Source organism: Macrotis lagotis, chromosome 4, assembly GCF_037893015.1.
Source record: "Macrotis lagotis isolate mMagLag1 chromosome 4, bilby.v1.9.chrom.fasta, whole genome shotgun sequence".
NCBI classification, from domain to species: Eukaryota; Metazoa; Chordata; class Mammalia; order Peramelemorphia; family Peramelidae; genus Macrotis; species Macrotis lagotis.
Window position 1 is genome coordinate 75,080,393 of NC_133661.1, and position 144,179 is coordinate 75,224,571.

The 144,179-nt window shown below is 39.4% G+C and overlaps 4 protein-coding genes, 1 non-coding gene and 1 pseudogene across 11 annotated transcripts; 2 read left to right on the plus strand and 4 right to left on the minus strand.

The window, feature by feature from the left end:
• Positions 1-415: 415 nt before the first annotated feature.
• On the minus strand, positions 416-17,304 carry CUTC (cutC copper transporter). Of its 2 annotated transcripts, none has more exons than XM_074233176.1 (9): positions 17,176-17,304; positions 16,586-16,657; positions 12,476-12,535; positions 11,558-11,623; positions 9,200-9,235; positions 7,289-7,422; positions 5,117-5,144; positions 1,250-1,355; positions 416-907 (listed from the first exon to the last, which is right to left on the minus strand). In XM_074233176.1, the coding sequence occupies exons 1-9, from the start codon at positions 17,234-17,236 to the stop codon at positions 796-798; spliced, it is 675 nt and encodes a 224-aa protein (XP_074089277.1). In that variant the 5' UTR covers positions 17,237-17,304; the 3' UTR covers positions 416-795. The 2 variants fall into 2 exon arrangements, with proteins under 2 accessions (XP_074089277.1, XP_074089276.1); XM_074233175.1 differs by having other exon boundaries at positions 421-907; positions 11,414-11,623; positions 17,176-17,298.
• Positions 17,305-17,495: 191 nt separating this feature from the next.
• COX15 (cytochrome c oxidase assembly homolog COX15) lies at positions 17,496-40,654 on the plus strand. 5 transcript variants are annotated; one of them, XR_012477834.1, is made up of 11 exons: positions 17,496-17,653; positions 18,475-18,665; positions 19,676-19,798; positions 20,444-20,630; positions 22,829-22,996; positions 26,394-26,475; positions 27,233-27,387; positions 28,965-29,078; positions 31,211-31,519; positions 36,454-36,607; positions 38,501-38,952. XR_012477834.1 is itself a non-coding variant. In XM_074233174.1 (9 exons), exons 1-9 carry the CDS (start codon positions 17,570-17,572, stop codon positions 31,340-31,342), a joined length of 1,236 nt encoding a protein of 411 aa, XP_074089275.1. In that variant the 5' UTR covers positions 17,496-17,569; the 3' UTR covers positions 31,343-40,654. The 5 variants fall into 5 exon arrangements, 1 of the variants encoding a protein (XP_074089275.1); XR_012477833.1 differs by having other exon boundaries at positions 31,211-36,607; positions 38,501-40,654; XR_012477835.1 differs by lacking the exon at positions 17,496-17,653 and adding an exon at positions 17,732-18,360 and having other exon boundaries at positions 31,211-36,607; positions 38,501-40,654.
• On the minus strand, positions 39,424-67,303 carry ENTPD7 (ectonucleoside triphosphate diphosphohydrolase 7). Its single transcript, XM_074233173.1, has 12 exons — positions 67,087-67,303; positions 66,147-66,329; positions 57,407-57,612; positions 55,406-55,556; positions 47,668-47,771; positions 46,487-46,543; positions 46,106-46,239; positions 45,263-45,429; positions 44,319-44,643; positions 41,415-41,500; positions 41,043-41,204; positions 39,424-40,494 (listed from the first exon to the last, which is right to left on the minus strand). Exons 1-12 carry the CDS (start codon positions 67,092-67,094, stop codon positions 40,263-40,265), a joined length of 1,815 nt encoding a protein of 604 aa, XP_074089274.1. The 5' UTR covers positions 67,095-67,303; the 3' UTR covers positions 39,424-40,262.
• An 11,476-nt stretch (positions 67,304-78,779) lies between these two features.
• SLC25A28 (solute carrier family 25 member 28) lies at positions 78,780-89,448 on the plus strand. Of its 2 annotated transcripts, none has more exons than XM_074233177.1 (4): positions 78,780-78,926; positions 85,487-85,715; positions 87,256-87,312; positions 88,591-89,448. In XM_074233177.1, the coding sequence occupies exons 1-4, from the start codon at positions 78,861-78,863 to the stop codon at positions 89,106-89,108; spliced, it is 870 nt and encodes a 289-aa protein (XP_074089278.1). In that variant the 5' UTR covers positions 78,780-78,860; the 3' UTR covers positions 89,109-89,448. The 2 variants fall into 2 exon arrangements, with proteins under 2 accessions (XP_074089278.1, XP_074089279.1); XM_074233178.1 differs by lacking the exon at positions 78,780-78,926 and adding an exon at positions 79,239-84,707.
• A 14,981-nt stretch (positions 89,449-104,429) lies between these two features.
• LOC141519916 (actin-related protein 2/3 complex subunit 1A pseudogene) lies at positions 104,430-105,918 on the minus strand (annotated as a pseudogene).
• Positions 105,919-123,358: 17,440 nt separating this feature from the next.
• On the minus strand, positions 123,359-123,464 carry LOC141523142 (U6 spliceosomal RNA). Its single transcript, XR_012478352.1, has one exon. It is a non-coding gene; the product is annotated as a U6 spliceosomal RNA (small nuclear RNA).
• Between the last annotated feature and the right edge of the window lie 20,715 nt (positions 123,465-144,179).

Genomic DNA, 144,179 nt, shown 5'->3' on the forward strand with positions numbered 1-144,179 from the left:
GGGAAGAACCAGACAGAGCGCCTGAGGTGGGTAATGAGTCTTTATTCTTCTGTGATCACATTCCCGCTCCCCCCCACCTCTCAGCAGACACTTTTATCCCCTCTGTCCTCCCTCCCATGAACTCTTACTCAATGAGGGGCCGAGTTCTGTAACATTCCCTTATAAGGTGATTATGTTTCCCCCTCTAAGCGACCGCCAAGCCTCTTCCCCCCGCCCCCAACAGAAACGGTTAATGGCAAGAACCATTTTTCATACTTATCTCCCTCTTCATACAGTGTAGGACACATAAAAGCCAATCGACAAACTCATTAGTTAGCTGACCAATAGTTTAAAAGTCTAATCCAAGAAACCAAAAGCCAAATTATTCTTTTTTACCAGGCTAAAGACTTCGTGCAGAATAAAATTAAACAAACAAAAATTTAACAGAAATGAGAAATTTTATTTCACAAAGGTAAATCAAAGGTAAATCTTGAATTTAATTTTTTCCAGCTTATTAATTAATTTCATTTACTGGGCACACTAAGCCTCTGGTAAAATCTCAATTCAGCTCTAATCATGATGATGGAAAAGGAGAAGGCTAGCAAGGATAATCAGAAGAAGAAGACTGCAGCTTCTCCAACTATGGCTCTTCTAGAAGGGTTCTCCATGGTCCATGAATGACAAGCAAGGCCAATCACCAGTCCTGCCCAGAGAAGGGTAAAGCTGTAATATCTGGATCATGGCAGCTTCAGACATCAGGCTCCTTGAACCTTTATCCTGTGTGAGTTCACTCCTCTCTCAGGACTTCTCATAATCCTATAGGACACTCTTTGCAATGGCACTCAAGGACCTTACTTTTGCTACATCCGTTACCTTAGAGGAATATTCTGAGCTGGAAAGAGAAGCTCCCATGGCAACAGAGGTATTTCTGTCAAAAAAAAAAATCATAAAGGAACAAATGATTACATTAACTTTGACAGCACTGAGCAGTCAATGCTCAGTCAATGGTCTTCCATAGACAACACATGAGTTGGACTCTAGACTCTACAGACCTCAGTAGCACCCTTCCAGACTTTGCATATCCCACTTTATAAGGCCTGGACTACATTAAAATGTGTTCTGTTGGTCAAAGTTAAGGGAGATGGGGAGAATTGAGGCCATAGTTTGCAGGGCCTTCCATTCTAAGGGATTCTGATTGTGAAGAGCCTACACCTCCCCCCCCCAAGTCCCAGCCAGACCCCATCCAGGTGCCTGGATACCCTGGCCCTACCGGAACTTCATTCTTGAGTCCTTGGCAGAGCGCGCAGAGCAGTGAAACTCTTTGGCACCCGAGCCCTCAAGGATCCTCTGCAGGTTTCTCTCCGTTATGCCACCTCCTGGGGAAGAGAGTCAACTGCATCACTGAGGCCCCCAATTCACCCTTCAAGTTAAGACCTCCCCCAGCTCTGTGGGCACAGATGCCCACCAATTGGAGGCCCCGTTCCACTCCCCAGTGCTCTGTAGACTCAACGGCACCCCCTCTCCTTGGCCTTTCCCTGTTCTAATCACTGAGGTTTCAGACAATTTCTCTTTTCCTCTCATGGCTCTACAACTGGGGGCAGCCAAGGACTCCAGAGACACTTCTGGCTCCACAAGCTGGCAAAGCCATCCTCCAGGCCTCAGCTTCCTTCTCTGTACAATGGGGCACCCCACCAGTCATCCCTGTCCCTTATTTCTATTCATCTTGAGTTTTGACAAGTCTATTATTGTTCATTTTATAAGATGACTGTGAAAAATATACCCTCCCCCTGCTCACAGAAGTTTTAACTGTGTGAGACTATATGAATCAAGAATCTAAAAGAACAGGTTTTAACAAGCTGGCCTAATATTCCTTTTTTTTTTTAGGTTTTTTGGTAAGGCAAATGGGGTTCAACAGCTTGCCCAAGGCCACACAGCTAGGTAATTATTAAGTGTCTGAGACCAGATTTGAACCCAGGTACTCCTGACTCCAGGGCTGCTGTTTTATCCACTGTGCCACCTAGCCGCCCCTTGGCCTAATATTCTTAAAAGCACACAAAATGCTGCATAAGACATCAAGTCTGACGTAATTTCTAATATCAATACAAGTCCACATCCCTGTAAATGACATTATAGTTTATTAACAAGTGGGTCTCCAGCTGCCTTTGTCTCTCTCTCACCCCAGGCCCTGCTGGCCTCCAATACTGCCACCCCCTCCATTCCTCTTTTCTGCCCCAGCTCTACCACTCTACAAGGCATCCAAGCTCTGATCAGGATATTTATCCTCTTTGACACTACCTAGAACTCTACCATCCAAATCAATTCCCAGGCTCTTCCCTCCCTTGACAATCCTAACTCCCAGACCAGCCATGGTTAAAGGGTCTTCAGAGATCATTAGGCAACTCCATATTTTACAGCTAAATAAACTAAGGCCTAGAGAGGTAGAACTGATTTGGTCAGGTCCCCAAATTAAGAAGGAGAAAGAAACAATGACAGTAAGAACAGTGCACATTCACAAAAATTCTGGTTAATAATGTTACCATGTAAACCACATTCTGTCGATTAAAAAACCTAGAATACACTGATCCTACATAAATATGAACATCAAAACAAATTTAAATCAAGACCCTCTGAGACTTTACAAATGCCCCTGGGTAATCATTATGGATATCAGTAACCACTTTTGAATGAATACAAGTCTAGTCACTATAATCACAGTACTTTGAGTAATCAAAGTATTCTACTTTCTCTTATAACCAACTCACTTTTAAATGCATGATAAAGGTTACACAGTATCAGGATCCTTAACTGCAATTGTCATTATGTCCTGTTAATTTCTTCCTATGGGATTTCATCAATGAAATTATGATGAAAATCAAAGAAGAAATTATTTATATATGCTTCCTTTGAAAACAAGTCTGAATTATGTATCTTAAGAATAAAAGAAACTGGAGCGGCTAGGTGGCGCAGTGGATACAGCACTGACCTTGGAGTCAGGAGTACCTGGGTTCAAATCTGACCTCAGACACTTAATAATTACCTAGCCGTGTGGCCTTGGGCAAGCCACTTAACCCCCATGTGCCTTGCAAAAACTAAAAAAAACCAAAAAACAAACTTAAGCTTTACTTTAGAACTTTTGCTGCCTGAACAGAAACAAATTTTCATGTCTCACTGAATTCCAAGCCATCCTGCAGCCATAAACGACCAGTTTTAAATATCTGGTTTTGGCTAAGACTGATGAATGGTAAGACCTCACTTTCAAGAAATTTCTCTATTACTTATAGATTTTCTTCTGGGTTAGATATATTTTCTCAGTATTACAGTCTGGATGCATAACAACCATTGGACCTGTTTATTCTTTTCCCACCTTTCTAACTCAATCCTTATTAGTAATAGTTTCTAAGCAATGTATAAAATGCCCTATGTTCAATTAAGTGTGAACTCTTCTAAATCTGTACTGAATAATTTCACAAAGAATGAACATAATAAAGTAGGAATTTCAAGTGACTTTAGTGACAACTGAGACCATTTAATTATTTTCTACAAAAATTAACTGGGTCAACTGTTATATTGTTAATCCTCATTTTTTTAATTTTTGTTTTTTTTGTAAGGTAGTGGGGGGTTAAGTGACTTGCCTAAGGTCACATAGTGAGGTAACTATTAAGAATCTGAAGCCACAATTGAACTCGTGTCCTCCTGACTCAAGGCCCAGGGCTCTAGCCACTGTACCACCTAACTACCCCTGTTTTGAGGAGCTGCTCTAATCCTTCACATTATTAAAAGTTTAATGTTGAACTATGTTCCAATTTCACTTTGCTGACCATGAATCTCCTCACAGGCATACATTTTTTACCTGTTTCTATGCATTTATTTACACTAAATTCTGTTACAATGTTATCACTGAAGTTCTTAGCAAGTTTTGGTAAGTTAGGAAACTTTTAATGACTGCATAAAATTTTAAATTTAAGCAAAGGTAGATATGGAATATCTTTCTCTAAATTCAATGAGATAACTGCCTTTCTTGAAACCTTAACTATAAGGGTAGCTAGGTGGTACAGTAGACCCTAGAGTCAGGAGGACCTGGGTTCAAATCCAGCCTCAGACACTTAATAATTACCTAGCTATGTGACCTCGGGCAAGTCATTTAACCCTAATGCCTTGCAAAAAAAAAAAAAAAAAAGAGAAGAAATCTTAACCAATTTTTAATGTACAGTCCTCACTTTAACAACCATTACATATTCCATCTAATTAGGATCCAGTCCCTTTCCTTGTTCTATTCCAAAATTTCTTTTTAAACTCCAACTTATATTTAACTTATAACTATTCTCTTCTTCTCCCAATACTCCTTCCCCTGACTTCCCTCTTCCCTTAATATCCTGACTCAAAGTTCCCTCTTCTGAGTAAAGTACTTCACTTTAACCCTGGATCCCCTTAACTGACTTCTTCCAAGGTGAACCATCTATTTTGCTTCTAAACCACAATTTTTTACATGTTACTAGAAACACTTAGAATAAATTATTCTCATCATGAATTTATTGGCTAACAGTCAGAATTTGGTGGGGTAACTCTATTCATCAGGAATGTGGAAAGCTCCCCATTTATTTGATGCTCCATTTGTATCGCTTTGCACTTTTCCCAAATTCCTTTCAAATACATTTTACTAGATTATCCTTCTACTTACAGGCTCACTGACTTGCAGGCAACAAAATATGATTGCTGACCTTAATGATATTACCCCCAAAGGCATAATTCCACATAGCTGTTCATCCTTCTGATACAGATTTCTCCTAAGTGCATTATGCTGCCTCTCCTGAGTAAAAAAACCATACCAAAATGTAGTAACCATATGAAAACTCCCTTGATTCCAGGAAATCCTTCCACCAAAAAGACAAGCCTAGACTCCAGACTCTCTCATGCTAGAATTCTCCATTTCTAAGTCCCCTCTAGCTCACCCTCTACCAGAATATTCTCTTCACAACAAAAGACCCCTTTTGTGAAATTTTTAGTCAGTATAGGTGTGCCAATTTTTTCCCTAAATATCATTTTTAGACAGCACCTTTCTCCATATCTATCTGCCTCCTTTCTCATCTTACACTAAATTTCAGTGTTACTGCTAGCAAATGGATAAATAAATAAATACCTGGCATTACCACAATCTTGCCTTTTGCCTGAAAAAAGAAAAAAGGCAAATTTAAATATTCTTCCTTTGCATGTGATAATGAAACAGAGGATAGAAATGAGTCAAAAGCACATTTAGTTTTTTACTATATAGTTTGATGTCTGATTTCAAAAAGATCTGCCATATTTCTTTTGAGCCTTGGAGTGGGGTAACTGCATTCTGTTCTCTAATGTAAGCTACTTTCTACTCTAAGAAAGAACTAAGATAGAAGAGCTTTACCAGACCTAAGAGGTTAATTTCAACACACTGAAGGAATAGAACCCAAGTGTCTTAAAAGATTATGGAAGTTAATTGGAGATCAATATGTGTAATTTACTAAAATTTAAAGCCAGAAGACCTAAACTCATGCCCCAGTTGGATGATCTCAGATCTCAGGCCTTATCCCTAAGTTTCCTTATCCTTATCTGCCAACAAGGCTTTTTTTTTCCATCAGGAACAGGGAAAAAGTGAGATAAGGTATAAGAAAATACCATAAAACACTATAGAGACTATTCATAATCACCACTAAAAAAATTTCTGTCTCAAATGATCACCAATTTATTGAAGGGAATAATTCATTTTCTACAAAGACTTCAGGAGAAGAGAGACAGCATGAGGAGAATTCTAAAAGAAAAATTCCTGAAAAAGCAATGTCCAAGGGAAAAAAGAGAGCAAGTTTAAGCTCTCATATACATGATAATCCTTCAAACACCTAAAGACAGATCTGCCCACTCTAAGTGTTCTCTTTTCCAGGATAAATAACACAAGCTCCTTCAGTTGATCCTGGCATGGCATGATCTCAAGGTCTTTCCCAATCCAGCTGTCCTCTTAATACTCTCTAGACAAATCATACCAAAATGTGGCCCTTGAACTCAAACACAATTATCCTCATGTGGTCTCATCAGGATAAATTCAAGAGATCTATGATCTTTCATGTCCTAGACACTGTACCTCTCTCAATATATTCTGTCCCACTCACTTACCTCTCTCTCCTCAGATACTCCACAGGCAGGCAGACAATAAAGACTTTTTAACATTTCCTCTGTGCCAGGTTCTTTTGCCAAGTTCATAAAGTATCTCCTGAACTACTCACTGATTTCTTCTGTCTAGATGCTCTATAGTAAACTACAATGAAAGTATCTCTATTTCCACTTTCATTGTTCTCCACCATCCATTTCCCTTCTAGCTCCTAAATTTCTTCATGAGGATATATATGCAATACAATGCCACTCTACCTCCCTTTCTACCTATACTGGTTTTTTTTTAAACTGTTTTAAAACTTTTTTAAAAACATCATCATGTTCCAGTCATAGATTTAAATCCATCAAATTTAAACAATAGATCAGTTCAGATTTGCCTTCATGCATTACAATCAATAGTTCATCTTGCTTGTTATCCATACTTAGAACATTTGTGTATCTGGGGCCTTTCTTGAATATTATTCCATAATATAAAAAAGAACAGGAATATACAATGTAAGGCAGTTGGAATAATTACTCTGATGATACTGACAATTCTGATAAACAACCAGGTGGCAAGCAAAGTGCGTTATTTCAGATTGACACAATCAAATTACAGTCTCATATAGGAATTCTGAAAATTATTTTTGCAGCTATCAAAAAATACAGATCACAGTAACTTAAAATTACTTGTCATTTCTTCCAATGATGGTAGATTGAGAAGGATATGTTATAAGGGAGGAAATGCTGTATTTCTCCTCAAAACTAGGGTTGGAGATACATGGTCAGGGATTTGACTAAGAAAAGATAATGAAACATTAAGAAAATAATACTGGTCTTAGAATACAGTCTGATGGAGGAGTGAGATGAAGGTCATGTAGAATTTACACTTCTACATTTCATTTTTCTTAGACTAACACTTGAAATCATTTTGGATTTCCTAGGCACGCAAAGAACAGAAAAGAGGTAGCCTAGAATTATACTGAATGGCAGAGGGAAGTTAAATTTTCTGTGGATAATCATGTGAATAAATTAGTTAACTGTAATTAAATCTGACTCCTTAAATGTGAAGGAAATAATATCTACCACACTACTTGCCTTTTTCCACATAGTAGCAATAATGACAAATAACAATAGCAGTGTCCAAAAATAACCAAAAGTATGCTATGTGTATATTTTTTAAAGGGTTGCATACCTGTTCAACAAGTTGTCTTATCAAAGGCAGTCCTTCTAATGCTGAACTGTCACATCCACTAGTCAATACACGTTCAAATCCCAAGGTCAAAAGGGTTTCTAGAGCCATTGCTGGGTCCTGAACCATGTCAAAAGCTGAAAATGCATAAAACAATTTGAATTTTGAGCAAAGATCCTTCAGCATCTGAGAAATCCTGGGAAATGGTATCCCAGTTAAGAGTCTAAAAACTCATCATTTCTGAAACACCATACCATTTTTGGGGGCGGGGCAGGGAGGTCAGGCAGTGGGGTTGGGTTATTTGACCTAGGTCACACAGGTAATTATTGTTTGAGGCTGAATTTGAACTCAGGTCCTCCTGACTCCAGGGCCAGTGCTTTATCTACTGCACCATCTAGCTGCCCCTACACCATACCATTTTAACTAACATCCTATGCAAAAAAATTCACAGCACAATAGAAGAACAGAGCATTTTAATATAATTTTTAGCTTTAAATTTCACTCCAACTCTCTAAAATTCCCTTCCTTTACCTATAACATAAGTATGAAAGAAGTCAAAGACATTAGAAGGTTATTAGAAAAAAAGTTCTGTGCCCTGGTCCTCAGTTTTAGTGTAGTCAATGCTTTCTAAGCCATGGAAGTACAGAAGCATGCTTGACAAGACAGGGATCCTCAGGATACAGTTGAGAGAATTCCACCAATCTAATTTAACTGAAAGTAGACTAAGCTAACTACTCAGTTTCTTTCCTTTGTGGTGTCTCCCTATTTACCTTTGGTGATACCACCCTAATATTGGAAGGAAAACCAAGTTTGTGGAGTCCTAGAAAGAGGAGCTCTCCAGAGATATAAAATTCAAAGTCCTGGGGTACTCCACTTCATAATTTCCTTGGAGGGGCCAGAACTTTGGGAGTAAATGGAAATCTATGAAATACCTTAAATATTTATTTTTAACAGCCTTGGCAACTCTAAAACCCTTTTATTTTAGGAACAAAAATACTGTATTCTGTATATTTGCTATAAATTTTCATACAATAAATAACAGAAGTGCTGACCCATTTGAGAGTAGACTAGGAGTTAGTGGTCTGCAGTATATACATATGGAAATGAAGGTCATAAGAACACATAAATAAATCAAGAATTTCTTAAAAGAAAAAAAGAAATGAACAGAAATATTGATATTTACTACACTGTTTTTTTTGAGATCTCATCTCCTTAATAGAAATATACTTGTACAAAGAGTAAAAAAATCAACATGAAGAAATACTTAAGGAAAGAATGTTCAAGATCCTTCTTTCTAGTGAAAACTAACAGTATTCTCTGGAAGTATCTTACATTTGAAAGTTGTATTGCATTATTTATTTGTTTTTATTTAAGGTAATGAATGGGGTTAAGAGTGACTTGCCCAAAGTCACACAGCTATGGGAATATAAAAAAAGAAAGTTCCAATTTTTCCTTTTATTCTGAGATTTTTTCACATTTTTAATATGCCTAAGATGATAATTTCTTAAGTAATTAGACATTGCAATATTGACTAGGTAACAAATTATTTTTGATCTAAGGATTCTAAAAATTAATTGTGCATGTAGATATACACATACATATGTATTGTACGTGTATATATTGTGTATGCATGCATGCATGTATGTATGTGCATATTCCATTTTCTCTTCAAGTTCCACACAACCAAACACTTTTTTCCTTTAAAAAATTCTCAATGTTTTACATATCTAAAGCTGTGATTTTTATCAGTTTAAAGAAACCAACTGTTAACAGTACAACATTTAGTAGTTTTATTCATGGACCTATTTATAATTTTTATTTTATATATGCTACATAAAGGACTATGTCCTATAAGACTGCATTGGGTGAAGAAACTAGTCTGTTTCAAAAGAACTTCAAACATATGTGACTCACCTCGGTGGAAAGTGACTGGCAGGGGACGACAAGCAGCTGTAAGCAAAAAGTCATACAATAAATATGGGAAGCAAAATCACTGATTATTAGTAAAAAAAAAAAAAAAAAAAACCTCCCTGTATTTCACTGGGTTCAACTTCCCATTTTCAAAATCTTTCTTAGTTTCTTTATGAGACAGCTGAAAAATCAAAGGAGAATCTATATATGCAGGGACCTTGTCCTGTTTTTTCCTTCTATTTCCCAAAGCACAAGGCCTTACATATTTAGGTGTTCGATAATTATGAATGAGGGAAAAACAGAATGAAATACCCAAAACATCCTTCTACTGGTTTTAAATAAATGATTGTTTGTAAAGGCCGGGCAATGATGCAAGCTCATGTCAAGACTGTTATTTTCAATATGCAAAAGTAGTCTATAGATGAGAAAATCAAAGCGACCCATAGTCATATGAAAAATGGCTCTAAATCACTACTTATTAGAGAAATGCAAATTAAAGCATCTCTTAGGTACCACCTCACATCTCTCAGACTGGCCAATATGACCAGAAAGGACAATGATCAATGTTAGAAGGGATGTGGGAAATCTGGGACACTAAATACATTGTTGGTGGAGCTGTGGACTCATCCAACCTTTCTGGAGAGCAATTTGGAATTATGCCCAAAGGGCAACAAAAATGTGCATACCCTTTGATCCAGCAATACCATTATTGGGGTTATACCCTGAAGAGATTATAGAAAAGGGTAAAAATATCACCTGTACAAAAATGTTCATAGCAGCTGTTTGTGGTGGCAAAGAAATGGAAACTGAGGGAATGCCCATCAATTGGGGAATGGCTTAGCAAACTGTTGTATATGTATGTCATGGAACACTACTGTTCTATTAGAAACCAGGAGAGAAAGGAATTCAGGGAAGCCTGGGAGGATCTGCATGAACTGATGCTGAGCGAGATGAACAGAACCAGAAGAACATTGTACACCCTAACAGCAACATGGGGGTGATGATCAACCTTAATGGACTTGCTCATTCCATCAATGCAACAATCAGGCACAAGTTTGGGGTATCTGCAATGGAGAATACCATCTGTATCCAGAAAAAGAATTGTGGCATTTGAACAAAGACCAAAGACTATTACCTTTAACTAAAAAAACAAAACATTATCTTATTATGTAATTTTGCTATCTCTTACACTTTATTTTTCTTCCTTAAAGATATGATTTCTCCCTCATCACATTCAACTGAGATCAATGTATTATCATGGAAACAATATAAAGAACTAACAGACTGCCTTGTGTGGGGGGGGTGGGGGGAGGGAAGCAAGATTGGGGGAAAACTGTAAAATTGAAAACAAAATCTTTCCCTCTTTTATCTATTCTATTTTCAACAAGCCATACAATACTTTGGTCTGGAAGTGTGGAGGTTCCTTCTACTCTACCTCATATTCCTACACACTACTATTACTCCCACAGCACACTGTCACATAGTTTAAAATGTTTCAGTGGGGGGTGGCTAGGTGGCGCAGTGGGTAGAGCACTGGCCTTGGATTCAGGAGTACTTGAGTTCAAATCTGGCCTCAGACACTTAATAATTACCTAGCTGTGTGGCCTTGGGCAAGCCACTTAACCCCATTGCCTTGCAAAAAACAAACAAAAAAATGTTTCAGTGGAATAGGAGAAAAAAATCATGGAAGAATTCCTTGGACTCTACATGTTCTCTAGTTCTGGGGACAGTATTAAAGAAAGAGTAAATTCAAATTTAAAATAGTTTAAAATGTTTTCTCTACTTCCTCCTTTTCTCATCCCCTAAACCATTCTATGTTTTCCTGCCATGATTCTTCTGACAATTCAATTTTAATTCAAGCAGACATATTTTAATGTATGTCTTAATGGTGATATATAGAAATCTGTCCAAATTTAAAAACCACTTCAGACCATTTAAAATCATTAGGGCTATTAGCACTGACTGGAGAAAAATCAAATGAACAAACCAATGTTCAAGTGTAAACTGCTATACCTCTTTCAGACTTCAAAGTCATTAAAGCATTGCTGTCTATTCTGCTTCCATCAAGATATGAATAGTAGCCTCTTTCAAAGTTTTTTGATATTTAAGTTGCATTTAAACAATAAAAATAAGTAGTCTTTCCACAATGAGTAAATATGGGAACTCATCACATTGTGGTATTTGTAATAAAAAGGTATTCCAGTGTTATGTCCTTACATAAAAGTGCCATGCAGAGCTCGGTATCAACATGTCCATCTTCAGTCAATGCCCCTAATACCAACCCATCAGCTCCATAAAGCTTGGCAAGACGGATATCTGCTTTCATGACCTCTACTTCACGATCTGAATACAAGAAATCACCTCCACGTGGTCGGATCATCACAAAGACAGGGATCTGGACACATTGCTTAACCACTTGTAGAACACCTACAAGAATACATAGTGAAAAGATTAAAAAAGAAAATCAAGCAGGGGCAATAAACTCTTAACTATTAGAAATAAACATATGCAAAAATAATTCTGGCCTCTTCAATCTGTTCCTTAATGACAACAGCAGCAGAAAAGGAAGAACAAACTGCCAAGGCCAAAAGAAATTCAAATAGAGAGTGGGAACAAAGTAAAAATGGGAACATGCACAAGAGCCATGGTTGAGTGATAGACAACTGGAATGTTACAAACTGGTAAAAAATGATATTGAAATCTTTAAAGGACTTTTCATTCAGGATTCCATAAAATTTCTTGTATAACATTCTTTTACTGGTAGGGGACGTCTAAAGATCTAACAGTTACAAGTCTCCATGCTCTGCCAGCAGAATCACTGAGATTCAAATTTTTCCTCCCAAGTCTTCTGAAGCATTATTTAAAACCAACTCCCAAAATATCCAAATGCAAATTGCTTAATCCCTTCTCAGAATGAAAGAAATCTTCATAAAAGCAAATTTTCTGTTTTGAATGGTCATAAAAAGATACATGACTGCAGACACATAAATCTAGCCCAACCTGCTCACTTTAGACATGAGGAAACCGAGTTTATTTGAGCAAAGGCAGAAAGATACCAAGGTCACACACTCAAGCATTCCTTCTACAATAACACACTGCTTCCCGTACATAGACAGGAGTTCTCAAAATCTACATCATATGTCAATTATATCATAGCAATAGTTGGCCAAAAGAATGCAACAAACCCCAAAACATTTGTTAAACACCCCTAGCTGAGTGATACAATGGGCTAGGCTCAGGGGTTTAATAGAAAATCATTTACAAGAACCAGGCACTCACCCATGCTGGGTGTAGTTCCTCCCTCCAGCAAATCAGAACACAATTCAATGCGACCAGCACCTGTGAGAAAAGAATTTTAAGGTCATTAGAAATCTCAGACAAAATCTAACTGTTTTTCTTTGTTTCAAAAAGTCATCAAAACAAGAAACTGTATCATCTACATTTAGCAGCCTGAGTGAATTCAATCAATGAAGGATCTAAAAGTTAATCTCCTACTCAAAGTTTCTACAGGACTCCAAAGGAGACTATTACAAAGGACTGTTAAATTTCTGCATTATCCCCAATGGTATAATAAATCTTTTTTACAGATGAGTAAGTATAGAATTTGGTTTTGAGTAATTCTAAGTTATACTAGGACTAGGACCTGGGTGAGTTACTGGTTAAAACTTAAAGGACCAAGTTGATTAAAAGTGGCAAAGAATTAAAAGCCTGTTACTGAAAGGGTGGAAATCTTTGAAGATCCTTTAACTATGGGTGTTGGATCTAAGATGGTGGAGTAAAGGTAGGGACTTCCAAGAGTTCTACCAAAAAACACTCCAAACACCTTTAAATAATGTCTCTAACTAAATTCTAGAATAACAGAACCCACAAAATGATCTCGGTCTCAGTCTAGGACCCCAGTCTCAAGAAAAGGAGCAGAAGCACAACAGAGCTCACAGTCTGCAACAGAGCAGCGACCCTCTTCACAGCTCCAGGGTAGAGGGGAGTACTTGTGGTCATTCAAGGACCAAAGCACAAGGCCAGGAGAGCAGTCAGAGCCTCCTATAAGACCTTGAAGGAATTGAGGGGTGTGTGTGGGGGGTGGTACCCCAGAAAACAGTTGCAACCCCCCCCAAAAAAGATTGGCACAGTGCACCCTCTACTTTGGAAGCAGAGCCCCACCTTAACAAAGAGTAAAATCGATTCATAGGCTGGGGAAATGAGCAAACAACAGGGAAAAAACCTCCAACCACAAACAATTACTTTGGTCCTACGGAGGATCAAAAAACACCCAGAAGATGACAAAATCAAAGTTTCTTTTTTTTGTTTTTATTTTTTTTAAATCAAAGTTTCTGCATTCAAAACCTCAAAGAAAAATATGAATTGGTCTCATGCTATGGAAGGACTTAAAAAACGGTTTTGAAAATCAAATTAAGAGAGGAAGGGGAAAAATTAGGAGGAGAAATGAAAGTGATGTGGGAAAATCATGAAAAACAAGGCAGTAGCTTAGTGAAGGAGATACAAAAAAAGAGACTGAAGATAGTATCTTAAAACCAGTTTGGATCAAATGGAAAAAGCAGTCCAAAAGGTCAATGAGAAGAAAAAATTTCTTAAAAAGTAGAAGTGACCAGATGGAAAAAGAGACACAAAAACTCTCTGCAGAAATTAATTCCTTCAAATGTAGAATGGAGCTCAGGGAAGTTGATGACTTTGTGAGAAATCAAGAAACAATAAAACAAAACTAAAAGAATGAAAAACTAGAAAAAATATGGAATATCTTATTGGAAAAATAGATCCAGAAGAGATAATTTAAAAATTATTGAACTACCTGAAAGTCATGACCAAAAAAAATCAACTTAGATGACATATTTCAAGAAATTCTCTACAAAAATTGCCGAGATCCTAGAAGCAGAGGGTAAAATAGAAATTGAGGGAATCCACCGATCACCTCCTGAAAGAGATCATAAAATAAAAGCTCCCAGGAATATTAATGCTAAATATCAGAACTCCCAAGTCAAGGAGAAAATATTATAAGCAGCCAAAAAAGGAAACAATTCAAATATTGTGGAGCTATATAGAATTTAGCAGAATCTACATTAAGGGATCATAGGACTTGGAATATATTCCAGAAGGCAAAAGAACTTGGATTACAACTAAAAATCAACATACTCTTTCAGAGGAAAAGATGGACTTTCAAAGAAATAGAGGACTTCCAAACTTTCTTGTTGAAATGACCAGAGCTGAACAGAAAAGTTTGATCTTCAAGTACAGGCCTCAGGTGAAACAGAGAGGATGGGTGGGAAGGGTTAATTATGAGGGATTTAATGATACTGAACTGTTTATATTCCTGAAAGGGAAGATGAGTTAATGATAACTCATATGAATCTTCTCATTTATAAGAGCAGTTAGAAGGTGCATATATAGAAAAGGAATGGGAGAGAGCTGAATTTGAAGGTATAATATATTAAAAAGATGGAGTTAATGGGGGAGAAAGGAATGTACTAAGAGAAAGGGAAAGCAGAGGTAGAATGGGGTTATTTTATTTCACATAAATGAGGCTAGAAAAAGTTTTTGCAGTGGAATGGAAGGGGGGAAGGTGAGGGGGAGTGAGTGAGCCTTTACTCTCACCCTCTCACCGGAAGACGCTCAGAGAGGGAATACACTCTCAATTGGGTCTAGAAATCTATCTTAACCTAAAGGAAAATAGGAGAGGAAAAGGGATGTGAGAAAGGGGACAGGGAGAATGTAGGTGACAAAAGAGTGAGAAAGGGTAGTTAGATGAGACACACTTATGATGACAGGGTAAAAGGCAAGAGAGGGAGAGAGAGAGAGAGAAAGAGAATATATGGGGGTGAAGGGGGGAATAGGATGGAGGAAAATACAGCTAGCAATAGCAGCCATGGAAAAAACTGAAATAATTTCTCTGATGGACTTAAGATAAAGAATGCTATCCCCTCCCAAGGACAGAGCTGATGGCATTTGAATAGAGACTGAAGAATACTTTTTCCCCTCTCTCATTTCATTTTTCTGGAAGTTTCTCTTTCTGTGTGTGTAGGAGAGTTATATGTACTTTTACAACATGACTATTATGTTAATGTTTTTCATGGTTATATATTTTTAACCTATACCAAGTAACATGTTTTCTCAATGGGAGGAAGGGAGAGAATTTGGAATTCAAGGTCTTGAAAATAAATTTAGAAACTTGCTTTTGCATGCAGCTAAGGGGAAAAAATTAAAAAAAAATAAAATAATGAAAGACTTGTGATAGAAAATTCAATCCATATCCAGAGAGGGAACTGAGGGATTTAAATGCAGACCAAAGCTTACTATCCTCAACTTTTAAAAGCTGAATTAGAAATTATGCTTTTTAATCTTTCTCCCATTTCAATTTGATTCTTTTTTCATAGCATAATTAATATGGATCTATGTTTAGCACAGTTATACATGTATAGCCTTTGTATAGCCTTTATTGGATTGCTTTCTCTCAAGGGAGGGAAAAAATTGAAAAACTCCAAATCTTGCAAAAAAAGAAATTGTTGAAAACCACCATTGTGTGTAGCTGGAAAAACAAAATGATTTTTTTTTTAAATTTAACTAGGCAATTAAAAAAATTTTTTTTTGTGTGCAATGGGATTGACTTGCCAAAGGTCACACAGTTAGGTAATTATTAAGTATCTGAGTTCAGATTTGAACTGAGGTCTTCCTGACTCCTGGGTCAGTGGCTTATCAACTGTGCAACCTACCTGCCCTAACTGGGAAATTCTAAAGTACAATGGATGGTGACCTTGGGTAAGGTGAAACAATGTGCCAGTTATTATGATAGCAATAAATTTCTGAAATTATCTTTCAGGTTTAATTAGTCTAACGTTCCCACCAGTAAATTTAATTCTTTTTGGCTCTCAATTTCATGCTGTGGGCTGAACCAGAAGATCGCCCCACATTTCCCTTAGTATAAAGCTTTTGTTTTTTTGTGTTTAACTCTTCGTGATCCCAATAGGGCTTTTCTTGGCAAAGATACCAGAGAGGTTTGCCATTTCTTTCTCCATCTCCTTTTACAGATGAGGAAACTGAGGCAGAGTTAAGTGACACAGCTAGTAAATGTTAGAAGTCACATCTGAACTCAGGAAGAAGATTCTTTGAGATCCCAGGTGGGATGCTTTTTGCACTCTCACACCACCTAGCTACTATATTTTCAATCATTTTTCACAAAATCGTAGAGTTTTTAGGAGCTGGATCTTAGATTATCTCACTACTCATTAACCAGAAGACAAAACTGAGGTTCAGAAAGGCAGTTTTAGATCCAGACCCCCAAGTACTTGTGATTACAAGGGATTCCCCAGGGACAGTGTGCAAGCATGGGAGAAAGGTTCAGAACCCCTCAACCCCCCCCCTCCCCTGTACCTCTTTTACCTCCTCTCTCTGCATTTATAGCCGACTCCACAGAATCCACACATACTTCCATAAGAAATCCACCTGTCATTTCTAAAAATTGCAAGATACAAAAATAAACCTTAGTATGCTGAAAAATTAAACTCCCAAAGATCTCACAATATTTTTAATTTATCTGAGAAAGTGCTTTCCCAGGTGGACCTGGATTTAGCTCAAGTTAAATATTATTTATTTATTTGATGTTTTTGCAAGGCAATGGGGTGAAGTGGCTTGCCCAAGGCCACACGGCTCGGATTTGAACTCAAGTACTAATGACTCCACTGCGCCATCTAGCCGGCCTGTTATTAACCTATTTTTGCGGAAGAGGAAACTGAGGCAAGAGGCGGGAGCGGCCGCGGGGTCAGGGGGCGGGCCCCGCGGGGTGAGGGGGCGGGTCCCTCTCCCTTCCCCGCCCCCGCCCTCAGCCCCGGTTTCCCGGCGGAGAAAGGCCCGACAAGGCTGGGCCGCGCCCACGGGGCCGGGCCGGCTCCGAGCCCCGGCGCGCTCCGCGGCCCCTCGCTGCCCCTCCCGGCAGACGAGCCGCGGCCCTCGGCACCCCCACTGGCTCTCACCCGGCGGGTTCAGGGCCAAACGCACCCGCTTGCGCTCCTGGGGGACGCCCTGCCTCTTCATCTTCTCGGCCTCGGCCCCGGGTGGGCGCGGTTAGGAACGCCGGAGGCGCGCGCCTGCGCGATGACAGCTCCGCCCCCGCGGCGCGCGCCCCTCAACGACTCCCCCGCCTTCCGGCCTCGCCTCTGGCAGAGCCGGCGCCTCGGCGCTGGCGTCAGATTTCCGGCCATCTACGCCCTTGCGTCCATCGTCACGTGACGAGAGGCAGCCTTTCCGGCTCCCCCTCCCGTCCCCCTGCGACCCGGAAGTACTTTACTTCGCCGGCCGGAAGAAGGCGCGCGGCGCTTGTGGGAGGGTGTGGGTTGGCCGGGCGGCGGGGCTGCAAGTACGGTCGCAATGCTGCGATTTCTCCTTCCTCCTCTAAAAGCGGCGCTGGGGAGTCCAGGCGTCCGGCTCCCGGCCACTCGGGGGGCTCCCCGGGTACGGGCGCCCCAGCGGGGCTCTGAGGTCCCGAGGAGGCCTCGGGCGGGCGGGGGGCAGGCAGGGCGGGGAGGCCCGGGGGGCGCCCCGCAGGCCTTTCTCTCTTTGGTTCCCTCGTCTGTTTTCGCCCCGGGGGTGCCCCATTCTTTACTGTTGTCCTGGCCGTGTCCGCGGAGGTTCCTGGAGGATAATTATGGCAAAGGAGCGAAGCCGGACGGCGCTGTTGCTTCTAGAACAGAGTGGCGGGAGGGCGGGCCCCGCCGGCCTCAGTTTCCCCAAAGGGAAAGCGGAAATGACGCGAGCAGCTAGAGGATGGATGACCGAGTGCGCATCTGCAACTTCCCGTGCCTCAGTTTCCTCATCTGGAAAATGAGTGGAATGGGCTAAGCAATCTTGAGATTTCTTTGTGATTTAATGAGATGTGATTAAGTCCTGACTCTGATTTCGTGCGACTATCCATAGAGCTTTGTAAGGGGGCTTAGTTTCAGCCCGCTTTTATTTTGCAGAGGAGGAACTGAGTTTGAGGCAAGTGACTTTCCCAGTTTTACATGGCTAAGAAATATGATAAAGGATGTGAATCCCAGATCTTCCTGATTCCAAATCCACTTGCTCCAAGTCGCTGGTAGTGAACAAAGCCCTTTGAAAAACCTACTGAAATTTGTGATTTTGGTAAAATATGACCTCGATCTTCAAGGAACTTAGAACTAGTAAGAATTGAACAAGACAATACGGTAGAAAAGCATAGAGCATACTAAGGGAAAGGGTAACATATTAGAAGATTTTCATTCTGAAATCATGATGTTTCTTTCCTTGGTCCTTAGTGTGGTTTCCATTATGGGCAAAAGCTCCCTCTCTTGCAAAGGCAGCAGGGTACCCTGTCTGAAGTAGCTTTGCAGTCTGGAAAGGGGGCAGTATCGATCCCCACGAAGGCTGCAGAGCGGATTATGGGCCGTTGGCTCTTGGTCTGCAGTGGAACAGTGGCAGGAGCAGTTATTCTTGGCGGAGTGACTAGGTGAGCATTCCCCAATTAAACTTAAAAGGTTTTATTGAAACAATAGACTATATTTTAAATTGCCATTTTAGTGAGAACTCTGATAGCTCAGCTTCCTTGACTGAAACCTTTAGTGAGCCCATAGGCAGGCTGCATAAAATCCATGGGCCACATTTTGGATGGCCCTTGTGTGGTAGGGAGAATACTGGGCCCGAAGTCAGGAAGACCTGAGTTCCAATTCAGCCTCTCGAACTCTGTGTAACTGGGCAAGTTATTTATTTTTTTTAGGTTTTTGCAAGGCAATAGGGTTAAGTGGCTTGCCCAAGGTCACACAGCTAGGCAATTATCAAGTGTTTGACTCCAGGGCTGGTGCTCTATCCACTGCACCACCTATCCGTCCCCATGGGCAAGTTATTTAACCCTGTTTGTCTCAGCTTCCTCTTTTGTAAAATGAGCTAGAGAAGGAAATGGCAAATCATTTCAGTATCTTTACTAGTGAAACTGAAACTTTGCCAGGGATCACAAAGAATTTGGAGGTAACTGAAATGACTGAACTACACATATTCTGATGTATTTTTTACAAGCACAACAATGCTGAGAGAAAAGAACACATTCAGGAACAGTATATGGAACTCTGCCGCTATCTGGCAAATCAGCTAAACACCATGAGTCTTCTCAGTTTCCTCATCTGTCAAATGAAGGGATTGGACTGTGATCTGAGGCTCTTTTCAGATCTGAAATCCTAATCTGTCCAGAATTAGAGATCTCAGAAAAACTGGATTTTAATAGTATTGACCTGCCAAAGACTAGCAGAAGGAGAAGGAAGGAAAAAAGAGGAAAGGTAGGATAAACTTTTGCCTGATAATGCCTTTTCTTTAAGGAAAATTACCAGGAAAAAATTATCAGTGAGAGAAGGGAAAGCAGAATTTCCTTAGCAAGGTTAAATTCAGATGTTTATTCCCTTAGTCTATAAGTAATAGATCCAGCAGATTTATTTTAAAGTTCTTAATATCCATTTCTATTTTCTTAAGGTTGACAGAGTCTGGGCTCTCCATGGTAGATTGGCACTTGATAAAGGAAATGAAACCACCCGCAAGCCAAGAAGAATGGGAAACAGAGTTCCAAAAATACCAGCAGTTTCCAGAATTTAAAATGTAAGCAAAATAATTTATAAAATAGTAACAAATACCAAATTTTGTTGAGTGGAATTGAATTGAGTTTATTGAATGGAAGTATGAGGGGAAACCAAAAAATGGATCCCATGGGAAACATCCTAATCTCCTATTTTATTTATTTTGCTTTTTCATTATCTAATCAAATGTTTCAGAATACGTGGCACTTTGTTAGTCTTGGCTCTGATAGGCTTTGTAAGCTTTCTGGACTATACCCAAAATTCCAAGGTGGCCTTTTAGTGACTGATAGAATTGAGAATCCTGTAGGGGATAGGATATTCCTGTGAAGAATGCCAGAGTAACACTGAAGATGCTGAACTTTCCTAAAGATATGTAAAATGCTATTTATATTGAAGATAACCAGCAAATGGGAGAGTAGGTCAGCCATTCTGTCACACACACACACACACACACAAACACGAACACAAACCCTGCCCCCGCTACCCCATGGAGTAGAAAGATCCTGTTGTCAAATAAGGTAGACTGATAATGTCTCTTTAGCAAGGATTAACTCCTAGCTTCAGAAAAATAAGGTATTTCCTATTTTGTGAGGCACAAAACAAATTGTACCTTTGTTTTTATCATGTTAAACTTAACTAAGAAATTATTGATTTCCTTTTTACTTAGCTTGAACCATAATATGACCTTGGCAGAATTCAAATTCATCTGGTACATGGAGTACTCCCACCGAATGTGGGGGCGGGTGGTGGGCCTGGCATACATCCTTCCTACTGTCTACTTTTGGAGAAAGGGCTGGCTCGTCCATGGCATGAAAGGGCGAGTTCTTGCCCTCTGTGGCTTAGTCTGTTTCCAGGTGAGTTATATGAGATTGAAAGCTTTTCAGAAACATCCACTTGAGTTTACAAATCAGCCTATTTTTTTGACTAAATGATGTTTTGTTTCAGTGTTTTTAGGTTCCATCAGAAATAGAAAAACTTTCCCTAAGTGCCACATAGAAGAGGAAATTCTTAGAACTGGGTCTTGGACTAGATAACTCTCTGGTCCCTTTCAGCTCTATATGTATAATCCTGTAACTGTACCATAAAATATTTTGAAGTTGTCTCAGGGCGGCATTAGTTAAGATCTTTGTACTGGTCACAGTGTCAAGCACTGGGAATACAGAAAAGAAAAACAGACCCTGTCTTTAAGGAACTTACAATTTAATGGTGGAAAACATTGCAGAAAGAAACTGAGGGAAGAGGATGGGGATGGCACATAGTGAAAAAATCCAGAGGAATGCAACTGGGTAGGAAGTGAATTGATGACTAGCCTGAGTGCCTCCTTAAATGGAGGTTCTGAGAAGAGCCCTCCAGTCAGGAGAGGGGTCCCAGGGCCAGGAAGTCTGATAAAGTGTAGATTCCAGGATTGAAGTGATCTTGTAGAATCATAGGATTCCTGGAGCAGTGAAGGCCAAGTCCTGAGTAGTGCAGGAAGGTGATAAATAATAGTAATTGAAATTGTATATATATTAAGTTTCTGAACGAAAAGAACTTTAGAAGACTTCCCATAGTTAATCGATAGGTGAATATAAGCATTTGAAAAGATGATAGAAACATGAAGCAAAAGTAGTGTCCCTGGAACTGCAGAAATAGAATCAAGAGCAATAGAGAAGTCTACAAGATGGTAAGGGCGTCAGGACTAGCCTACTGAGAGACAGATGAAAGAAGAATAGTTGCAAAAGACAGAGGGAATAAGAAATATATGTTAAAGACAGAGAAGCCAGGAAAGGTGCCAGAAAACCTTTAGGATTCCCCTTTACTATTTAAAAAAAAGTTGTTTTTTTTTTTTAATTTAAGGCAATGGGGTTAAGTGATTTGCCCCAGGTCACACAACTAGGCAATTATTAAGGTCTGAGACTCGGGTTTGAACTCAGGTCCACCTGACTCCAGGGCTGGTGCTTTATCCGCTGCGCCACCTAGCTGTGTCCTCCTATTTTTTTTTTTTTAATACATGAAAGTAATTTAAAATTAACACCAAGAGCTACCTCAAAGTGGGGGGGGGTCCAAAAAATGACCTTTTGGAATCAGAGAACCTGATTTACATCCCTATTCTGCTTGTGTGACATTAAGCAAATCACTTAGCCACTTTGCTTCTCAGTTTCCTCATTTATAAAATGAGAGTGTTATTTACATGATCTCTAAGAGCCCTTTTTGCTTGAAATTTATGATTCTGAGATCTTTTGCACTGAGGGGGGTAGGGTTGAAAGTGGTAGGAGGTAAATGTACAATGGTAGAATGTTTATATTACAGTCAGTAGTATAGTACCTTTTTAATTCCTTTTTTAGCATCACTTGGGAACCACCTCACAACCAGAACATTGTCCCTTCAAATCCTTTGAGCTGGTATTTATCCTTAATACTGTGATGCCAGAGCAGAAAGGGATAAAGGTAGAAGTGTAAAGTCCCTTGAATGAGATAGAGCACATTTGGAGGTATTAGATTTTTAAAGTGTGAGCAGAGAAATATTCTGAAACTACTCCACAAAAATGGATAGATGTTGATGAAGGGTTTTGTCTAGGTATGGAAACTTAGGGACATGGGAAGGCACCATTCAGCCTTAATAAAATTAAATTATTTACTTCTAATGTTTATAGCTATATCCTCACATCCAGGGCCATCTCCAGTCATTCTGATCTTTATCTGACCATTGGACCCAGATGGTGCTGGAGGAGAAAGTGAGGTTGGTGACTTAGTACAGCACTACTCACTCAAATCCAGTTCACATGCTTCCCATGATATCATCTCCCTGATATCTTGGTGTTCTTTGAAAATGGAGGGTAATGGGGCAGCTAGGTGGTGCAGTGGATAGAGCACCAGCCCTGGAGTCAGAAATACCTGAGTTCAAATCCGGCCTCAGACACTTAATAATTACCTAGCTGTGTGGCCTTGGGGAAGCCACTTAACCCCATTGCCTTGCAACCCTCCCCCCCAAAAATGGAAGGCAAACAACAACAATGTTAGCTATGTAGCTAATTTGAATCCTGTTATCTCTTTCTCTCTCCATTTGTTGTTAGGGACTGCTGGGGTGGTATATGGTGAAGAGTGGCTTAGAAGAAAAGCCAGATTCTTATGACATTCCTCGGGTGAGCCAGTATCGCCTGGCTGCTCACTTGGGCTCTGCCCTTGTCCTCTATTGTGCCAGCTTATGGACTGCACTCTTCCTCTTGCTTCCTCGAGACAAGGTAAAAGACAGTCTGCATTCCAGACAACTCCTGGTTGTGGTCCTGTAGTGATGCTAGTGTCAGGGAACTGGATGTCCTCACTAATTGAAGATTTAGAAGTTAGTGAACTGTGGATGATAGTTGACTTAAATAAAGCTTTCCTTATAATCATGTCTAGCAATGTCTAGAAACAAAATGTTGCCAAGAATGAAAGGAACATTGAATTCTGTGGCCTAAATAAGTCATATCTTTAGAAGACTGCATAATTTTTGGAAGAGACCAAGAGCTTGTCACCCAAAGGCAGAATCGATTTATATGAATGAGCAAGACGGTTTATTATCTTGCTAGTGTACAATGAAGTTCATTGAAGAATGACAGGAAGAACAAGTTTTAAATAATGAAGTTGGAAGAAGTCTAGTGGGAACAGAGCTTCCTTTACCATTTTTGAATCCTGAATTCCCTGACACTTTTGCCAGTGTCTGGGAAAACCTACAGACCATTTCTCAGAAGATGTTTTTAGTGCATCAAATAAATGCATAGAATTTCAAGGGAAGCCTAGTACCTTTAGTTATAGTTAGGTACAGTTTTTAAAAGAAAAAAACAAATCCATTGATCTCAGGTTAAAGAAACCCTTCACTTAAAGACCAGACTTTGGCACTTGGCTCGCAAATACCCAAAAGAAGGAAGAAGAAATTCAGACCAAAGGTTATTTATGAAAGTAAGGTAACAGAATAAGAAAAGTTATATCTTTACTACTTTTTGAGTTCACAGGAATATAGTATATGCATTGTACTTTGTGATGTGATGGTATGTGTTCTACATATTAGTTAAGGACACTATAAGTGGACTAATTTAACATGAAAAAGCAAGGGGAAAAATTTAAGCGATATGGATGTAGAATTTGCAGAACTTGACACCTGTCTGATGTAAGGAGATGGGGAACATGGGATGATTCCTAGTTTGCAAATGTAGGTGACTGAAAGCTGAAAGGAAGGTGGTAGCTTTCATGAAAATAGAGACATTAGGAAAAGAAGTGGATCTGAGTGGATGAAATGTAATAGTTTATTTTAAGTCTTAAATGCCTGAAGGAATCTAATTTGAAATATCCAGAAGGCAATTAGTGATTTAAGATTGGCACTCAGAGTTGTATATAATGCCCTTGAAATCACCTTTGAAGACATAGTTAATTAAACCTAGGGGAATTGAGGAGATTGCCAAAAGAGATTGAAAGAAAGAAGACCCATGCAGAGCCTTGGGGTACCCTCAAGGGAGTAGGATGTGGATGATGGTCCAGCAAAGAAATCCAAGGAGGAATCAGAGAAGTAGGAAGAGAGGCAAAGTCAGGAACAGAGTTGTGAAAACCCAGAGGGAAAAAAGCAGTAGCTAAAGCATTAGGTAATTACAGAAGTCAAGGAAGAGAAGGATTAAGAAAAAGCCATTAAGTTTGGCAATTAAGTAACTTTGGTTTCACTGAAGAGAACATAGAAACCTGATATAGGGGTTGTAAGAAGTGAGGGGAGAAGTGAAAGCACCAAGAGTAGACAACTTTTTTAGTTTATCTATGAAAGGGAAGAGAGAGATAGGATGATAACTTGAGGAGATGGTAGGATTAAGTGAGGGGGTTTTTTAAAGGTAGAAGAAAGTTGGAGCTATAGTTTTGTGACTACACATAAGACAAAATGTGGGATGCATATGTGTATATGCTTTGCAGTGAATTTATCTAAATTTTTTTTCTTTCTCATACTGAAATTAATTTGTAATACTTGAGCATATACCATCTAACAGTTAGGAAAAGATGCACATAAATGCCAGCGTCAGTGAAAAGCCAGCCTTAGAATTAAAAATTTGATGCAGGCTACATTTGGATGATTCTATTTCTTTACTACCTTTCCTAGTCAAACAAGTTGTCTGCCTTTACTGTACTTCCTCAAAAATCCATCCCCTCCTTATTAATCTATAATCTGGCGTTTGTCTCCTTTACACTAGATTCTAGGCACTAAGTATCTGGTCTTTTTCAGTTCTCACTTTAAAAAAACAAACAACAAAACTTCTAGCTTTTATACACTATTGAGCATTTCTTCTTTGAAACTTTTTTTCTTTTTTAGTGGCTGATACTTCTGTCCTGATTCTTCTACCTTTTAATCATTTTCTTTCCACTAACTAAATGTGTTTTCCAAAGTTAATTTCTCAACCCTCTGCTTTTCTATCTATACTGTCCACTTTCAGAGCTCTCATTCACTAATCCCTCAGCTACCAGTTTTATATACAGCAGTCTTTATAGGGAATGACATGGGGGCACAGGAAATACTGAGTTTTAAGGTGATAAGAAAAAAGAGCAGGAAATGAAGAGTAAATTTAAGTCCTATAAGAATAGTATCAAGAATACTAAAATTCAGAATAAATTGAAGCTGGTTGAAGACAGCTAAAAACAGCAAAAAAAAAAAATTTAAAGCTGTATTTGGGGAAAAAGAAGATTAAAAGAAGGGGACAGGAATGCTGGGGTGAAAGAAGGAAGAGCTCCTGTGTTATTTCTCTTTTCTCTGCCAACTTGTTTCCTTTCTAATTTTAGTTGCATTAGTTTTGTTTGTGTAAAAACGTTTACATTTTATGTAATACCAGGGAGAAAATCGTCACAACCAAAGCAAAAACCTTTTTTTCCCCAAAGCAAAAGTCTTGTTGGGATTAAAGATAGTATTAAAAAAAGAACAAAGAACTAGATTCTAAGGGAATGCCTGTCAGTTGAGGAATGAACAAGTTGTGGCATATGAATGTGCTGAAATGTGATTGTGCCATAAGAAATGAATAAAGAGAATTTGAGACTGATGCAGAGTTAAAGTAAGTAGGATCAGAGTGGCTTATACAGCAATGTTGTTGTAAAGAAATGAAAACCAACTTTGGAGGCCTTAAGAACTCTGGTCAGTAAAATGTCTACAGAACACTGAAGATAAAGCAAGTTGACTATTCCAGTAGTTACATCCATCATCCAGAGAAGCACCTCTTATGGAGAAGAGTATCCACCATAGGTTACTAAGCCAAGGCACCCTGGTGGGGGGGGCAGAGGGCAACCTGGGTCAGGCAAGTCAAGTCAAACTATCAGTATCCTCTGGAGTACCTGATGGGAAAGACCAGAATCCTGAGCCTGAGAGCCTTAGGAAGGGTTTTTTTTTTTAATGGGTGGGGGGGACTGGAATAGACATAGAGACTTGTTCTGACTTACTTGGTACCTTGTCATTGCTGATCTGGTGAATAGTTAACTGATGTCCTTTTTAAACACTAAATACTATTCAAAATAGCTCCTGCATTGGCCACATAATTAACCTTATTCTTTACTTTTATTTGACTTTGAAAAAAATGTTGCTTGTTTTTAGATCTAGTAATATCATTTGTCTAAGTGATTCATCTTCCTTATGTTGTACAGTTGCTGGAAACCCGTCAGCTCCTGCAGCTGAGACGATTTGCTCATGGTACTGCAGGTCTGGTTTTCCTTACAGCTCTTTCAGGTATGAGGTCTTCTCTTGAGTCTTCATCGTTTCCTAATGCATCCCACCTGCCTTCTATTCATCACCCTCCCCTTTACCTCTCCTTCTCTCTCTTGTCCCCATCCCCTGCTTTTCAGCCTCTATTTTCTGTCCTTGATTCTTAAATATGAATCTGCATTTCTCCATTTTTGATTTACTAATATTTTGTCACATCAAAACATAATTGATGAAATAGCAGTGCCCTGAGGGCTGTTTTCCTGAGAAAACTTTCACCTTAATCCAGAAATGAAAGAAATAGCACAGTTGTTACTGACTTCATTTTAAAAATCAGTTTTGAATCTGCAATCCATAATTTTTCTTGAACTTTCTCTAAATGTATTTTTCATACAGAGTACCATCAGGGAAAGGATTATTTCATGATCATTTAGTACTCCCAAAGTGTAAATCTGAACTCCTGGGGTTCTCTAGCCTCTCAGCCCCAATTTGTCTTTCTCCTCTTCTCATGCACACATCACTCACCTGACTGATTTCTTGTGCAGTATATTTTGTAGGTGTGATTTTCTCCATTCACTCAAGTTCGTTTTTGCCTTTGTGTCCAGAGCCTAACACGATTCCTAGACATAGGAGGTGCTTAACAGATGCCAGGGAATTGATTACCAGAATACCTCTGTCACTTTTATTATTTCCTCCCCGTAGCACTAGGATGTTATATGTACAAGGAATTATTTTTGTTGGCTTCCTTCTTATTGTGAGTTTTTTAATTTATTTTGAACTCTAGGGGCCTTTGTGGCAGGCCTGGATGCTGGCCTTGTATACAACTCCTTCCCCAAGATGGGAGAGCGATGGATCCCAGAGGATCTCTTTACCCTCTCTCCAGTCCTTAGGAACATCTTTGAGAATCCAACCATGGTGCAGTTTGATCACCGAATCCTGGTAGGTTTGTCTTCAAAAAAAGATGAAAGTACAGGGGCTACTCATAGGCCTTAGGCCCACTCAGATCAGCTCCAGCACCTTTGAACTGCTTCATTTCTGGCCTAGAATGGTTTGGGTAGGCAAGCTTAAGGCACTAGGAAGACAAATACAAAAACAAAACCCTCCCCCACCCTCAAGGAGCATACTTTTAAATGGTTACTAAGTAACTGGTATTTTCCAGGCACCTTTAGAATATGAAATTTGAAAAGATTACAGTTTTTGCTTTCAAGGAACTTACAGCCCAGTGGATATGACATGAATACAGTGGAAGGTGAGCTTCTTGAAGGATTATTATTTGTTTTTATGTCCCCAAGGTCTAGCATAGTGCCTGGCACACTGGTGCTTAATGAGTGTTGAATATGATAGAATATGTAAAGGGTAAGGCAAAAAAAATAAAATTTAGAAGTGTAAACATTGGCAAATCTCTCTGTAGAGAGTTTTTTTATATTTGTAGTTATGTAATTTCTGTATGTTTCATTGTAGGTTAAATATTTTGTGCATGTTGCTATCTTGAAATTTTTCTTTATACCTCTTCTTGGGTTTTATACAGATAAACTAATGATTTCTATAGTTCTATCTAATACTTTACTGAAGCTATTAATCATTTTTCTAATATACAGTGTCTTGGAAGATGGGGGGGGAGAAATTTGGAGTGTTCAAAGGAATTTTGAAATTTCCTGAAGCATTTCCATTCCACTGTCCTCACTTTAAATTTTGAACTATTTATCATCATCTGTATCAGGTGTTTATGTGTATGTACACATATATATCTGTGCACATAATTATATTCATTTGACCTTGTGAGTGCATATGTACATGTATATAATTATATACCAATGTACATACATATTTGTGTATCTTTATGGGTCCTTATGCAGATGTATGTATATGTTTACATAAAGATGAATAATCCCTGTAGCAGCAAGATATGGCATAGTCTCAAAAAACATAAAAGAAAGCTTGGTGAGTTATTATGGAAGATAATGAACAGTCTGAAATATGATAAATAAGAACTTTCAAAGATTAATTGGATTAGCAATATCATCAGGACCTTCCTTTACTAAAAAGAAGATGAACTTGATATTTAAGAAGGAAGAGTAATAAATAGACAGCTTGAGGTCCCCATGGTGTCCTCCCAAAGTCAGGAGAAAAGATCATTGAGCTCACAGATCCACCTTTTTTCCATTGAATTTCTGGGATTCTCTAAGGAAACCTGTAAACTCTAAATAGAGATAATTTTGCCTCTTTGCCTATTATTCTGTTTCTTTTTTCTTGTGCTTGTAGTTGGCATTTTCTAATACTATATCAGATGGTAGTGAAGATAACAACTATGTCAAATTTACCCAGATCTTTTGGGGAAAGTGTCTGCATTGCAAATAATACTATCTCTTGGTCTATAAGTCTTTATAGATGAACATTAGTAATATTGCCAGAAAACAATATATATGTTTACAGAGTACAAGGGAAGGAAGGTAGAAATTGAGGGAAAGTCATTATTTCTTCCTAGCAGCTCTGACTAGCTTCTTCCTTTCTTGTAGGGAATCACTACAGTCACAGCCATTACTGGACTTTATTTACTCTCCCGGAGAATCCCTCTTCCTCGAAGAGCTAAAATGGCAGTGGCAGCATTGCTGACTGTGGCCTATGCACAGGTATAGACTACTTCTTTAATTATTATGAAGTAATGGGGAGAACACTGGCTTGAAGGGAGAAGGACTTGAGTTCAAATCCTAATTCTGCTCATCATACCTTTGTGCCCTTTGTCAAATCTTTTCAAGTTTTTAGTGCCTTCCTTACTCATCTGTAAGGTGCGAGGACTAAATTCCCTTCCAGCTCTCGATCCTATAATCCTATAATGTATATTTCCTACATTATCTCATTTAATTCTCACAACCAACCTTTGGCATCAAAGTAATACAAGTACTATTATCATCCCTATTACAGGGAATTGAGGAAACTGAGGTTAGTAATGTGTGAATCTTGCAGCTGATGAGTGGATGACCAGAATTCAAATACTGAGTTCAGTATTTTTTTCTACTATGTCACCTCTTTTAGCCTGAGCATGTCTTTGATGTCACTGGGTTCTGCTCCCAGCTCAGAACTTGGCTGCTCTATAATATGCTGCAACACAGATTTTGGGAATATAAATAGTTGATAAATATATGATAAATGATTGCCTTGTCCAAGGGCTTGTTTACTTCCATTAAAACAACTGCTTCAGTTTAAGTCCTATCCCAATTCTTCATCATGTCAGGGAGGTGATCCTAGATTTTTATTGGGTCAGCAGAACAATGTAGGTTTTACTGAATAGGCTTTGAGTATGGGCCAGTGATCCATTGTAAGTCTTTGGAGGGGCTTATTGTCTGGGCAGTCTTCAGGGGAATAAATAACATTTGTATCTATAGAAATTCTCAAAACTTATTCAGATTGTAGAGGGTTAATGTATAGGGAGAGAGAGTATCAGTGGATCCTAGAAGGATTGATGAAAATTTAACAGAGGATCCAACTTGATTGGATTTAGAACTGGGTGCATGAGACCTTAGAGGTTATAGAGTTTAATTCCATTCATTTTATAGATGACAAAATCAAAGGCCAGAGAGAACAGTTGACTGGTGAAAGCCAAGGCAGAAAGACACAGAACTAGGAATTGACTCTCCAGTCTTGCCATTCTGTATTCCTTTTGTTTAGATTTTTCCCTAGGATCAGAGATAGTGCTTTGAACATAGATTGACTGACTTCATAAATGAACCAATGACAGTCTTTCCAGAACCTTCTCATCTTTTTTCCATCATCTTTCCCTGATCTGTACCATTCCTTTTCTCTTCTTCTTTTTACTGTGAGCTCTCTGACCTTATTTTCTCCCCAAGCTCTCATCTTCACCTGTTTTTCAGGGATCTACTGCCCTTTTAGCTATATTCTGGTTCTCATAACTGGGACCCCCTTAAGACCCAGGATTTGGAAACTTGGATTCCCCAGCAATTCCATGTAGTGAAGAGTGTTTTGGAATTAAAGAAACTGGGTTCAGATCACGCCTCTGATGTCTGCTATCTGTGTAACCAGCCTTGGGCAAGTCACAAACCTGATTGGACTTCAGTTCTCTTGTCTACAAAATGGAAAAGTTCTTGTAGATAACCTCTGAAGTCCCTTGTAGCTCTCAATCTGTGATTCAGTGATTTTATGAGCTTTTGTGGTTTTTATTTTTTAAGTTGTATCTGACTCTTCATGTCCCATTTGGGATTTTCTTGCCAAAGATACTGGAGTGGTTTACCATTTTCTTCCCTAGATTATTTTACTGAAAAGGAGACTGAGGCAAATAGACTTTTGGTTTGCCTAGTCACATGGCTAAGGTCAGATTTGAACTTATGAAGAGGAGTGTTCCTTGACTCCAAGCCTGGCAGTATTTCCACTGATCAACCCAACAGCTGCATCACAGATGTGACTCCTAATAGATATTGCATTCTCACAGGACTAAGTCATTCAATAGTTTATGTTCAAAATGAAGGAGCATTTGGGGTTTTGACATTATGATGTATACCTTCCCTCCCCCCTATTTTGTAGCCTTTTGTATTCTCTTTACACATCTGTCTTTTTGCATTCTATGGCTATAGCTTGATTACATGTATTAATTATTATGGGATATTTCCATTTTATTTTACATTTAATACTAATGAGAAAAACGGATAAAAATGTAAAAACTTTATTTTGACTAGGTATCTTCAACTTCTTTTAAAAATCACTGTAAGTATTATTCTTATTCATTGTGGTTTTGTTTGTTTTTCTGCAGGTGGGCTTGGGCATTAGTACTTTACTACTGTATGTCCCAACTCCTCTGGCTGCAGTTCACCAGTCAGGGTCCCTGGCTTTGCTCAGTGTTGCCCTTTGGCTTATGAATGAACTGCGGCGAATCCCAAAGTAATGCTTAGGACAGTTATTTTCTGGGCTGTGCCCAGCCTTTGAGAGCTTGTGGGAGGCAATGGATTTCTCTTCTGCTGGATCAAGGAAATGACGTGGTGGACAAACCAGATGATCAGGAATGAAGTTACTGGGCTGAGGATTGTTCTTCCAATGAAACAAAACTATCCTTACTCCTAAGGTGAATGACTGTCACTTGCTTTATAACATGATGTCCAAGATCCCTCTCAGCTTTTAAGACTCTCCAATGCTTTTGATTTAGAATACCACTTCTAGGTCTTTATCCCTAAGAGATTTTTTAAAAAAAAAAAAAGGAAAAGAACCTATTTATACAAAAAAAAATATTTATTGCAGCTCTTTTTGTGGAGTCTCAGAAGTGGAAATTGCAGAGATCCTCATTTGAGGAATGGCTGAATAAGTTGTGGTATATTATTGTGATGGAATATTACTGTGCTAGAAGAAATGATAATCAGGTTGATTTCAGAAAAACTGGCAAGATTTACATGAACTGAGGCAAAGTGAAGTGAGCCGAACTAGGAGACGACTGTATATAGTATAGATATTGTATATAGTGATATAGTGCTATTCTCTGAAGTACAGTGATCCAAGATGTTCCCAGAGGCTTAGGTGAAAAAAAATACTATCTACCTCCAGAGTAAGAACTGGAGCATACTGTTTTTCCTTTTTTGTGGGTTTTTTTTGGGGGGGGCAGTATTACACAGAATGTCTAATATGAAAATGTTTACATGATTTTACATGTAAAACCAGATTGTTTACTATTGGGGTGGGGGGGAGAAGGGAAAAACAATTTGCAATTCAAAACTTTAAAAAAGAAAAAAGTTTAAAGTTATTTTTACATGTAATTGGGGAAAAAATAAAATAATATTTAAAAGGATACTCTGATTCTTATCCAGTCCATGGGGAAACAAAATGTGAAGTGCTCTTTTCCCCTCTGGTCACTCTGTTTTCTGGTCTCTTCTGTGCTATTGTTTCATTCCTTCAGGGCTCTTCCGGCTGGAACTGCCACTGATACTTATTGAGTCCAGAGGAGGGAACTCGGGCCGACATCAATATGATGCATAAGCTGGTTCGTTTATTGATCACAGGATACATACTTTTATACTCTACATTTACATAACCAATTACATCAGCGTTTTAGCAAGCATTTTTTTCACATGCATACCTTGTGTATGTCTTAGGTGATTGTTTTGAGAACCAAACAGTGATTTGATAAACAGAGTGCAGAAGGTAATTATCTCAGAATGCGCTATCTATCTGAGCCTGGGAATACACCTCGTTAGCTCAGACATGCAGCTACTGCCTTATCTAAGCTCTGAAGTACATCTTGCTGGTTAAAGCACATAACTATTTCTGTGTTAACCCTTCATAGCTCTTAGCCTGGAATACATATGACACAACAGATACTAATCATGGGAGAGACAAAAGCAAAATGACTACAAGTAAGGACTTATGTGATGTAGTTCTAGGTATGCCACCAGGTCAGCCAACCTCACTCCAGGTTTTAAAATGAGAATATATCACTTTACTAAGTGATATACAAAATCTCTTCTGACTTTAAAATTCTGTGTATGATTCTAGATAAACACACTACTAGATATTAGCTAATGTTTTACCTTAAATAGTGATTTTTTAATCCAAATAAAATGATGAGATTTTTCATCAAGTGGACTGGGTAGAGGCTCCTTGAAGAAAAGATTCTTTCCACGTCACGCTTTCCCCAAGAACCAGCTTTGCATGTGCCCCTATCGACCTATTACAAGACTGAACCAGAATCCTGGGGATAGGACCTGACCCTGGGATCTCGTTGGTGCAGGGACATTTCCTTCTATGGGTATAGGTCAGAACCTTCTCCACTTTACAGTCTTGGATGCCTAGAAAGTAATGTGATTTGCCCAGGATCCTATAAGCAGTAGAGGTCAGAGACCTTCCTGGCTGCAGAGTGTTCTCTGTCTTGTCACATGAAGTTATTGAACTCTTAAGAGTAAGGACTTTGAACACATCCAGTGGCCCCAACTTCGAACACCCTAGTGCTGAAGAGGGTTGGGCTGCAGAGAAATTGTCATGAATGTGGCAGGAGATGCATTGGGTCAGTAGAGGAGCAGCAACTCAGTTCTGGGCAGTTTTGAGAGGTTTTGGGAAACAATCATCCTGTATTGTTTACTCAGTCTCTTCATTTTACAGATAAGGAAACAAAGACCCAGAGAGAAGGAACTTAGAAGTCCAAGGCCCTAGTTTGTGGCAAAACTAGGCCTAGACCAAGTGTGCTGACTCAACTGCCCCTTGATGTTCTTGTTTGGTTCTTGAGCAGAGGCCTTACTGCTGTGTACCTCTATTTCTGAAATCCCCTCCCCTTTTCTCCTACAATGATTGGGTTTCCCCCCTTTCCTCAGCAGCTTGTCCTTTTTGGGGGTGGAGGGGGGAGGGGTATATACAGTATGATTGAAGACAGGATCTAGCTTCCAAGTTTCCTTTAGAGGCTGACGCCTGGCACCCCCAGCATCATGGCGAAGCCACTTCTCTGTCCTGGGTCTAAAGGGATTGGATCCTTTTAGGTGCTCTCTGATTCCTCAGCTTTGTTTCAACATTGACCCGAATGATCCCTGAACTAAGAGCATGCCTCTCCACTAGAATCTTATTTCCTTTATTAAGTAGTGTTTATTATTCTGATCAATTCTTTATTAGAAGTTCTTTTATTTTCCACCTGTGTTTTACAATTTTCATTGCAAGTATAGTTCTTTGTAGGACTATGTGACTTTCTTCTGATATTTTTGCTGCCTCCCCTTAGCCCAAACACTTGAGTACCTTCTTGATCTTGGAGATAGTTTGTCATTTGGTTATGAACCCCCTTTAGCAGACATATAATTTATTTCAAGGACACCAAAAAATGATTGTTAACGGTTGATCTCCAAGGGGTCAGCAAACTCTTGTGACTTCCAAGAATGCAACAGGACAACTGACTACATCTCTGACTACATTGGGGAGGAAGCGTCAGTTTGATAACTGTTGAGACCCTGGTCTTGCAGGTCCCCAGCTCAGCCTGCTATCCCATCTACATGGTGGTGTCAAATTAAAAAAGAAACAGGGACCACTGACCCCAGCAGAAGTATCCCTTGCTGGTGCATTATCTGTTTTACATTCAAGCTGTGTATTTGAAACCCCTGCCCTGCATGACTTTGCCTCTCAGAAAGCTGTTTTCATAGGAATCAAGCCCAAGGACCTTCTTCGGGCCTCAGAGGGCAGAGGGAGGTGCCCCACTACCCTGCTTGTCAGACTGTCCCAGGAGAACACTTGAAGTTAATGACAGATGCATTTGGCCTCCTTTGTCTTTTATTATCATCCCCTAAATGGGGATTGGAGGGTCAAAACTATTGAATAGAAATCAGACACTCAGGGTCTTCACCCATGATTTGGGGGGGATAGGAAATAGACTTCCCAAATAGAAGGTACTCAGATTTCTTGAGTTACTGGAGGGACAGGAAAAAAGCAAAAAGATTAGTTTGAACCTTTTGCCCAAGGGCCAGACAAAATCTTTGTCATACGTAGCATTGAACGACATGAGAAAGTGGGTTATTTTTTTTACTTTGAAAGAAGTTTTAATTTTAATATTACTTTACAAATGATTGTACATTAAACATGATTTCATAGCAAGCTTGTTTCCATTTAAAATGTTAAATTACATAAAATTTAGAAGAAACCAATTATGTAAATATAAAAACTGGAACCAGTAGAAAAACCACTGCCACAAATAGAAATTGTTGGCAAAATGTCCCATCTCCCATTGCTGGGCCTTTGCACAAATGGTCCCCCATATCTGGACTGTGCCCTCCCTCTCAAGACTCCCTACTTTCTTCCACCCATGGTTCAGATGCCACTTGACCTCCTCCCATCTCACTCATTAGCATTCCTTGAAATTATGTATATTTCCTATTTACTCATGTACATGTATCTACCCATTTGATGTAAACTCCCTGGGGGGGGAGTAAACCCCCAACTCAGTCAGCATAAAATGATGGGAGTTTTATGCTTTATCCTTTTGCTCTACCCTCTTTTCTGGTGAAGGTTTCAGAACCGTAAGCAGACAGCCAAAAGGTGGGCCATGGAGGGAGAATACCTCTTACAATTTAGGGAGGAAATGACCCAAAAAAGGACAAAGTCCTAGATTTGTATTCAGGAGACCTGAGGTTAAGTCCTCAATTCAATACTAGTTATGCAACCACAATTAAGTCATTTAACCCCTCTGATCTTCACTTTCTTCTGTATTATCCATTTTGAAAGAAAGCATTTTAAAAGGAAAGCTTGTCAATGATAAAAATGAACTTTTCTGTGGGGGAAAACTATGAGTTGGAACAAAAAGAAAGGAAAAGTAGTAGCTTTTTTAAGCAAAGCAGAGATCCACTGAGCTCAAAGAGGTTAAATCCAAATTAGACTTGAGAATGGTATAAGCAACCCCCCCCCAAAAAAAAACAGCATAGAAAACTAGAGCTGGAAGGGGTTGACCCTGAAATCATTTAGGATTGGAAGAACACATCCAGAGGTAGGGTTGACTTGCCTGAGGTCAACATGATGAGTTAATAGGAAAATGGACCTAAAACCCCAGGCTCCTGACTTACAAAGCAATCTTATCAGGCTTACTGGGCTGCCTCTGATCAGTTTTTCAGGGTCTATCTAATTGCTCTTTGTGAAATCCCTGGTAAGATTAAGGATAAAATGAACCACAACTTGTCTTTCAAGAACTTATTTTTAGCAGTATTTTTTGCTAATACAAAGCCTTACAGACTCAAGTATTTGACTACAAATGTCAATAAAATGAGAATGCAATAGACGAGGTGGAATTTAAGCATCAACTGCAGCAGCTTTTTAATCCAAATGAAATTAGGTGACAATAGATATTAGCATTAATAGAGGGATTCAAATAATTCTAAACCTGTTTGCCAAGACTCTAAAGGCAGCTAAGAAGAAACCTGTTACTGCAGTTTGGAAACTTCCTGCAATAATAATCCGATTGTTTAATGTTGTTCATTCATTACAGTCATGTCTGACTCTTGGTGATCCCATTTGGAATTTTCTTGGCAAAGACACATTTCCTTTCTCCAGTTCATTTTACAGATGGAGAAACTGGCAAACAGGATGAAGTGACTTGCCCAGGATCACAAAGCTAGTAAATGTCTGAGGATGGATTTGAATACAAAAGATGAGTCTTCCTGATTCTAAGCGAATGTGCCACCTAGCTGCCCAATGGCTTAATGAGGTAGAGAGCTTATTACCCATTTTATCCTTTGTAATTTGAAATGTGACTAGCCTGGAAACACCTTAGATGATATTACTGGCTGAATGAATTACAGAGTATAAAGGCAGGTTAATTTTAAAATACACACCTAATATCTCAAAGAATTATGAAACCATTTGAGAAGAATAGAAGTCAGTAGGTTTTAGTTAAAGCCAATGCTAACAATCTTATTAATGTGAACACAGCAAATGTTTAGCAAAGGTAATTATAGGGTTTGATGAAAGGAGGTTAACATAATACTAGAATATACTATGCAAAATGAGAATGTTAGAATCAGTTCTTGGTATAAGGACATGTCAATATATTTTTATTCTATTGGAACAGAAGTAATGATAACTGTTGGAAATGATGTCTTCACCATCAGCCTAAGGGACTAGTATCTAAAATCAGCAAACTGGCTTTTCCTACCAGCCCTCATACTTACGCAAGATCTCAGATTTTGTGGACTAACGACCTATGAAATTACACTGTATTTAATTATGTCCATGGGGGTCATCTTAAATAAATGATTGTATTTCCCAACCCACCCTCCTAGGAGGGCTTAGGTTCCTAATAGTTGTGTGACACTAGGTAAATCACTCAACCTCTACATGTTTTAAACAGCTCTATGCCTGAGTCAAAGAGAAAGTGCTGAGCTGCATTGTTCCCCATGAAAATACATCACAGGTCCAGTCTCTATCCTTAGAGCATTTAATGAGCCACCCTTTGAGAAATGCTTCCCCAAAACGCTGAACTAGAGGAAAGGCAGATTTGGAATAAGTTGAAATACTAAGAGGAAACTTACTTAGCAAACAAATCTAAAAACCTTTCTTGACACCTTTTTTGTCAGTCCAAAAATAGAGTTAGAAGTAAGAAAATGTGAGGGGTTAACAGATCACTGAACCTATACACTATGTTAAACTACTGAATGGTCACCTTTTTTTCCCCCGTTTTATCAAAGTTGGGACAATTATATGGACAAAGGTTAAAGAGCAAATGGATATATTGCATTTAATTATTCAAAACATAGTTTTGTTGTCCTGAGATCAGGAAAGTGCCATTACATTTTCTTTACAATGAAATTTCTTGTTATGAGATTTGACCTGAATCAGTAATGGCAAAGACCATATTAAAATATGCAGGTGAAAAAATACTGAATTTGAAGAAGCTATTTCTCTTCATGGGGAGAAAAATTCAAATTATAGATATCCATGTAGAAGAAAAATGCAAAAAGTCTGAAAGACTGGGGGGGGTGAAAGTTAAACTGAACTCTGCAAATGATAATTATAATTATTAAATTATAATTATTAAAACAACATGTATAGCTATAATTATTAAATTATAATTATTAAAACAACATGTATAGCTCTTTTGTTATCAGGGAAGTGATGTTCTTTATATGGTTCTAAAAGGATATCTGGAAGCTAACAAAGGAACAAACAGAAGCAGCAAAGGAATGAAATGCAAGATTAAAAGCCAATAGCAAATATAAGTGTTTCTGGTAATTTTAAAAGATAACATTTAGATATCTTCTTTTCATGTTTTCACACAACTTAAAGGTAATAACTTACTTGAGAATGAAAATATAATTGGTCCCAGACCTTGTAATTAAAAAAAAACATACTCAAAAAATCTGAAAAGCATTTCCAATAAATCAATGGATGATTTACATCAAAAACATGATTAAAATGTATTTAACCTAAGGAATGATCACAATGAGGCATATTAATAACTATACACAAATAAGTGCTTTCATGTATTTAACAACTTTTTCTCCTTTCTGTACCTTTATTTACTCCCAAATATTTTCTATACTGAATGTGATTTATTGGCAGCTAATTAGAATGCTTTTTTTCTGTTTTCATCTTCTTGAAGGCAGCATTCCAAATATTTCGAGGCCAAGGCAGAAAACAAAACTGGAAGTGAACTGGTGCCAAGTCCCTGCTCCAACTCCCAACACATTTCTGACTTTAAATATCAATCAAACAGGTTTTAACTTTAAAATATGAAATGGGGGGAAAAGGACAAAGTTGGTTAAGAGTCATATAACAAAGGAAACCTTTTCAAAGAAAGCTATGGAATTCCCATATTAGATTTACTTAATATTTCCTAAAAGGAAATTTAGAGATCTTTGTTCCTCCCTAATTCAAAAATCCGTTTGAGACTTTGCTGGAACTCTTTCATCTCCAGTTCTCACCAAGCAGATCTTGCAACTTGTAACCAATAAAAGAGCTATTTAATTTAGAGATTTATTCTTTATTCAACTCATGCTAAATGAAAGAGGGACCAAGAGAAAAATTATGGAAAGACAAAGAGTGGCTTATGGGGGGGGGGATCTCAAAAGTTAAAAAAAGGACATTTTGTAAAAATTGAGAAAAAATTGTCAATGGTTGTTGCAAGAACTAGAAAACCAAAGATACCTAAGGAGAGTAGATGAAACAGTGGGTTGTTCCATGTCATTCCTTTGGCTCTAACAATCTAGTCTAATTATTGCTGCCCTTTTCAATTTCCTTATGAAATGTTGATGGAACTATTGGGGGAAGGGAGAGGAATGGCTTTGAGAGTTATCTGACTGGTCAGAGCAGACTGTTTTCTACCTGAACTCTACTAACTTTAAGTCATGAAGACAAAAACTATTAACTAAACTGTTGAACTATATTGTCTTTCCCCCCAAAATCCCAGTTATTCTTTTCCTTTTCTACCTGTACATACATCCCTTCTGATACTTTACATCTATCTTGGCAGTGAAATGAAGAGGCAACTGAGAATTCAGACACAAAGGCTCAGATACAATGGGCTTGGAGGACAGGAATTCTAATGAAAACAAACAAAAAAACACCTGAGGACCCTCTTATCACAGCTTCTAGAGCCCTACAAGCAAATTTAAGGCTCAAGAAACAAAAATAATGCCTTTGATTTAGCCTTTTCTGCAAAACTGATATGGAAAAAAATTGATCCATGTCAACCAGATATGAAACAGAGTCTTCAATGGACCACCCTTAAAACATAAATGCCCCATTTAAGTCACAGTAGAAGCAAGCCTAGGCCAAAGGCTTTTGGTTACCCCATGAGAGCTTCACTGCCAAGTAAAAAGAGAATTCATTGGTGTTCTTTTGGGTGCCTAGAAGTTTTGCTGGTCCATGGTCACAAAAGATCCTTGGATCATTATTAAAAGCTGTGGATCTCCACATATGAAATTTCTCTGTTACAGAGAAAGAAGACTGTCATCCTTCTTGAAACATAGAGGCTTGATATCAGAGGTCTCAGGTTGGTTCCAGTCTCCTCTTGCCCGATGCCTTCTTCCTTCTTTCTCTAGGAGAGTGAAAGCTGGGTATAGCTCAAGAATATCTTTTCTCCAATATGAAACCCTCCCTGATAAAGGGGAAGAAGCCCAACCCATGGGCATTAGGCAAGCAAGGCTGAGTGGCCTCCATTAGACCAGAATGTTTCAGCTATATCACTTCACAGATTAGGTTAAGGCTTCTCTGGGATGGCTGGTCATGAGAAGGAAGGTGTGAGAACACAACACAATACTAGCCCACAAGTCATCCAAGCAGCTTCTAAGACAGCTCATGTTGAGGCCAGGATAGCCAGCCACCTGAACTTCAGCTCTCTGGATCTTGAGGTGCTTCAGACATCATGGTCCCACCTGCACCCCAATCATGGGCACCACCTCTTCTATCCATAGCAGATCTAAGGGGGCAGAGGCTCCAGCTTGTCGACGGTGAATCCGACGCAGTCGCAGAAGATACAGAATGATGGCCAGCAGCACCACCAGGATGCAGGCAAAGAATAGATAGTGGTTGTACACAAAGGAGAGACGCAGCCAGCCATTGTGGACCTGCCGGACACCCTCCTGTCGTAGATCCCTAGGGAAACAATGGGAGGTTGGGAAAAATAACGTTAGCTTCCTAAAGTTAAAAATTATTTTGAACTAAAACAGACTATCATGCCCCCTTGGATTCGCCCAACCTAAATATTCTACATTGCAGCAGACACCAGAGCTGCTGAGCTTGTTAAGCTTCAATAACCAGAGTTATAATTTATGTAATATATATAAAATTATATATAAATTTTTATTATATAGTACATATTTATTATAATATTTATATGTGTATTATATATCATATACATGTTTCATAATATATAATACAACCTCAGTACTTCCTGACACTTCATTTCAGATTAGAAGACAGTACCATCTTACTAGCCATATGGTGCTCATGTTTTTCCTCACAGAGTGTACATTGAGAGAAGCTGCCAAGGAAGCCTCTCCTAACCAGCTCTGGACCCAAACTTTCACAGCCCCCTTTGGCCTGTGTCAGGCAGTAAAGTTGGATGGATGACCCTGAGTTTGCAATCCTGACCTCAGGAAGCGGGGAGTGATTTAAACCCCACTAAATGTGTCCAGCTTTACCTGAGTGGTAGGAAACGTGTTTTATACAAAATGGCTCCTAGGGTCCACTGCACCTCCCGGTCATATACCAACTGGGCAGTTTGCAGGTTTGGGTAATTATAGGGGAAGTGGAATCCTTCATGGAGGACTTGATACATCCAGGCAGACTTAAAACATTGATATCTGCAAAGAGAACAGAACCTATTCTTCATATCCCTCCTCTGAATCTCATATCAGAGAAAAGTGCCTTTCTCTCCCCACTCAGTTTTTTTTCTCTCTAAATGGAGGCCCAGCTCCCCCCCACCAAGAGTCTCATCTTCCTTTCCCTCCACTGGTATGGAGTTCCCCTGGGTCTCCTAGCATCTGCTCCCTCCTGCATATGGAGGACCTTACTTGAGCCGGTGCTGGTCTGCATGCGAGGAGAAGAGGCCATTTTTGAATCTCTGAGTTAGCACTGGCCATGCCATACTGCAATAGTCCTGGGGTGGGGTGAAAACAAAAAGAGGATGTAAGATATAAAGCAGGAAGGATAGACTCTCAAAGGGGAAGTGGTAGAAGTAGGATTTGAATCCAGGTCCTCTGACTTAAGAACCCAGAGTTTTCTTGTGTATTGTTACCTCCTTTCTATAAAGAAAAAAAAATTTCTTAGCTTTCTCATGTCTATGGCATTTTTCCCTTTAAAATTGTATCTATTTCTCCCATAATTTTGAATATGTCTTTCTTTAGGGGTTTACCAAAGTTTTGATTTCATATTTTTTATCACATGATCAGTTTCTTAATGCTTTCTAATTCTACTTTGTTATATATCTTTTTCCATAGCCTCAAAATTTTTGTATAGTTGAATAAATGTTTTCATTCTCTTTTCATAACTAAACAGTTCAGATGATTTGACTCACCAGTTAGTCAAACTGTTATGTGGTCTCCATCTAGCATTGTATGTTTTGGATGTGTTCCCTGCATTAATCATTTGTTTTTGTTTTATGGTTTAACAAAAACATTTAATATTTTGTCTTTTTTGCATTTATGATTCCTTTTACTGGCATAGGAATGAATGAATACACATTTACCATGAGGCAAGTACTGTGCTAATTCCAGGAGACACGGATAGAAAGGGGAGCCAGATCTATTATCAGAAAGCTCACAAAGACAACAAAGGAATGAGAGGAAGGCCTGCTGGGCTTTAGGACACCAGGGACAAGCTAATAAGTCATGCTCAAAGGTCCTTGGGATGCACTGACAGGCCAAAAAGCAATACCAGAGAGACCAGAGTGGACACTTGGCCAAGGGGGGGGCTCCATCTTCCCAACAGAATCATACCTAATAACTTCCTGCTCATCAGAGAAACATGACCAGCCATGTCAACAAGAAGAAAAGTAGGGAAGAGAAACAGCTGGAGAGGCTCAGCCCACAAATCTTGGGAAGAGGTTAGAGTCAGTGTGGTGCAGGGGCTCTGGATTTCCTCCCAAGGAGCCAAGGGGAGAGGATTTAATTTCCAGGCAAGAGGGGAATGGGAACATTGGCAGAAAGACTGAAGAAGGGGTTCACCCAGCTCCTGCTGGGTTTGGCCAATAAGGGATTGGAGTGAAATGACTTCCTTTGGTAATGGTATTGTGTAACATGCTAAGAAATATGCATATTCCTTAATATTCCTATGCCAAACATACTTTAAATCTTTCAAATGTACTTTTAAGGACTCGTAGGGATTGAAATATGATATTCTGGAAGGCAAAAGATCTTGGTTTACAACCAAGAATCAACTACCCAGCAAAACTGAATATCCTCTTTCAGGGGAAAAGATGGACTTTCAAACAGGGGACTTTCAAACTTTCCTACTGAAACAACCAGAGCTGAACAGAACATTTGATCTCCAAGTACAGGACTCTGGTGGCCCATAGAGGGGGTGGAAGAGAAGGACTAACTATGAGGAACTTAATGATACTGAACTGTTTGTATTCCTGCATGGGAAGAAGATATTGATAACTCATATGAACTTTCTCAATTATAAGAGCTGTTAGAAGGAGCATGTATAGACAGGGCACAGGAAGGAGAAGAATATATAATGGTATAATATAGTAAAAAGATGTACTCACTGGGTGACAAAGGAAAGTACTGAGAGGAAGGGAAAGGAGATGAAAAAGCTAAGAAATTTACACAAGAGTCAAGAAAAAGCTTTTTCAATGGAGTTGAATGGGGGAAGGCAAGGGGGAATGAGTAAACCTTCATTCTCATCAGAAATGACTCAGAGAGGAAATAACATACACACTTAATAGGGTATAGAAGTCTATCTTAACCTAAAGAAAAATGAGAGGAAAGGGATGGGATAAGGGGGAAATGGGGGGAGGGAAGGGGGGGAAAAGGTGATAGAAGAGAGGGAAGATTGAGGGAGAGGGTACCCAGATACAACATACTTTTGGACAGGGCCAGGATGAAAGGAGAGAGAGAATAGAATAAATGAGAGTGGGGAGAAATACAGTGGAGGGAAATACAGCTAGTAATAGCAACTGTGGGAAAAAATATTGAAGCAACTTCTCTGGTGGGCTTATGATAAAGAAGGCAACTCATTCCAGAAACAGAGCCATTGGAATCTGAACACAGACTGAAGTACATTTTCTTTTTCTCTCTCACTATTCTTGAGGTTTCTCAACTTCTTGGGGGGGGGGGAGTTCATGTTTACTCTTATAACAAAATTATTGCAATAATAGTAATAATAAATTAAAATTCACTGGCAAAAAAATCTAGGATAGAGCACTGGCCCTGGAGTAAGGAAGATCTGAGTTCAAATCCAATGTCTGACACTTAATAACTGCCTAGTTGTGTGACCTTGGGCAAGTCTCTTAAATAAAATTAAAAAAAAGAATTTAGAAATGATGCCATTTGATATATAACAATTTAATAATAATATTGTTTCCTTATCTTTGAAGACTGTAAGCATTGTGATGGCACCTTATCTCCCCTGACTTGTGAATTTCTATTGTCACTATTTCTGATATGAAACTCTACATTAAAGTTACAGGAATCTTATTCCTTGTCCTCAAATTTCTTTCATCTACCACAAAAGACATGTATACAGATAATTCTAATATAATTTGGAAATGTAAAAATATAAGAGATAAAGAAAATACGAGGAGGATTCAGAGGAAGAAGAGACCATGTCCAGTGGAAGATAGTCTACCTTACTGGAGATACTGGAGGTGAATTTCCCCAAGTAGGAACTGGCAGTGCAGAGAGAGGAGGTGGCAGTCAGGAGTCCCCATAAAAAAGGTACACAAAAATCACAAATACACTTTACTCATGTACCTTAGCAGCCTTGGCAAAGGTCGGCCCATGATAGCGTCCACCAATACGTAGGACATCCTCCGTACAGTAGAAGAATTCTGAGAAGCCATAGAATTCGCTATTGTTGAAGTCGATTGGAGACTGATAGATGCCATTCAGAGAGGCCTGGCTGGTGTTGGCACGGGAGAGCAGTGGCTGCAGCATCTCCCCACACGCAAGCCAATCTCCTCTTCCTCTGATGTGCAGGACTTGATTGCTTCTCTCCACCACATCCTGGAGGCCCACGGGCAGGCAAGGATCTAGGAATGGAGTTTCTGGGGTCAAACCTGTCTGCTGGCCCAGTAACCTGCATAATAATAGGAGTGTGAGGATAATACCAGTTCTATGTTTTTCTAAAAGTAATGACAATAACAGCTCACATGTATGTAAATGCACTGCACTTACAGAAATTATCTCATTTAATCCTCACAACGCTATAAGGTAGGGAAGACTAATATGGTTGTCTCCAGTTTGCAGTTAAAGAAACTAAAATTCAGAGACTTCTAAGGTCACACAGCTAATAAACAGCGGAGTTCAGCTTCCATCCATCTTCTACTCTACCAGGCTGCCTGTCTCTCTCTGTATTCACTACATATTTTTGGAACAAAACCAAAAAAACAGAGAATAGCAAGATAATTCATAATAGGCTCTTCCTAAATCTTCTGTAGAAACTCTGATTCAAATAGAGCTAAGTTGAAACATGCCTATTCTATCTACCCACACAGATGGTCACTAAAATAGAAATAGCAAGCCAAATGACAAAGGGCTTATCTACCTTAGGAGGATGCTCTTCTTTCTTCCTAACAGATAATGAATTCAACAGGCCTTCATTAAAGGTCTGTTAAATGCAAGATACTAGGTCAATACTAGAAGAATTACATCTTTGGGCTGCCCAGGATCTAGTTCAGACCACAACTCAACATTACCTATTTTTGGTAAAGGTTTCATTCAGCACCGTATCTTCATAGCGCTGTCGGGCAAAGTTGCCCCCAAAACCCAGAAAGGTGGTGACATAGACCCTATATACATGCTCTGTATGCTGAACATCACAGCCCAGATTGAATTCGGCCAGCAGGACTTTGGCAGCTTCTTCCTGTAAAGCAGTAGGAAAGGAAACAGCTAAATTAGATTAATTTCTAGGCAAAAGGACAACATAGGTCAAAATGCCTGGCTTCAAGAGCTATGAAAATCCTTTAAAACTTGGGATCTTATTCATCTGAACATTATTTTTATTGCACTCTTAAGTCTGAGAGACCCCCCTACCACTGGGCATTCATAATAAGCCCCCTCAAATGCCTCTTTTAGGGGGTCTCCTTTGTGATCCCAAATCAAGAGCAGAATAGGAGTTGGATTAAGCTCGGTTTTATTGCACCAGAAGAAAAGTTTATAATGTGTGGCATAATTTCTATCTCACACATGCACAAATATACAAGTCACATGTCCCTTGAGGGACACCAGTCTATCTTCTGTCTTGTTATCTACCTCTGAGAGTTGGAAACAGTCACAGCTTTGCTCTTAGAATACAGGCTAGCAATGTTTCCCCATCCTATTTTTTAGTATCTCACACCATCCAGTACTGTTTGCATTTCTTATCAATGTGATCAGTGTCTCCCCTCAAAATAAAATCTAACTCATTGAGACAAATAGGTTAAAAGACTTAAGTCCAACACCTTATCCACTATGCTACCCAGTTACTTCAATCTGCAAAAAACACCCAAACACTGGAAAACATGGAACTCTGAATTTCCCCCCATGGAGAACATTTGTACCTGTTCTGGAGGAAGGAAAGTAGGAGAGGTGGGAACCTCATAAGCAATTTGGAGAGAGGCTCCTCCCATATCTAATATCCCTACTGTCCTCTTTCGTCCAATGACTGATTCCTGGGGACCCAGGGCTTCTGTATCTGAAAGAAAAAAAAGCATTTAAGAAGTCCTTAGAAGAGGGGGAAAAAGCCAATATAATAATATAATCAGGTAAACCCCAGACATAAGTAAATATATATGTACTGAGTAGGCCAGACAGATTCCAGTTGAAAGTTAATAATCATCGATAGAGCCTCATTCCTCCCAATCATAAATTATCACTTAAATCCTTCTTGCTGGGTCATTTCTTATAGGCCCATTCTAAATGAAACACAATAAAACACTTACCATCTTCATGGTCAAATCTTCCCAAAACAAAGTTGATCCCAATCCATGCATAAACACCTGAGTGAGAAACAAAAACTATTCACTCAACTCTCTCCATACATCTGATATCTGTCCTCCTGAAGCCTTCACCAAAACATTTGCTACTGACAACCCATTTGAAACTACCTTTTCCTTCAAGAAAACAAATGTGGCATTTCCATGAGTATACAATCAGATGTAAATATTTTACAGTTTTCATAGGAAAAGATGAGAAACTTTGACACCAAATGGGCAACTATGTGACATAAACCCAGAAAATTTACTCTTCTTTTCTAACAAATAGAAAAACAATTTGATGCAAACATTAACCTATAAATTTAACTCCAAAGGTAACAGGCCCATCATAGTGATGGTTGTCATGTAGATTCTAACCCTGAATACCTGATGTTATAAGGAACAGGAATCCTTAACCTGGGATTTTCCTCTGAAAGGAGAGATTTAAGGGGATCTGTGAACTTGGTTGGTGGGGGGAGAATTACATCTTTATTTTCACTGATCTTTAACATTTCCTTTAATTTAAAATTATTCTAAGTGGGGATTCACCAGGCTTCACCAGCCTACCAAAGGGACCTATAACAAACAAAAATACCCAAACTGGCTCAAAACTGGTGAAGTGGGAAACTATCAAAAGAAAAAAGATCAACCATCCCAGGGAGAAACTATCAAAAGAAAAAAGATCAACCATCCCAAAGCAAATTAAGAGAATAGAATCAGACTAAAGCAGAGAAAATAAATACTTCCTGAATTATATTTTAAATCCACTCTGTCGTTTGATCTGGAAATCAATTATAGTTTCTGAAGCCACATGCAGATTCCAAATTACCATTAGCTATAAGAAGTCCCATTAGGATTAATCATGTTTAAATACTAAATACCAAGCACATGGGCTTTAAACACCAGATTATTAACCAGGCAAAATTCCTGCCCTACAGGAGCTAAAGCTGGAATAAAATGACAACACAGATTCATATAAACATACACAGTATGATATATAATAGAATTAAAAAATTATGCACATAAAGATAAATAAAAATTAATAAAACGGTCTTGATCATAATTCAAATGCTGTGAAATATTTGACTTTTATTAAGACAATATAGTCATTCAAGTTAAAAAATCAAGCATGCGTTTAATTCAAGTACCTTCTTGTTTTCCAGAGATTACTTCTGCTTGAGAGTGTGAAAAGAGAAAGTCAAACTCCAAGGGCAAATCTTTCACTAAATCAGCCAGTATCGCTAACTGCTTGCTACAGAAAGACAAGATCCAAATATGGAACATTAAGTAACTTTTCTCGTGCCTCAATCATCTAGTCCTGTTATTTCAACTTAACCATCATGTTCTCAATGTTTATTTTTCTTTATCCACACCTCTTAACTCCTGAGAAAATGTACCTCTAAGATTAAAACAGTTGTTCAACAAACCTTCAACCAATCTTGTCTTACCAGGGGAGACAGAAAGGGATTAAGTACAAGCTTGGAAAACAGGACCATAGTTCTGAGCCATATGCAGCAGGGGTCTCGGTAAGGTGAAGGGAAATGACAGCTCGGGTCTCTGATCTGTAGTATAATTATATTGATTCCCAACTGTCTTCACAGAAAGCAGTGAAGTCAGCATCGGGGTGGGGGGGGTTAAATTCATTTATTCATTTTGACAGCCTCATGCAATCAACAAGGCACCAGGTTGGCCAGGTCAGAACCACTGCTTGGTTTCATAAGATAATTTATATCATGTCCAATACATATCATCTAGAAGCCAACCTTTTATTTCTTAGATAAAAATATTAAACAATGAATTTAAGAGAACTTTTAGGGTTTCCATATACAAGCAAAACTCAGAGTAAAACAGAAGATGCTGCTGCTATTTGGAAACTTCTTTCCAACCACAGTTTTGCTGTCAACCAAGAAACTCTTGCTTTCTTGCTAGCAGTGGCAACTATGAGCATCTAAGGATTTCAGGGAAGAAGAAAGCCTGGGAGCCTGCTGCAGGCTAAACTGATCAGTTAAGACTATCTGTAGTACTGTAGCCTCAAAGTGGTTGTTTTTAAAATAAATTACTTGAATTTACAGTATATATAAAAATATCAACCAATGAGATCCTTCTCATTTTAATATTATATTTACATGATCAAAATCCAAAGATCATTATAACTTTTTCAATATTTCAATATTTTTTCTTCTGAAATTTTAAGTGTTAATGGATTATTGGATTCATGGATATTACCAGACAAAGAACTCTGGAATATAAAACAAAAAAATAGTAAAAGCAAAGGTTGAATGCTCTAACAACACGTGGGGAGGGGTAGTGGAAAAGGGGAAAAGTTGGAGAAAACTTGAAAACTAAACACGAGGCAAAATGAAAGAATCACTTAGGATGAGGGCAAGGAAAGAGAACGTATACAAAGGGCACAGAAATAAAAAATATTTATTAACTAAAAGTACTTTGGTAAAGGTCTGTTACTATACATATCTTTATAAATTAAAACATCATTCAATAGTTAATGCATTGTTATAATCATACTTAATTTCAAAGTTTACAGTATACCTTTTTTGTTATTTAAGTTTTTTTGAAGATAGAAATAGATTTACAAATAATCATATCTAGTGCAGCTACCAAAATGTCATCGTGTCTTTAAATATTTTGTTAACTTTTGAAGAAAAAGAGAGGGAGGAAAATATGATCAATAATTAAGCAAAGCCAATTTATGTTTTTCTAGATTTCAAAAGACTAGAAATGCATAATTGACTCAGGATCAACATATAATCATCACCACAAATTTCAGTAAAAAATAGTACTTAAAACTTACACCTACATTTTTTTTTTTGCAAGGCAAATGGGGTTAAGTGACTTGCCCAAGGCCACACACACAGCTAGGTAATTATTAGTGTCTGAGGCTGGATTTGAACTCAGGTACTCCTGACTCCAGGGCCAGTGCTCTATCCACTGCACCACCTAGCGACCCTCTTCCTGAATTTAAATCTGGCCTCAAACATTAATTGTGTGATTCTGGACAAACTCTTCACCTTGGTTACCTCAGTTTCCTCATCTGTAAAATGAGCTGGAGAAGGAAATGGCAAACTACTCCAGTATCTTTGCCAAAAAACCCCAAATGAGGTCTCTTAAGAGTCAGGAAGAACTGAAATGAACTATGCAGAGAATTTTGGAAACAAAAGTCATATTCCTAGGGTAACTTTTGGCTGAAAGAGGCCTTCAAGGACAGAATCACAAACTTAGGAGCTCCAAGGGAATTCAGATCACCTCGTCCAATGCCTCAATCTTACATCCAAGACAACTAAGGTCCCAAGAGGACCAGTTGTTACCCATGGTAGGTGTGGTCTGTAAGCGCCTTGGAACCCCGACCCAGTGCTTATCCTACTCGACTGTGTGACTCACCTTGTGCCCTGCATACACATCAACCCTGAAAAGCTGGTGGCCACATCTTATTTCTGCATATGATTTGGCCTCTCAGCCTTAGGTGCTTGAATGAACTCCAAATGAATGAACAAACAGACTTGCTCTGAAGCTACTACAAATATACAAACTTTCTATAGGGTTAGATATGAACAAAGAGGTTATAAACAGGGTAAAAAAAGGACTATTCCTTTATAGGTCCCTGGTTAATTAACATTTATAGTCAATGATTCTACTTTAAGACAAAAAAAAATCACCATTCAAAATATATGAATTTAACTTAATATTATTGTTCTATACAAAATGAATGAGAAATTATATATATGGGAAAATATATATGAACACATGCAAAATCCAAAGAATAAATGATTGACAGCAAACTACATAAGTGAAAATGTCACTAAAAGACCAGTAATGGTCTTTTAAACTTTCTTCCTCAGAGTTTGAGGACTAAAAAGTAGAATGTTGTATACCTTTCTCAGATGAAGTCACTGTAATTAGTTTTCTTTGTTATATTGGGATTTTTTGAGAAATTACTGTGAGAGAAGAACAAAAGGCATCAGTAAAACTGATGTGTAAGAAATAAAATTCCTTGCTCATAAAAGCAAATGAGAAGAAGCAGAGATTTCATGAGGACAGGCTGAACAGCAGCCAATGACATGGCCCTCCTCCTCCTTGTCTTTGTTCTAGGCATCTAAAACATGGTTAGAATGGTGGCCAAAGTCCCCAGACTCAGCACAGCCCACCTGGCATGCTCTCTGACCTCACTGGTCTTCTTTATCAACAACCTTTCTTCCCAGGCTACACAAACTTAGGCTGCTCATGGCTTCTGGAATATAGAACCATGGGTTAGTCTCTTATTCATTGTCAGGATTCTAGATCTCTGGGAAGCTACAATGACTTTCTTTTGGGACTCTTGGACTCAATACCTGTTACTGCACTGTGGATGTCTGAAACATTCATCATTACTCCTTGCTTCCCTCAGCAGCAATTTTCAAATCTTTCAAGCACTCAAAGATAACCTCACCATCTTCAAGAGATGTCCTCACTTACCACTTAACCAAGAAAATTGAGGTCAGTCAGGAGTTTCTTACCCCAGGCCCATTGCTCAAAAATTCCTCTACATCTTCACTAATGCTCTCCTCCTCTTTTATTCTAAACAGAAACAAAGGGGTTCCTTTTGGTAAAATCCAAATTGTTGTGTTCTCCATCTCCTCCCACCTATTCTGGAAGTGACCCTTTTCAATTATTATCTTTCATCTTAATTTCCCCCTTTCAGACTGGTGCCTTTTTTCATTTACCTACAATTATGTTCTGATCTGCAGTATCTTTAAAAAAAAACACTTTGCCTAGGTCCTGCTGTCTATATATATGCCCCCCCTTTCACTGCTAAGCTCTTAGAAATTCACATCATCTCCATTTAAAAGTTTCCACTTTGAGACTATCCAGTTAATTCTGATTTCCTTGAAATCTGTCTTTTATCATTATTTAGTTTTCTCAAGGTCATCAATGATCTCATCATGGTTATATGATAAGCTTCATTCTAGCTGTCCTTATTATTTCTGTCTGCTTGTTATATTCTCTCTTTCCCTGCCCTCATCCTAAGTGATTCTTCTGTTTTGCCTCATGTTTAGTTTTCAAATTTTCTCCAACTTCTCCCCTTCTCCACTGCCCCACACACACACACATTCAACTTTGACAGAGAACTTCTTTTACTATTTTTTTTTTGTTTTATAGTCTGGTGTTAATGTTGTCTTTGGTAATATCCACGAATCCAACAATCCATTAACACTTAAAATTTCAGAAGACAAAATGGATTATATGCATAGCTGAATTAAATGCATAATTTAAATGCATAATTTAATTATGCAGTATAATATTAAAATGAGAAGGATCTCATTGGTTGATATTTTATATATACTGAAAATTCAAGTAATTAATTTTAAAAACTTAGTATTATTTTGAAATTTGTATTTGCTCTTGAACACCGCAGCATGATACACATGCATCTTAAAGTACTTTATTTTAAAAATAACCACTTTGAGGCTACAGTACCATAAATTGTATCAACTGATCAGTTTAACCTGCAGCAAGGCAATGAAACAATTCAGTGTCATAAGTACTGAGTTCAGATCCTAGTCCTGCCATTTACTAATTCAGTAACCCCACAGACAAGTCAGTGAAACCTCTCAGAGATTTCCTCCTGTCAAATAAAAGAACTAGTTGTATATCTTTGCTCACCTATCTATATAGACTACCATTCAAGCAGTCTTGGGGACTGATGTGAACTGAACCTACATCCTCTCATTTTATGGTATTTGAACCTATTTTCTGACACTTCAATTAAAAGATGTTGCACATCCTTCCTAAGATTGGTAAGATAATTATTTGTTATAAAAGGTATCAGGAAATAGTCAGTTATGACTTACTCAGGTGAACAACAGAATTTAAAATCAAAACTGGTCCCGCATTTTCGCATGGGGGATATAATATAATAACTTAAAAAGCCACAAATTAACATTATATTATATTCTTACTTATTTTGTTAAACATTTTCCTATTACATTTGAATCTGGTTTCAGCAGATTAAAAAATTGGGAGTTTGGAAGGTCCCCTCCACCAGTCAGAGCTCTGCTTTGCAGAGCTGGTAATATGATCATCCTAATGCTCAGGTCTGCCCATGTCACTTCCCTGACTCTCTCTTGTCACTACAAGGTCCTTAACCTGACATTTCTGTATGTTTCTTCCACCCTTTCAGCATGATTTCTTGCCACTGTCCTAGGATAAGAGCTTACATTTCTAGAGTACTTGCTATGTATGTAGTAGATATTGTGCTACTAAGCACTTTACAAGCATTATCTCATGTTGTCCTCACAACAACACTGGGAGGGAGGTTCTTCCAGGTTTACAGATAAGGAAATTGAGGTAGACAGAGGTGAAGTGACTCAGGAGGGTCAAATGACTACAAAGTGTCTAAAGTCAGCCTTGCATTCAGGTCTTTCAGACTCCAGGCCTGGCTCTCCATACACTTATACCAGTGAACTGAATGTTTAATCAAATATATAGCAGGCAAATTTTTTAAGTTGATAATTTTGTATGGTCCAAGAACAATGTTATAAATATCTAAATGGCCCTTGATGAAAACAAGTTCTTCAACCCTGAGAATAGCTATGGCTCTGATCAGCAAAGCTGAAAAAGATTAGACTAGCCTAGATGTCAAGAAGACTGAATCCAACCACGGTGGACTGATATTTGCTCTTTATTTTTTTCTAATTAGAAATTTTTTACCCAACTACATGTAAAGTAAGTTTTCAACATTCATTTTTTGTAAGATTTTGAGTTCTACATTTTCTGCCTCCCTTCCTTCCTTTCCCCTCTCCCTCCCCATGACAGTGAGAAATCTGATATAGGATAATACATGTATAATCAAGTTTAACATATTTCCATATTAGTCATATTATGAAAGAAGAATCAGAACAAAAGGGGAAAAACATGAGAAAGAAAAACTCACAATACAAATTTTATAAAGTAAAAATAGTAAACTCTAGCCTGCATTCAAACTCCATATTTTTCTCTGGATGTGGATGGCATTTTCTTTAACAAGTCTTTCAGAATTGTTATTGCTCATGGAACTGCTGAGAGGAGCTAAGTCTATTATAGTTCACTATCATACAATGTTGTTTTTTGTTCTCCTATTCTGCTCATTTTCCTCAGTATCAGTTCACATAAGTCCTTCCAGGTTTTTTCTGAAATTCAACTACTTGTGATTTCTTACAGAACAATCGGATTCTATCACATTCATATACTACAATTTATTCAGTCATTCCCCAGCTGTTGGGCATTTCCCTCCAAAAAGAGTTACTATAAATATTTTTGTATATGTGGTCTTCCCCCCACCCTTTTTAAAAAAATCTCTTTGGGATACAGTGGGGGGGTATTGTTGGTTTAAAGGGTATGCAAGGTGAATTAGTGTCCCAGTTTTTCTACATCCCCTTCAACAGTGATCATTTCCTTTTTTTTGTCATGTTAGCCAATCTGATAGGTGTGAGGTGGTAACCCAAAAGTTGTTTTTAAATTTGCATTTCTCTAATAATGATTTATGATATTTTTAAATGTGATTTCAGATAGTTTTAATTTCTTCATCTGAAGACTACCTATTCAGATCCTTTAACCATTTATCAACTGGGGAATGGCTTGTATTCTAGATATTTGATTTAGTTCTCTATCTATTCGAGAAATGAATGCTTTATCAGAAATACTAGCTGTAAAACTTGTTTCTCAGCTTTCTGCATATTTCTGCATAATTCTAATATTAGTTGCATTGGTTTTATTTGTGTGAAATTTTCCAATTCAATGTAATTTATCCATTTTGCATTTCATAATTGTTCTCTCTCTCTCTCGTTTGGTCATAAACTCCTCTCCATAAATCTGACAGGTAAATTATTTTTTGTTATCCTAATGAGCTTATGGTAACACCCTTTATGTCTAAACCCTTTCTGATTTTATCTTGGTGTGAGATGATGTTCTTTGCCATACAATTTTCCAGTTTTTCCTGTATTTTCTGTCAAATAGTGAATATCTTACCAAGTAAGATACTTTGAGCTTTGAATTTATTAAACAGTGGATTATTATAGTCATTTACTACTGTTTCTTTTTCTAAACTGTTCCATTGATCTACCACTCTATTTCTTAGCCAGTACCAAAGAGTTTTGATGATTTCTGCTTTATAATATTGTTTTAGATCTGGTACAACTAGGTCAAGTTCCTTTGCATTTTTTCCCCCTTTAATTTTCTTAATATTCTTGATCTTTTGTTTAACATTTGCTCTCTAAAGGAAGTAAGCCCACAGAACCCTGACATGGATGAGTCAAGTCTCAAAATTAGTCAGCAGGGGGAGCAATATTTCAGTAGCAAATCAGTCACCTTTACAGTTCTAAATAAAATGGCAAAGTTCTTTCCTCACCTTACTCAAAGACCCCTATTTGTTCTGCCCCTCTTAATCTTTTGCCTTTTAGATCCAAACAATTACAGGCCAGTCCTACCAAAAGTTCTATAAGCTCCAAAAATATCCCTTCTTCCTTCTCATCAATTGAAATCCCCAAACACTGACCATTCCTTCTCTATCTCCTTTAACTGCAGGGGTCCCTCCCAGATTGTGAGCTCCTAGAGGGCAGGACTATCTTTTTGTATTTCAAGTTCTTAGCACTTATTAAATTTTATTAACTGACAGATTGCTTGAAGGTATGAATGATCAATTAGCCTTCCCAGGGAGTATTTGCATCCCAAGAGGGTAGCAGAGAATCCAAAGGAATCTACAATCAGTGAGATCAAGAGGCTCAGTGTAAAGTAAAAGGCCTTCTAGATGCTCCAGGCCTACTCCAGACCATTAAGATCAATTTCCTCCTCCCCAGCCAAGCTGAAGACCACAGGAATAAAGAACCTGCATTTTATTTAAATTATCTCAGCTCTCACCTCTCAGGAAGAAGTCTCATGCCTGCTGTGCACAGGATATAGAGAGGTGTCTCCTTGTGTTTCTTCACAGGCACATGAGCAGCAGCAAAGCTCAGCAGAGGGCGAAGGTAATCACTGGCATGTTCTGGAGTTTCTGCCATGGCAGAAATCCCTAAACAAAAATGAAGATAATTTGTAAAAGGTTCAACATACAATTTAAAAAGCACCACCACCTCTTCAATTCCCAAAGATTCAATTGCCAGAATCCTTCAAACTTCCTTGTATCTACAAAGGGCAGCATCAGTCCCTAATTACCCTACTTTTAACCTTGGCATCATCTTCCACTCCTTCCTCTCTCTCTCTCACTCTACACATTCATTTATCTGGCAAGTCTTGTCAGTTCTTCCCTTTGAATTGCCTCTCCTATTTCTTTCTCTCCACTTCGCTTCATCCTGCTGCTCATCCCTTTTCACCTAGACTAACTGGTCTCCCTGATTCCAATCCTGTCCTCCATCCAACCTGACAGCCATATATGAGCTCTCAGGCATACATGTCTGAAGCATTCAATGGTTCCCTATGGTCTTCAGATAAAATGAAAATTCCTTATCCTGGAATTTAAAGCTCTCACAAAATGGCTCCTATCATGTGTTAAATGGATAAATGAATAAATGTTAAATGGATAAATTCGATGATTTCAAATTTTAAATTTCTTGTATAAATAAAACCAATGTAGCCAAGATTAGAAAAGTAGAAAAATTAGAAAAACTTTTATAGATAATCTGTCTGATAGGTTATGGTTGTAGTGGAATATTGCTGTGATATAAGAAATGATGAGCTAGCTGGTTGATTTAGAAAAACATGGAAAGACTTGAATCTGTGAAGGAAGATGTTATTCACTGTCACAGAAGGAATTGACAGAAAAATGTATAGTATGGCCCCATATATATGTATATGAGTATATATGTGTTTCTTTATAGACATATAGGTACATGTAGTTATATGTGTGTGTATATGTATAGTATATACATATACATACACAAATATATATTACATATATAAAAGTATATGGCTATATACATATTTATATAAATATGTATTTGTGTTTAATTGAAGTCTTGGGAGGGAATAAAATAAAATAAAAAGCACCCAGCAAAGAAAAGAAGGAAAACCTAGATGAAAGAACAGAAAAACTGGGTTATTTTGAAAAGAATGTATAGGAGTTATTAGGCTTTTTTGACCAAATGGAAATTTCTTGTTTTATATTGAATACTCCAATGTTCTACTGTGTACATGAAGATTTTTTTTTTGCTTGTTTTGTATTCAAGGTTAAAATGAATAAATTTTTTAATGGCTCCTAACTTCCCAGTCCTTATCTCACAGTGATTCAGTCAAGCTAGACTACTAGTTGTTCTCCAAGTTCAACTGTGCATCTATACAAATCAAGCATGTACCTGGAATCATCTCCCTCATTTTCTTAAAATCATTATCATCCGGGCAGCTAGGTAGCACAGAGGATAGAGCACCGGCTCAGGAGGACCTGAGTTCAAAACTGACCTAAGACACTTAATAATTACCTAGCTGTGTGACCTTGGGCAAGTCACTTAACCCCACTGCCTTGCAAAAACCAAAAAAAAATCATTATCATCCTTCAAAGATCAGCTCAAATACCACTAACCTCATCCTTGAAGCCACCCTACTATTAATATTCTCACTCTCTTTAGATGAGCTTGTATTTACTTATCTAGATACTTGGTTCTCCATGGTAAAATGTAAGGTCCTTGAGGGCAGGGATATGTATCACAAAGATCTAGTGTCTAGTAAGCAGTAGTTTCTTAATAAAAGTTGCTGAAAAATCAATCTGAAACACTAATTTATGAAGACCCTGAATAAGAGACCCACTTCCCACATCCCCCACCACTGAGTAGTTATGAGGTAAAAAGATGGATTCCTTCTTTTCCCCCTACTCAGTCCTATTTAAAGTGAATATTTATCACCATAACAAGAAAATAGTCCAGTTAGTACCTGGTTTGATTTTTTTAACCACTGGTTGGCTGTTGCGATCTCTCATCTGTTTGATATCCAACAAATCATGTGGGTTCCCGTTATGACGTGGCCAGAAATAAACAAAAATCCTAGAGCCACTGCTGCCACAGTCTACCACAAGGCCATAATTCAGAGTTAGGTCTTCAGTATCTGTAGCTTCCAGGTCTCCTACTCTAGCTAAATACCTGAGAAAAGGAAGAGAGGGAGTTAGAGTTGAGCAGTCAAGGAAAGCAAGAGCCAAATCTCCACATTTAGAAAGCACAGTAAACAAGCATTCCCGGAATGCTAAAGACTGTAGTGACAGGTGTAAATAAAATCAGAATGCTTTCTAATTCTGCTTCTCCAGAAAGAAGCACTTAACCAAGGGAATTTCTATTGCCTTTAAGAGCATTGTTCATTGACCTATGAAGTGATGAATTGATAGAGAAGTGAGAAGTTACTTATGCAATAATAGCATTATAAAGAAAACTACCTGATTTCATGGATCAGTACAATGACAAACCACAGCCCCTGGTTAATATCATGCTTAGGATTTTCTGACCCTCTGGATTAGGTATATCCTGAGAAATAGGAGCAAGAACTAGTGATCTGGCATAATTAAGAAAACAAAGCTGCCAGGAGAGGACTCTATTAATTGTAAATGGTTGTCTCTGGAAAAATCTAGCATCTAATAAAATCAGGTCTAGAAGGCAAGCCATTTATTAATCCTGCAAACCTGAGTAAACATCAAAATTGATAGCAAAGTATCATTAGGCTGATTTTCTTAACTGTTCATTGTTATCAAGCTGTGAGCCAATATTATGAGTAGGTAATATGTAGAATATTGGATTCAAACACCCGTCCTCCTGATAAGACTCTATCACTGCACTCCCTAGCTACCCTACCTAATACAATACTCCTCCTCATATAGACTTTATATCAAAAGACTCACATCTCAGAATTATTTACCATCATCTTCAAAGAATGTTGCAATATCAATTATTATAATATTGAAACATTTTACTCACAAATATACACTGTCTTCCTAACTTTTCTATTTCTGTTTCAGTCATCCAAGTTTGCAGAATCATACTTGCCTCCTCTTCCCTCTCCCCCTTTTTAAATGTGATGTTAATCATCAATGAATATACACATTTCAATATAAAAAGAACAAGATTGGAGATAGTATAAGAAACTGTGACTATTACTGTAGCGCAGAAATGGAAACAAAATAAGTACCAATCAATTGGGTAATGGCTTGCTGTGAGACAGAATATTAATGGAATCGGGGAGGCAAGTTAATGGCAACACTTCCTCAAAACCAACTGGTACTATTGGGAGCAAGGGGTACAGTTGGGGTTAACTTTGATCTCAGGCCAACTGATCTGGGACCCAGCAGTGGACTCTGAGCCTGAAGACTACAAAAGCTCTTCAAAGGGCTTTGGCTCTTGAGGTCCTGAGTGCCTCCTTGCTGGTGGCTCTTATTGGCTTTTAACTTCCTAAATTGCACTGACCTCAGGATAGTGGAATATGCTTCTAGAACAAGAACAGTTGACTTGAACCCCTAGATGCTGAAAGATTCACTCCACCAGATGTGGAATGACTGAACAAACTGTGGTACAAGAAGATAATGAAAGATTGGCAAAAGAGATCATAGATCCTAGACATCTAGGACTCTTCCCAGGCCCTCAGGCCCCACATTCAGTCAGTGGCCAAAGGCTAGTCAATTCTACCTCCAGGATGTGTCTGAGGCAGCTGCTGTTAAAGACCTTCCCAAATTGGCCTGCCTACCTCTCCAAACATATCACCTGTGAATTCCCTTGACATGCTCCAGGTTCCAGTCAGTCCCACAGTCCATTTCGGCCCTGGATTTCTCTTTGCACCTTGTTCCCTATGCCTCCCTTTGCACAGGTCCCTATGCCACCACTCCCAGAATCCCGAGTTCCCTTCAGAACTCCCCCAATCTCCCACTGTCTAGTTCCTGAACCCCTGAAATGACTTTTATTGACTTTGAATTTACTTTTATTTATACATGTTATTCTCTCTAACAGAAAATCAAGCTACTTGATAGCATAATTTCATTTTTTTGCATTTGTATGTGTGTAAGGCACACATAAGGCAATTAAAAAATGTGTGATGATCAACATATTTACAAATTCTATATGAATTTGCTCTAGATCATACAATCCTAGGATGGTAAATGCCAAAACAAATTATTTTTTTTACCCACTCTGCACCACCCCTTTTCATTTTCCTTTTGCAGGTTTTCTTTTCCATTAGATTATAAGCTCCTTGAGGACAGAAGCTCTCTTTTTCCTCTTTTTTTTGTATTCCCAGGGCTTTTCTCCAGGTAAGAACTTAATAAATGTTTCCTTATTGACTGATGTAGGCTTCAAAATAATCTAGCCTGGGTTTCTGATAACTCAAGTCTTAGCATAGTTCATTGTCAGTCAAGAAAGCAAACTTTCCCTCCAAAATTACTACTAACTAAAGACTAGACAAAACAGAACAAAATATGTAGAAAGAGATTGATATTTAAATCTTGAAATCAAAATGGCTAGGCAGACACAGAAATGAAGGGATCTTTCTATTCTACTATAAAAATACTTTAAAGAAGATATATATATATATATATATATATATATATATATATATATGCATGTTCAAAGTAATTTGGCATACTTTAAAGAAAAAGAGGGGGAAGGGAAAGGCAGAGGAAATGATTTCATAGTATCTACTAATCTTAAATAGGTTTCATGGGAATGAGGCAGGTGGCAAAAATCAGTTGGCCCTGAAAAAAATCTGATGTTCTTCATGACCCTCAAGATTCCATTTCATCAGAGATTTTCCAATGTCTGAGCTCAAGCCCCACCAATAGGCTCCAGAAAACTCAGAGCAGGGACAAAAACAAGAGAGGGCTTTTACAGAAGGGGCACACTCACTTCATTGCCATTGTGTTTCCAGGGCCAAAGAGGTCAGTCCTTATCAAAGCCCACATTTTAAATCTTCCACCACTGGACAGTAATCCTCAGGCACCAGTACTTTCACAGATCTCTCTGAATTCTTCCTCTGGATATTACCCTGAACTTGAGAACCCATCCCTTTCTTCACCTTTCTCTCACTACTCCCATCTCCTCTCTCTTCTGTGCAATGAAGAGGGGAGCAAGCATGTTTATCACCTCCTTTTCCTACTCCACCTCTTACACCTGTACTAGTGCAACAACTTCTGAGAAACTGTTCACCTTTTTTGGAACATGGATCCTTTGGCGCACTCTGGTAAAGCCTAAGGACTCCTTCTAAGAATAATGTTTTTAGGGGGTGGCTAGATGGTTCAGTGGATAGAGTACCGGCCCTGGAGTCAGGAAGACCCAAGTTCAAATCCAGTCTCAGACACAATAATTACCTAGCTATGTGACCTTGGGCAAGTCATTTAACCCCCACTGCCTTACCAAAAAAAGACTAATGTTTTTAAATGCATTAGATAAAAATATAGAGGATTATAAAAATAACTAAGTACACTGAAAAAGTTGTCAAAAGTATTTTAAAAAATAAGTTCATGGGCCCCCTATATTAAGAAACCCTCTTCTATACCCTTATTTCTCTCCCTCCTCAGATATACCCTCTCTCCAGATACACCACTAAAAACCATATCTTTAAACATGGGATTCCATCTATCCTTCAAGCAACCTTCTCCTAGGACCACAGGACTTAAAATTGGAAGAAACCTTAGAGGTCACTTAGTACAAACTCTTTTTTTTTTACATATGAGAAAACTGAACTTCCAAGAAATCAGTATAGTTGCTCAAGTTTCACATGCATCTTAAAAAACTCCATTAGGATTCAAAAACTGGTCTTTCAACTTTTTTTTTCTACTCTTCAACATCTGCCTTCTTTCACTGGTTTATAGTTCAAAATGCTACCTTGGGTCTTTTTTAGTACTTTTTTCAGTACCTGCCTCCAACATTAGATCATAATAAACTCCAGGACAGCAATCCACACCTTAAATGAAATAACTTTCATATTCTCTCAATTCTTATTAGTAGGGCATTTTCTTCACAATAGATATGCTATAGATAGATGTTCCTGACTAAACAATTTGACCATGGGGCCCACTGAAAAAGGTCTCGGGTCTGGTAATGGCTTCTTAAGTCTACCCCAAGTTTCTTGCTTGCCATTTTCCCCCCTATTCTTCTAAATGTACTTCAACTAAAAATCTGAATTATAGCTGGAATGCAAGGAAATAAAACAGAAACTCTTTCACTGACACTCCACAGAAGGCAACTTCTACTCAGTCATCATTGGCTTGAACCAACAAAATTCTGACTTCCTACATTACATATAAACAAGCATGCAAAAAAATACCAAAAAAAAAAAAAATCACATTGCAGTAAGAGTTCCTGAATCCCTACACATAGCTGGGCTTCTTTATATTTAATTAACTGGAAACCCCACTCTGCCTACTTGTGTGGCTCCCCAAGTTTTGTTATACAGGCATCAGAGCTAGTTATCAGCAAAATACTTTTGCTGATACTGCATTAAGCCAATTTCCAAAGTGAAATGAAATCCTATAAGGAAAGATGTACCAAAGCTTTAGGATCTCTCAAGTCCCCAGAGAGAAGCAGCCTTGGACTTTGCTTAAAACAAATTGATCGCTGCCACTTGAAAAGCACAATTTCTCTATTAAGCTGAATCAGTGAAAAGTTGACCACTCATACATCAGCATACACAGAATTGGAACACAATGGCTTTTTAGTGCCATTATCTTCAAAACATAACAAGATAAAACTAATCCATTAGACAACATACAAAATCAACACCAATTATACCCCTTTTGGGGGTTCAAATAGAAGTCAATGATAATATAAAACTCAAAGTGTCAACTTGTCAACAAACGGCAACCAACTCCTTCTTGTTTGCCTCTTGGTTAGTCTGAACTGTCACTCTTTTTTTTTTTAGGTTTTTGCAAGGCAAACGGGGTTAAGTGGCTTGCCCAAGGCCACACAGCTAGGTAATTATTAAGTGTCTGAGACCGGATTTGAATCCAGGTACTCCTGACTCCAGGGCCAGTGCTTTATCCACTACGCCACCTATACGCCCCTGAACTGTCACTCTTAGCAAAGCTCAGTTTTTTCCATACCTAGAGCTAATCACATGGTAGCTAAAAGTTGGGTGTACATTTTCTGTCTAATCTCCCCTCCCTAAGACTCAATTTCCTCATCTATCCAATGGAGAAAACAACTAAATAAAAGCTGGCATATATATGTTGGGTTTTAATGTTTGTAAAGCATCTTGCCAAGATGGCTTGATGTGAGTCTCCCAACAACCTTGCAAATAGGGACTGCAGATATTAAATTCCCAACTTAAGAGATGAGGAAACAGCAGCTCAGGAACTTGTCCATGATTACAAAGTTGGGAAATGTCAGAAGTAGTTTTTTTTAGTTTTTTTTTTTTTTGCAAGGCAAAGTTAAGTGGCTTGCCCAAGGCCACACAGTTAGGTAATTATTAAGTGTCTGAGGCTGGATTTGAACTCAGATACTCCTGACTCCAGGGTCGGTGCTCTATCCACTGCACCACCTAGCTGCCCCCAGAAGTAGGATTTGAACCTAGTCCTTTTGGAATCTACTATGGCAAACAGACTCTCTTATGTGTATCATCTATCTCACAGAGCTGTAAAAAGGCTCAAATGAAATAATTTACATAGAGTGCTTATTAAATGTACATAATAAATAAAAAGAAAGTTGCAGTAAAATAGTGAGAACTCGGGACTTGGGAGTCATTAAGTCCAAGCGATATCACTTGTCATGTGGCCATGGGTCATTACTTTCCCTCAAACAAGGGGCTTTCACCAGAAGATCTCAGTGATCCCTTTTAACTCTCATTATAAGTGGTTCTGTATGACTTGGAACTTTAATATGTACCCAGAACACCACCTTTGAAGATCAGCAGTTATCTCCAATAAGATTTAGTTTATCATTTGAGAAAATTGTCTTTATTCATAAGAGAAGAAATTCAGTTAGCTACTGAAGATAGGATAGATTCTTTTTCTGCCAACCAGAAGTTTCATATAGCTTAGGATCTTTGGGTTTTTAAATCAATTCAATAAAAATTTACTAATAACAGCTCATATGAACACATTAAATATTAATATGCTAAGTGCCTAATAAGTATAAAGCATGAAAAGAGATCTAAAGTTAAGTTTGAAGGCAATACAAAGATAGGTAAGACACTATCCCTGTCCTCAAAATCCTTATACTGCAGTAGGAAGAAACTTCAAGGAAAATAAAGTTTAAAAAAAGTATGCTTCAATATATTCAGATACTATCAGTTCTCTCTTTGGGGATGGCTAGCATTCTTTATCATATGTCCTTCAGAGTTTTCTTAGGTCACAGCACTGTTAAAAGCACTTTCTTAACAGCCGCTCCACCAGCTATATAATACAAATTACTTTCATTTTACAAAATTTAGTGATATGATCCTGGTCACATAGTTAGTGTATCTCACCTCTATGTCTGGTGCTCTTTCCAAACTGCCAGAAAGGTGGGGGGAGGCATATAAGGAACCACCAAATAAGGAAGTATTACCATACATTTGAAACTGTTTTTTTTTTTGCAAGTAAAACGGGGTTAAGTGGCTTGCCCAAGGCCACACAGCTAGGTGATTATTAAGTGTCTGAGACTGAATTTGAACCCAGGTACTCCTGACTCCAGGGCTGGTGCTTTATCCGCTACGCCACCTAGCCACCCCTAAACTGTCTTATTTTTAAACAATTTTTGAATTCTCTAATGAAGCAAGAAATTCCATTAGCCTAGACAGAACAATAGAAAGAGAAGTTGAAAACACAGGTTTTAGTTGCTTTGCCACAAATGTAATAATGTGTGACTTTGGGCAGAACATTTTACTTTTTCCAATTGGTTGTCTCCTCTATAAAACAAAAAATTTGGCCAAGACGATTTCTAAGGTCACTTTCAATTCTAATATTCTATAATTGTACTAGGGGTACAAAACTATGAGATCTCTATAAACTTAAAAGATAACTTAGCAAAGTTAAATAAAAACTAATTCAATCCAAATAGGTGTCAGAGATAAATGGTTTAATGAAGTATTAAAGTAATTTTTAAACTCTGAATATAAGCCTCCCATAACAGTGTGAATAATCATACTAAGATAAGACATGCCAGATTGGATGATCATCCTGTCATAAAGTGAAGTCTTGTCCTTCCCTTAGAAGTTCAATATTTCATGAAGAGAAACAAGAAGCCTGAAGATAAATCGGTGAAGATAAGACTTCAGAAAGAGAAAATTATGTCTAGCATTTCAGAAATGTTAAGAAAAGTTTCAGAGAGTAGCCTCTACTAATTTTAGGGTTGGTGAAAACTAGTAATAGGAAAAATTTCTTGTGGCAGCTAGTAGTACAAAGGATAATCCTTGAGAATATTTTATAGAATCATAAAAAGTTAGTTTAAAGTTTAGCAATGGATTAATACCAAACCTTTAATTTATAGATAAGGGAACTGAGACCAAAGAATTTAAGTAACTTGCTCACATTTAAAAAATCCATGTAAGAAGTAATAGAGGTGAAGATTAGAACCCAAATATCCTGTGTGGCCTTGGGCAAGCCACTTAACCCCATTTTCCTTGCAAAAAACCTAAAAAAAAAAAGAACCCAAATATCCTGAGCTTTGTCTTGGTTCTTGTTCTTTGTCACTATGTCAGCCCTCAAAATTAATAAATAATAAAAACCTCAAACTGAATATTTTGTAATTAAAATGAACAAGTTTGGCCCTAAAGATGAGGTGAGAAAAATGCTTTGTCCTCCTCTCTCAGCAAAAGAAAGGAGCTATAAGCTTGGAATACTGCATATACTGTCAGATGCGACTGATGTGATGTGCTAAAAGGTGTTTTTGTTTTCTCTTTCTAAAAAATTTGTTATAAAACATAACTCTTTGGTTAGAGGAAAGGGGAGCATATATTTTAAAAAGAAAAGATGAAAACCAAAGATAGTATCAATAAAAATAAAGTTAAAATATAAGAGTTTTATCTTGGGAATAAAAAAACACATTTGTGCGAAATTCAAATAATTTAACAAAGAAATATAAAGTCCAGTTATCTAAAAATATACTCAAAAGTGTTCCTTGCTAGAAAAAACAAAGTATTTTGAAGATGACTAGGACATCTAAACATGCCAAAGAACAATTTTTTTACTGATAGTTACATTAGAAACTATAAAACATACTAAATGAATCACTGTCATAAATTATATAGCGGTTCAAGATTGTAAAGATTATTATCTCCATTTGTAAGTCAGTGTACTAAGAAGAAACTGACATGCTCAGCTTCACACATCTAGAAAACTGAGGCAAAACTCAAAAATCAGGCCTTTCTGATTTCAAATCCAGGACTCTCTAGCAACTTACTATACTACCTGGCTGTCCTTCAAAATCATAAATAAAAAAATGATAACAAGCAAGGAAAGAATACATTCTTTGTATAACAAAAAAGGGAGTTTTAATTGTGGTCTTTCTTGCCCTTTTTCCATGGGGGGGGGGGAATGGTATAAACAATTCTGAGCCTTTATCCTTAACTTGAGAATATTAATAGTCATGTGATAAATTATTTTTTTATGGCATCCCTTGAAACGGTGAAGGGGCATAACAAGTTAAACAGCTTATTAAGTCATTTTTCTCTTAAAATATTAACTCCAGTGACAAACCTTTACATTGATATACTGAAGCTGACTCACCTTTCATACTGTCTATCTTGAGGTGAGGTAGAGCCCCGATGTCGAAAGTCCACTACAATCATAAGTAGAAGGAGACAGGATAAAACAAAAAGTCCCAGAAAGGCTACCCGTTGACGTGCAAAAGGACCCACTGTAGGCACAGTAAAATACCAGGAGGCCGGGCAGAGATAAGAAAAACTAATCCTGAAATAAAAATAAACCATTAGTCAAGTTAAAAAAAAATTTATTATTCCTAGATGCCAACAAAAAATGCCAACACACTACAACATAATCAAAGTCCTTGCTACATAGACAAGGTGACATCTGATAGGATCTCGATGTACTGTTCCGGCAGTGCCAAGTTTACATGGACTACCTGGCACATTTTGAATGGGGTTGGAGGGATGGCATTTAAGAGCTCCAATCTGTGAAATTAAGTATTAGATCCTTTATCTCCCACGGACAAGCTTACAGAATAAAATGAAAGAATCACAGCCATTAAATGTTTCTGCCAAACTGTTAGAAAAGAAAGTCTTGAAAAAGATTAGCTTCCTGCGGCTTTTGGGGACAGTTCTTCGGAGGGGATGCAGGGGCTGGTGCGAACGGCGGCGGGGAGGGTGAGCGACACTGGCAGCGTCCTCCGAGGGCCGCCAAGCTCGGGCCACGGCTGCCGGGCCACGGCTGCCCGGGCCACGGCTGCCGGGCCACGGCTGCCCGGGCCACGGCTGCCCGGGCCACGGCTGCGGCGGACAAAGCCCCGCGGTCACAGCTCTGCCGCCGCGGGTCGGGAGGCTTGGGGTCCCGCGGCCCCGGGCAGCTCCCCGAAGTGGGCATCTGCCACCTGCCCTGGAGGAGGGGCTTCTTCCCGGGCTCCGTGCTGTGGGGCGCCCCCGTCCCCCCACCCCACGCGCGGACGGGCGGCCCCACGGACGCGGCCCTCCGTCCCCGCCCCCACGCACACCTGGCCATGGGCTCCGTCCGGGCGGCGGGGGCTCAGCCCCTGTCACCTCCTCTTCCTTCTCCCCTGGCAAGGAGGCCGCCTCATCCCGGGCATCTCCGGCCGCGCCAGCCCGGGAAGGGGCCTCCCGGCAGCCCCGCGCCCCCGGGGGTCTCCGCGCAGAGGCCCGCACACCGGCTCCGGGGCGCCGGCCCGCTCGCAGCCCAGTCCCAGCGGATCCTCTCCGAGGCTCGGCCGGAAGCGGGGCTCGGGCCGGCCGCGGCGCCACGTCCCCAAGGAAACGCTGGAGAGCCAATGAGAGCGGGCCTCCCCCTCCGAGGGGCCGGCCCTGGCCGGACAGACGGGGGAGTGAGCGGCGCGCAGCCAATCCGCCAGAGAGACGGTCCCCTCCAGCCCGCCCCGAGCCGCCACCGCGGCCAATCACGGAGGGCGTGCGGGAGAAGCGGAGCCGGTGGGCGGCGCCGGGGGCGGGTCTCCAGGATTAAAGAGCCGCGGGGCCACGCCTCCGCCCGCGCCGCCCCGCGCCTTGCCCCGGGCCGCCGGGCCAGCCCCGAGCTCCTCCACCCGGGACGCGTGGCCGCCGGCCTCCTGGGGCGGACGCGCGGCCGGGCCGTCGGCTTCCCTCCGGAGGGGCGGGGGGGGAGGGGGATGCTGCCTCTTGAGCGGGTTGGGGCGATCCAGAAGGGCGCCCCCGGCAGGAGGGCCGCTGAAGCCGCGTCCCCACCCCCCGGACTAATACCGAACGCTTAGGTCGATGATCCGTTAGCAGGGTCCGAAACAATAGGTTGAACGCGTGTTCCCTCGTCATCCGCTGTGCTCAGGAACACAAAACGCTAAAAACCAGGCTTAGGTTTTTTTTTTCTTTATTGCATAATGAACACCAAATGCTAAAAAAAAACAGACTTAGGTTTTTTTAATTGCATATTGTATAAAACATGTTTTATTCAGATTTCAAAACTGACTTTTAACACCTTTTATTGCCACACCTACCGATGTAGCAACAATTTTCTCAGGATGTTTCAGACTCTCCCTATTCCTAGGCAAAAATCATCATCATCACCATCATTTTAGCAGGAAGTAGGATTCATTTCCTACTTTTATCTTTACTGGAGGGGGTGGGAATAAGGTGAAACAAAACTCTAAAATGGCAAAGTGCAAACAGGGAGAAATTTTGAAGAACCATCGTAAGTTAACTCATTTATCCTTACAGCTCTGAATGTGATTTGGGACCGAGACTAGATGGGGGGGGAAATGAAGATTGTAGGAATTTTATCAAAGAGAAGAGTTAAAAAGGGGGACTCAAGGAAGGAAAATTAGGGAAACAGAAAAAGAAAATGAAGGGAGAACACAAAAAGAAAAAATGAATCAATCAAAAGGGATTAAAATATATTCAGTGAGGAAGAATAGCAGAAAGTGGAGGTGGAAGAAAAGATGGTGCCACATCGTTATACACAACATGATTCATGACCACCGGACCTGTTCAAACCTGCCACCTTGAAAGCTTCTAGAGTCTGCAAAAAACAAAGACAGGTGAAAGGATTTGTCATATATACACCTTTCTAACCAATGTAGTGGAGAAAGCTCAGAGTTGAACAAATGAACTAACAGCTATCTAACTCTAGCGAGAAGTGTTGCATCCTCTGGCCCATTTTCATAGCCTCTTTGGCCCAAAACTCATCACTTTAACCATTTGAATCTCTTCATTGTGTCCCAAATGTATCAATTTCACTTCATTTCTAAGATTTTGCTCATCAGATCTCTTTTTAGCCTACTTTGCCTTTTCCTTGTGTATTTGCCCTTCCTTCTGTTATTTTTTATTCATTCTGTATATTGCTTGTATATATTTGTTTGAATGTTGTCTCTCCCAGTAGTCTATAAGGTCCTTTGTCTTTTGCCTGTTTCTGCATCCCCAGCCCTAATGGAAGTGACTGATATATAGTAGATACTTAATGTTTATTGATGAATACTTAAGACCCAACATATTTTTAGTTTTCCTTCACTAATCCAATTCATATTGCTGCCTTCTTTCTTCTACCTCCTATAGCATTTTCTCATACATCATCCTCTGTTATTCATTTCATGTATGTTATCTCCCCATAGAGACTCTAAGGCTTCTTGAAGTAGGTGTTCAAAAAATACTTGTTAAATTGAACCCAACAATTGTTTGGATCTATTTTTAAAAATCCAGAATTTAAGTATTTAAATTTTTATGAAAAAAGCAAACAAACGATGAACAACAAGCCTCTTCTTTTCCATTGATTTCCTGGAAATCCTATAATAATAGTAATTCTAAAGTGAGAGGGCAAAAATTGATATGCTTAGATGACAGAATCAAGATTCAATAGTGTCTTGATGGGAGAGAATTGATAGGCCGAATCACGAGGTGAAATTTATTAGGAATAAATATCAACACTGGTAGACCATATTTAAAAGAAACAAAATAGGTAAAAGGGGAGGTAGAGTCAGTATATTTTATTAAGTAAGAATATTCTCATAAGGAAATACAGGAACTAGGCAGGAAAGCCTAGTGGAGATCATTTTGGTAAAGATCAAGATATTTTATTTTTAGTTAATATAGACTACTTGGACAAGAACAAGAAATAGATGAGAAATCTATGAAACAAATAAAAAAGTTAGTCAAACATTTCTTAAACATTTACTGTGTCTGATGCTGTGCTAAAAACTGGGAATACCCCCTCCCAACTCCTCCCCCCACTCCTACCCCCCCAAAAGATGCAAGCTTTAGTAGCAAAAGGGGAATTCAATTATTCAGACAGTGCTCCTTCCCTGCCAGCAGTAAGGTACCCACTAATTCTTTGGCTTTCCTTAATGATAAATTAATTTTTTAAAATGTAACCAAACTTACAAGGGTGGGGGGGGAGTTCCTTTCCGGTTGTGATTCTCATCAATAGATAAGAACAAGTGTCAAGGGAAGGAATGATGGGAACCATAAGATGGAATGGCCTAATATGTATTAGAGATTTGAGAACAGATTTGAAAAAATTGAAAGGAAGCACAGAAAAAGAAAAAGAAAAAAAAACAAACAAAAAAGGAAGCACAGGTGGTATCATGTGGACCAAAAATCTACAGGTAAAGTAATTCAGAAAGAATGGGAAGCTCTCAAAGATGAAATTCTTAAGACATCTTAGCTATTTCTACAAGGAGAACTATTTTCTGAAGATCCCTTATGAGTACACAGAGAATTCTCCAACCTGTAGTTTTAAAAATTATGTTCAGAAGGTAGGAGCAATAAGCGTGAGAGGATGAATAAAAAACTTACAGGGATAACCCTGTAAGACTAAAAAAGGCTAAAGCTCAGGACTCAACAAAGGCTAGCCAGGATAGCAAAGGGCATCAACAGAAACTTTAATTTTCATTTTTGCTGCTTTGAAAAAGAGTATTAAAGTATGTTTAGGACCACTGCTCAAGGTGGATGGATCAATCATAACTATAACAGAAAAAAGGTGGAGCCACTCAACTGCTAGCTTTTTTGGTCATGGAGACTACCTTTGGATTGAAGGAAAGATCAAAAAAATGCCTGATGGTGTATTAATATCTGATACATGTAGTGACAAAGTAACTGACTCGGATGAACTACATTCTTGAATATTGAAAGTTTAAAAACAAAACCAAAAAACTGCCAAAATGTAACTGTTAAATCAGTCAGCACAGATGTTGGTCCCATGGTACTCTGCCTGTGGTCTTAGGATGGTCCTTTAGGACAATGACAAAATGAGAGGTTTCAGAGGAGAGAAATTAGAATGGTAAAAGGCATCATGTCCATCAAAGATGGAGGGCCTAGAAATATTTAACTAGAAGTTAAGAAGGCTAAAAAAGAAGAATATAGGGAGAAGGGGTTATGACTGATGGCTGTTTTCAACTAATTTTAAGGTTGTTAATTTGACAGGGGATTAGGTAATCCAGAACTAGGAACACTGAGTACAAATGGTAAATAGAACAATTTAGACTTCAATCAATCAGCAACTACAAGGGTTACCTGCTGTGTACCAGGTTGCTGGCGGTGTACAGTATATGGGTTTGATCTTAAAAATCAGAACTATAACAAAAATGAGAGGTGTTGCCTAGAGGGTAGAAAGTTCTCACAGGAAAGTTTCATGCAAAGATTGAATTACTATTATTAATTCTGGGGTAGTACAGATCATTTTGTGAATATGGGTTGGACTATATGACCAATGAGGTAGGTTTTTCTTAGCTCTGAAATTCTGTGAAGCTCTTTTTGCAAGCACACACACACACACACACACACACACACACACACACATTTGTGTATCTTATATGTGTATTTATATGCATGTATTTTTAATCAATTGCATAATTGTAGAAGGGGGAAGGGCTGGTTCAACAGTAGCTCATATAGAAAAAAAGATCTGGCAATTTTAGTTAACGACAATCTCATTATGTGAAGCAACAATGTGACATAACTAGCCTCAAAGTTAATGAAATCTTAGATGCAATTAAAGTGTGAAGTCTCATCTCCTTTCCTTTATGGAAAAGTGTCTTGAAATTAGAGTATGCACTTGATGTAATATCCAACAAATATTTATTAAACAGCTACTAAAAGCTAAGACCCTGTGCTAGCAGGAGCAGGGTATATAAAGGCAAAAATGATAACCCTTATCCTTAGAGTTTACATTCTTCTGGATGTATATGATTATATAGACATTTACAAAAACATATTCTTTACATATATATGTAAACAAAAAATAATTTGAGAAAGCACTAACAAACTCTGAGATCAGGAAAGCCTGTATAGGAGATAGCACTGAAGATGACTAATAATAAAATATAACAGCTAACATTTCTATAGCACTAGACCATGTTAAGTGTTAACAATAACTTCATTTTGATCCTCACAACAACCCTGTTATTTCACCATTCTACAAATGAGGAAACTGAGACAGAGGTTAAGTGACTTGCCCAGGGTCACACAGCTAGGAATTATCTGTGGTTGGATTTGAACTCAACTCTTCCTGACTCCAGAGCCAGTACTCTATCCATTGCACCATCTAACTGTTCAACCAGGCTATCCATCCAGCTAGATGTTCTGAGGGGTAGCTGTGAGAAAATTTTGTGTACCAGGCAAGGAAAATAGAAAATATAAAAGATGAATATGGAACATAGGGCTTGGGGGACAACTCTGGCTTCCTCACTCCCCAGCCCCTTGGAATCTAATGCCTACTATCCTATTAAACTGATTTGAGGCCAGGCATAGTGGCCTATTTCTTCAGGCCCTCCTGCTGGGTAGATTGAGGCTGGTAGATATCTGGAGTTCTGAGCTGCCCGAAGGCCAAAGACTATCTATCTGATGTCCAAACAAAACATTGCACCAATGTGGTAAGCCCCAGGGAGAAAAGAACCACCAGGGTGTTTGAGGGGTGAAACAGTCCAGAACAGAAAAGAGCAACAGGGTAAAGATTCTGCACTGACCAGGAGCTGTGATAAGTTCCTGTCCTTCCAGCCTGGGTGAGAGAGGGAGACTTAGTCTTAAAGGAAATATATATTAAAAAATTCAATAAAATTTATTTAAAAGAAATTGATTTTTCAGAGATCATCAAGGATTTCTTTATAATCAGATCTGATAAATCTCTGTGTCCATAAGCTCAATCCTATCCCATCCCTTGTGGCAGACAAAGTGTCAAAGTTCCCTTTGTAAGAATAAAGGGAAAATTATTGCATTCTGCAGATATTTGGATTTATAAAGTGGGTCCTGGGACAAAAAGAATCACAAAATATATCCTCAATGCTACTGTTGAACTTCTGGCATCTGAAAAGGGCCCTTCAAAAATTCCTGAGCTGAGGGATAGAAATTTAAGATATTTCACAGGGAAGCAAAAAACTAATTTTAAATTTTAAGCATTGATGCTGAATAAACACATTCTATACATTTTATAAAAGTCAACTTTTATGTTTGTTGTGATTATGATATTCCAAATGTTTTAACCACATATTAGGCATATCCTCAATTACTGGACAAACTTGGTTGACATACATTTAGATTTAAAACCATCTAGTTCCACACATACAGGAAGGAAAAGATCTGATTTGGCAGCATCTCTGGGAGTTTAATTCACAGAATAGATTTATGAAGGATGCACAATAGTTCTCTTTCAAACGTTTGAAGAGTTTTTCATGTGGAAGAGAAGACGTGCGTTGGGGTTGAAGGCACAGCTAGGAATATATTCTGTTACCAAGCAAGGTTTTAGTTCTACATAGGAATTTAACAATTAGAGCTAATCAAAAATTCCTACGAAGTGATCTTGACACATCACTAATTGAGTTCAAAGAGAGGCTGGATAATCGTGGCACTGACGTCACAGAGAGGAATCATCACTGTGTAGAAAGTTAGATTGTTTTTGATATCTATTCTTTATTATTCTTTTTTACCATGTTGGTCAAAGGTAAACTTGTGTTTCATTAACCTTTGTAATGCTCCCACCTGCTACATCTGTGGCTTTGAAGCCTAACCGGAGCCAGCTTGACATGGATAAAAGCATGACTAATGAAGTGGATTTTCCACCAGGTTTGTGGAGAGTCTCCTTATTTCAGCCTTCTTTCATCAGGTTGGGATGGGGATTCAGTCTACTTCAGGCTGGCCAGGCTTCAACCACAAGACCTTCCTGGATCTCTGAACTTGAGAGATGGTGACTGGGAACAGGTAAAATGCTGGGTTTTACTCCTGGTCCTAGCTGCTAAAGAATGCATGGGGGGGGGGATGGGGGGGAGAGATGTTGGAAGCAGGAGTAGGAGATATTGTATTAGTTGAGATAGACATGCTTTTGCACCACCACTAAGGAAGGATGACAGTTCAGGTTTCGTAGGAAAAAATCATTGCTTGTAAGGTTGTGGCTGTTTTGTGAAGACAAGTAACAAATTGTTCTAGATTGGCTCTAGTTCCCATGGGAGGCAGTCCATTAATCAAACAAGCATTTATTAGTTGTATACTGGATCAATTACTGTTCTAGGAATATAAAGACAAAAGTGCAATACTTCCTGTTCACAAGGAACAAACTATGTAGCTACATATAAAATTAATAGGTAATTTTGGAAAAGGCCTCAGTTGAAAGATCAGAAAAGGCTTCCACAGAAAAGAGCATTTGAACTAAGTTTGGAAGAAACAAAGGATTTTGAGAGGAGATGGGTAGGAGGCAGCACATTCCAAGCATGGGAGGCAGCTAATGCAAAGCCATAGGGAGTCCAGATGGAATGAACATAATAGGTGCTTATTGTTTTTTGAGTAGAATGGAATTGAAAGGGAGGCAATAGTGGAAAAGAAGTGTTGAATTTGGAGTCAAAAGTCCTGGGTCAGCACCTTGGTTTGTTACATTTGTGACCTTAGGCAAATAGCTCAAATTTTTCTGGGCCACTCTTCATGTATAAAAATGAACAGTAATAGCAAAGGCCTCTATTAAATCTTATGTTCTGATCATCCTGACTTATTAAAGTTATTAAAGATCTGTCAGAGGCAGCATAACAAGTGCCAATCTCAAAGCTAGGAAGCCCCGAGTTCAAGCACTGACCTGTACAATGCTGGCTGTATCTGCACAAGTTACTCAACCTCTTAATGCTCTAGGCATTTAAGACTATAAGATACCAATTTTGGTGCAAGGAGGACTGGAGAAGGTGCCAAGTTGCATTGGCACAGAATTTCCTCATCAGGTGTTTTCTGACCCATGAAATCACAGTTCCAGTACCTATCATTGAGTAATGTTCCTAACCAGTCAGTCAGTGGTTATATGGTCCTGCCCTGAACATTTATAATAGCATCTTTTACTTCAATTTACCTTATAATTTGTCTACATGTATCATTTCTCTTGCTAAATTATAAAAGACAGCCTTATTCATCTTCCCTAATATATTTGAGATAGTTCAATGTTAGCAAGAAAGCGGAGGAGAAGGAAGCGACCCAGGGGCTTCATTTATTAAGTTATTCTTGCTCAATAAATCCCCCAAATGTCCCAAATCAATATTACTTTCAAAATAGTTTTATGCCAACTTGATCCATCTAAGTTTTCTTTAAAAATAAATTTTTCCAACTACGTGCAAAGAGTTTTCAACCTTTTTTAAGATTTTCAATTCTAAATTTTCCTTTTTTCCTTGACAGTGAGCAATCTAACCTATGTATAATTATGTTAAACATATTTCCATATAAATGTTTTATCCTTTATTCTTGAAGATGAACATTGTATCAGATGTGATGCCAAGACATTGGCATTGAGTGAGGGAGTGCTGTACTAAGTCACCAGCCTCACCTTTTCCTCCAGAGCCATTTGGGTCTAGTGGCCTGGTATGAACCAGGACAACTGGAGATGTCCCTGGATGTGAGGCAATCAAGGTTAAAGTTACTTGCCCAAGGTAACACAGCTAGTAAATGTCTGAGGCTGGATTTGAATTCTGGTCCTCCTGACTCTATTTCCATATTAGTCCTGCTTAAAAGAAGAATCAGAACAAAAGGGGCAAAAACAGCATAAAACTAATTTTTAAAATTTGAATAATTTGATTCCTCAATGTGGATGGCATTTTCTATCACGTCTCTTATAATTCATTGTACTGCTGAGCAGAGCTAAGTCTATCACAGTTGATTATCATGCAGTGTTCCTGTTAATGTGTCCAATGTTTTCCTGGTTCGGCTTACTTCACTCAGCATCAATTCAGGCAAGTCTCTTCAGGCTTTTCTGAAGCCACCCTTTCATGATTTCTTATAGAATAGCATTCCATCATATTCCTACAATACAGTTTGTTCAGCCCTTCCCCAGCTGATGGACATTCCCACAAATCCCAATTCTTTGCCACTACAAAACAGAGCTATATTTTTGTACATGTGGGTCTTTTCCCCCTTTTTAATGCTCTTGTTGGGATACAGACCCAGTAGTGGTATTGTTGGATCAAAGGATATGCAAAGTTTTGTCCTTTGAGCATAGATCCAAGTTGCTCTCCAGAAAGGTTAGATCAGTTTACAACTCCACCAACATTGTATTTTCCCCACAATCCCTCCAACATTTAATCATTTTCCTTTTTTGTCACATTGATCAAGCTGAGAGGTGAGAGGTGGTACCTCAGAGTTGTTTTATGACATTTCTCTAATCAGTAATGATTTAGAGTTATTTTTTCATATAATCTTTAGATCTTTAATTTCTTTCTCTGAAAACTGCCTGTTCATATCCTTTAACTATTCATCAATTGTTGACCCATCTAAGTTAAAAAATACATTGTCAAGGCAGCTAGGTGACATAGAGGATAGAGAACTGATCCTGGAGTCAGGAAACCCCGAGTTCAAATTTGATTTGACACTTGATACTAGTTTGTGTGATCTTGGACAAGTTAATTTGACCTCCATTGTTTTGCAAAAAAAATACATTGTTGCTAACCAAGATCACCCCCAAAGGGCATCTCTATAGACAGCATTTGATTAAACATGGTGTTGTCAGGTCTTCAACATTTCCAGTCTAACCTAGATTCATATAGATTATCCTTGTCATTCCTCCCTTCTTTCCCTTGATTAACAAAAGGGGAGGGGTTGCAGAGAGGGACAGATGGACAGATGACTTGCTCATGTTAGGGGAAAATGGAAAGGTATGAGAGAACCTATTTGTAAATTCTAGTAATTCAGATGTTCTGTTTGTACCCCCCCCCCCATTAGCTGGTTCCCTCTATTATTTTAAGAGGGCCCAGGCCAACCATGAATCATTCCTCTCTAGATAGCTCTCCAGATGCTTTACCTGGGAGTTGCCTATCCCAAGAAAAATTAGTGGTCAAGTCCCCATCCCATTCCCACAGATTCCTGACTTCTGGGACTACCACATTAAGTTTGAGACACAAGTCAGTCTTTCACCCCTCTACTTTCTGATTATCCCACCCAATCTTTCTTCTCTCTTTTCTGACCATCCATTCTTTCTCAGAAGACTGAACCTATCCTGTAGCAAACAGGTTAACTCTACAGGCAGTTACATATCTTCACAACACAGATGAAAACTGTCCATTTGTGCCATTCTATGGACAGCAAAATGCCCAAGGCCACAACTCACGAAGTAGTAAATCTGGAAGTACAATGTGTCCTTCGGGGAAGGGCTGGCACAGAACAGCGCCCCTGGGCAAATAATCGTGATATTTATGGTCTTTTGCTTCAATCTATGATACATTCGTTCTATTTTCAGGTCTTAGTGTGGATGTGGATTTTACCAATGTAGCATTTTCTAACGAAGAGGTAAAACTGAATGCACTCCCAAAGGGGCCACTTCCTATGGGCCTTTCCTGATCCCCCCAGATCAGAGCACCCCATCTCTGGTGGACATTTAGCGTTTCGCATCCTGTCAAGCATGAAGTAAAGCATTTTACTATCTTTTTTTTCTTTTTTAGTGTTTTTGCAAGGCAAATGCGGTTAAGTGGCTTGTCCAAGGCCACACAGCTAGGTCATTATGAAGCGTCTGAGGCCGCATTTGCACTCAGGTCCTCCTGACTGCTGGGCCGGTGCTCTATCCACCCTGCCACCTAGCCGCCCCGAAGTAAAACGTTATTTGCTAGCAACCAGGTGACTCGCTGGATGGAGCGCAGGTTGGGTCCTAGTTCAAATCCTACTTCCAAGTCACTGGCTGTGGGACCCTGGCTAAGTCACTCAGCCTCCGTTCCCCGGGATGGGCCGGGGGAGGCAGTGCCGAGCCAGTCCAGTCTGCCAGGAAGGCCTCGGTGGGTGGCCCAGCCCCCGGGACACAATGTATCCCTCCAGGGGCGTGGCCTCCACCGCGGCGGCCCCGGCCCGGCCCAGGCCTGCCGGGCCCAGCCTGCCCAGCCCAGGCTGCCTTCAGGAACCGCCCGGATCGGCCGCAGCGACCCGGACGCGGGGCGGGGCCTGCCGAGGCGAGGCGAGGCGAGGCCTCCTCCCACCCCCGGCCCCGTAGGAAGGCGGCGAAGGCCGGAGGAGCCGCCGCTCGAGAGGCGCCTGTAACGGCAGCCCCAGGCGGTTTGACCTTGAAGCCCTCGCCCCGCCCCCTACGTCACGCCGCCCGCGGCGCCGGGGGAAAGAGGAGCCAATGAGAAGCCCGCGCCCGATTCCGCTTCCTCTCAGCCAGGCTTCCCTCTCTTTCTGTGGCCAATCAGAGAGCGAGGTAGTGAGGTCCAATAGCCGCGACCGGACTCGTTGGAGACTTTAGCCTATCAGCGCTCAACTCGGACTTCTCCCGCCCTCCAAAGGGGACATTGGAGGGTCACTTGCGGAGGGAATCCAATCAATGGCTTATAAACAAGAAGCTCTGAAGATCAAAGGGGAAGAGGCGGAGCCTAAAGGCCAGCAACGCCTCAGGACGAAGGAGCGACGGGCGGCTGCACCAATGCGACGCGGACAATTCCGGGACGCGAGCACGGGGGTGGGGCCGTCGCGGGGGCTGCGCCAATGGTCGGATGGGGGGCGTGTCCGCGGGGGCCAAGCGGGAGCCGGAGGCCCCGCACTGGCTGGGCCGCGGCCGGAGCGGACACGGCAGGGCCGGGGGGAGGCGGCGGCGTCGGCCGCAGGGGGGGGAGCCGCGGCTGGCCCGGGTGGATGGAGCTGGAGGGGCGGGGGGGCCGGCGGCGTGGCGGGGGGGCCGGCGGCCGGGCCGGGGCGGAGCCCCGGGGAGTCGGCGCTGCTGGACGGGTGGCTGCAGCGGGGCGCGGGCCGGGGGGCCGGCGGCGGGGAGCCCGGGGCCTGCAGGCCGCCGGCCCGGCAGGAGCCGGAGCCCGACCCGGACTACGAGGCGCTGCCGGCCGGAGCCACCGTCACCACCCACATGGCGGCGGGCGCCGTGGCGGGCATCCTGGAGCACTGCGTGATGTACCCGGTCGACTGTGTCAAGGTGAGTCCCGAGCCGGGCGCCGCCGGCCGCCCCGCAGCCCGGGCCGGGGCCGGGGCCGAGCGCGGTGCGGGGCCGGGCCCGGCGGGGGTCGGCCCCGGAGCGCGGCCCGGCGGTTAAAAGGCCGAGGGCCCGGCGTGCGCCCCCTCCTCCCGCACGTGCGGGCCGGCCCCGGGCACAGGCCGCTGTCCGGAGGGGAGGCCGGCGGAGCAGCTGTCAGGTGAGGGGCAGCCCGAGGCCCGGCCGCACAGCAGCCTGGTACAGGCGGGCACCCAGTGCCCACGGCCCCGGCCCCACTGCGGGGGGCGCGGCTCCGCTGGCCGCCGCACCGGCCGAGGTTTGTAGCGTCACCTGTCGCCGGACAGAAGCCAGGACGGACTCGTGGAGGTTTGATGGGTGACAGGAGGAGCCGGCACTCTGGGCAGGGATGCCCGGAGCAAAACAAACAAGACAGACTGAATATTTCTTTGCTGTAGAAAATTCTCTGCAGATTTTTACCTCTGCGAACTCGGGCACATTATGTAGCCTCTCTGGGTCTCAGTTTCTCCTTTTGTAAAATGAGAATCTTCGACTAGATTGGCACTTGAGGTGACTTCCGGCTCTAAATCTGTGATCTTACCCTGTTACCAATGTTAAATATTCTATATAATCTCAATAAACTGGAGAAAGTTAAAAATGACGCTCTGAACCTTGTCCTGGGGAACCTGAATGCTAGACTTAGATCCAATCCTACCATTAACTAGCTGTGTGACCCTGGATGAGTACTTCTCTTCCCCTGGGCCTTGAAGTGATCTCTAAAATCCTTTCCAACATTCTTTGAGCCTGGGAAATTCAGGAGGGACAAGTATCTAGCATGGTTTAACAGAAGGAAAAATCGTAGAAACACAGAGCAGATAATTGAAAAAAAAATTGGAAAAAAAAAGATTCAAACTCACAGTCATGTTTACTTAGAAGAAGTCAGTAATTAAATTTGAAAAAACTAGCATGGTCCAACTGTAAAGCAATTGTACTCAAGACTGTTAGCCTACTTCATCCCACTCAAGGTGCTACATATTTTAAGAAAAGTGTCAGGAAATTAAGAAACAGACCAAGGAAGAGCAATGCAAATCATTTCACAATTCAGAAAATGACTGAAATGAGTGGCTCTAAAATGAAATGAGTTTTTCACAAACAGCCTAAAATGCCTGCTTTCAGTTGAGAAGTGTCACCTTGCAAGACTAATGCTGCCATTGCTCAGAACACACTCCTCCAAGAATAGCTGTCAGGTCCCTCTGTCCTTCCTTTGGAACACCTTCAGGGTGCGAAATTTGGGAACTCAGAGATTGTCCTAAGTTATTCAGAGAGAAGCCTGGTGACCACTGTAGCTGTTGAGGTTGAGTAAGATTGTTCGGAGATGATAACTATAATGAGATTGGTTTCTTTATGCAGTCCAGAAACTAACCCTGGAAAGCTTCCAGGTGGAGGTCCTTGAATGCTTTAACTCAGTGATAGCACAAATTGAATAAGGGTATAGACCCCAAGGTGATGATTATTGAAGGACAGAGCTTGTTCAGATGGAGGAGTTCTAGAGTTTAAAAAAGTCTCACTACTTGATTCTCTCATCTTGTTGGTTTGGAGAAAAATAGTCCCCCAGGGAAGTTTTACTGTCTTCAAGCAATACATAGGTTATTTTAAGTAGAATAATTTTTTTTCCCTTTTCCCTAATGCTAGATCTTAAGTTACTGGAGAGAAGTAGGTTAACCATAGATAACACTTTGTGAGCGGATGTTAGATCCTATTACACACATGGAAATGCAGTTCTTGTTCTTTCTTCTAGAAGCCTTCCCTGACATCTTTCCCAGCCAGTGCATTACAAATGGAAGGAGAAAAGCAGAAGGGGGAACAGCCCTCTGCCCACACATCCTTACCCCAAAGCGAGGACTTTCACAGCAGCTCTATAACTGAAAGTTGTCACTTCCTCTTGGCATCCAAACCTGCACAGCCCTCCCATGCCTTATCAAGATCAGGCTGGCTTGAAATCTATGAGGGGCATGAACCAGAGATTCCTAACCTCGTACCACAGCCAGGCAGAGCAAAACCAGCCATACCACTTAGAGCCCTGTAATCTATATAGTTGGAGGGTGTGTGGTTTGGGTAGAGGAGCCAGGTGAGGAGGTTGGGCCTAAGAAATCCTGGTTCCCATCTGCATGCCTGCAAAACCAGGATACATGTTATCAGAAGGGTCTTTGATGTTCATCCTAGCACCATCATCTCTTTAAGGGAGCTCTAGGGAAAACAACACCAACTTGGAGTAAGAAAGCCCAAGTTCTGATCCCAGCTGATATGTGTAAGAATGGACTTGTTTGGCCTTGGGGAGGTCTTGACCTCCTGGTCCTTAGTTTTCATGAGGGTACTAGATGAGATGATCTCTAATGGAGATGACATTCAAAAAGGTTGTTTATGAACCTTCTGAGAACCCACCTCAGTTGAGGTGTAAACTCACCAAAAATGTTCTCCAATGGCATGAATTTAGGAAGTTCAAAGAATATAGCTTTCTTCCTGTGGTATCCTAGGCATTCTAAATTTTTACATATCTTATTAAGGCCAGAAAAACCCATTTGATCATTTAACATAAGAACAAATTAAAAATTGGATATTTATTTATTTAAAGACAACCAGAGGGTTATTAAGTTAAATAGCTAGGTTATTCATCCTTAGTCAGAGGATATCTAATTCGATGACTTCAAGCCATCATAAGTACAATTGAGCCGGCAGTTCTGATCTAATTTTTGTAAGAGTAAGAGACATAGGGGGCAAATTGGAGTCAGGAAGGCCAGGAACTAGCTGTGTGACCACAGGCAAGTTACTTTGTTTCTCTGAGACCTGACCTCATCTCTGCGGTGAGGATTGCTGTGAACCCTTAAGGAGATAACATGTAGAGTACTTTGGAAATCTTAAAAAAATACCCTGTCAACATCAGCTATAGCAGGTCCTAGGTGATATAAGAAAAAAGTGGTCACATTACTGGCAATCTCACTTCATGTTCCCATTGGGCATGAACCAGTGACTGTATTTTACCATAACTCAGACTTTGAAGAATTAAGAATTTAAATGTCACCACTTCAGGAGACCCATTACTCACATTGATGGGGTGCTCCCTGGGTTATTACTAAATAAGTAACTTGGAGTACAGTTCTGACCAAGGAGGCTTTACTCAGAGAGACCAGGAATCTACTTCACACTTGGAGAGGCCTCTATTTTCTTAAAAGCTTGGTATTATTTACCTACAAGTTTGCAAAGCTATATTCATTGGGCACCTCTCTCAGATTTTAAAGGAGTCACCATTCACCAGAGTGAACCTTTTGAATGGTGTTTAGGTATAAATCTAGAGTTACTGAAATCAGTTTATTCTCTGATTTCTTTTCCTCTTTTTTGGTGGTAAAAAAACTTCTCAAAGATAGGTTGCCTAAATATAAAGTTGACTCTAGCAAAAATCCTTAAGAAATTTTGAAATCTTTTCCCCCAATCTTCAGAGAAGGAATAAAATGGAAAGAGCCTTGAATGTGGAGACCAAAACAGGGTTCAACTCCTGACTCAGTAGGCAAGGCACTTTACCTTTCTGACACTTGGGTTCTTCATCTGTTAAATCAAACAATTAGACTGGATTAATTTCGAGTTCTATTCCAGCTCTAATTTTATTATCCAATGATCAGTGGCCTCTTAATTCCATTGATTAACATAATTTTATACTTATTTTTGAGTAGCTGCCAGTTTGTTTTTGGTTTGTTTTTTTTTTTTAGATTTTTCAAGGCAATGGGGTTAAGTGACTTGCCCAAGGCACACAGCTAGGTAATTATTAAATGTCTGAGGTCGGATTTGAACCCAGGTACTCCTGACTCCAAGGCCCTTGCATTATCCACTGCACCACCTTGCTGCCCCAGCTGTCAGTTTTTGATTATCCATTTGGGTTATTATCCATCTTGTTCACCAATTACCCTGTCCTCTCAGTGCCAGCCAGTTAGCTGCATAGTTCTTCCTCTGGTGGTCTGAAAGATTAGTAAATATGTTTGTGTTTTCCATGGAAAAGAAGAGTGGCTTATTGTTAAGGATGGTTCAGTATATCTTTGTATAATCCTCTGGGATTCCACCCCTCTAGGTTTCAGCCACATCCATAGTGACTGTCCATTTGGAAAGGACTCCGGAGGAATGTGGATTGCTGAGCGCTCTCATTAGTGACCAGTTAATCTAACCTCCCGTGGACTCCAGTTGCTTACTCTGGGGTAGAGCTTTTGGATTACACTGACCTTGCACAAAGGGTCAGCTATTTGGACCCAACTGAGGCCAGAGATTTGAAGAATAGGGGAAAGGAGCTAGATTTTAAAATGTTTCAGCTTTAAACAGAGTACTGTGTTCAGGCATAGCTTGGCTCATTGGCAGCTGTGTGAGTGTCACCCCAGTTATACAATGTAAGGAGTTGATGGTTCCCCCAGGTCTACCTGATGTTGCATGTTTTCAAGTCAACACCACAGACATTTATTCAATGACTTCTGTGTTCTGGGCCCTGAGGGAAATATAAGAAGATGATCCAGAAGACTTCTGGTCTCCAGGCATTTATTTATAACCCAAAGAGGAACAGGCAGCGGTCTGGGCTGCAGAATGCTCTTCAGCGGATTCACCTGCCAAGAGGAGACTGTGGTCTGCGAGGGTTTTTCAAGTCAGACCACACAGGAGGATTCTTACCAGTGGGGCATGGCATTTTCAACCACATTTTTGGTTCAGTTATGGCTCACGTGAGAACTCTTGGGGTTCTTGTTTTCCAGGCCGTATTCTGCCTCCTGAGACCATTTTGGCATTTTGCCAGCTGGTAGCAGAAACTTGAGTGCCCCCTCACTGCACAAAATCCCCAGGCTAACATTCCCAGCAAGGGAAAGACTTCAAGGAAGGAAAGTGTGCCCCCTCCTGAGGCAGCCCCCTCCTCTTTTGGACAGCTTTCATTGTAGGAGGAAGTTTTTCCTGATATCAGGCCTGAAGAGGCCTTTTTGGCTTACTTCTCGCCATTGCTCCTGAGCCTGTCTTCTGGGGCCAGGCAGAGTAAGTGGAATCCCTCTCCCATGTGACAGCCCTTCAGATAGTTGAAGGCAGTTGTCATGGCCTCCTTGAGGCTTCTTTAGGCCAAATATGCCCAGATCCTGCAACTGATCCTCATGTGACACGGACTGGAGGCTCTTTCCCACCCTGGTTGCCCTTCTCTGGAGTGTCTCTCTGTTTTAGAAATGTCCTTAAACTGTGGTAACTAGGACTGGATTAATACTCTGGCAGATAGAGGCTAAAACTACAGTGGGATTATTATCTCCCTCTTCCTGGAAGCTCAGCCTCTTTTAACCCAGTCTGAGACACATCATCTTTTTGTCTCTCTCATCACAATATTGACTCATTGATGCTGCAATCCATTAGAACCCCAGATCTTTTTCAGAACAATTGCTCTCTAAGCACACCACTCCTAACTTGTGTTGGTGAAGTTGATTTGTTATACTCAAGGATAAGACTTTACTTTATCCTTATTTCATCTTGGTGGATCCAGTTCAGTGCTTCAGCCTATCAAGATCCTTTTGAACCCGACTCTGTCTAGCCATTCTTCTCAGCTTTATGGGATCTGAAAATGTGATGAGCATGTCATCTATGTCACTGATAAAAATGTTCAACAAGGCCACACACCTTGTGTACCCTTTAGTACTCTACTGGAAGCCTCCAGCTATACTGCCATGAACCACTAGCAACTCCTTTTGCATCCAGCCATCCAACCAGGTCTGAATCTAATTCTAGTCTAATCCTTATTTTTCCATCTTCTTCATGAGAATGATTTGTGAAACTTTACCATCTAGAATTGGTTTCCAGGTAAATGTAAACCACTTGTTGTTTCAGAAGAGCATAGTTTTCAAATAGACCATAGTCTTATGTGTCCCCTTTTCTTCTATAAAACAATGTAGGCAATCCCTTGGAAACCAAATTGCCAGCTTGAGCCTATTCTTCCCACTCCAGAGAATCTAAGACATCTTGCTGCTTGTCAAAATTATTAACCGTTCTTTCATTAGATGGTGTAATGTGTGGGTAGGAACTAGGTGCAAGATAAGTATTTGTCAAATTGAATTAGAAACCCATTTTGTAGAAGAGCTCTCAGATAACTTGAATTTATTTGGATATCAAGCATCTAATTCAGTGGAGGCTCAAGGAAACTTCCCTCTCTGAATTGCAGGGAGCCTCTTTGTTCTCATGTGTATAATTCGTTTTGAGATTCTGCTAAGGGACACATCTGTAAATCTAGAGCCCTGCTGTTCTCAGTGGTGTTCTACCCTCAGGCTCAGAGCTGACTAGAGCAAGAGTGGACACAGGGCTCTGAAAAACTGGTCGATTTGGAGAGCACTGGAGCCAGAAGCCCGGTATCATTCCCGAAGATCAGCAGTGATCAGCATGGCATGACTTCATGTGGAAGGCCCTTTCATTTATGGGGAACTTTTCTGTGTGGTGGGGATGAGGATGGTTTTCTCTCTGATGTCGTTCACATCACTCTTCTTCTGTAATTTCAGACCCGGATGCAGAGCTTACAGCCAGACCCAGCTGCTCGATACCGCAATGTGTTGGAGGCCCTGTGGAGAATTGTGCGAACCGAAGGCCTCTGGAGGCCCATGCGGGGGCTGAATATCACTGCAACGGGTGCCGGGCCTGCCCATGCCCTTTATTTTGCCTGCTATGAAAAGTTAAAAAAGACATTGAGTGATGTAATCCATCCTGGGGGCAATAGCCATATTGCCAATGGTATTGATCCTTCCTGTGCTGCAATCCCCCCAACCCCCTTCCCCCCAATATATTCTTTGGTCCTCTTGCTGCTCTCAACATTTAAGTGCTTCAAAACATTTTTGAACTGAAGCTCTGGGCAAGATTAGGCCAGATTAGAGGGGAAGCACTAGCAAATCTTGAATTTCCTCATGTGTTCTTAAAACCCATTGACTTCAACAACACTCTTAGAATTCCTTCCTCTTCCCTCTTCCATGTACTCCATGTTCTTTTTTCATGGAGTTAGAATTTCTGGCACCATGCTAATTGGGGGCATTCATGGAATGACTCATCTCTGCATCATTCCTTGAATTGGCAGTTTTTGTGTCTCGTGGGCAGGGTTACTTGTGGTACAGGAGACGAACCAGGAGCGCAAGGCCTGGCATGGACTGGGTCCTCAGGAGATATTTATTGACTGTGCCTAGGAAGTAGGAGCCATCTCCCTTTTAGATCTTCATAAAAACTAGAGGCTAACTATCCTGGAAAAAGATGCATCTTCAGCATGTGTTTGGAATAATTATCAAGAGAATTTACAGGACAGGCAGAAAGAGGCATGTGAGTTATGGAAGAACAAAGACTTTGGGGCCTGAAGTGGATGAGGGGATAATACTAGAGCTTTAGAGTCTGTTCAGATTTTAAGAAGGGATTGTGGGGGTGGCTAGGTGGTGCAGTGAATAGAGCACCAGCCCTGGAGTCAGGAGGACCTGAGTTCAAATCCAGCCTCAGACACTTAATAATTACCTAGCTGTGTGGCCTTGGGCAAGCCACTTAACCCCATTTGCCTTGCAAAAAAAAAAAAACCCTGAAAAAAAATAGAATGGATTGTGGCATAAGCAATGGAGGTGAAGGAGGGGTACAGACAGGGAGACAAGTGAGGTTCCATCCCTGTGTGACTCCTTATTTATATAATCAGACTAGCTCTTGGGGAGCTCATGTTGCTATTTGCAGAAGTCACAAGCTGCTTCAGTTCTATAAAAGGGCTTTTCCTGGCATATCTTTGGGTAATTTTCATTGGATTTCCACCTGGGCCTCTTGACAGATTTGTCAGTGCCAGGAAGTATTCTTTCCATAGGCTCTGTCAATTGACTTGCATTGGCATGCTCTTGTCAAGTTGGTGGAATCATTCAGCTCTAGATTTTAAAGACTGTTGATTTCTGAGTTCTTACTTTGGCATAGCCTCAGTTTCCCTTTTCTTTCCTCTGATCGGCACTGGATGACTTTTGGGACACAGTGAGTGGTGTTTGATAGATCCTACTTCATCTTAGGATCTCAGTCATACTGGCTTACAGAGATAAATAGACATTCTCCTACAACTCTGTCAAGTTTTTAGGACATTTTTGTCATTACCCTCATTTTACAGACAAGGAGAAGGAGGAAGAGAAAGGTTAAGTGATTTGCCCAGGGCCACAAAGCTAGGAGGAACTGGAGGAAGGGGTTGAGAGCAGGCCCTCCTGTCTCCAGCCCTGGTGCTCTTCTCCCCCTCTCCTGGCCTCACATGTGGCAGTTATTTTCTTCTTTACAGGCGCAGCAGGATGTGTAGCAACATTACTCCATGATGCAGCCATGAATCCAGCAGAAGGTAACAATTTTCCCACCTTTCTCCCTAAATAGGGAGTTGATCTCTGCTCTTCTGGAGTCCCTCGACTTCTTGAGGGAAAGAGAGCTGATGGCACCTCAATTGTCCACACCCTTTGGTCCTGAAGGGCCGACACCTTCATGTTCTCTGCTTCATGGGGCTGATGTAGGGTGACACTGCATCTGGGAGGGATGGGAAATCTTCATGGGGAAATTGCTGATCTTTTTAGGGTCTATCTGTGGGGAGCGGGCTCAGGTTTGAACAGCCTTGGAAGCCTAGGAGTGTCCTGCTGTTTTCTTCACATGAGAAGTGAAGATCAAGTCTTGGTTTCTTTTCTTAGAGGAATATCTTAACCTCCTCAGTCAGAGGGGTCAGTAGGGAACAGAGGCAACCATATAGCTATAAATAAATGGGATTTATCTGTGGCACAGTTGGGTTGACCTTATGTTGCTTGGGCTAAGGCCAGGTGGTGGGAATCTCCAGAGCTTAGCCACTTTGATGACAGGTTAGAAGCCATACAGACACACTGAACTCACTTAGCCTTCTCTCCTTGGGCAGGGGAGGGGCTCTGATATCAGAATTCAATTTTCTGGCCGACTGCTCTTTTCTTTTCGGTACCAAAGTTTCTTTGTGCAACTTCTCCAGAAGGGAAATAGTCTCTGTAACTGAGAGTTAGCTGCTCTTACATCTGGAGAAGGGATTGGGAGTGTTAAGTCTGTGTTTGTTATTGCCATCAATAATAATAATATCTTATATAGACCTGAATTATTACAAAGCCTTTTATTGTCTATCTGTCTGTCATATCAATATTCTGAGGTAGGTAGTTAAAAATTAGCCTCATTTTGCAGCTGAAAAAACTGAAGCTCAGAGAGGCTATGATGTGCTCAAGTTAGTAAGAGATGGAGGCTAGGTACTGAGCCCAAGTCCAGTGATCCTCCACTACAGAGTCTTGGAACCTTGATTCCCCTACATTTCTAGCTTGGATATGGGTAATTTTAGGAAGAACAGTGTTCTCCACAAAGTGGCTTATTGTTAAGTTCATGAACTGTAAGGATGTTTTAATTGGCTTATGAGTATTTGTAAGATATCCAGTTAGAACTGAATGAAAAATCTGTCATGTTCTCATCCCCCACTCTCAGTCTCTCTTTACAGAATTGGTAGCTTATCCATCTCTTTTTTTTTTTCTCTTTCATCGGCTGCTCTGCTGACTTGGGAATCTGAACCTGTACATTACCACTTCTGGGTCGGTTGTCTCCTCCCTTCTTCCTTGGCTATCATCAGTGGTCAAGCAGAGGATGCAGATGTACAACTCTCCATACCATCGGGTGACAGACTGTGTTCGGGCAGTGTGGCAGAATGAAGGGGCTGGAGCCTTTTACCGCAGCTACACCACCCAGTTAACCATGAACGTCCCTTTCCAAGCCATTCACTTCATGACCTATGAATTCCTGCAAGAGCACTTTAACCCACACAGACAGTATGACCCCAGCTCTCATGTCATCTCTGGGGCCTGCGCAGGAGCTGTAGCTGCTGCCCTCACTACCCCTTTGGACGTTTGCAAAACACTGCTCAATACCCAGGAATCCTTGGCTTTGAACTCAAATATTAGTGGACATATCTCAGGCATGGCCAGTGCCTTCAGGACGGTGTACCAAGTAGGTGGAGTGACTGCCTACTTCCGAGGGGTGCAGGCCAGAGTCATTTACCAGATCCCCTCCACGGCCATTGCATGGTCCGTATATGAGTTCTTCAAATACCTAATCACCAAACACCAGGAGGAGCGAAGGTCTGGGAAATGAGACGACATCATCCCAGGGCTTGGTACTGCCCTGCTCCCTCTGCCCTGTTACCCCTCCATGGTTGGCGTTAGTCTTTCCGGTTCATGTTGGAGGGGAGGTAGAAAAGGCTTTTCCAAGTGTGGTTGTCGTCGCCAACGCCACTTCTTGCCAGTACCTGTTGCAGTTCTCTTGCCTTTCCTTGCCCAGCCGAGCTTCCCTCAAGGAAGGGCAGTGCCACACATAGCAGCACAACATCCACAACTTCTCGTTCGTCATCTTTGACCAGGTGTCCTGCTCCAGATTATAGAGCGAAAAGTCGAGCTCCTTCTGGTTCTGAATAAAGAGGCTTCTTTAAATTAAATGGTTTCATTGGGTTTGTCTTATAAAAGGAAGTTAAAAAGCTGCTGGCCACTTTTACTTTTCGAAGCAGTGAGTTAAAGGGGCATTGAATTTTCCTAATGTTCTCTCCTCCTTGGGTTGTTTTTGGTTTGGAGGGGGAGAACTTAGGATATTCAGACTGCTAAGGCTTTGTAGATGGTTACAGCACCCATCCACTCACTCTGTTGTCCTCTTGAGCCCTGTCACTTGTCTCTCTTCCCTAGAGGATTAATGCCACATCAGAGAGTTCCTGGAACTTGTCCTGTCTGATTTTTAGCTCCTAAAGCCACCTGGAGTTAAAGTTTCATTTTGTCTCTATCTCATATTAGGGTATTTGCAAGATCTGAAATTTGGAAGGCCTCTGGGAGAGAGTTCTACAATGCTAGGGATTTTGTACATTTATACTCGCATTGTGCTTTTACTAAAGTGATGAATGGACTGTGAAGAGCTGAACTTTTTATTTCAGATAATACCTAAGTGCCATTAGGTAGTTCCTCAGTTCTTTGGTTTATACTGATTTGGATGCTTACTGAAAGCAAATTAAATATTGGGACTGCCTTCAGTGTGCCTGCTATACTGGACTGGGAAATTCGAGGAGCCACTCTTGGTCCCAGGGCTCAGTTCTTTCAAATTCACAGCATTTGACCCTGTCAACTAGGAAAAAGGGTTGCTGCTTATTGTGAACTCACTCTGTTGGACAAAGATGTAAAGTGACTTGACTTCTTTATTGTAAGACAGCATTCTTTTGATTTCCTGTCCAAAGCTTATTTGAAGCCATATTCTCCCCTCCAATTTAAGAAGTGAGGAAAGAAAAGAAGATGATAAAAATTCCAAGTAGTCACAGGTGTTTTACCTATTTATATGTTGACAAGAATGTGGTGTAGGGTAGATCTCAGGGTAGATCCCTGAGAGGTGACTCCTGAGGATTTACCATGGAGATGCTGCTAAGGGAATACCTGATGCCTAGTCCCAGCAGCCTATGTGGAAATGAGCATATGATTGAATAGGAGAGTGAAAAAAAATGGAATCTTTGTTTTAGAGAAGGGGTTCTTAACCTTTTTTGTGCCACGGAACCCTTTGACATTCTAGTAAAACCTATGGCTCCCCGCTTAGAATATTGGTTTTAAATGCATAAAAAAGATACAACTAAAAAGGAAACCAGTAATATTACAGTGTGTGGACCACAGTTGTAGAGAACCCTGTTCTAGGACTCGGCTTATCCTGTGTCTCATATATAATGTGAGTTTAGAAAGAGTGATTACTTAGAGATTGTGGAAGTAGAATGAAAAAAACTTGGAAGCTGACTGGACAAGGAAGAGTGAAGAATTATGCATGATGAGGTTAAAAACCCAAGAACTGCCCTTAAATTGGGAATTTAAGAAGAGAATGAGTTTTTATAGATCATAGCACCCTAGATTTAGAGCTGAAAAGGACCAACCTACTTATTTTACAGTTAAGGAAACGGAAGGGTAGAGAGATGAAGTGATCCACCAAGGGTCACACAGTAAGTTTGAGGCAGGGTTTGAATATAGGTTTTTGCAACTCCCAAGTTTAGTGCCTTACTGTCTACAACATGTAGCCCCTGCTAATGAATCCAATCATATCCTATCCTGATCAGACAAAATCTGAAGTATTATGTTCAAATGCTTTTTAAAAACATATATATAAAATTTATGCAAGGCAGTGGGATTAAGTGACTTGCCCAAGGTCACACAATTAAGTTAGTATTAATTGTCTGGGGTGGGATTCAAACACAGGTCCTCTTGACTTCAGGACAGGTACTCCATCCACTACTCCACCTAGCTGTCCTCCAATAAATTTATATATTTTTTTAAAAATTCTTTTTCTAAGTCCAAAAGTGACCTTGTAGATTTCAATTTCGGGATCCTTGCATTAGAGTTTTGAACAAGAAACCAGTTTATGTGCTTTTGGACCCAATCACTAAGTCTGTGCCCATGTCCAGAATGTGAGGGTTTCACAATAGTTGAGGGGTAACATGGAATAATGCTGTAGAAAGCTTTAGTGTAAGACCTGGGGTCAAGTCCCTCTTCTAATATATTCTGTAGAAGTGACCTGGGCAAGTTATTTAACCTTTCAGAGCTCTTAAGCAAATATCTTTCTTCAGAACAATACCTATATGCAATGGTAAAAAGATTTTCTGTTTTTTACTGGGTGTTCTCCATACCAGGGAAATTTCAGGTCCAGGCCCGTAAGTCTTCCTAAGCCTTCCCCAACCTACCCCTTTGGGGAGGTAGTATTTTAAAAGGTGAACTACAGCCTCAGAGAGAAGCTTAGTTCTAGCCCAGCACTGGGATGTAGGTTTATCTTGATCAGAAGTGTTTGCTCTGGGTTGTCTGTGGAGCTGAACTTTTCCTGGGAAATCATGTTAGTCACAGAGCATACCAGTTAACAGGTGTGAAATGAATGCTTTATACATAACCAGGTTATTGCAGTGGAGCATCTAGGATAAGAATGAATCACAATTCATGCTCCTGAGGAGTAGACCACATCAGCATTCAGTAAAATATTGCAGAACAATACAAGGCTAAATAATAAAGAACTTTAAAAGAGAAGTGAAGATGGACCTAGAAAAAAGCTCATGGAGGCCTTGTTGGATGAATAAGACATGGAGAGACAGAAGAGTACAATGGGGAAAGATGAGGGAGGGAGGTATATAAAGAGAATGGTGGGATTTAAAGCACAGAAGCTGGAGTTGATATGTTCTAGGGAAGGAACCAGCCTAATTATCTCAAAAGGTCCTTGTTGGAAACTTGTGGTTGAGTGTAGCTAACATGAATTTCAGATTGATTACAGAAACATAGAATTTTGATATTAAAACAAACCTTAGAGGTCATTGGCATCTGCTTCCCTCCCAGTGCAAGAATACCTTCTGAAACATTGCTGAAAGGCAGCCGGTTGGTGAAGTGGATAGAGTGCTGGGCTTAGAATCAGGAGGGCCTGAGTCAGGAGCTTCCTAACTGTGTGAACTTAGGCAAATCACTTAACCTGTTTGCCATCGGAGAAAGGCATGGCAAATGACTCCAATATGTTTGCCAAGAAAACTCCTTGGACAGAAGTCCACAAGATCATGAAGAGTTGGATGTGACTGAAATGCCAATTTATAATAATAATAAAACAATAACATTGCTGAAAGATAGTCAGTCATTCAGTCTCTGTTTATACTTCTGTGATGGAGAGATCATGAGTTTTTAAAAGGCAGTGTCCTTTTGTGGCCATGTCCCTTTACAAAGTTATTTCTAATATTGGGCCCAAATCCACCTCCCTGTAATTCATTCCTACTTTTGTCCTCTTGAGTCACACAGCAAGTGCACTCTTCCACATAACAGCCATTCTAATATAATATTTGGACACAGCTATCATATTATTATAGGGTGGGGCCAGGTTATGAAAAGACTTGAAAGCTAGGGCAGAGAAGTTTAGACTTGACTTGATCATTAAGCAGCTAATGTAGCTTCTTGAGCAAGGAGTGACATGAAGCAAGTATTTTGGGAAGGTTAATTGGAGAGTATGATGGATTGTAATGGATAGTAACTGAAGGCAGAGACTAGGGTATTCTTGCAGTAATCTAGGAGAGGGGATTCCAAAGACACTTTGAAAGAAGAAGTAATAGGATTTAGTGATGGATTAGACTTATTTAGGAATTTAATCCCAATCAGTGCCTTGCCTCATCTTATTACCTGTTTCATCTGGGTCTGAGTCTTCAACTCAATTAAGAACAAGAACTATCTACTACTTCTCATATTTCCCCCTCCAGCAGTTAACTCAATGCTTTGTATCTGTATTCAAGATGAAAAATTAACACAGGATATGAGGGAAGGGAAGCATCAAATCAGAACCTCCAGATTTCTAACCTGAATGATGGAAACAATCCACAGTGCCATTGACAACAAGGAGGAAATTATGAAAAGAAGCCAGATTCTAGGACAAGTTGAGGAATTTGCAAGTTGCCACAATGAGTTTGAGATAGAAGTAGGGCATTTAAGTAGATGTGGTAGAGATTCAAGAATAGATGAAAGGTTGGGGCTAGGGATAAGGTTGTTGAATCATTTATACAGAAGTAATATTTGAAGCAAAAAAATAAAATAGATCTCTGAAGAAAGCTGTATAGAGAAAGGCAAAGGACCAGTGAGAGAATCTTAGAAGCTGCCCAGAGTTACAGGACATGACAGGAGGAAGAGGAACCAAGATAGACTAAAGAAGGATTGCAGAGTGAATGTCTGCCCTCAGAATGATCTCCCCTTCCAAACAGCTTCTAGTCCACTAGAAAATGGTAGGAAACCAAACCTCTTGAGGCTATGAGGCTTTCAGAGTTGGTCTAGAACCAAACCAAGTCCCAGAGTCATGGGCCACTGGCTTTTACTGTGACACTTGAATCAGAATTAACCAAAAACCAGCCCTATCAGAACACAGATACTGAAGAAAGCTCTCTGACTCTCTGACCACCCACCAACAGTGGTAACCTCTTGCTGTGCAAAGTTTGCTACTCACTCTAAGGTTTGGGAAAACTGGGCAATTATATCTGAATAAAGAAACCAGTGAGTCACACAGAGGGTTTTCCCTTGCAGCCAACAGCTGAAAGTTATAACTGGGTGTGGGACAAGGCAGGAGCCCTGCCCTTAATATCTCCAACGTGATACTTCATTTAAAGGTAAGCTTTACCTCTGGGTGATTCCTGCTGTGGTAATGATTCCAGGTTGGGCTTAATGGATTAATGTCGAGGGCTTCTCAATCCTGGGCAACCCTTACCAAACACTAACTGTATCAAGCGGGATCATTAGAGCTATTGGAGAGATACAAGTAAAATACATAGAGGCTTGTAACTGGATGCAAAATGAGTAGGAAACACAAATCAACCTACAATCATGTGCAAAATAACAATGCATGGATGAACCAAGTATAGAAGGCTGAAGAGCAACCGGTAACAGGACTAAACAGCAGAGGCTACCTAGAAGGGAAGAGTAAAGGGATCAAAGTATGTAAAGGAAGGATGCTCACTGGTGGAAAAAAAGAAGGGAAGGAGAAAGGAAGGCTATGGTAACAATGGTGTGATCCAAATAAAGAAATGGAAAGGAGTATCAAAGAATATCAAAAAAGAAAAGGAACTGCTCTTGGTAGTGGACAAGTGGACTTGCTCAATGAAGTGGACATTTGGTTGCACAGGCTAGACTGAGTTTGAATTTTATGGGATGGATTTATGGAAATAAAATCATAGAAATAATTCAGTAAAATTAGCCAAACAGCTAGTGCCATTTTCTGGGTGTTATCATGGTTGGTAGTAGAGTGATGGAAGTGGGAGGTGAGGGGACAGGGATGAGAAATATTGCAGATATAAGATCAATGGGATTTGACAACAGATTAGATACAAGAATTAAGGAAGGGGGAAGACTCAGATAAAACATTTATTATAGAAACTGGGTTAAGGGTGTCATTGACAGGAGTAAAGTCACAAGAAGCAGGTTCAGAGGTACCAGGGAGAGATTATCTTGGTTTATGATATGGTAAGTATGGGTTGCCACTTTTGAGATAGCCACATTGAGCTATTCTGGGGCAGCGGGAGATATGGATCTGGATCTCTAGAGAAGCAAATTTGGGAATCTTCCATGAAAAATTGGGAAGCTGCCAAGTAAATTGCATTATCAGAAAGAAAGAACTGGTGTCAATGCTGAGAAGTTCTGAGACGTGTAAAATAGTTGAGGGAGTTCCCATTAGGAAGGGGCAAGTGAAAGATATACATTGCAGGGAGAATCAGTGAGACTTGGTGCTTTGGTATAACTTGTGGGAAGAAGAAAAACAAAGCATCAAAGGCCACTGAAGCTAGTTTAAAGATTTAACAACTAGAAGAATGCTGGTGTCATTGATAAGAGTGGGGAAGTGGGAAGTGAGAACAGCCCACTGAAAGGGGCTGTTGCAAACATGTTATATTTGAGTGAAGTGCAAGATATCAAGGAGAGAGATTGGAGATGTGTTGAAGATGGTGGGCAATAGGAATCTCATATACCTAGAATTCAAATGAGAAGTCAAGATCTAGAAATGTGGATTCAGGAGTCATCACTAAGAAGGTTGTGACTCTCATGGTGGAATGAACACAGGAGGAATTATAGATTTCATTAGATTTCAAAGACCATACCTAGCATGTGCCCACAGGTATGATTAAACCAGGGTAAGAAGATGAGAAATGATGAATTTCATTCATCTTTTTTTTACAAGGCAGTGGGGTTAAGTGACTTGCCCAAGTTCACACAGCTAGTTAATTATTAAGTGTCTGAGGCTGGATTTGAACTCAGGTCCTCCTGACTCCAGTCCAGTGCTCTATCCATTGTGCCATCTAGCTTCCCCATTCATCTTTTTTTAAAGAGTATATATAAACTGGGGGTCCTTTTGAGTAGAGGAGAGAATATATAGCAAAGTCCATGATAGAGGATAAATATTTTTGAATTCTGAGGAGGAAAGACATAATCTAGATTTGGAGAAACATAGTTCAACTGCTTCACTTTGAAAAAAGGGAAACTGAGGTAAGAGGTAAAGTTCCTTGAACAAAGTCAGGTTAGATCATAAGTTTACAACTGAGAAGGTAGGTCTTTTTTTTCCTGCTTAGCTATCTCTGTGGTCAGAGACTGCTGTGAAGGGAGAGGATTCAGTCAATAAATACTTGTCAAACATCTACCACAGGGGGATACCACAGGGAGATTCATCTTCATGAGTTCAAATCTAGTCTCAGACACTTATTAACTGTGTGACCTTGGGCAAGTCACTTCACCCTGCTTGCTTTCCTTTCTTGTCTGTAAAATGAGCTGGAGAAGAAAATGGCAAACCACTTCAGTACCTTTGCCAAGAAAGCCCCAGATGGGGTCACAGTCATACATGATTGAACAACAACAGTGTGCAAAACACAGCCCTTTCATTCTGGCGGATGGACTGTGAATATTAATCTCTGTTCTTTGCCTTTATGCATTTGCTCATTCTTGTATTAGATAAAGAAGACTGAAAATGGTTATGACCTTGTAAGCTTTGGAAGGTCAGACCACCAGAGTTGAATCTAGGAGTTGGACTCCATTCTAAGATGAGCCAGGAGTCAGACCTTGGGGAGTCAAGTCCTACCATAGCAGAGATGAAGACTCCATCCATTGATCATGACACATCTGGAAATAAATCTGGTGGAATGAATGTCATGTAGACTAAACCCAGAATCCAAGATGGAATAAGAGAGCAGACCACTGGGCATTTATGGAGAAGGTTTGTACTTCTGGTCTTGCTCTATTTTCAGTAAATATCCCTTGGTTGGAGAAGACATTGGAAAGTCTCAGAAACCATCCCATCCAACCTTTTCATTTTCCTTTTATAGATGAGCAAATAGAGGCTCAAGGAGATAAAAGTGCTTTGCCCTAGACCACACAAATAGAAAATAACATAAAACCCAGACTCCAGATGTCCAAGGGTTCTTGCCACTATTCTACAATGTAGTCAGTGAAGATCCAGTCATAATTACTCATTTCTATTTCACTGTTAAGATTTACAAAGCACCTTCTTTCTAACAACCATACAAGATTAGCAGAGCTGGCAAGAGCCTCATTTTACCCTTGCAGAAACTGAGGTTCAGAGAGGTTGTGACTTGCCTACAGCAATTCATTTGGTAGTGCCAGGGTTTGCATGTGGACTCCTGCCTCCAAGTCTGCTTTGCTTTTTTATATACCATCTTGTCTTTCTAACTAGGATAAAGAGTTATTCGTACTTGAAGTAGTAAAGAAGTTTTAGCCATGAGGCTTTGGAAACATCCAATGGAGGGGCAGCTAGGTGGTACAGTGGATAGAGTGCCAGCCCTTGCATTAGGAGGACCTGAGTTCAAATTTGCCCTCAGACACTTAATAGCTGTGTCACCGTGGGCACCGATTGTCTTTAAAAAATACGAAGAGAAATTGGTTAATGGAATGTGGAGACCTGAAAGAAAACTCTCCAGAGATATGCCCAGCTACATATATAGGACCAAGCAGCAAAGATGGTAGAATCTTAATTTGAGAGGGGGTCAGCAGTGCTAGAGTTGTAGACACTGATCAAATAGACACTGAATCTTGAGGATGAATGAATAAAAAGAGAGAAGATAACAAATGTGGGGAGTCCCCTTCCAGCAGGAAGTTCACTTATGAGATTCTGTCACCAAAAAAAGGGGTGGGGGTTGAGGAATAGAACCAACACCTGAGAAGGCAAGCTTTTAGTTTGAATGACTCAGTCTCTTTGAGCTTAATGACAATTATGAGCTCAATTACAAAAAAGGGAAACTAAGCATAACCTTCTCTCTTAGGGTCAATCTCCCTAAGAGGATGGAAACGTGCACATGTATATGAATAGTGTGACTCCAAAGACCTTTCAACATGGTCTCAGTTGAGAAGTTCCCTCTGGCCTTCCTCTTAGCACTTATTAATGCTCAGAAAAATTGTTTGTGAGCCCCAGGATAAGATTTGAACATTGTGCTTGTAGCTCCCTGAACCACTTGTGTCTTGGTGTACCACAAAATAAATACCTATATGTTACAAGGACCAAGATTTTTTGACATGCAAATATAAATATATATATATATATATATATATTTTAAAAATTTATTTTTAAAAGCACAATAAAAGTTGTGACCCCTAGGTACTGTGTACTCAGCACCTATCTGATTTACCTGCCTTGAAAACTGAATGCCCAACCTCTTTTCTGAACCATCTTCTTCCTCTGATTTCTAGTTGTCTTAAGGATGTATAGCTTTTGGAAATGAATAAATGAAAGTATAATGGAATTTTTTTACCTTTCACCATCTTTTTGGTTGTTTTTGCAAGGCAATGGGGTTAAATGACTTGCCCAAGGTTGCACAGTTAGGTAATTATTGTCTGAGGCTGCATTTGAACTCAGGTCCTCCTGACTCTAGGACCAGTGAACTATCCATTGTGCCACCTAACCTGTCCCTATCTTTCACCATTAAATGAATCTTCTTGAGCTAAAGGTGTCCAAAGAATCAATCCGTCCAGAATCAGATTATAAATCACAGATCTCTGTGGCAGGAAAAATCAAAAGAAGGACAGCCAGAGTTGGGCTTTTCTTCACTTCCCCACAACTCTGCTTTCCTGCCTTAGTTGGTGGATGTTCTGAACTGGGGAAAAAACTAAGAGTGGAGTGTCTAATTCCTTCAGCTCCTCATCCTGCCCCCCAAACCTGGGATGATTCTATTCCTTCATCTTTTTGCACCTTTGCCAAACTCCAGCCCTTGAGTATATTAGCCATGTAAGCAAACCCATTGGCAAATTCCAAATCACTGATTAAATTTGAGTTGAATTTAATTGCTGTTGCTCTTTCAGTTATGTCTGACCCCATTTGGGCTTTTGTTGGTAAAGATACTGGAGTGGTTTGTTATTTCTTTCTCCATTTCATTTTACAGATGAGGAAACTGAGGCAAACAGAGATTAGTGACTTGAGCAGGGTCACACAGATAGTGTCTGAGGTTGGATTTGAACTCATGAAGCTGAATCTTTCTGACTCCAGGCCTGGCATGCTCTCCACTGCATCACCTAGCTTTCCCTTGAATAAGAGAATACCATTGCCTTCCTATTGCCTTGGTTTAGGACCAGGTGATGGGGCATGGAAGAATTGAATGCAGTTCAGCTGAACACCTTCCAAAACCCAAACAGGTTGCTTCTGGCATTGCCGTCTTGTAGATGAGTCAAGAGTCAAGAGTCACATGAATGAAGGAGTAGCTATGGTCAGAAGGCTTTCTAAACCGCTTTGCACTGAAACATTTCTGAATTGAACAAAGAAAATGGATGAAGACCAAAACTGTGTAGCTCAAGAAACCATGATAGTTAGAAGAGAAAAAAGGGATAATGGGAGTGGGGTAGTGAGCTTCCCTTGGAATCTTTTGTGAATGTAATAAAGTATCTTTGATACTTAAAAAATGCACGATGAATTTTTCCTTCAATTCCATTTTCTCTAATCAAACTTGGCAAAATCATTTAAAAGTTTCTTCAGTTAAATTTCTAATCTTGGTCAGTCACTCAAATATTTAATGAGTGGTTACATGGCATAAGGTATGCAAATGGGAGCAGGTGCTGTGGAGAATAGCCCCTGACTTCAGCAACTGGAAGATAAGATATCAATAGGGAACATTTTTTATGAGGTATAAGTTAAGACATCTATAAGTAAGGAATAAAATATATAGAATAGAGAGGATTCAAGAAAATCCCTAGGTAGCAAAGTGGATAGAACACTTGCACTTGGAATCAGGAAAATTCATCTTCCTGAATTCAAATCTGGTCTCAGACAGTAAGCTGGTAAGCTAGCTATGTGACCCAGACAAGTCATTTAATTCTATTTGCCTCAGTTTCCTCATTTGTAAAATGGGCTGGAGAAGGAAATGGCAAACTACTCCAGTAACTTTGCCAAGAAAACCCCAAAATGGAATCATGACGAGTCAGTGTCGGTCACCCTCAACCTGGTTTAGCCTGTCTGCCAAGACACTTTTATCAGGGTGTAGCCTAAAAAGGGCTCTGCAGGCCCTCCTCTGCAGGCACTTATCCTTCTTGAATATACCCCATTCTCTCTGCCATTTTCAACTAGGTAGAATTTCTCCTGGAAGAGGTGAAGAATGAGGGGGAAGGGGAAGGTTGTTATAGGTATAAGAAAAAGAAAAGATATTGTAACTTAGAGGTAGTGATTGAAGTTTTGTCCAAAATTTCAAGGTTGTTGACATCATGTGTATTTGACACCTATTTATCAAGAATAATTAAAGAGAGACAATATGGATTAATGGAAACAAGGCCAGCCTCAAATCAGGAAGACCTGGTTTGAAGGTTGTTTTTTAGCCTCTGTATAACCTTTGACAAGGGTCTTAACCCATCAGTTTCCCAGGTAACTTCTTTTCTTTCTTTCTTTCTTTCTTTCTTTCTTTCTTTCTTTCTTTCTTTCTTTCTTTCTTTCTTTCTTTCTTTCATCTTTGTCCTTTGTTCTCAAATTTGACCATGACATCAAGGAGGTGATACTATGACAAGAATATGAATTGAATCTGAGTGAGGGGCTGCTGTGCTATGTCACCAGCCCCACTTTCTCCTCCAGAGTCATTTGGGTCCAGTGGCCAGATAGGAATCAGGATGACTGGAGATGGTCCTGGATGAGAGGCAATCAGGTCAAGTGACTTGCCCAAGGCCACACAGCTAAGTCAGTGTCAGGTATGTGAGACCAAATTCAAACTCCCATCCTCCTGACTCCAAGGCCAGCCACCTGGCTGCATTGATAGTAAGCATTTCTTCGATAGTAATTAACTGTGAAGTCACAAGTTCAGACAAAAATAATTCAATTCAAATGCTTCAATTCCTTAGTCACTCTTTTGAACTCCATATAAGATGTTCCCTAGGGAAACTACATGGTGCAGTGAATAGAGTACTGGCCCTGGAGTCAGGAGTTAGCTGTGTGACCTTGGATAAGCTACCTAACCCCACTGCCTTACCAAAACAAACAAACAAAAAAGATCCTCCCCAACATGTCCCTCCTTTGCTCACTTCAGAAGCTGGACCATGTCTTGTTCCAGTTGGTTCCCAAGTCACCTACCCCTTCTATAGATGGAGGGTGGGAATGTAAAATCCTAGGGAAATCACTTAACTACCCACAGCCTCAGTTTTCTCATCTGGAAAATGGGGATAACAATAATATTGGGTTGCTCAAGTTCCCTAGACCTTCCATGGGATAGGTGTATTTCTCTCCCTATAACAGACTGACATAAGACCTGAGCAGCCTCTCATATATAGCCCCTCTCACCCCCAAACCCATTCCCAATTTTCCACTCCACTATGCTGAAAGCCAAAATTGATCCTTATGACTCCAAAGGCAAGTAGTTCAGTTGGTTGGAAACACAGGACTCATGAAAGGGACTGAAATTTTGTGGAGAGCATGGTTTTAAGAGCTTTAATTGACTCTTCAGTTGCTCAAGAAAGAGTCCCACACTGGAGAATCTTTGCTAAAACTCAGAGAAACTGAATCATTCAGCCTGGAACCTGCCCCTTAAATACGCAGACCTCCCTAGTCTCAGCAGGGAAATTGATTCTTAGGAAAGAAATGTAATGATGGGGGAAATGTGGGGAAAAATTAACCAACAAAGTCCAATTGCTTAATTATGGATTTTCCTCTTCTCCTTCCCAAAAAAATCCTACAAATAAAGAACTGCCATCTTATTTCCTATATCCCCCCCAGAAACACTTTTTTAAAAAAGAGCAGATTTTACATTAAAAAAAACAAGAAGAAATAAGGTGGGCTGCCCAACTGCTCCAACTTACTATAATCAACTTGAGATTCAACAGTTTGTTCAGAATGCTTTGCAGGATCCATTCTTTAAGTGGCTAAACAGCTTCAGATTTTCTCCCAAATCCTGTTCATTGATGATATGACCATCAAGTGTTCTGAGATCAGCAGTTTTACACACACACACACACACACACACACACACACACACACACACACATCACTAATTCTCTACCCCAACATTATATTTATGTGGACAAACTATAAGGTTCAAGGAGAAATAATATTTATTTATTTATAGTTATATAGTGCTTTGAGGTTTACAAAGTATTATTTATATAGATACATATATTTTTCCTCATTTGATCATTATAAAAATTTTGTGAGTAGATGATCTTATTATTATCATTTTAAAAAACAGATGAGGAAACTGAAGCAAAAAGAAGTGACTTGGGGCAGCTAGGTGACACAGTGGATAGAGCACCGGCCTTGGAGTCAGGAGTACCTGAGTTCAAATCCATCTTCAGACATTTAATAATTACCTAGCTGTGTAGCCTTGGGCAAGCCACTTAACCCCATTGCCTTGCAAAAAAAAAACAACCCTAAAAAAAAGTGTTCAGGGTCATAGAACTAGTGAGTATCTGACATAGGATTTGAATTTAGGCCTTCCTAACTCAAAATCTAGCATACTGTTCCCTAGGGGCAGTTGTACTGAGGCTGCAGAACTCCCAAATGTAACCAAAACTAGATTAAAATTACCTGGGAAATGTTTAGCAAAATAAATAAAAATTCACTATAGATAATGTTGATTTGCGGTTTACTAAGTCCTTGTGCAGCCTACAGGGTTCTGTTCCTCTACATACCACCTTGCCACCTCAAGGAACACTACTTGAGAGATTAGATTAGGATACCAATACTGCTACTACTATTACTACCACTGATACATGTATGTAACTAAGTATATATAACTTTAAATTGTGCATGGTATGTTACTAATAAGATTTCATTTTATTCTCATAGCAACCTTAACTAGGTATGAATGGGGGAAACTGAGGCAGAAGGTTTTTTTTTAAGCACATCTAGGATCAAATAGCTAGTAAGAGTCTGAGGTTGGCTTTGAATTCAGAGGACCTATAGTCTATCTACTGTATAACCTAATTATGATTTTTACAGGATATTATATAATTGCTAGCATTTCAGAAATACTATAGTTTCCTGTATAAAATAAATTTGTTGTTGCTAACTGATAAACACAGCTGCCCCATGCAGAGCATGACTGGGTGTCTGACCTGGGATGGATTAACCTTAACTCTAGGGGAGATTGCTAATTCCACTTTTGTAGAGAGTAGAAAGAGAACCCTTCAGGGACAGTTGGCAGCTTAGTCAAGGAGGGCATGCTGGGAATAGCCAGCAGCCTAGTCTAAGGGAGGTATGCCAGATCCAGAAGCCCAGGGATGGACTGTCTCTCTCTGTCATTCTCTTATCTCCAAGAAAGGTATTGAGGAAGAATTAGATCTATCTACCACAGAGCAAATATTTAATTCAGTGGTACCGGAAAGAATTTAGAATAAAAACCACTTTCCCAGAGCAGTCTTGAAGGAGGGGGTCACAGCTTAGCAGACACAGAATGGTGTGGGCTGAGAGGTCTCTCAGCCAATCAGGAGTCATATTTCCCTCCAAGTAAGTAGGGTAACAGGACTATCCCTCAGGAAAACCCTGAGCTTGGGCAGAACTAGGGTTACACCTGTAATACCCTTTTCAGTTAAAGCCTTTAATTTTTTTTTTTTTAGGTTTTTGCAAGGCAATGGGGTTAAGTGGCTTGCCCAAGGCCACACAGCTAGGTAATTATTAAGTGTCTGGGGTCTGATTTGAACTCAGGCACTCCTGACTCCAGGGCTGGTGCTCTATCCACTGCACCACCTAGTTGCCCCTAAAGCCTTTAATCTTACAAGAGGTTCCCACTCACTAATGAACAATTAGTCAGCTTCGTATTATATCAGGACATTCAATAATAAAACACAAAAGGATCTTATATTTTAAACTACTCCCCTCATTTTATCTGGTCCCTGAGATGCAGAATAGTTAAATGATTTGCCCAAGATCACATAGCAAATCCCAAATTCTGGATTCCTGATTCTTAATTCACTACCTTTTCCCTAGGTCTATAGTATCTTTAACAAAAATCCCCTGAAGATCACATTACAGCATTTGTGGTGTTTTGTAAAACTGACCTTTCATTCTGGGTCTTTTGGGGAGCTTGGGGTTCACACCATAGAGTCACAGATCAAGGCCTAGAAGAAACGTGAAGCTAGGAGAGCATCAATTTCTATCTCACCTCAGGGGCAAATCACCTAACCTCTTTTAGGTTCATTGATCTCACCTGTATAATGAGTGATCCTGATGACTCTTCTGATTCATAATCTATGACGCTTATTCAGATTCAAGAATACTGTTTATTGTCTGTGTCCAATTTATGACAACATAACCCAGAGCTAGTAGAAACCATCCTGTCCAACTGATTTTACTGATGAAGAAACTGAGGCCAAGGGTAGTTAAGTGACTTGTCTAAGGTCATTAAGGTGAAATTTGAACTAATTTCTTTGACTTCAATGTTCTTTCTTTTTTTCCTGTATTTTTTAAAATTTTTTTCTAGCAGACAATTTACATACTCCCCCCCCCCTTTAATTTAGTGTGACAATTTTTCACAATAAACTACTTAAAGAGTAGCTTTGGTCAAGAATGGAATGAAATAGCCAATCAAAAAGACATCACTGCTGATTTTTTTAAAACCAATACATTTACCAATTATGTTCAAAAAACAAAAACAAAACATCTGTAAGGGATATTTTCCCAGTTTTGACTTGTGTAGGGTCTTTCCCATCTTCATGCAAATGCTGGAGAGCTGCATTCTGTCAAGTGTCTGTCATGCTAGAGAATGGAAATATAGCTTCACATGATTCGTAATCCCTGGATTGAAGACTCTAAAGTCTTGAAATCCCAAATTGTCATTGCTCCATCAATGCCAGCGGTGCAAAATTTGCAGCAGTCTTGCTTGTCCACTTCATAAATAGACACTTGGGTGATACTGTTTTGGTGTAGCGTGTCTACAGCAGTGTTGCGATCCTCAGTCGTGGCTCTCTTGTCCAGTTGCGGAAACGTTCCATGGCAGAGATGTTGTGTTGGATACTCTGTTTTGGAATGTCTAACTTGGAGACAAAGGTCAAGGAGCCACGATCATCATAATTAAACAGCATTGGGCAGCAGTCATGGCCAGCAGCCACCACGCTATTCTCAGAGACAAACGACACACTCAGGAGTGGGAGGAACTCTGTTTTCAGCTGTGAAACCATCATGTTTTTGGAGGCATCGGCAACTGACATGGTACTATTGTGGCTGACCCAAACCAGGAGATTCCCACTGGCAGAAAAACTAACCCCATGGACCCAACCACCACTTCCGGTACCACCAAACTCTGACATCAAGTTGTCCAAAAGGCATCTTAGTACCCCATGGAGTACTTTTCATCAACTTCTTTAATGTAGACAGAAAAAACTCTGCATTTGAAGTCACAAGATCCAGCAGCCAGCAAAACGTTGTTGGGGTGCCAATCCAAACTAAGGACAGTAGAACGAATTGGCTTTTTTATGTGTTTGCTCACCCACCAGTCATTTTCAGACTCGAAGTAGCACACAGAAATTAATCTAGCTCCGCTACCTACAGCAAATTTATTCTCCAGGGGAGACCATTTTACAAAGGTGGCTGCAAGATTAATCCTCAGGATCACCAGAGTTGGTTTCCAGATGCCATCTTTCTGACTCCAGACATAGGCATTACGGTCTGCACCACAAGTTACAATTCGATCGCTCTTGGGAGCCCAGTCAATTGACCTGTGATGTGTCCATTATGTTCCTTCAATTCATGGGCTTTCACCCATTGGTTCCCATTCTTTTTGTAAATGTGGACTTCATGATTATTGGGGCTAAGAGCAATCTGAGTTCGGTCTCTGTTCCAAGCATAGCAGGTGATTGGCTCTAGTAAAAATTGATGTAAGGACATTATTCTTAGTGTTTTCAAAAGGGGAAAAAGCTGGGATGGGGAGGGTGCGGACGAGCCCCGGAGCGGAGGATTCGCGGACTCTGGTCAGTCGACGCGAATGAGCTCCGGCGGGCGGGAGGAGGAAGACCTGTTCTTTCTTTTTTAAAAAAAATATTTATTTATTTATTTTTTAGCAAGGCAATGGGGTTAAATGATTTGCCCAAGGTCACACAGCTAGGTAAATATTAAGTGTCTGGGGTCGGATTTGAACTCAGGACCTGTGCTCTATCCACTGCACCACCTAGCTGCCTCATCAATACTCCTACTGAGTCACACAGAATAAGGTTTATGTGCTACAGATTATTTCTGCTCTAGATATACTCCCTCCTCCCCATGACATCCTAGGTTTGTTCATTGTTGGAAATGTTCACAGCCCATGATTGATAAAGGGAGGGCACATACCTTGGAGAAGAACCTCCCAAGACATCAGAAATAGGAAACAAATCAGATGTGCTTGAGCAAGACCCCATCCCTTTCTAAAGAATCCCCCTGCCCTTCATTTGCATTTTTAAACTACTTTGGTGGAAAGAAAATAATCCAGGTGTTCTCATGAAACTAGGAGGAGCAAACTTGGAGAATGTAGGTAACCTGGGCATGCCAAGTCCTGAGGGCAGCATGGTCAAAGACTCAACAACTCCCTCCTGCTACTGAGACCTGGCTGCATTTTTTGCCCAGGATTCCCTTCCCCTGTCACTGCTCCTTCACACCCCAGCTGTCTCCAGTTAGTCCTTAAGCCATCCCTTGGGGGCAGTTAAACCACAGCATAATAAAGGCCTCTTGTTTTGTTGGGTTTTTTAAATCAACATTTGCCAGTCTCAAAGCCAAACCAGCTGCAACACTCTGGGACACCTTTGGAAAAGTCCAATAGGCACCTCAACTTTACAAGTGATATTGCCCACCCTCCCCTGGTTTTACAGGGATCATCCACCTGCTCTTCCTATTTGTACCAGATATTCAGGGGAAGCACCATCCTCATCCAAATATGAAAGCCTCCCTACTCACATTGCCCCTAAAAAAAGTTAAAAAACATGCTTCTGCTCCCCCACCCATTGAAATTCAGGGTTGAGCTTGAGAGGTATGGGTAGGGGGAAGGACTTTGGAAAAATAAGATCAGAAATAGCAGGATGAATAAGCAGAGACAAATGTCCTTGACTTCATGGCCAGACACAAGAGTCCCCCCAAATAGAAACATTTTTCCTCCAAAAGACATATAAGATTGTCTCCCAGGTCAGTCCATCCCTGTGTCTAGCTAGATCTAACTCTGCACCAATTTACTTAGGACTAGGCATTTGATAAAGTTAGGAATATGATCTGCTAGTAGTATCTAATAGTGTTTTAGCTCAGGGTCTAGGTCTGAATAAGGAGGAGGAAAAAACTGGGGTAAGATAGTTTTTGTAAAGCATTTAACTTAGTATATCATGCTGTTGTTCAGTTGTTTCAGTCATGTCAAACTCTTTGTGACTCCATTTGGGGTTTTCTTGGCAAAGATACTGGAGTGGTTCATCATTTCCTCCTCCAGCTCACTTTATAAATGAGGAAACTAAGGCAGAGAGCTACAAGTGACATGCCCAGAATCACACAGTTAGCAAGTATCTGAGACAGATTTGAACTAATGAAAAGGACTCTTCCTAACTCCAGGCCCAGTGCTCTGTGTACCGTGCCACCTAGCTGTCCCTCTGGTCCATAGCAAGGGTTACATAACTGTTATTACCTATGATGGTGATGATGCTCCAGGGCAGTGAATTCCTCATTTACTTCCAGGGGGCCAGAGAATGGAGTCTCCATGCCTCCTGAAGACCAGTGATGTCAAACTCAAATAAAAAGAGGGTCATTAAACTTTTATATGAAGATCCCTATGGGCTACTGTATACTGACCTAGAAAATCAGCTATTAACATTATGTTCTATTTTGAAGAAGGAAATGCCAAACCACTTCAAAATCTCTGCCAAGAAAACTCCAGATGGGGTTCTGTAGAGTTCGACATGACTGAAACAATGGGACAACAATAAATGTTCCATTGTATTTTATTTATTTTGTTCAATATTTTCCAATTACATTTTCTTTTATTTTTTTCCTTTTTTGATTTTTGCAAGGCAATGGGGTTAAGTGACTAGCCTAAGGTCTAGGTAAATATTAAGCATCTGAAGTTGGATTTGAACTCAGGTCCTCCTGATTCCGGGGCAGGTGCTCTATCCACTGTGCCACCTAGCTGCCCCAAATGCAAGCCATTTTGTGTTTGACACCTCTAAAGGAAAGGACGGGTCACTTTCCCATTGGTCCTACAGTCAGACTGTCCTCTCTATCTGCTCTGCTGTTCCTCACCTTTCAGACTCCAGGAGTTTTTAATCCTAAAATTTTCCAATTACCTCTGGACTGAAAAGTGAACACCAGGAGCCAGAGGAAATGAAGAAATTCAGTAATCCTCAGTAGTCATTCAGTCAACATTTATTAAGACCTATAATGTTCCAGGGACTATATGAAGTGTGGGGCAGGCTCAGTAAAAAGTCAAGTAGAATTAGAAGGGGATCCTTATTCAGTGTAGTCTAAACACTGACTAGAGAGTCCACAGTCTTAACTCAGGAATTGGAGAAGAGGGTTGAGGCAGCAGGACTCCCTGGGGTCATCTCTGGCAGCTGCCATGCTTGCCTTGGTAAGTCCTGGGCAACAATTGTTTAGACCAAACTTCCTGGTGAATAACTTTTCTGAATTTAAAGGACCTTCAGTCATCTTTGATCTGGCATCCTTATTCTCTGGAGCCTTCAGTAGCTTTATGTTATTGGGACTGATGGAGGAGCCCTTGGGCCACAGAACAAGTCCAGATAGTGAGGACGACCCCAGGCTATCTCCCCTATGGGTTTACAGGGACCTAACAAGGGGTCTTTCTGTTTTCTCTTAATTGGGTTGTTAACAACTTGGTGGGAAGTAAAGGATCAATAACTCTCTTTTCAACTGCTGAAATTTGGGATAGGGGGATAAGGAAATCAAAAATCACTCTTTTAGCTCAGAGAAAGAAGATATTAGTCCAAATCACAAAGATATTAAGACTTTGACAGTGAAATAGGGGTGGATAGAGGACTTGGTCACCTATTAGCTTGTGTGACTATGTGCATTAAAACATTTAATTTGGACTTGCACCCCAGGACAGGGCTTCTAGGGACCTTGCCCCACTCTTTCTCTGACTCCTCTTTCTTCAAGTCAGTTCACTGTCTGGAACCCCAGCCTGGGGCTGAGCCTTCCTGACTGATGAATGAGTGAATGTAATCTCCCCTAAACCCCCAAGTAAATGGCCTCAGATCATGCTTCACACCCCATTCAGTCAAGGCATCTGCTCTGCCTTGCTGCACATATATCTCCTTCCCTAACTCTTTTGGGAACAGTAATTATTAACAGTAATAACAATGTTATCTTTGCTTTTGGTTTCCTTTAAATTCAATTTTATTTTATTTTCAGTTCTAAATTCTCCCCCACCTTCCTCTCCAAGTAACCCACCCACTGAGAAGGAAAGACAAATAAAAGCTGTTGAAAATATGTCACATTAGCTATGTTTAAAACAAAAAAAGAAAAAAAGAGAATATATGCTTTAATTGGCACTTAATCCATCAGTTTTCTCTCTGGAAATAACATTGTTTCATCAAGAATCCTTTGGAATTGTGTATGGTAATTGCAGTGATCAGTTACAATCTTTCAAAATTGATTATATCTACAATATTGTTGTTACTATAGAAATTGCTCATTTTGTTCTGCTTCTTTCACTCTGCATCAATTCATATAAGTCTTCTGAGGTTTTTCTGAAACCATCTCCATCTCCATTATAGCAGAATAGTATTCCATCACATTCATATACCATAATTTGTTCAGCCATTCCTCAATTGCTGGAAAATTATTCCAATATCTTTATCAACAAAACCTCAGAAAAGGATCACAAAGATTTGGATGCTGATGACAGAAAACTCAACAAATAGTTCTGAATTGCTTTTCTTTGAACAAGTCACTATCTTTCCATTACCCAATGCAACTCTCTAGAATATTCATTACTAAACAGCTGCTGATCCGTATTGATAGGAGAAATTCCTTCACTGGAATTTACTACCTGCTCACTTTTAGGTGTTTAATAAACATTTGCTGATTTATTGAATGCTTGCTGACAGAAAAAAAGAGAAGCTTAGAGAAGGAAGAAAGAGGTCCCTTTTATCTTAGGGAGAAGGGAAGTTATCCAGGAAGATTTCAAAGAAAAGGTTGAGTTAAGACTTAAAGGAAGAGAAGAATTTGTTTTTGCTTGTTTTATTTTGTTTTAAATTTAAATTTGGAAATTCACCATTATGGTTACATAGAAATAATATCAGAATGTGGAGAGAGAGACAGAGAGAGAGAGAGAGAGAGAGAGAGAGAGAGAGAGAGAGAGATAGTCAGACAGATAGACAGAAAGAGACAAACAATGGAGAGACAGAGAAGAGAAAGAGACAGAGAAGAAAAAAGTAAAAAAGAGAACGGGAGAGGATAGGATCTGCCTGGGTTTTCAGTTGCAGAAATGCCTAAGTCCTTATTTTAAATATTTACATAACAATGGCTAACTTTATTCAGCTCTGGCAGCTAAGTAGTGCAGTGGATAGAGTGACTGACCTGGAGTGAGAAAGACCTGAGTTCAAATCCAGCCTCAGACATTTACTAGCAGTGTGACCCTGTGCAAGTCACTTAAACCTGTTTGCCTCACATTCCTCAACTGTAAAATTAACTGGAGAAGGAAATGGAAAATTACTTCAGAAAACCCCAAATGGGGTCATGGAAACTCTGAAATGTCTAAATACTAACAACTTGAGGTCTGCGAAGTGCTTTACACCTATGATTGCTTTATTGGTATTTATTTATAATATTTACTATAGTCTCACTACATCCTGGTGATTTTAGTCTAGGCAGTAGACTAGGTCAGTTAGGGAGCCCTTGGATTTTTAGCAGTATGAATTTCTTCCTGATTCTTGAAAAGCTCATGAAAGCTCAGGTCATCATCTCTCAGTCTTCCAAAGCAAATCCTTGACTGTCTTCCCTGATCTCAGCCTTTGATAGGTAGAATAAATTTGGGCTTGAGGAAAATCTCTAATGCTCAAAACCCTGGTGCTTAGAACAGAGTTTGGAAAAAGCAGGATCTGAATAAATGCTTATTGGTTCATTGATTCTCTGAAGGAGCAACCCTGATTAAGGGTTTTTTTTTAATATGGATATCAAGACAAGAGGTCAAGCAGATTGCCATTAGAAAAATATGTTTTAATAAAGGAGGAACAGATGAAATCACACACAGAATCATAGATTTAGAGGAGGGTGGACACTAAAGGCTATCTATCCAATTCCCTAATTGTTTAGATAAGAAAATTGAGACCCAGAGAAGTCAAGAGCTTGCTTCACACAGGTAAAAGAAACAAAGTTAAGATTCAAATTAAGATCCTTTAACTAGAAATCTTATATCCTTTCTACTATCCAATATAAAAGTATAAAATATAAAAACATTCTAAAATAATAATTCTAATATAAAAGCATTCTAAAAGTCTTAGTGAGGCATAGGGGCTACGTTTAGTCCACTAAACTAGTCCACTGCCCCAGCTGAACTGCTCTTAAGGTCACACACTAACAGGGGGAGATAACACAGAGGAGAGGGGAGTTTCTGACTTCTACAAGTCAGAAGGAAGGTCACCATGATCCTTAGGGTGCAGAGCAAAGCAGGCAGTGATTCATCTCTTTTAACGTCATTTCAACTGATAAAATCATATCGGTTCCTGGTATTGACCCATTTGACTGTGTCAAGGATTTTGGTGGTAAAAAATAATCTTTACTGCAACATTGGTAGCTGTGGCTGCTAAGGAAGTGGGGGTTACAATACCTACAGAAGCATTTGATTAGGACCCATCTCCACTGAGGTTGCTTTCCTGGATAAGGGCTACAGGGGCTGGGCAAGAGACATGCAAATAAAATAGGATTTTTCTTTCTTTTTTTAAAATTTATTTTTATTAAAGATATTATTTGAGTTTTACATTTTTCCCCCAATCTTGCTTCCCTCCCCCCACCCCCCCACGGAAAGCACTCTGTCAGTCTTTACTTTGTTTCCATGTTGTACCTTGTTAGAAATTGGGTGTGATGAGAGAGAAATCATATCCTTAAAGAGAAGAGAAGTCTAAGAGGTAACAAGATCAGACAATAAGCTATCTGGTTTTTTTCCTAAATTAAAGGGAATAGTCCTTGCACTTTGTTCAAACTCCACAGCTCCTTATCTGGATACAGATGGCACTCTCCTTTGCAGACAGCCCAAAATTATTCCAGATTGTTGCACTGATGGAATGAGCAAGTCCTTCAAGGTTGAACATCACTCCCATGTTGCTGTTAGGGTGTACAGTGTTTTTCTGGTTCTGCTCATCTCACTCAGCATCAGTTCATTCAAATCCCTCCAGGTTTCCCTGAAATCCCATCCCTCCTGGTTTCTAATAGAACAATAGTGTTCCATGACATACATATACCACAGTTTGCTAAGCCATTCCCCAATTGAAGGGCATATACTGGATTTCCAATTCTTTGCCACCACAAACAGGGCTGCTATAAATATTTTTGTACAAGTAATGTTTTTACCCTTTTCCCTCATCTCTTCAGGGTATAGACCCAGTAGTGGTATTGCTGGGTCAAAGAGTATGCACATTTTTGTTGCCCTTTGGGCATAGTTCCAAATAGCTCTCCAGAAAGGTTGGATGAGTTCACAGCTCCACCAACAGTTGTAATAGTGTCCCAGATTTCCCACATCCCTTCCAACAATGATCATTATCCTTCCTGGTCATATTGGCCAATCTGAGAGGTGTGAGGTGGTACCTCAGAGAAGCTTTAATTTGCATTTCTCTGATAATTAATGATTTAGAGCATTTTTTCATATGGCTATGGATTAATGCGGATTTTTCTTTCAAGGTGGGAAAGATCATTTCCAGCTGGGGATAATGTAGATCAAATAATAAGATACATTCTGTAAAACACTTATTGCTTACAAAGTATTTTCACATCCATTAATAATGATAATAATAGCTAATGTTTCTATTATGCTTACTATGTCCAACACTGTGCCAGGCACTTTAAATTATTATCTTATTTGATCCTCACAACAAACCTGGTGGTAGGGATTATTATTATTATTATTATTATTAATTATTATTATCATCCCTATTCTGAAGATAAGAAAACTGAGGCAAACATTACCTAACATCACTCAGAGAATAAATGTCTGAGGTTGGATTTGAACTGAGGTCTTCCTGACTCTGGTCTGTACTCTTTCAACTTCACTACTTATCTGCCTCTGACTTGACTAATCTCATTAATAACAAAGGATAAAGACGGGATCTTGGATTTTCTTGTTACTCCCACATGAGGAACTCTTTAACTTCTAGATCTAAAAGTAGTAATTTTTGTTGCTGAAGTTTGTCCTTCATTCTCTCTCTCTCTTTTTTTTTTTAGGTTTTTGCAAGGTAAACAGGATTAAGTGGCTTGCCCAAGGCCACACAGCTAGGAAATTATTAAATGTCTGAGACTGGATTTGAACCCAGGTACTCCTGATTCCAGGGCCAGTGCTTCATCCACTAGGCCACCTAGCTGCCCCTTGCCCTTCATTCTCAAAGAAGACCCTGACATCAGGGAAATGATGCATGACATGAACTGGATTTAAGTAGCAGCAATAACAACAAAAATAATAGTACCCCTGACAGTCCTTGAGACCCTTTTGTGAGATCAAAACTATAAATAATCTTAAGAAAAAGGATTTAATCATAATATAAATACATTTTAATTTCTAATATGGTAAATATGCTAGATATAAGTCACATAAACAAAAGCTCTTAAAGACCACTCAGAATCTCCTTAACACAAGCAGCAACAATAGTGATCCAGCATGCACTGTCGTGAAGCCCTCTTTCCAGGGATATGAGTTCTTTACTTTGCCTAGGACATTTTCTAGCATTTTGCTCAGAGGTGACCCCATGACTGACCTTATAATCACCTGCAAGGTGAAAGATTTGTCTAATCAGAGCCTGGACATTAGCTAGATCCAGGAATGGAACATAGGACCAATGAGGCAAAGAGATTTTCTATTCTCCATAATCTGACAGCATTCCTTCTCTAATTCACAAGGGGAGAAATCAGAATATTATGATATTGAAGTCACAGGAAAAGGTACTAATGTAAGTAACTAGTCCAGGGCTTTGCCAGAAGATTTCTTTACTAGAGAAATTATAAATGTTAATGCTTTTTATAACAAAAATATCACAAAGATACAGAGACCCAAATAGAACAAGTACAGCTTTGGCTGCCCTTTCTAAATCACAATACTCATTTTCCTATCTTATTCAAAAATTATGCAAAGATTTCTGTTGAAATCTGGCAAATAAATTTCCACTCCTAATGTTAATCAAAACATTTTTTAGGGGCAGCTAAGTGGCGCAGTGGATAGAGCATCAGCCCTAGAGTCAGGAGGTCCTGAGTTCAAAACCAAACTCAAAAACTTAGTAATTACCTAGCTATGTAATTATTAACGCAGTTAGGGCAAGTCACTCAACCCCATTGCCTTGCAACAAAGACAAAAGGTCTTTTATTTGTATATTTTTCACATATGGGTTCAACACTGCCTAAAATTCCCTGGAAGATTTTTCAAGTGGATTAGAAAATATTGTTTTCTAAATAAGTTGTTATTTATGTTAAGCTATTTTAAGTTAACATAATTATTTATATTATTTATAATTAGTTATAAATAATAATAATAGTAAATAAACATATTAGATAAGGAAATTGAGGCCCAGAGAGGTCAATAGTTTACTTCACACCGGTAAAAGAAACAAAGTTAAGATTCAAATTAAGATCCTTTAACTGGAAATCTTACATAAATAAATCTTACATAAATAAATAATAAATTAAACAAATGTAATTAGGTATAAATAAATAAGTTTTTTAATGTACAGATTGAGAATTTTAAGGGTGACATTTTTATATAATCTTCAGCAATAAAAGTTTGCATTTTTAAAATTAAAAATGATAAAAATAAGGGAAAGAGATGACAAAATAAATTAGATTATTTCAATTACTCAAAATTAAAAAGCTTTTGCAGAAACAAAAAATAATGAAACCATAAAAAAGCTACAGGAAGGAAATAAGAAAGGGGGTGTACTAGAATCATGGACTTAGTGCCTCCAAAGTTTATATTTTAATGTTTTTTGCAAATCATTATAGCCTTATACTACCAATAGTGTATATCTCAAGTATTTTTACTCAGGTTCAAGTTTATTATTAAACATAAATTCTTGTTTCATAATCTTGACCATTTCCAATTTTTCTGGGGAGTTCTTGTTAGATTGATAAGACTGCTGTTTTTATTTTGAAACATGGGTGAGGAAACATTTGTACTCATTAGTAAATTAACAACTCTGCCATTTTCTCATTGTTCAATACTGACATAATCTGTGTTATCTTCACTCCAAGTTTTCTTCGTACCAATTTTTTAAGTCACTTATCTATTTTATGAGGCTGGGTTTTGAGAAAACTAGATAGTAAAAATCATAAACTCACTTGACCTATACTAAACAGCTATATGTTGCAATAACTGAAAATGGATGAAGTCTGCCACCATTGCAGCCCCTTCTTATTGTAGATCTCCAACTATTCCCTCTTGATACCTCACATCTTGTATGGGAAATGTGACTGTCTTGACATACAGACCAAGTGAGGTAAAATGGCTTGCCCAGGGTCACATAAACTAGTAACTGTCTGAGGTCAGATTTGAACTCACAAAGAAGAATCTTCCTGACTTCAGGCCTGGCACTCTAGGTAGCTACTTTACCACCTAGATACCCTACCCCTCTTTTGCCTCAGAATCAGACCAAGTTTCATCATGGAGGACTCAATCTTGCATCAGCAACCCTCTCAGGGAAGCTAGATAATGCAGTGGATAGAGCACTGAATAGAGTACTGCCTTGGAGTCAGGAGAACAGGAGTCCGACACTTGCTACTCACTAGCTGGGTGACCTTAGGCAAGCCACTTCGATTGCCTCACATCTGGGGCCCTCTCCAATCATCCTGATTCGTATCTGTCCACTGGACGGAGATGACTCTGGAGGAGAAAGTGAGGCTGGTGACTTAGCATAGCACCCCCTCACTCAAATCCAATTCATGTACTTGTCATGGCATCACCTTCCCTGATGTCATAGTCTTCTTTGAGAATGAAGGACAAAACATCATCAGCATCATCTACCTTTCTTGAGAGAGACTACTAATTTTATCTATGCCCCCTTATTTTTTCATTAAAATTTTTTTAATTATCAAGTTTTCATTTTTCCTTCCCTCTCATTCCTTACTCCACAATGGAGGATCTTGTAACAAAGATATATATGCTCAAGGAAAACAAATTCCTCAATCAGTCATGTCTAAAACTGTATTTTAGATGACTCCATCTTACCTGGTTCTAATTTGAGATTCTCCCAAATCTCAAATGGCACTGAGTCAAATTTATTTGCCTGTTTTACCAGTCCAGGCCCATTCTTAGCTAATTAAGCAGATTATGGATGGCATGGCAAACTTTTTGGTATGCTCCCAGCTTCACATCACTTAGTTGATAAGGTAGACTGTTCCTTTCTTCTTCAAAGTGGACAGGGGAAGAAAAAGAAATAACACATATAATTTTCCAACAACCTAAAAATTAAAATACAACTCTAAAATTAGACCTGCATTGAATTTCTACAAAGCTTTTTTTTTTTAACTCTGATTGGCATGCAATTAGTGGAGTTCATATTTTATATTTTTACAGTTATTTTTCCATCTTTTGCAAATTATCCTTGTGCTCAGCTGGACCTGTAACCCATTTTTTAAACATGTGTTTGATTTTTCTACTCATCACAATCATTTGGAATCTCCTTCTAGCTTTCTAAGGTGCAACTTTTTTGCTTTGTTTTAATGTAATTGTAAACTTATCACAAACATTTTTTTCGGTCATCCAAGATAACACTGGGCAGACTTCTCTTAGATACACTCTCATTGACTGATTCTGATAAAGTCTTATCAAGAATGACCTTTGGGGTGGCTAGGTGGCACAGTGGATAAAGCACCAGAGTACCTGGGTTCAAATCCAGTCTCAGATACTTAATAATTACCTAGCTGTGTGGCCTTGGGCAAGACACTTAACCCCATTTGCCTTGCAAAAAAAAATGACCTTTAATTATCAGGTCCCTAGATGTGATATGACAAGTCTAAAAAAAAAGCCCCCAAAATTAAAAAAGGGAGGTTCAATTTAATAAAAGGAGAAAGAGTTATTCTATTTGAAGAGAAACTAGAGTATTAAGGGGTTCACTTTAGGAGTTACCATTTGGTTACCAATGGTAACCAAAATTACCATTCTCTTCAAGACTCAAGAGGGAATCATGTAATCTAGGACTAGAGAGTCCAAGTTAGACCTAGAAAATGGTAGAGTCTAGATATTACAGTTTAAGACATCCAAGGTCTGGATTGTTTTATTTATACTTCTAATCATCTTACATTGGTGATTATTGGGTCTGGAGTGTGAAGGGGTAGAGGGAAAGGGGAAGTAGAAACCAAAATTAGGTGCCTATTGGAGAGGTTGCTGGTTTGACCTTTGTAAGAAAAATCTCCTTGTGAAAAAAGATTTTCTTCAGCTGGGGCAGGGGAAGCAGTTTCCAGTTTCATTCCTTTTCAGGAAGGCCGATGAACTCTTGGTTAGCAGAGATAAACAGATCAGGTTATTGCCCCAGTCCTAGGCTGTAGTTTTGGACTCTTAATTATTCGATCCTAACCTGAGTTTCTGAGGCTCAGTAATGCCCAGAAAGCAATTGACTATTAGAATTCACAAGTCAACAAGTCATTTTGGTTTTGGTCTTGGTTTTTTTCATCTGTAAAGTGAAAGAGTGAAATTTCCTGGTCTCTGAGGTCCCTTCCAGCCCCAGATCTAGGATGCTGGATCACCAAGGAAGATGCCAAAATGAAACACTTAGGGACAGGGACAACAAAGGAAGGCTGTAGAAGTGGAGTTCTCCCAGAATGTCTAAAAGTTTCCCAGCTGGAGATCGCCTTCACTTTGTATTGTCTAATTTATATATATATTCTTTTTCCTATGTAAACTTCTTTTGATGTTTCAGTCATGCAGTCATGTCCAACTCTTCCTGACCCTATTTGGGATTTTTTTTCTTTCTTTCTTTTTTTGGGGTGGGGCACTGGGGTTAAGTGACTTGCCCAAAGTCACACAACTTGAAAGTATCAAGTGTCTGAGGCTGAATTTGAACTTAGGTTCTCCTGACTCCAGGGCTGTTGCTTTGTTCACTGTATCACTTAACTGTCCCTATTTGGGGTTTCCTTGACAAAGATACTATGGTGATTTGCCATTTCCTTCTCCAACTCATTTATCAGATGAGAAAACTGAGGCAAATAGGGTTAAGTGACTTACCCAGGGTCACACAGCTGGTAACGGTCTGAGACCAGATTTGAACTAGGAAGATATGTCTTCCTGCCTCCAGGCCCAGCACTCTCTGTACTATGGCACCACCCAGCCTCCTAGGTACACATTTTCTCTGATTTCTGCTTTGCTATGATGAATAAATGGGCTTCTATGCTTTTTTTTATTTGTATCCATTTGGAACTGGTATTAGGTGAGTAAGAGTAGAGCTTAGAATTTCCTTACCACTCAAAATGACAGTGTTCATAAGTTGGATGGAGGAATGTGATCAAATCCCCTAGAAAAATAGTATTTATGGGAGCAGGCATACTTTTAATTCAAGAAGATCCATTATGGCTTCCTTTCCTGGTAGTAATAAAAGTCTCTCTTGGTGAAGAGGCTAAAGGTTAGGCCACACAAGGCCAAGTCTTAGCCATATGTGGCTCTTCTATGCACATGTGGGGTCCACTCTCACTCTTTGTTGTTATATAAGAAAGTGGTAGAAAAAATGTTGGAATAGCTGCATGGTACCCTAGCTACTGGGAGTCAGGTAGAACTGAGTTCAAATTTCAGTATTATACTTAGTTGTCTGACCTTGGCCAAGTCACATAACCCCATTGCCTTGCAAAAATTTTAAAAATGTTAATAATACAAAGGACATTTTTAATAACACTAGAGGGCAGGTTGTTAAACATTTACCAGCATATCCTGCCCCCTCTAACTCAGCATACCTTGGGTCTTCAAATTCTATCTCTCTAGGTAGTGTGGAAAAATTGAGTCAAGATCACCTTCAGACCAAAACTACAAACTAAGTCAGACAAGGATCGTAGATTTAATAGGGAGGAGAGTTCTCAGTTACATGTGTTTGGTTTTTTATTTATTAGGTCACAAGCAAGCAATTCTAGGCACTGGTGTGGGAAAATGCTTTACTTTATTATTCAGAAAACTTATTCTATTGTTTAAATCAAACTTAATGTGACTAAATTTTATTTGCACCCAAAGTATCATGGTGACTGACTTCTGCAACTCTTTAGGAATGCTAAAGATGGCCACAAGGAATTTGAGGTTCCCTTAGGTCCTGGACCCACCTAAAATAATCTCGACACCACACCCAGGTCTGGTTATCAGTCCACACAAGTCTGTGATTTGAATTTCTCCTGTTGTGATTTCTATTCAAATTTTGTTGAATGTTTATTTGTACTGATATAGCTGTTTCAATCTACTTTGTTTACAAGTTGCCCTATCAGAAAGAATGCTCAATTCTGTTGCTTGGTTTGTGTGGAAGTATCCTTTTAAAGCCTGGGAGAAGGGGCCACACCTCTTTCTGGTTCTCTCTCTCTCTCTCTCTCTCTCTCTCTCTCTCTCTCTCTCTCACTCTCTCCATTTATATGTAACCTTTATGACCTTTATGGATATCAGAGAGGCCCAGATATCCTAAAGTTTTTTTAATTTTAGTTATCATTTTAAGTAACTCATGTGTTAATAATAATAAATTAATCTTAGCTAACATTCCTATAACTTCTTAAAGTTTACAAAATTCTTTTTTTATTTTTAGATTTTTCAAAGCAATGGGGTTAAGTGGCTTGCCCAAGGCCACACAGCTAGGTAATTATTAAGTGTCTGAGGTTGGATTTGAACCCAGGAACTCCCAACTCCAAGACTGGTGCTCTAGTCACTGCGCCACCTAGCCGCCCCAAGTTTACAAAATTCTTTTAAAAAATGATCTTTTATCCTTAGAATTCTCAGAGGCAGGTATCATGAAGCTAGCTAGTAGTGTCTGAAGCAGATTTTGAACTTTAGTCATCTAGGTTATGGGATAGCAGGTGGCACAGTGGATAGAGTACTAGTCCTGGAGAAAAGAAAACCTGAGTTCAAATGTGGTTTCAGACACTTTTTAACTGGGCAAGTCACTTAACCCTGCTTACCCCAGTTTCCTCATCTGTAAAATGAGCTGGAGAAGGAAATGGCAAACAATTTCCAGTATTTTTGCCAAGAAAACTCTAAATGGATTTACAAGGATTGGGACACAACTGTAATGACTAAACAACAACAAAGTCTAAGTTACAAGCCCTACATTTTATCCACTGGACCTTCAAGCTTTGGTAACTGCGATGATGTTGGTGATGACGTTGTTTTAATTAGGTGGCATAGTGGACAGAGCACTGGACTTGGAGTTAGGAAGACCTAAGTTCAAATACAACCTCATATACCATCTGGGCAAGTCATTTAACCTAAATTAGTCTCAATTTTCTCATTTATAAGCTGCACATGTAATAAGAGCACCTACTCTCAGAGTTGATAGGAGGAATAAATGAGATAAAATTTGCAAAGTGCTTTCTAAATTTTAAAGTTTGTATAAACATTAACTAGCTAAAGCTCTCTGACTTAAAATCTCCTTTGATCCCTACAATCAAATTGTGAAGGGGAAAGAACAAGTAAATGAAAATCACAGATCAGTAAGAGTTGGAAGGAGAGAGATCAAGTTTCATTCGGAACAGAATGAAGAGAATTGTACACAGGAATGGCAACATACTAACAGTGATCAGCTGTGAAAGATTTGATTTTGATCAATACAATGATTCAAGACAATTCCAAGGGACTGAATGAGAAATAATTATCCATCGACAGAGCATATCAGTATATTTTTGTTCGTAGTTATTTTTCTTGCTTTTTTTTGCAACATGGCTAATGTGGAAATGTGTTTTACATGATTGCATATATATAATGGATATTGTATTTCTTGCCTTTTCAATGGGTAGGGTAGAGGAGAGAGAGTTTGGAACTAAAAATAAAAATAAAAAAAACTTCTGAAGAGCCATATAAGTTGAAATTTTTTTTTCACTGAGTCTAGGGCTCCTTCCATACTTCACTCAGCAGTTTTTTTTAATTCAATTTTATTTTATTTTCAGTTCTGAATTCTTTCCCTCAAACCCCTTCCTTACCCATTGAGAAGTCAAGAAAAACAAAACCCACTACAAAAATATATAGTCATGCAAAACAAATTCCAGCATTAGTCATGTTCAATTAAAAAAAGAAAGAAAATGATGTTGGAGGGGATGTGGGAAAACTAAGACACTAATGCATTGTTGGAAGAATTGTGAACTGTTCCAACCATTCTAGAGAGCAATTTGGAACTATGCCCAAAGGTCAATAAAATTGTGCATAACTTCTGGAACTACTACTGCTAGATCTATATCTGAAAGAGATCATAAAAATGGGAAAAAGACCCACATAGATAAAAATATTTATAGCAGTTCTTTTGGTAGTAGCAAAGGATCGAAAAATGAAGGGATCATCAATTGGGGAATGGCTGAACAAATTATGGTATATGAATGTGATAGAGTACTACAGAAATCATAAGTGGAGGGCTTCAGAAAAGCATGGAAAAACTTGCCTGAACTGATGCTGATTGAAGTGAGCAGAACCAGGAGATGTTGTGTGATGATCAACTATGAAGGACTTGACTATTCTCAGTAGTTCAGTGATCTGATGGAAAATGCCATCCACACCCAGAGGAAAAACTATGGATATTGGGTGTAGAATTCAAGCATACTATTTTCTTTTTTTTGAAACTTGATTTATGTTTTTTCTTTTTGGTTTTTTGGGGGGAGGGGAAGGCAATGGGATTAAATGACTTACCCAAGGTCACACTGCCAAGTAAATATTAAGTATCTGAGTCAGAATTTGAACTCAGGCTCTCCTGACTCCAGGGCTAGTGTTCTATCCACCTATCCCAGGGTTTTTCCTTTTTTCTCATTCTACCCCTGCCCTTTAGTTCTGATTCTTCTTTCACAGCATGACTAATATGGAAATGTGCTCAACATGATTATATATGTATAATTTATATCAGATTACTCATTGTCATGGGGAGGGAGGAGGTAAGGGAGGAAGGTAGAAAAGTGTGGAACTCAAAAGCTTACAAAAAGATGAATGTTACATGTAATTAAAAAAATAAGATAATATTTTAAAAAAAGAAAACAGAAGGAAGGAAGAAAAGAAGAAAGGAAAAGAAAAGAAACTTAGGTGCAATGGATAGAACACTAGCCCTGGATTCAGGACCTGAGCTCAAATCTGACCTCAGACACATCGTAATTACCTAACTGTGGCCTTGAGCAAGTCACTTAACCCATTACCTTGCAGAAACCAAAAACCAAAATAAAGAAAAGAAGCTTAAAACTGCACTTTTGAGTACTTCAGTTCTCTGCTGGAGGCAGGTAGTATTTTTATCATGAGCCTTTAGAATTGAGGTGGGTCAGTGTGATTATCAGAGTTACTAATTCTTCCAAAATTGATGATCTTGGCAATATGATGTTAACTATTCATTTGGTTCTGCTTTCTTAACTCTGTACCAGTTTGTACATTGTCCTGGGCCTTTCTGAAATCACCCCCCCCAATATTCATATACTACATGAATTCATATACTATAATTCATTCAGTCATTTCCCAATTGATGGGCATTCAATTCTTGTCACCAAAAAAAGAGTTACTATAAATATTTTTTTGTAGATGTGTCCTTTTCCTCTTTCTTTCATCTCTTTCAGACATAGATTTAATAGTGATATCAATGGGCCAAAGTATGCACAATTTAATAGCTTTGAAGACATAATTTGACCAGCAATGCATTAGTGTACCTATTTTCTCTCATTCCCTCCAGCATTTGCCATTTTCCTTTTTTTATTTTTTCCATCTTAGCTAAACGGATGAGTATGAGATGGTACCTAAGAATTGTTTTGAATTGTATTTCTCTAATTATCAGTGTTTTGGATCATCTACCCCCTCCACCCCCAATATGGCTATTGATAGCTTGGATTTCTTTCTCTAAAAACTATCTATTCAAATGCTTTGATCATTTATCAATTGAGGAATGTCTACTTTTCTTATAAATTTGACTCAATTCCTTACATATCTCATCCATTGACTTTTATTAGAGGAATTTGCTGCAAAAATAATTCTTCCCTCTCTCAGTTTTCTGCCTTTCTTTGCATTTTTAGCTGTGTTGGTTTTGTTTGTACAGAAACTCTTATTTCAAATAATTAAAATCCATTTTGCTTCCTGCGAACCTCTCTGAATCTCTATTAAAAATGTGAAATACTTCATGGATTTGCAAGTTATTCTTGCACATGGATCATGCTGATCTTTTTTTGTATCATTTCAATTTTAGTATATGTTCTATCAAAGGGAGCCCCCAGCAGTTCTTATCAATGTAATTCAACTGTACTGGAATGTCCTTTCAAACTCTTTCAAGTACTTAGAGCTATTATCATCTGTGAAGATTTTAAATAATGTGTACTTTGCAGTTGCCCCATTTTATTTTCCAGAACCATTTGTACCTTTTTTTATGTCAAATCAATTTTTTGGAAACTACAATTTTAAGCTGTAATTATTTGTTTTATATTTTTATTTTTAATTTTCATTCAAAAAATTTCATTATGCTTTTTGTTTTCATATTACATTAATTTCTCCCCCTCCTTCCTTACTCAGCAAAATTTACTTTGTAAACAAAGCTTTTTTAAAAAAGCAGTTCAGCACAACTAACCAATACATATGCATTAGCTCATTTGATCCTCAAGATCAATGGAAGAGGAAGAGAAAGTTTTAGAAGTAAGGAAATTGATATTGAGAGAGGTTAAGTTACTTGCCCAGGGTCACACAGCTAACAGTCTGAGGCAGGTTTTTGAATTCGGATTCCTGTCATTCTAAGTCTAGTCACCTGGTTGCCTTTAAAGGATTTTTAGAGGACCCGGAAGCACATTCATTTCAGTAGAAGAAATAGCAGAGTTTGATTTAGCATCTAGTTTTGGTTAGAAAGACTAGGAATGGTTAAAGAAATTGTGATTCATGAATGGAATAGGATAGAAATAACCTGTAAGAAATCATGAACATGATGAATAGAGAAAGAGGAAAGAAGTAAATTGATGCAGAATAAAGAAAAATTCTAATTTTATTCTAATATATATATATATATATATAAATAGAGAGAGAGAGAGAGAGAGAGAGGAGAGGAGAGACTGCTCCAACATAAATGGAATGACTAGCAAAAAGAAAACAATCAAACAATCAGACCTGAATGGAGTGAAATTATAATGGCCAACTTTGACTCCAAAGAAGAGTTATGACTAGGAACCTCTTTCAATTGAAGACTGTGGGTGTGGAGTACTACAGAACCTGTAATGCTACTTTTTTTTTAATAGTTTTGCTAAATTATATGTTTTTCCTCCTTCATTTTTATTCTTTGTTAAAAAGGATAACTCTTTGGGAAAGGGGAAAGGATATAATAAGAAATGTAGGTAACAAAAAAAAATGAGAAATCAATAAAAAACATTGTTTTGAAATATAAAATAAAAGAAGCTACAAGCTGGCTCATTTCCTCCTTCCCCCCCTCCCCCCTGCTTTGGCTATTCCCCTCCCTATTTCCAACCTTTACTGGTAGACCAGTGATCTGGCTTTGAAGGCACAGGTCACACCTCCTGCCCCAGGTGCATTTTGTGCTAATCCAGGGACAAAAATAGCTACTTATGACTCTAGAAGTTATCATTTGGATTTGTCTACCCAGGATCTAAAACCTTCCACAACCTGGTTTCAGCTTACCTATCTGACTTAATCCCTTTAAATTTTACATCATTACTTTCCCAGGACTCCATCTAGGTTAGTCTTCTCACCATCTCCCTGAGCTCACCCTGTTTATTGCCAACACTACATCCTTTGCTCATGTCATTCTTCTCAATCAAAAGCCTTCCTTGACCCTTTCATTACATTCTCGACCCTGACCCCTTTTGGACTGCAAAACCCTGCCTTCTCTATTGATTCTAGACTTCCCTTCAGTGCTTTGGGCCTCCTTTCCCTAGAACAACCTGCCACCCCAGGGTCTTCTCTGCTTGAATACTCCTTCTCAAGGTCTAGCCCATTTCTTCCACTGGTGACTTCTTGGAGTCTCCATTTTGTGGAAGGGTCCAGGTCAACCTGGCTTCATTCTCCTATTAGGGTGAGTGGAGATGTTTCTTTCCCTGTGTTATCTTCCCCATTAGAATGTCTTTCTTTTTGCTTGTATTTGTATCACCAGTACTTAACACAGTGCTTGAGACATAGAACGCATTTAATAAATCCTTCTTCCCTTCTTCCTTTCCTTCCTTTTTCTATCCTTTCCTTCCTTTTTCTTTCTTTCCTCCCTCCTCCCGTCCCTCCTTCCTTCCTCCTTCCTTCCTTCCTTCCTTCCTTCCTTCCTTCCTTCCTTCCTTCCTTCCTTCCTTCCTTCCTTCCTTCCTTCCTTCCTTCCTCCCTCCCTTCCTCTCTTACTAATTCTAAACTCTATCCAATTCTTCAGTCCTAACAGCACCATACCCAATGAGTATGAGAAACTATAAGTCATGGCTTTGAGGAAGGTCAGAATTTGAACTTTAAAAAGATGTAAACAAAGCAGTGGGTTAAACCTTGAGAAACATCCAAGAATCAAAAGCATACATGGATATAATAATCTTGCTATGATTTAGGATGCCAGATTTGGAGTTAGATAGAATATTGGAGGTCATAAAATTGAATTCCTTTGGACTTTTTTTTTAATCAAGGCCCAGAGATTAAATGCATTCCCCAAGGTTCCATAGATAACATAGAAGGACACATAAGAACAGTTTGGTAAAATCAAAGCCTGAAAAGAAAGTAAGTGGTTATTATTGTTTAGCAAGGTACTAAGCCCTAGGGCATAATTCAAAGAAAAAAAGGCAAAATAGCTTCTATGTTCACAAAACTGACATCATAATGGGGAAGGTGACATAAAAATCAAAATCGAAAATAGAAAATAAACAGTAGCCTTAGAGGGAATGGTACTAGTGTCTGAGTAGACAAAAAAAGGGACTTCTGGAGGAAGATGTGGTGCTTATTTAGTCTTAAAGGAAGTCTGAAATTCTAAAAGCCAGAGGTTGGGCAAAGAACATTTCAATCATGGGATACAAAAGTTTAGAGATGAGAGATGGAATTTTGTGTGCAGGGAACAGCAAGTAGACCAGAGAGGCTCGATTATAGATTATGTGGCAGGAAGTAAAATGTAAGAAGATAAGAAAGTAGGAAGAGGCTAGTTTGTGAAGTTCTCAATGACAAAGGATTTTTCATGTTTACTCCTGGAGACGATGAGAAGCTACTGGTGTACATGGTAGTGGAGAAATAGGAAAGGAGGGAGTTGCGATCAGCAATGGCAATGTTGGAAAAATATGGAAGTAACTTTTGTGATGGACTTATCATAAAGAATGTGATCCACCCGCGACAGAGTTGTTGGAACAAAGACTGAAGCACATTTTTTATTATTATTATTTTTTGGGGGGGTGTGCAGGGCAAATGGGGCTGGGTGGCCTGCCTGGGGCTGCATAGCAGGGTGATCATTGGGTGTCTGAGGCCAGATTGGGACCCAGGTGCTCCTGGCTCAAGGGCTGCCACCCAGCCACCCCTACTATTATTACTATTTTATTTTATTTTGGTTTTTTTTTTCGGTTTTTGCAGGGCAGTGGGGCTGGGGTGGCTTGCATGTCACACAGCTGAGTGATTATTGGGGGTATGGGGCCAGATATGGGCTCGGGTGCTCCTGGCTCCAGGGCTGGTGCTCCGTCCATTGCGTCACCTGGCCATACCTACAATTATTCCTATTTTTTTATTTTAATTTTTTTTCTCTCCCCTTTACTTTATTGCTCAAGTGAGTCTATACTTTTTTGGGGGAGGGGTACTTTGTTTACTCTTAAACAAGAATATTTTATTAATGTATAAAAAACATTATTTATACAAAATGAGAATAAACATTAAATTAAAAAATTTTTAAATTTAAAAAATGAAAAAAAAAGAAGTTACTGGAGGTTTGGTTTTTCTTTGTTCATAAACTCAGAATCTAATTGGGGGGGGAAGCAACAGTTAAAAAAAATGTGTTCAAATAAGCCATTTGCAGGATAAGTAGAGGGAAGGTACTAGAATTAAGAGGGCAGCAGGAGAGCGCAATAAAGCATTGAGCCTGGAGTTAGGAAGACTCATCCTCCTGAATTTAAATCTGACTATATATTAGCTGTGAGTCCCAGGACAAGGCATTTAACCTTATTCCCCTTAGTTCCTGATCTGGAAAATAAGCTGGAGAGTATCTTTGCCAAGAAAATCCCCCAAAAGGGTCATAAAGAGTCAAATGTGATTGAAACAAATGAACAACAGAGGTTTGTTTTTTGTTGGTTTTCTTGCTTTTGGGTGTGGGGAAGGAATAGTTGAGTGGAGGATGGAGTGGAGTTAAAAAGAGACTTGAAGCAGGAAGAAGGACCCTTAGAAGTGAGACCCATTTTGTAGAAGTAACTAAGGCAGCTGAGGTAGAGTAGAAGAGGAGGTCATGGAAATCAAATAGACTGAACAACAGGAATATTTGGACATCTGAGGAGACATCAATAGATATATTGAAATTCCCTAGAATTTAAGTAGCATGAAAAAAAAGATTATGGGCAGGGCATTGAATTCAGTGAGAAAGGAGGGATATCATACTAGAAATCAGTAGATAGAAGCTATCAGAAACCAGTATGTATAACAAATTTTGATTGAATAAACTTTAAGTAGAAAACTTATTAATGGCAGTAAAGGGAGTACCTGGAAATAGCAGTGAAGAGTAAAAAATATTCCAGCTTCATCACCCTGAGAGCATGGAAATGGGTGAAAATGTTTCCAGTACAGAAAAGAATAGTACTTCCTTTTTTTCCTTTCATTTTATTTATTTATTTTTTCCAATTCTTTGTATTTTTTTTTTTTGTTTATTTTTGCAAGACAGCTAGGTCATTAAGTATCAAACTCAGATCCTCCTGACTCCAGGGCCAACACTCTATCCACTGTCACCTAGCTGCCCCTTCAACATTCATTTTTGTGAAATTTCTCTCCCCTTCCCCCCCCCCCTTCCCTCCCTTCAAGAGGAAGTGATCTGATATAGGTTATATCAGGGAAATGAGGTATAAGGGAGTGGCAGGTGAGGCAGAGCTGAGCCTCACATTTGATTGCAAAGAATTGAAGGCATCCACTGCATGGTCTACATGAGTACCAGGTTTATGAGCTCAACCTTTTGCAATCAGAGGTGAGGCTCGACTGTGTCTCACCTGCCTCACCCCCCCACCCCTATTGCCGCACATCCTTGCCACACATGCATAATCATGTTATACATATTTCCATATTCATTTAATGTTTGTCCTTCATTTTCAAAGAAAACCATGACATCAGGGACATGATGTCATGACAGGTATGTTAATTGCATTTGAGTGAAGGGCCACTCTACTAAGTCACTAGCCTCACTTTCTCCCCCAGAGTCATTTGGTATTGGTTAAAAGAACGAGTAGATTAGAGGGAGAATCAGAAACAATGGGACTCTAAAACACAGTTTTTAATAAACCTGAAAACATTAATTACTTTGAAAAGAACTCCCTATATGATAAAGACTGATGAAGAAATTAGAAGCAGTCAGGCAGAAATTAGGCCTAGACTAACATCTTACACAATAAATTCAAACTGGACATTTGGCTTTAATATTAATATTAAATATTAAAATATTAAACATTAAATTAATTAAATATTAAAAATTATAAAAAGAATGGATAATTTACTTTTCAAAGCTGTGGTTAGAAAATATGTTCTTGATAAAAGAAGAGTTAGTGCCCAAAGGGCAACAAAAATGTGCATACGCTTTGACCCAGCAATACTACTACTGGGTCTATACCCTGAAGAGATGAGGGAAAAGGGTAAAAACATTACTTGTACAAAAATATTTATAGCAGCCCTGTTTGTGGTGGCAAAGAATTGGAAATCCAGTAAATGTCCTTTAATTGGGGAATGGCTTAGCAAACTGTGGTATATGTATGTCATGGAACACTATTGTTCTATTAGAAACCAGGAGGGATGGGATTTCAGGGAAACCTGGAGGGATTTGAATGAACTGATGCTGAGTGAGATGAGCAGAACCAGAAAAACACTGTACACCCTAACAGCAACATAGGAGTGATGTTCAACTTTGAAGGACTTGCTCATTCCATCAGTGCAACAATCTGGAACAATTTTGGGCTGTCTGCAAAGGAGAGTGCCATCCGTATCCAGATAAGGAGCTGTGGAGTTTGAACAAAGTGCAAGGACTATTCCTTTAATTTAGAAAAAAAAAACAGATAGCTTATTGTCTGATCTTGTTACCTCTTAGACTTCTCTTTAAGGATATGATTTCTCGCTCATCACACCCAATTTGGATCAAGGCACAACATGGAAACAAAGTAAAGACTGACACAGTGCTTTCTGTGGTGGGGAGGGGGAGGGAAGCAAGATTGGGAGAAAAAATGTAAAACTCAAATAATATCTTTAATAAAAATAAATTTAAATTAAAAAATAAAATAAAAAGAAAAGAAAAAGAAAAAATAAATGAGTTAGCAATAATTAAAAAAGATAAAATAGAAAATTTTTATTACATGAAATTGAAAAACTTACAATACAAGCAAAACTAATGTCTTGATTGATGGAAATAGTTGAATGAGAAAAAAAATCTTTATATGAAATGTTCCCTATAAGGGTTCTCATATAATCCAATATATGACAACTACTTGATAACCTCTAATGTATAATCAAAAAAATTCTGAATATATAACTGATCAAAGAATAAAAACAAATTATTTTTAAAGAATTACAAACTATTAACAAACATATGAAAGAAGGTTCCAAATTACTAATAATAAAAGAAATGAATATCAAAACAACCCTGAGGCTTCATTTGTCACCTAACAGGCTTCATTTGTCAGCTAACATTTTTTTTAAAGACAACAAAACATGGGATTCAGTCAATGTTGAAAGAACTGTGGAAAGTTAGGCACACTAATGCATTTTTGATAGAGCTATGAATCAATACAACCATGTGACAAACAATTTGGAATATGCAAATAAAGTGGCTAAATGACCATGACCTTTGACTTAAAAGATTCCACTACTAGGAATATTTGTTAAGAAGGTCATTGATAAAAAGAAAATTCCTGCATACACTTAAACTTTTATAGTAATACTTCTTTTGTGGCAATAAAGAACCAGAAAAAAGTAAATGTAATTTATCAAGGAATGGGAAACAAATAATGGACACAAAATGAATATAATGAAATATATATGAATATATATATATGAATAAAATGAAATATATTGTAAGAAAAAATAAATATGAAGAATACAGATCATCATGAAATGTGTTATATGAACTGATGCAGAGTACAGTATGCAGAGCTAAAACAACAATATACATAATGACCACCACAACAATGTAAACAACAAAATATTGCAGAAATATTAATAAGCATGGCCTCAAAGAGATGGATATGAAAAGTTATCTCTTCAGACTCTACAGAGGTGGGAGGTTCATGGGTGTAGAACACTGTATCCCATGCCTTTTTGTTATCTAGGTTATTCCTTTTCCATTGCATTTTCCCTAAATCTCAGTATGAAAATTTCACTATGCTTGTTTCTGCAGTTTGAATATGCTGGCTTCTGTATATATACACAATGATAGAAGGGACCGGACACTTTACCAGGTATACTAGGGATGCTTTCAATGGACAATCTTAGTGCTCTTATGGTTCATCTTCATTCATTTAGACCTAAACTTGACCATTGGTTATGAGTAAGGGACAAACTCTAGGTCTTCCTTCATATTGTATATTCTCTCCTTGATTCTTAATGAGTCAACAGTGATAGACTATTTCTACTAATATCAACCTTTAATATTATATACTTTTATGCATTTATTTTTCAAACAATAGTTCTTTGTAGTATGTCAACATTTTAATACACATTTATTTTTTTAAGGTTTTTGCAAGGCAATGGGGTTAAGTGACTTGCTCAAGGTCACACAGCTAGGCAATTATTAAGTGTCTGAGGTCACATTTGAATTCAGGTCCTCCTGACTCCAGGGTCAGTGCTCTGTTCACTGCACCACCTAGCTGCCCCTACACATTCATAATTTATAAATAAACAGTTCTTTGCTGTGTCATCATTTTTTTCCCAACCTTCATATGTCAACATTCATTTTTGAAGTAACCACTAGTACTAGAAAGGGTATCAAGGGAAGCACTGACGTTGGAGACACCTAGGTCTCAGTGAGAGCCAGAAGATGGAAGGAGTCAGAAAAGAAGAGTTTTTAGATAAAAGTAAGGCCAGCCCTGAGAATACATTGTATGTGTGGAGGGGAGGTGGGGGTTGTTCCATTCCAGAGGGATAGGCATGAGGAAACAGAAAGCTGATATTAGAGTAGTTGTTCTTTGCTCCTCCATGTTCAGTGTCACGGGATGAGAAGAGTAGGAGACAGTGGGGAATACAAAGCCCTGGGAAATGAATGCCAGAAGAGAAACAATGAGATCCATTGATAAAGGCAGGGGATTAGGGCTGGACTCCTCATTTTTCCTCATGCTTTGTATACAGTCACCAAGTGTTTAGCTCTCCTTCTATAACATCTCTCAGTTCTGTTCTCTCCTATCCACTCATGGAATCCCCTAGTTCAAGGTCTTATCACCTATCTCTCAGACTTCTAATTAGCCTCAAATCTCTTCCCACTTCAATCTAGTCTTCACACAGCTGCCAATGTAATTTTCCTAAAGTTTGGATCTGATAATGCCATTCTTTTACTTAATAAACTCCAGTGGCTTCCTATTGCCTCTAGGATTAGCTACAAACTCTTCTTTTTGACTTTTCAATTTCTTTACCACATGGCCCACACCTATTTTTACAACTTTGCAATAATACATTAATAATTCCCCTTTTAACTATCTACAATGGAAACAATTGGCCTTCTCATCTTCATAAACAATACTCCATGTTCCATCTTTGTTTTGGTTGTACTCCATATTTGGAAGGTACTCTCACCTCACTTCCATCTCTTAGCATTTGTTTCCCTCAAACTCTGCTTAAGTGCCTTCTTCTACACAGTCAGTGGATAGAATATTGAATCTGAAGTCTGGAAGAACCAAGTTCAAATCTGACCTTGGACACTAAATTGCTTTGTGACCCTTGACAAATCACTTAACCTTGATCGACTGTAAAACGAGAATAATAACAGCATCTGTCAACCCTGTAGGGTTGTTATGAGGATCAAATGAGATAAGAATTGTAACTCTTCTAGAACTTAGCAGATACTTAATATCTGTTGCCTTTCCTGAAAACCTGTGCCCTCTGCAATAAATTTATCTCGTATGGCTCATGTATATAGGTTGTATATGCTTATTTAAGTTTATATTGTCTCCCTGTAGAGTATAAGCTCTTTGAGCACAGGGAGTATTTCAATTTCAAAGTCTAGAATGGACTTGGTACATGATAGGTGCTCAATAAATCCTTAAAGATTGGTTGATTGAAATGTCCTACTGACACTTTTAAAACTATTATAATTCATTAAATCCCTCTTTTTTTAAACCCTTTGGATGACTAGTAAAAGTAAACAAGAAAGTAAGGACTAATGAAATATGATTTTTAGGGTACCCATAGAATATTCTAAACTGGGTTAGCTTTTCTAGAAGGTACTATGTGCAAATAGAGGATACCCCAAGTACTCCCTTACAAAGGAATTCTTCACAGATTAAGATAAAATAATAACAAAGTTTATATGGATCAAGAAAGAGAATATCAAGAGAAATGGGCAGGGAAAGGGGAATAAGAACTTCCAGTTTCTCAAATCATATTTTAATACTATGATTATCAAAATGATCTGGTACTGAATTAAAAATGAAAAACATTAACATACATGATTCAGTTTCTTAAAAATTATTGGTAATATGGAATAGAAAAATGGGAAAAAATAAGAAAAGATCTATCTTATATCATATAGCACAACAGATTTAAAATGGATCAGTGACTGAAAAATCATCAAAAATTAGAAAATAATGTGACTATGGAAAAGTGAAAAATTCTTTAAAATCCCCAAATAGAAGAAATTATAAGAAATAAACTAGATGAGTTTGAGTTTTAAAAATCAAAGATTTTTTTGTCCAATGAAAATATATCTAGAATTAAAAGAGAAGTTATAGTACTGGAGAAAAAAGTGTTAACAGTAAGCAATTTCTGGTAAAAGTCTGACATTCAAAGTCTTTAAGGAATTAGCAAATATTTCAAAGGGTAAAATCCAGTTTTTGTAAGGAAAAAAATACAAAATATCAAAAAATTATATGAAAAGTGTTCAAATTTTCTAATATTTAAAGAAAAACAAAATAAAACAGTTAATTAAAAGTAAATTAAAACAGTTTTCCCACAATTAAAAGGGGAAATAAGAAAAGAAAACTAGATGAAAAAGACAAAATTAGTGCTGACTTGGCTGTGGAAAAACAGACGCAATAGTTCCCTGTTGGAGAACCATGAACTGATGTAACCTTGTAGAAAGCCAAAAGAAATTACATAATACAGCTATATGATTATTACTACACTTTGAAACAATGATTTTACTACTGCTACTGCTTTGAGCTATATTCTAAAGTTGTTATTAACAGGCATTTTGGAACAATACAAAGATATTTCTAGCAGCACTATTCATATAATAACCTTTTCAAATACACAACTAACTTTTTTCAAATACATAACTACAAATACAACTACAGCTATAAATACATGTACAAAAATGACTAACTTTTTTCAAATACATAACTTTTTTCAGGAGGAAAAAAGAGAAACAATGACTTAAATATTTCAGCTTATACTACCTGTCATTTCATTCAATTAACTTATTTAACTTATTTATTATTAACTTATTTAACTTATTTATTCAATTAACTAATGAGTGTGATATGAGTGTGATATTGAGAAACACTAAGGATCTTATCCTCCCAGCTTTATTTAAAAGAATTTTTTTGGAAGTGGTCATTCTTGGTCTCTTCTCCTTATCTCTCCCTTACCTAATCTTGATGACTGAATGGATGTTGCCTCAGTCAAATTGAGACCTGGAAAAGATCTAGGTTTTAAAAAGTCATCATTTCCCACTGCATCCATTCCTCAATTGTCCTGGTCCAGATCTGCCCACTGGACCCAGATGACTCTAGAGGAGAAAGTGAGGCTGGTGACTTAGCACAGAGCCACCCCCCCCCCAATTCAAATCCAATTCATATGCATGTCAAGGTTTTCTTTGAGAACAAAGGACAAACATCAATTAATGAGTGTGAGATGGGAGACATGAATATATCATTCCCTAAATTGGACTCAGTTCCTCTGTGCCTATCATACAGTGTGTGACCAAATCTCCTGGCTGAGGATGATTCTGGAATTTCCTCTTAATCCTACCTAATCAGTGGGTCAACATTTATTAAACATCCACTATGTCTAAGATCTGGGAAAACAAAGATGTAAAGGACAATTCCCATAGAATCTCCATTCATTCTGCTTAGACTGATAGTGACTTAGCTTGTCACCCACTATCCTTAGTCACTTCGAAGGCATTACTGTGTTTCCTTCCACTTTCTCTTTTCCTTTTTTGCCTCATGATGGAGCAAGAAGAAAAGTAATGTGATCATTCTCTAATATCATCCCATTTATGTGTAAAACCCTTTCAAAAGTATTTCCCCCCAATCATCAGTTTTTCTGACATCGAAGTCTTTGTCTATATTATTTCTCCTGGAGGAGACAAGGTAGGTAGCATTATATAGCACTTAAAAGGCTGGACTTAATGACTGGAAAACAAATGCAAGCTCTCCCTCTGATAATGGCTATGTGATCATGGAAAAGTCACTAAATTTTTTTCCCCAAAAATATTTTATTTATTTTTTTCAACTCCATGCAATCTAACAATCATTTTTTGTTAATTTTTTTTGGCAAAGGAATGCAACTAAGTGACTTGCCCAAGGTCACACAGCTAGTAAATTTCAAGTATCTGAGGCTGGATTTGCACTCAGGTCCTCCTGACTATAGGGCCAGTGCTCTATCCACTGCACCACCTAACTGGACCTTGTAAGGTTTTGAGTTTCACCTTTTTCTCCCTCCCTTCTCTTCCTGCTAGAAAGTAATATAATGTAACTATGCTAAACATATATCCATATTAATTATATTGTGAAAGTCAAATCCAATCAAAAAAGGGAAAAATATGAGAGGGAAAAAATCCCACATTATATAAAAAATTTTAAAAATTTAAAAACTAAGCTTTGATCTGCCTTCAGATGGTAGTTTCCATCACATGTCCTTTGGATGTGGATAGTTAGTTTCCATCACATGTCCTTTAGAATTGTCACACAGTATTCTTCTGGTTTTGCTCACGTCACTTAACATTAGTTCATATTGGTCTTTCCAGACTTTTCTGAAGTCCATCCCTCATGATTTTTTAAAAATTTCATTCTATTTTTTAAATTACATGCAAAAGTGGTTTCCAACATTTTTGCAAGTTTTTGTGTTCCACATTTTTCTGCTACCTTCCCTTTCCTTACCCTTCACAATCTTATCTGACTATCTGGTAAAAGTTGTACCTGTATACTCAAGTTTAACGTATTTCAATATTAATAATGTTATGAAAGAGGAATTGGAACTAACGGGTGAAAAATATTTTTAAAAATTCCATTGGGGGGACGGAGCCAAGATGGAGACATGAAGGGTTCGTCTTAGGAGCTCTCTGATAAAAACACATAAACTAAGGACGAGAGACAGAACCCACAAAGGGACCCAGTGAGGCAGTTCTCCTACTCAAGGTAACCTGGAAAAGAGCAGAAAGGTTCTGCTCCCTGGGGTCGGAGGGGCGGCCTGCCAGAGGGGTGGCCCACCAGAGCCAAAGACATTCAGCCTCCCAGAGGCAGCCCCAGGGTGCTGGGAGCCGCAGTTCACAGCAGCGGGGGAGTCTCCTGAGCTGCACCCCAGGGAGCACCGGGCACAAAGTGGGGGAACAGCGGGGGACCTCTGCCAGAGCGAGCAGTGGAGGCCAGCCCTCAGGGCACACAGCAAGCAGCTTGGTCTTTCTGCAGCCCAGAGCCAGAAACAGAAGCAGGCTGAGCAAGTAAGCAGGAGCCCCCAGGGCATGAGCCCATTGAGCTGAGGGAGGGGATTGAAGAGAGAGAGACTGCCGAGCTCTGTCCTCTGCCCCTGGAACAGGACTCTGGGGCTCTGACCACATTCAGATCCTGATCCCAGTCTAGGCCCCCCAATAGAACAACAGGGCCCCCCCACCTTGGCCCCATGGCAGAGGGGGGTGCTTATGGTCATTCACAGACCAGGAAGGAGGACAGAGCCTCACACACTGAGACCCTTGTGGGAGTGTCCTAAAAGCTCAGGAAGCACCCCAAAAAACAGGCTTAGGCTGGGAAAATGAACAAGCAAAGAAACAAGAGGAACACCATTGAGAAATAGTTTGCAAATGATCCCAAGAAGGATCAAAATACTCAGTCTGAAGATGAGGAAGCACAAGCTCCTGCATCTAAAGACTCCAAGAAAAACAGAAATTGGGCTCAGGCTATGATAGAGCTCAAAAGAGACTTTGAAAATCAAATGAGGGAGTTGGAAGAAAAACTGGGAAAAGAAAGGAGAGAGATGCAGGAAAAAACATGAAAATGAAGTCAGCAGCTTAGTCAAGCAAATCCAAAAAAATGCTGAAGAAACTAGCATGCTAAAAAACAGCTTAGGTCAAATGCATAAAACAGTTCAAAAAATTATTGAGGAGAAGAATGCTTTAAAAAGCAAAATTGGCCAGATGGAAAAAGAGATAAGAAAACTCTCTGAGGAGAACAAATCCTTCAGACAAAGAATAGAATTCAGGGAGATTGATGAATTTACCAGAAATCAGGAATCAATACTTCAAAACCAAGAAAATGAAAAATTAGAAGAAAATGTGAGATATCTCATTGAAAATACAACTGATATAGAAAAAAGATTTAGGAAAGATAATTTAAAAATTATTGGAATACCTGAAAGTCATGATCAGGAAAAGAGCCTTGACATCATTTTTAAAGAATTACTACAGGAAAATTGCCCTGATATTCTAGAAGCAGAGGGCAAAATAGAAATGGAGAGAATCCACCGATCCCCCTGAGAAAGAGATCCCAAAAAAACAACCCCCAGGAATATTATAGCCAAGTTCCAGAACTCCCAAGTCAAAGAGAAAATATTATAAGCAGCCAGAAGGACACAGTTCAAATATCGTGGAGCTGCAGTCAGGATCACACAGGACTTAGCAGCAACTACATTGGAAGCTCATAGGGCTTGGAATACAATATACTGGAAGGCAAGAGAGCTTAGAATGCAGCCAAGAATGAACTACCCAGCAAGGCTGAATGTCCTCTTCCAGGGAAAAAGATGGACTTTCAATGAACCAGGGGAATTTCAAAGGTTCCTTTTGGAATGGCCAGAGCTGAATAGGAGGTTTGATCTTCAGATACAGGACTCAGGTGAAGCATGGAGATTGGAGGAGAGGGGGGGAAATATGAGGGACTTAAATGAGGATGAACTGCATGTATAGAAAAATGATACTGATAATATTCATATGAATCATCTCAGTTAATAGAGCAGGTAGAGGGAGCTTTTATAGTTGAAGCACAGGAGAAAGCTGAATTTGAAGATAAAATATGGTGTAAAAATGGAGTCAATAGGAAAAAAAGGGAAATGGAATGGGAGAAAGAAAAAGGAGAGGGGGAACAGTCCAAGATATTTCATATAATAAGATTTTTCTTTATTACAATGAGCTATTGCAATGAAATGGAAGGGGGGAGGCAAGGGGGAATGAGGGGACCTTTGCTGTCATCAGAGATGGCTAGGAGAGAAAACAGCAAATATACTCAATGGGGTATAGACAACTGGAGTAAGAAGGAGGGGGGAGCAGGGGGAACGGGTGGGGATGTGAATAAAGGAGGAGAGGATGGACCATGGGGAGACAGTGGTCAGATATAACACATTTTCTTTTTTACTTCTTGCAAGGGGCTGGGATTGGATGGCCTGCCCAGGACCATAGGGCCAGGCGGATTCTGGGCCTAAGGGGTGGTATGGGGGCTCAGGGCTTCTTGGCCCCAGGACCAGGGATCTGTCTGCTGCACCACTCAGCGACCCTACAGCAGAGTTAGAGTGAAAGGAGAGAGAAAATAGAGTACATGGTAGTGGAGAAATAAGAAAGGAGGGAGTTGTGATCAGCAATGGCAACATTGGAAAAATATGGAAGTAACTTTTGTGATGGACTTATCATAAAGAATGTGATCCACCCATGACAGAGTTGATGGTGTTGGAACAAAGACTGAAGCACATTTTTTGTTATTATTATTCGGGGGAGGGTGCAGGGCAGGTGGGGCTGGGTGGCCTGCCTGGGGCCACATAGCAGAGTGATCTTTGGGTGTCTGGGGCCGGATTCCGACCCAGGTGCTCCTGGCTCAAGGGCCAGTGCTCTGTCTGCCACCCAGCCACCCCTACTATTATTACTATTTTATTTTATTTTGGGTCTTTTTTTTTTCTTCTTTTTGGTTTTTGCAGGGCAGTGGGGATGGGGTGGCTTGCATGTCACACGGCTGGGTGATTATTGGGTTTACGAGGCTGGATATGGACTCGGGTGCTCATGGCTCCAGGGCTGGTGCTTCGTCCATTGCACCACCTGGCCATACCTACAATTATTACTATTATTTTTTTTTAATTTTAATTTTTTCTCTCCCCTTTACTTTTTCGCCCAAGCAAGTCTATCTATATTCATGAGGGGAGGGGTATTTTGTTTACTTGTAAACAAGTATATTTTATTAATTTAAAAAAAAGCATTTGTACAAAATGAGAATAAAAAAATAAATTAAAAAAATTCCATTCCCATTTAAAGTTATGATTACTAACTCTATTTCCCTCCATACTATCTTTCCCTATTTGTACTTTTCTCTTTCCACTCATCCCTCTTCACCAAGGTTTTGCTTCTGATTACTGCCTTTTGATCAGCCCTTCTATCAACCCCTTTCCCTTTCCTTCTCCTTTTCCCTTTAACTTTTCTTTTCAACTTTTACTTTCCCCTCCCTTTTATCAATCTCTTCTTCCCCTTTCTTTCCCTTTCACCCACATTTCCCTGTAGGGTAGGATAAAATTCTAAACCCAAAGGGGAATGTATGTTATTCCCTCTTTGAGCTGAATCTGTTGAGGGTAAGATTTACTCACACCCTTCCTTTTTTCCCTTTACTGTAATAGGTCTATGTGCCTCTTCACATGGTAATATTTATTCTCTAATGCTTCACTTAGTATAATTCTTTTTATATCTTGATTGTTTTAAACCTGTCTTGTATGGACAACCTCTTTGAAGATATACTCCTTTTATCTGACCTATAGAAGAAGTACAATTCTCAAGGGTAGATTGACAGGTTGATTTATGAGCAGCATTGTCTCTATCATTTCAGACCCAAAGCTTTTGACCAAGTATCATCTCCTCAACTGTCTCATTAGAAATACAGTTTGAAGAAAGCATAAACATCATCAAATTATAATCAATTCATACCACACCCTCTTTCCAAGTACCCTTTGTAGAAATTACAGTCCTCGTGAACTCACAGACTCATTCATTTCTATTTGTCCAATTCTATTTTTTAGGGTGTATTTTCTTCAGTGTTTTTGTTTAATTTTTCCCCTAATCCCGTCCCTCCCTCACCCTCCCCAGAAGGCAGTCTGTTAGTCTTTACATTGTTTCCATGCTATTGATCTAAGTTGAATGTGATGTGAGAGAAATCATATCCTTAAAGAAAAAAAAATAAAGTGTAAGAGATAGCAAAATTACATTATAAGATAACAGCTTTTTTTTTTTTTAAATTAAAGGTAATAGTCTTTCGTCTTTGTTCACACTCCACAATCTTTCTCTGGATACAGATGGTATTCTACATTGCAGATAGCTCAGAATTGTCCCTGATTGTTGTACTTATGGAATGAACAAGTCCATTAAGGTTGAGCATCACCCCCATGTTGCTGTTAGGGTGTACAATGTTTCTTCTGGTTTGCTTATCTTCAATTTTACTTTTAAACTTATTTTTTCCTTAGTTAATTTTTCAAAATTCTCTTGCAAGACACTTATACCTTTTCTTCATTTTTCTTCTTCCTCTCTTCTTTGGTTTTTAAAAATCTTTTTTTTAGGTCTTTTTTGGAATTGAGACCAATTCCATCACCCACTTATAGGCTTCACATATAATTTATCCTTTTCTGATTACTGCCTCCTGGTGTTTTAATCTCTCCCATCAGATTAGAGGCTGTCAATGGTTAGCTTTTTAGTTTGCTTGTCTTTCTGGTTATTTTGTCAGTTGAGCTCTGTTTCTGTGGTATACAATGTATGTTCCCAAACTTTTTTTTTTTTTGCCAGGCTTTCTGCTCTGCAATTTCTGGTGTTTCTGGTTTGCTCCCTGCCCTAGCAGAGCTCATCTCTGCACTAGTCTCCCAGGGCCTGGAACCTTGTTCTCTGATCTGGAGTTGAGACCCTCATTCCTATTAGAGGTGCAGCAAGACTTTAGCTGCACTGTGGCTAAAAGCCTCTTGCCAGCTTCCTAACTCTCCTACCTACATTGGGTTATACTACCCTTTCATCCACATGATAGACCTTTTCCTGAAGCTTCTCCAAGATATCTCTATGAGAAGTTGTTTCACTGTTGGGTTCTGTTGTTTTAGGGTCTGTTTAGAGGCTTCATTCAAAGTTGTTTCTGGAAAAGTTCCTGGAACTTCCAAGCTTTGCTCTTCCCCCAAAGTCTAAATGTGTAATTTGAAAGTCACTAAATTCATATTGTAATTCTCTAAGGCTCCGACTTAAGCACACTACATTTTTTAAAATTGTGAAGCTTGTTACTTTTTTATTTTTAGTTTTTTAGGTTCTTGCAAGGCAAATGGGGTTAAGTGGTTTGCCCAAGGCCACACAGCTAGGTAATTATTAAGTATCTGAGACCAGATTTGAACCCAGGTACTCCTGACTCCAGGGCGGGTACTTTATCCACTGTGCCAGCTAGCCGCCCCTAGATTTATTCTTACCAGGAAAGCATGTTAAAAAAAAAAAACCCTTCAGGGTGGCTAGGTTACTTTTTTAGAAAAAAAACTTATAAATCAGTATTTTTGTAATATAGCCATTTTGGAGTACATGGGATACAGCCATTACAAGAAACTTCATTTAAGAGTAAAACAATATAATTCCAGTTAGGAAGAAAAATATGTTATAGGTGAAAAGAATCATCATCAAGTTCTAAGGTATCAAGTGGGAACCTTGTTTCTATTTCCAGTGTCTTTCAGCTTTAGACTTAGTTAAAGTTAGAAAACAAGAAATCAGCTCCTGTGAACTGGAATCCCACATCAAGGTCAGTTGAATTGTATTCTTAGTTCTTTTGTCAGGTTGTTTTGACCCAGTGGTACCTAATCAACCTAGTGAGACACAGCATCAGGGTTGTAATACTTGTGTATCTTAGAGACAAGGCACTTCCTGGGAGATTGGAACACCAATCAGTCATATTCTTTTTACTAGGAACATTGGAACCAAAATTGTAGGAACTGCTTGAAATACTCAATCTGATAAGTGCTTTTTTGGATTTCTGAAATTGTGTCAGAAAATGTGTGTGTGTGTGTGTGTTGTATGTATGTATTCATGTCATCATGAGAAGATCAATGAACTTCTCACTAAAACTTTCTAAGGGTTGCAGAGGGAGGAAGTGATCTGTATTGGTAGAGGGAATTTCCTCTAAGAGGGAATCCTTTTGTCATCAAAATCTCAATTCCAGCTCCTTCCCTACTGTCTGAATAGAGGTTCTGGGTCTCATTTCTCTGCTAATCAATATAGCTTGGGCATACTGAAAAGTAAAATTTGTATTTAATTATTGCCATAGGTGACATGGCCAGAATCCTGACATAGACCACTTTTTTTAAAGAGAACTTAGTTATAAGTTTTCAATGATACTCTATAATTTTTTTACTCTACTCTAAATTTTACAGGTGACATAAGGAATTTTCTTTTTCTTTTTCTTGCAAGGCAATGGGGTTAAGTGGCTTGCCCAAGGCCACACAGCTAAGTAATTATTAAGTGTCTGAGGTTGAATTTGAACTCAGGTACTCCTCACTCCAGGGCCAGCTCTATCCACTGCGCCACCTAGACACCCCTAGGAATTTTCAAGGTTTATTTTTACTAGGGTTACTTTTTTTTTTATTCATTCAATAAATATTTGTTAAGAGCTAGGCATGAGACCACAAAGACAAAAAAAAACAACTCACAACAGTTACTACTATCAAGAAACCTACAGTCTTCTGGGCAATACAACATTTAAAATAGATAAATAAGTACAAAGTAATCTGAGGAATTAGGGAGTATTAATAGCTGTACTTTGAGTAAATGCTTCCTGAAGTGTTTGCACCTGAGCTGAGCCTTGAAGTAAGGATTCTAATTGGTAGAGATGGGAAGGGATATATAGTTTATGCAAAGATAATGAGGTGTGGAGGGGTCAAATGGGAGTTTGAGTGACACGGAGGTCAATTTGGTTAGAACATAAGGTGTTCAAAGGCAAGTTACATGAAGTAAACTTGGAAAGTTAGATCCAAGACAGATTTTGAAGGGTTAAAATGTCAGACTAAAGAGTTTTTAATATTATATATAGAGGTAGTAGAATCCAGTGAGTAAGGGCATGATATGATCAGACATGTGCTTTAGGAAGATAATTTTGATAGAATGGAGAGAATGAAGTAGGGAGAAAAATTAGAAGGTTATTCAAGGAATCGATATTTTAGAGTTGGAGGGGGTATCTTTGATTTTCTAGTTCAATCCACACCTAACACACAATCCTCATAAATCAACATGTAAAACAAATAGTCATCCCCTCCAATGAAGAAAAACTCATTACTTCCCAAGGAAGAATGTAGAATTTTAATTGCTAGAAAGAATTCTCCTCCCCCTCCACTAAAATCAAGTACACATTTGCCTCTTTGCAACTTAGCATCATAGGTTTAGAGCTGAAGGGAACTTAGATGTCACGTACTTCAGTATCTTAATTTTATAGATGAGAAAAGTAAGATCCAGAAGGTCTTCTAGTCCTACTCATTGCTCTTAGTTTGCCAAAGAGAACAAATTGAATCCCTTTTCCATGATATCTCTTCAAATATTTACATGAAGATTGGCATAACACTCCTCTTGAATCTTCTTAGGAGCCATTCCTTGTATCCTATTGACCTAAGACCTTTCACCATCCTGATTAAACTACTCTCAACACTCTACCTCATCAATGTCCTTTCTAAACTGTAGCACAAAGATTAAACATATTATTCTAGGTGTAGTCTCACCAAGTCTGATTGGTTGTTTGGTTCTTGTCATTCATTATTGAAAAAGACCAAAATGATATCACTATGTTTGAGAAAAATAGCAGTGTGTCCAACTGTGGCTGATCAAACCAATATGAACTTGGAGTACTTTACCACAAGTTGAGCCCAAATAGTCTGTGTGAACACTTGGAGTGGGTACCCTAAACTTATGTATGTCACATTTCCTTTGAGTTGCCTCAATTCTGCCTTCCTCATAGAGTGTCACACTCTCACTGATAAGAGCATGCCATGCTGGGCAGACAATTCTAAAGTTCTTCAATGAGACCTTCAGGGTGTTTTGGTATCACTTCTTCTGACCCCTTTGTGAGTGCTTACCCTGGGTAAGTTCTCCATAAAATAGATTTTTAGCAAGTGTATGTCTGGCATTCTAACAACATGTCTAGCCCATCACAGTTGCACCCTCTATAAGTAATGTTGGAATGCTAGGCAGTTTAGCTCAAGAAAGGACCTGAGTGTCTTCTCCTGCCAGGTGATCTCCAGAATCTTCCCAAGAGAATTTAAATGAAAGTGCTCAGTTTCCTGACAAGGCACTGGTAGACAATGCATATAGCATATGAGGTCAGCACAACAGCTCTGAAAAACTTGTTCTGTAGTTTCTCTTTCTCATACTTTCTCTCCCATGCTTTCTTTCAGAGTCTCCCAAATACTGAGCTAGCTTTGGCAATGTGTCA

Excerpts from the sequence above, each read along its gene's own strand:
- CUTC (XM_074233175.1), bottom strand. The coding sequence starts at position 17,236 with ATGAAGAGGCAGGGCGTCCCCCAGGAGCGCAAGCGGGTGCGTTTGGCC. Across the intron at positions 11,624-12,475 it reads AGGAACTACACCCAGCATGG|GTGTTCTACAAGTGGTTAAG; the intron begins GTGAGTGCCTGG and ends GTATTCTTGTAG. Across the intron at positions 5,145-7,288 it reads TAAGACAACTTGTTGAACAG|GCAAAAGGCAAGATTGTGGT; the intron begins GTATGCAACCCT and ends TTCTTTTTTCAG.
- COX15 (XM_074233174.1), top strand. The coding sequence starts at position 17,570 with ATGCTGCGATTTCTCCTTCCTCCTCTAAAAGCGGCGCTGGGGAGTCCA. Across the intron at positions 17,654-18,474 it reads CCACTCGGGGGGCTCCCCGG|TGTGGTTTCCATTATGGGCA; the intron begins GTACGGGCGCCC and ends CTTGGTCCTTAG. Across the intron at positions 27,388-28,964 it reads AGTTTGATCACCGAATCCTG|GGAATCACTACAGTCACAGC; the intron begins GTAGGTTTGTCT and ends CCTTTCTTGTAG.
- ENTPD7 (XM_074233173.1), bottom strand. Across the intron at positions 57,613-66,146 it reads CAAGATAGACAGTATGAAAG|GTATTTAGCTAGAGTAGGAG; the intron begins GTGAGTCAGCTT and ends TCCTTTTCTCAG. Across the intron at positions 41,205-41,414 it reads GCAGACCAGCACCGGCTCAA|ATATCAATGTTTTAAGTCTG; the intron begins GTAAGGTCCTCC and ends TTCTCTTTGCAG.
- SLC25A28 (XM_074233177.1), top strand. The coding sequence starts at position 78,861 with ATGGCGGCGGGCGCCGTGGCGGGCATCCTGGAGCACTGCGTGATGTAC. Across the intron at positions 78,927-85,486 it reads ACCCGGTCGACTGTGTCAAG|ACCCGGATGCAGAGCTTACA; the intron begins GTGAGTCCCGAG and ends CTGTAATTTCAG. Across the intron at positions 87,313-88,590 it reads AGCCATGAATCCAGCAGAAG|TGGTCAAGCAGAGGATGCAG; the intron begins GTAACAATTTTC and ends GGCTATCATCAG.